The sequence below is a fragment of the Nelumbo nucifera genome, chromosome 8 (assembly GCF_055504915.1).
Source record: "Nelumbo nucifera cultivar China Antique chromosome 8, China Antique-T2T, whole genome shotgun sequence".
Classification (NCBI taxonomy): Eukaryota; Viridiplantae; Streptophyta; class Magnoliopsida; order Proteales; family Nelumbonaceae; genus Nelumbo; species Nelumbo nucifera.
Window position 1 is genome coordinate 38,920,379 of NC_142656.1, and position 144,179 is coordinate 39,064,557.

Sequence of the window (144,179 nt, forward strand, 5' to 3'; positions counted from 1 at the left end):
GACTGGAAATCGACATCAGTATACCCTTGGGTTTGTAGTAAACTACCATTAAATACCATACAAAACTCTTTTGTCCTTCGAAGGTATTTGAGTATGTTTTTCACTGCAGTCCAATGCTCTTGCCCTAGGTTGGTCTGGAACCTGCTTACCACACTCACCGCCTGAGCAATGTCAGGGCGAGTGCACAACATGGCATACATGATGCTCCCTATGGCTGAGGCATAGGGAACGTCTTTCATGCCCTCAATCTCCTCAGAAGTCTTGGGAGACATCTTCTTGGAGAGAGTGACTCCGTGCCTGAAAGGAACGTTTCCCTTGTTGGAGTTCTCCATGCTGTACCTTTTGATAATTTTGTCAATGTAAGCAGCCTGGGATAATCCTATTATTCGCTTCGATCTATCTCTATAGAGTCGAAGACCCAGTATATAGAAGGCTTCTCTAAGATCATTCATGGAGAATTGCTGCGAAAGCCAAACCTTGACCAAAGTCAACATTCCCAATGAGTTGGATATCGTCCACATACAACACCAAGAAGGTAACCTTATCCCCACTGGACTTCTTATAAACACAGGGCTCATCCGGATTCTGTTCAAAGTCAAACAATTTGACGACAGAGTCAAAACAGATGTTCCAACTCCTAGAAGCTTGCTTAAATCCATATATAGATCTATTAAGTTTACATACCATGTGTTCCAGACCAGCAGCAATGAAGCCTTGTGGCTGCTGCATGTAGATATCTTCACTAAGATCTCTATTTAGGAACGCAGTTTTGATATCCATCTGCCAAATCTCGTAGTCATGGTATTCTGCTACAAATAGCAGGATCCTAATGGATTTAAGCATGTCCACGGGCGAAATGGTTTCCTCATAGTTGATGCCCTCTTTCTGAGTATACTCTTTCGCCACCAAATGAGCTTTGTAGGTCCCAATCTTGCCATCGGGGCCCTTCTTCCTCTTATAGATCCATTTGCAACCAATTGCTTTTACCTCGGAGGGCGGATCTACTAGAGTCCAGACTTCATTGGCCTCCATCGAGTCCATCTCGGCTCTCATGACCTCCACCCACTTCTGGGAATCTATGTCCTACATAGCTTCCGCGTAAGTCACAAGATCCTCCTCACTAGTCAAGGCTTCCACCAGGTAACTTTCCTGGTCATAACCATAACGGACTGGTGGCTTGGATACCCGGGTGGATCTTCTAGGTTGGTCACTACCTGGAACTTATGGGACACCTCCCATTACTCCTGAGTTCTCCTCATCAAGAACTATTTTCTGACGATGGGTGTCCAGGATGTAATCGGTCTTTAAGAACTGGGCATTTCGACTGCAGAACACTTTCTGCTCACTTGGGTCATAGAATAGATAACCCACTGAATCTTTTGGGTAGCCTACAAATAGGCAGCGGCTGGTCTTGGATTCCAACTTGTCCACACTCGTTCTTTTAATGTGCGTAGGAGAACCCCAAATCTTCAAGTGTCTGACACTTGGTTTCTTCCCAATCCAAAGTTCATATGGAGTTTTTGGAACCGATTTGGTTGCAACCCGATTCAGCAAGTAGATAGCTGTCTAAAATGCATATCCCCAAAAGGATGTGGGTAGTTCTGAGCGTGTGACAAGTGACCGGACCATGTCTAACAGGATCCTATTCCTCCTCTCTGAAACACCATTATGCTATGGTGTAGTGGGAGGAGCTAACTGTGATGTTATCCCGTTGGCCTTCAAATAGTCCCTGAATTCGTTAGAGAGATACTTGCCACCTCGATCTGATCGAGGGGCCTTAATTTCTCTCCCTAACTGTTTCTCGACTTCTTGTCTGAACTCCTTGAATTTTTCAAAAGATTCAGACTTCTGTCTCATTATGTACATGTAACCATACATGTGTTGGTTACGAGTCCTAACACTCAGGGGACCACATACATTAGTATGTATATGGTCAAGCATGCCTATACATCTTTTAGGCTTATCGTTATATGGCCATTTTGTCATCTTACCTCGGAGGCAAGGCTCACAAGTGGGAAGATCATCTACAGTTAGAAAATCTAAGGGACCATCTTTTACCAACCTTGTGATTAAGTCAATACCGATATGGCCAAGTCGGTAATGCCACAGGCACGTGGGATTTTGACCAACGTAGTTTCGGCTAAGTTAGTTTCTAGAGAAGGACATAGAACATAGAGACCGTTCTCCAGTTCCCCGCATGCGATGGATTTATTATTCCTTTTTAATAATAATCATATTACTAAAATAAACAGTATATCCATCAACACATAGTTTGGAAATAGAAATCAAATTTCTTCTTAAGTTTTGTAGATAAATACAATCCTTAAATACAAGAATTCCTTCTCTAAAGACTAATTCTACGGTTCCTATCACTGTAGCTGCAACACTTGCAGAAGTCCCCAAGTAAAGTGTCAGTTCCCCTTCACTCAGCCTTCTGCTTACTTTGAACCCTTGCAGTGAATTACACACATGAGTTGAAGCCCCAGAGTCAACACACCAGGACACAGAAATTACTAACAGATTAGTCTCTATGACTCAAGTTTCGAGATTACCTCTCTTAGATTCTAGGTAGGCGGGACAGTTCCTCTTCTAGTGCTCGACCTGCTTGCAGAAGTGACAGACATCGGATGCCTTGTCTTTCTTTTGTTTCTTAGATTTGGTGGCCTTTTTCTGGGGCTTTCTCTTTGCCCTCCTCTTCTTACCAGATTTGCCAGCTTCAACAAGCATTGCTATCGGCTCATCCTTCCTAATCAGTTCTTCGGCTCATTGCAACATATTGGTGAGCTCTTGCAAGTTGACGTTCAGCTTGTTCATGTTAAAATTCATGATGAACGGATTGAAGGACGGAGGCAAGGAGTTAAGAATGGTGTCTATCTGTGTGACCAGATCTAGCCCAAAGCCAAGGGCCTCCAACTCGTTTACGTAACCCATCATCCAGAGACAATGGTCATGAACTTTTTGCCCCTAGGTCATCTGCGCGGTCATGAACTGCTTCAGGACCTTTTGGCGAGTAGAACGATTCTGCTCTTCGTACATAGTCTTTAAACTATCGAATATGTCTTTGGTGAGTTTGATCTGATCGAACTACCTCTGTATCGGATTATCTAGAGAGGCTATGATATAGCAGCGGACTAGGGAGTTTTTCTCCTCCCACTCTTGGTAGCTCCTCCTGCGGGCTTCTGAAGCTCTGTCTCCCGGACGTTCCGGTGCAGGATTCTTTGCCACATTATCTAACTTTTCTGAAGTCAGGACCAGCATAAGGTTTCTATACAAGTCCATAGTTTGGGCTCTTAAGCTTGTTATCGTCGAGAAGCTTTGCAAATTGACCGTTTGCCATTTTCTGGTAAAACAGCAAAACGTTAGTCCACAACCGTAGTTTGATTCAAGTAACCTACATAGATATGGCTTTTAATCTATGTTCCATTTCCATTTATTCATCTCTGAGATTTCCCTCCCATCTCAGTGACGGAGACGGCGAAATGTCTCTGGAAATGTGGGAAATCACATAGGGTGCATGGAGCCAACTGTTTCAGCTGCATAATCCCACCACCTTTCTGTGAAGGATCACATCCACTCATCGTATGAGTTTTCCCTTTGGCCTCTATCAGGCAAGGTTCATAGCCATTTTAGGGTAAACCTTTCTGTTCAGTGAGTGCTCACCCATCATATTCGAGTTACGCCAAGGTACCGTGAGAGAGTTCCCATTTTTTGGTGAAGCCCCTCCCACATCGGTATATGACGCCCCTATCATCTTATGAAACACTTTGACAGATCCAACAGCAAATGGATAGCCCAATTTTATGGTGTGTTTCCTCATTACTGAAGGACCCATCGTCGTGCTAATGACGGAAGGCCTTTAGAGAGTTCATCACATGAATCTCCCTATCACATGCACTCATATTGCTGGAGGGAACAAAATTTACGCTCTAGTTAATTTTGGTCAAACCAAAGTGGCTCCCACTGACTTTTATAAAGTCAGATTTCTGGTGGCCCAAATCAGCTAGGGATTCCGCGTGCGTCCCTTTTCAGGGTTGTGGGGCCCACCACGAAGGGAGGGGTCATCCAATGACCATAAGGGACACCATGGCAATGATGTGCATTCAGCCATGGTGTGCGCAAGAGCCACTATCGCATCATCCGGGGCCAAATGCTTATGGCCCATGGTCGCAGCACATCATACATGCATAGGAAGAATGGTCGCATCACATGCAAAGGAAGAATTCATCCAATCAATCACTTGCTGTAAAGTCCATTAATAAGCCCATTTAAAAGTCCATAATATTAACAATTAACAATTAACATTATCTAGGTATATGGGCTGAATAGCGGTTAGCAGTTCGGCCCATATATCTTTCACACAAAAGTGGGCTTGAGCAGTTTTAACTCTTTAAAACTAGGCTTTACAGGTTGGGCCGAATTGATTCTTACAAGTAAACATTAGTTTCAGACCTCAAAGTGGGAGAAAATATGGCTGAAAAATGTCTCCTTCGAACCCTATATTCGGCCCAAACAGTTTTGGTCCAATCTGGTCCGAAACTAATTTTTAATTCAAGAATCAATTTCAAGAAAGATCTGAAATTAACAAATCTGATTACAGACAATCATAAATCAGATATGGGATTGTTCGTACTAAATCCACCTACAAAACAGAGATTAGAACACAAGGTTGCAGTTTCATAAACTGCAAAAACGCAGATTGCAATAGCGATATCTGCGAATCTCCAGCACCGCCGCAAACTTCAATCAAGAAATAAAAAAAAACAGAAATCCTAATTTCAATTAATTAATTACAACTTGATTGAATCATAGACATTCAGTCTAGAAAGAAAAAAATAAATAAATTATAGACCGAATGAATAGAATACTGCTAATAGAATGCACAGGTTTAGATATGACTTTATTTGATTCAAGATTCGAACCTATGGCTCTGATACCACTGAAAGAATGGTAAGATCCATCATATGAATGCTAAAAGGGTGCGGAATGGGTGGGAAAATTTCAAAAATTTCTTACCTTTCTTCCAACTGGGAATCATATTCCCTAAAATTTAGAATACAGTATTCAAGGATCTGACTTGAACCAAAACCGAACCAAAAGAGAAGGGAAGGGATATACATGATCTGGAGAAACAATATCTCCCAATGTCGGTGTTCACGCCAAAAGAAACTCCCAAGAACCGCTCCCATTGAAGATGACACAGTGATAATGAAGCAGGACCAGTAGTGTTCGTCCCACGAACCAAGTCCTTCTGATGAACTCGATGGAAGCAATGAGCACCACACACGATCAACCTTTCAGTAAAGATTGATATCAAGAACCTTTCTTGATCTTTCCCTCACACAGAAAACGAACTGGCAGTAGATGGCGGTGGCTGCTGGAGGAGAGAGCTAGAGCAGAAGGTGGCGAATAACTTTCTTCTCTCTAGGGTTTTCTCTAAGATCCTATCTCAAGATGTAGTGTGTTCTGCAAATCCCCTTAAGGTTCGAATTCTTGTAATTCAAAAATTAGGGTTTCTCCTCTTTTCTTAGTGATTAAGAAACCTTCTAATCTCATTAGGAGTTATCCTAATCCAAATCTGTATTTGGATAAGGAGTCTTCTTAATCCTATCTGCAGATTAGATCAGCCCACTCCTGATCTTATCAGGAGGTTACCAGATTCAAATCCTAATTTGAATTTGGTCTCCATGAGTGGATAGGGTTAAGACTCAATCCTTTTTGGCTTGACCTAACCTCAGATCCTCCCCTTTAAGTGACTGATCAAATCAGCCTAGTTCGAATGGGCTTTAGGCCCAATATGCATCAAGTGGTCAATAGGCTTCCAAACTGCTGCCCAGTTGGGCTTCTTTGTAAGGCATGGGACCCAAGCATTGATCTACACATCAGCCACATGGGTTTAGCCCAGCCTCTGTTACAAGGCCAAGTCGAATTCACTACAAAGCCCAGTGAACCCCTTGAACCCATCACATGGACCCTATGGGCCCAACACTTACACTAAGTGGTCCTTGGGCCAAGCCATCTTATAACAACCTAGGGACTATGGGTAGATGCAAGATTAGCCCATCAGGTATAATCCTAAATGGACTTACACTTAACCTCTCAGCCCATAATGATCCAAAACACTGCCCGACGAGAGAGGACCTCTCCCTCGACTGCAAGGCACAGTGCTGCACTCTCCTCTAGGATGAACCCCGGGGATTAAAACCTTTTTGCAAATGAGTTGAAACCGTACGTATATATTATATCATTATAAATATATTTTGCAAAACAAAATTCCAATGGTTGAAATCGACTGCCGGCAGTTTTTGGTTTCCATCAGAGAGAGTGCATCCTCCATCATTACCTTTGTCTGACAAAGGGGCTGATCCTGTCACTATGATCACCCACTCAGATGGGTTCATGAACCATCCCAACATACCCAGGTTTTGACCCCCTCTAGGGGTTAGGTGTAATTTTTCAGTTTTGCCCACTCATCACCAAGGTCCAGGGCAATACTGGAAATCTGGTCTGGTTCAAAGTTTCAAGTTGAACCCTCACTGCATGTACCTCGGGTTTCACCCTGGCGGCTGTGATAAGCCTCCCCAACCAACTGAGCGACACATCGGTGTCAGCCTTATCAGGATAGGTCTCCCCAGACCGACCCATTGGTTGTGAACATTTTAAACTAACACGAGTCCCATTAAGTGTCCAGTTTAATGGTCTTACACAGAAACATACTACACAACATGAATCAAACATGCACTTTATTCATTTACACTAAATGTCTAAAGTACATCAAAACTGATTGGAGCTAAGGTCATACAAACTGTCTAAAGTAAATCAAAACTGTGTGAGTGGCTTAGTCGAAGAGCTTTAATTTCTCTCCCTAACTGTTTCTTGACCTCTTGTTTGAACTCTTTGAACTTTTCAAAGGATTCGGATTTGTGTATCATCAGGTACATGTAGCCATACTGAGAATAATCATCGGTGAATGTGATGAATTACACGTGTTGGTTACGAGTCCTAACACTCAGGGGACCACATACATCAGTATGTCTTAGGTCAAATGTGCTCGTACATCTTTCAGGCTTACTGTTAAATGGCCATTTCGTCATCTTACCCTGAAGGCAAGGCTCACAAGTGGGAAGATCTTCTACTGTTAGAAAATCTAAAGGACCATTCTTTACCCACCTTGTGATACGATCAATACTAATATGGCCAAGTCGGTAATGCCACAAGCACGTGGGATTAACTATATCACGAATCCTTTTCTTGGGGATATCAGCCGATGTAGTTTCGGCTATATTAGTTTCTAGAGAAGGATGTAGAACATAGAGACCGTTCCCAGTTCCCCGTATGTGATGAATCTGTTGCTTCTTTTAATAGTAATTGTATTACTAAAGAAGACAGAATAACCATCCGCACACAGTTTTGAGACAGAAATCAAATTTCTTCTTAAATTCTTTACAAAAAGATAATCTTTAAGTACAATTATTCTTTCTCTAAAAATTAAGTCTACGGTTCCTTTGGCCGCAGCTGTAACACTTGCAGAAGTCTCCAAGTAAAGCGTTACTTCTCCTTCACTTAGCCTTCTGCTTACCTTGAACCCCTACAATGAGTTACACGCATGAGTTGAAGCCCCGGAGTCAATACACCAGGACACAGAAACTACCAATAAATTGGTTTCTATGACACAGGATTCGAAATTACCTTTCTTGGATTCCTGGTATTGAGGACAATTCCTCTTCCAGAGGTCGGTCTGTTTGCAGAAGTGACATGTATCAAATGTCCTGTCCTTCTTCTGATTTTTGGACTTGGTGGCTTTTTCTAGGGTTTCTTCTTAGCCTTCCTCTTTTTCTTGCCTGACTTGTTAGCTTCAACCAGCAGTAATAGGCTCATCCTTTTTAATCAGTTCCTCGGCCCTCTACAACATATTGCTGAGTTCCTGAACGCTGACATTCAACTTATTCATGTTGTAATTCATGATGAACGGATTAAAGGAAGGTGGCAAAGAATTCAGGATGGCATCTATCTTGGTTGCGTGATCCAGCCTGGATCCAAGAGCCTCAAGCTCATAGATGTAGCCTATCATCCGAAGACAATGGTCATGAACTTGTTACCCCTTGGACATCTGAGCGGTTATGAATTGCTTCAAGACCTTTTGGCGAGTAGAACAATTCTGCTCTTCGTACATTGTCTTTAGACTGTCTAATATGTCCTTGGCAAGTTCAATCTGATCAAACTGCCTCAGTATCGGATTGTCTAGGGAGGCAATGATATAGCACCGGGCCAAGGAGTTTTTCTCCTCCCAATCCAGATAGTCCCTCCTACGGGCCTCAGAAGCCCAATCACCCAAACGCTCCGGGGCAGGGTTTTTAGCCACCTTGTCCAACTTCTCAGAAGTTAGGACCAGCATAAGGTTACGGTACCAGTCGGCATAGTTTGGGCCCTTAAGCTTGTTGTCGTCAAGAAGCTTTGCAAATTGTCCGTTTGCCATTTTCTGATAAAAGAGCAAACATCAATCCACAACCTAATTTGATTCATGTTATCTACATAGATATGGCTTTTAATCTATGTTCCATTCCCATTTATTCATCTTTGAGATTTCCCTCCTATCTCAATGACGAAGATTGCGAGTTGTCTCTAGAAATGTGGGAAGCCACATAGGGTGCATGGAGCCAACTATTTCAGCTGCAAAACCCCACCACCTTTCTGTGAAGGATCATATCCACTCATCGTATGGGCTTTCCCTTTGGCCTCTGTCAGACAAGGTTCAGAGCCATTTTAGGTTAAACCTTTCTATCCTGTGAGTGCTCTCACCCATCATATTCGTGAACGCCAAGGTACCGTGAGAGAGTTCCCAATTTCTGGTGAAGCTCCTCCCACATCGATCTATGACACCACTATCATCTTATGAAACACTCCAACAAATCCAGCAGCAAATGGATAGCCCATTTTCTGGTGCGTTTCCTCATTACTGAAGGACCCATCTTCATGCTAATGATGGAAGGCATTTAGAGAGTTCATCATATGAATCTCCCTATCACATGCACTCATATTGCAGGAGGGAACAAAAGTAACGCCCTAGTTTAATTTAGGTCAAACTAGAGCGGCTCCCACTGACTTTCATAAAGCCATATTTCTGGTGGGCCCTAAACGGCTTGGGTTCCGCATCTATCCTTTTTAGGGGTGTGGGGCCCACCACTGAGGAAGATAATCCAATGATCTTTAGGGACACCATGGCAATGATGTGCATTCAGCCATGGTGTGCGCAAAAGCCACTGTCGTATCTGCATGAGCTAAGTACTTATGGCCCATGTACGTAGCACATCACACATCCATACATCACATGCAATGATAGAATTGATCCAATCAATTAATATCTGTAAAGCCCATTAATAAAGTCCATTTTAATCCATAACATTAACAATTAATAGTATCTAGGTATATGGGCCGAATAGGGTTAGGCAATTCGGCCCATATAGCTTTCCTGCAAATTGTGGCTTTAGCAGTTTTATATCTTAAAACTATGCCTTACAGGTTGGGCCAAATTAAACTCTTAATTAAATATCAATCCTTAGGTCCATCAGTGGGAAATTAGGGTTGACTCCAGCCTTGATCGATCCCTAGATTCGGTCCAACCAGTTTGGACCAATCTGGTTCGAATGGGTCTAGGGTTTGATCTTTAATTAAAGATTTAATCCAAGAAAATGGTCTGAAATTAAATACAGATTAAAGAAAAAAAAGAATCACTCAAAGAAGGTTGTTCAGACATTCCATCCTACAAAATAGAGGTTAGATCACAGTATGCAGTTTCACAAACTGCAAATCGCAGATAGCGATTTTCCCATCTATGAAATCTCCTTCCTGCACCGCCATCTTCGATCCAAAAATAATAAAATAGAAGTCCTAAAATTTTCTATTAATATTACATCAGATCGAATCCTATACATTCAGTTTAAAAATAAAAAAAAATATTTTATAGACCAAATGTAATAAATAAATAAAGAAACTGCAAAACGCAGATTGTCACGAGCAAGAAAAAGATTTTGATCTTCACTTGTACGAACAACCCATAAATCTAGAAATTATAAAGAACAGTTCTAAATAAAATTTCAGATTTATAAAAAAATAATTTCAGATCAGTCGCTCTTTATCTGGGAAACAATTTTCTAGAAAAAATCCTAATCTGCGAAATCGGGTAGAACGCGTTCTGCCCATTTGCACAGGTTCAGATCTGGTTTAATTCGGTTCAAGACTTGAACCATGGCTCTGATACCACTGAGGGAATGAGAGATCCATCATATGGATGGCCGAACCCTATAGGAAGGTTGGGCGAAATTTAAAAAATTTCTTCTCCCCTCATCTGGGAATCACATTCCCTATTTTAGAAAATCTACATTTTCAAGGATCAATCTTGAATCCTAAATTGAACTAGATATGAAACCAGAAGCAGGAGAGAGATATACCTAATACAGAGAAACAATATCTCCCAACGAAGGTGTTCACGCCCAAAGAAAGACTCCAAAGACCGCTCCCACTGAAGATGACACAGTGAATGTTGGAGCAGAATTAGCAGTGCTCGTCCAACGAACCAAACCTTTCGCAAGAATTCGCTGGAGGCTGTGAGCACAACTTCAGATCAGCCTTTCTCTAAAGGCTGATATCAAGATCCAATCTTGATCGTTCTGCTTGAAAGAGGAGATTGAATTGGCAGTGTGGCGGTGGCGGCTGGACGGAGGTGGTAGAAGGAAAATAGCGTAGTGATGCTATGTTCTCTCTTCTGTAACTCTTGCTCTAAGAGTGAGGATGTGATGATGCAAGAGGCTGCCGCCCCCTCCTCCTTTTTTAACCTTAAAGGGATCAGCTCCTAATCCCATTAGGAGTTGTTAATCCAAATCATATTTTGATATGAATTCCCTTTATGTGATAAGGATAGACCCTTATCTTATCTGCAGATTAGATCAGCCATCTCCTAATCTTATTAGGAGGTTTCCAGATCTGAATCTGTATTCAAATCTGGACTCTCTGAGTGGATAGGGTTAAGACCCTATCATATCTGCTAATCTAATCTTAGATCCGCCCCTTAATTTAATTGATCAAACCAGCCCAGTTCGAAAAGGGCTTTAGGCCCATGAAGTCTTAGTACTCAGTATGCTTCCAAACTGCTGCCCAGTTGGGCTTCTTTGTATGGCGTGGGACCCAAGCATTAATCTATACGCCAGCCACATGGGTTTAGCCCCCTGAGCCCATCACATGGACTCCTAATGGGTCCAATACTTACACTAAGTGGTCCCTGGGCCAAGCCACCTTATAAAAGCCCAGGGACTGTGGGCAGATGCATGATTAGCCCATCAGGTATTACCCACAATGGTCTTACACTTAACCTCTCAGCCCATAATGATCATGCACTGCCCGACAAGAGAGGACCTCTCCCTTGGCTACAAGGAACAGTGTTGCACTCTCTACTCACATGGATCCTGGGAATTAAAACCTTTTGCAAACATTTTGAAACCATTATTAATATATTTATATCCGTATATAAAATATATTTTGCAAAACAAATTTCAATGATTGAAATCGGTTGCCGATAGTCTTGGTTTCCATCAGAGAGAGTGCATCCCCGATCATTAACTTTGTCCGACAAAGGGGCTGATCCTGTCACTATGATCACCCACTCAGATGAATTCTTGGACTGTCCCAACATACCCAGGTTTTGACCGCCTCTAAGGATCTCACTGATTGGCATATCAAAGATAGCCCAATCCGACACCTAGTGCAGTATCATAATCGAGTCTAGTGGTCAGGTGTAACTTTCTAGTTTTGCCTATAATCACCAAGGTTCAGGGCAATATTGGAAATCTGGTCCGGTTCAATGTTTCAAGTAAACCTACACTGCATGTACCTTGGGTCTCACCCTGGCAGCTGAGACAGGCCACCCCAACACTTGGCGACACACCAGTGTCAGCCTTAGTAGGATAAATCTCCCCAGACTTATCCAACGGCTGTGAACATTCTAATCTAACTTGAGTCTCATTAGTGTCCAGTTTAAAGATATTACACAGAAACACACCACAATAACATGAATCAAATATGTACTTTATTCATTTACAATAAATGTCATAATATACATCAATCTGATTGGATCTAAGGGCATACACTGTCTAACAATTTGAAGAGGTAGTGGCCACCTTTCATGACCGAGCTGATATTGCAGACATTGTTAGGCTGAAATTTTTCCCTTTTTCCCTGGAAGAGAGAGGTAGGAGTTGGTTATACTCTGTGAGACCTAGATCCATAGGTACATGGGTGGAGATGACCCAAACTTTCTTTAACTAGTAATTTCTGCACCATAAGACCAACAACCTTAAGAGATAGATCTCAACCTTTTCTCAAAAGGATAGTGAGACCTTATACCAAGCCTGAGAGAGATTCAAAGAGCTAGAAAACCTGTGTCTGCACCATGGGTATGAAAGTTGGAGGCTAGTTAGTTATCTTTATGAGGGCTTAACCAGTAGGGAGCACCAATTCATAGAGATGATGTGTAATGGGGAGTTTTTGCAAAAGGATCCTAAAGAAGCCATAGATTACCTGAATGAGTTCATTGAGAAAGCTCACACGTGGACTGGACCTAGTACTGCTGATAGTACTAGGGAACTTGAGGCCTTAAAGATGAGAATTAATAAAGTCACCCACACGGTTGCCATGGTAGAAACTCAAACTTCATGTTTTGTCTATAGGGGATTGGATCACTTAGCTCAGGATTGCCCAACCTATGGTGAGATAAGAGAGGTTTATGAAGAACAGTGTAATGCCTTAGGGATGTATAAGAAACCTTTCTCACCTTATTCAGAGACCTACAAGCTGGAGGAACCATCCCAATTTTAGTTGGAAGGCTGATCAAAACCAACCCACATCGTCCAACAATAATTGGAGTGTAGAGGCGCAACATCCAGATTTCATCCTGCACCCCAATACAATGCTCGACCGAATAGGAATCCTTCAGAGGAAACACTTCAAGCATTTATGGAGGCATAGAATAAGTCTAACCAAAAGTTTGAATCTGTTCTTGTGCAGGTGGTTGAAGAGAACAAGGATATCAAGAGTCAGATAACTAAACTTACCAATGCTCTTACTATACAAAAGAGAGGCAAAATTCCATCTCAGCCTCAGACCAATCCGAAGGGGTCACATATGGTATAGGGATCCACCTCTAATCCAGAGAACATTAAGGGGGTCCATGCCATAACTGCTCACAGCGGTAAGGTTTTAGATGGGCCTTTGCCAAGCCCACCCCACATAAATGTCACCACTTCGAGTAGAACGAAAGATGCCCCCTCAAAAGAGCCAAAAAAGGAGGCTACAATCCAAGTGCCCTTTCCCCAAGCTCTCAGATATGGAGGAAAAATTTCATACAACCAAGGTGAGATTTTGGAACATTTGAAAGAAGTTAAAACTAATCTACCTTTGTTGCATGTGATTAAGTAGGTACTGGCTTATGCCAAGGTGATTAAGGATCTATGTACCATGAAAAGGAGACACCATGTCAAGAAAATTGCATTTCTGACATAACAGGTAAGTGCGGTGATTGAGCAGAGAATGACGCCAAAGTACAAAGATCCAGGGTGCCCCACAATTGCTTGCCATATTGGGATAGAAGAGTTCGGTCAAGCTCTCTTGGACCTAGGAGCAAGTGTAAATTTAATGCCTTATTCAGTTTACTTGCAGTTAGGTCTTGGGGAGATAAAACCCACATCCGTGGTGTTATAATTGGCTGACAGTTCTATTCGGAAACCGAGGGGGATAGTAGAAGACATTTTGCTTCAGATTGATAAATTCTATTATCCTGTTGATTTTCTGGTTTTAGATACTCGATCTGTAGTTGACAGTGAGTCGAATTTTTTGCTAATTTTAGGAAGGCCATTCCTTGCTACAGCCAATGCTCTTATTAATTGTAGGAATGGTTTGATGAAGCTTTCATTTGGGAATATGACTCTTGAGGTGACATTTTTCATGTTTGGAAGCATCCCCGAGACGAGGATGAGTGCTATCATACCTATATGATAGACTCTTTCATTATAGAGGAAGTAGATGAAAGGGAAAATTCTGAATCTTTAGAATATCTCCTCTATAATTCTGATTTGAATTCTGAATTTTTGTTTTATCCTATTAATGATGTTTCTAATGTTTCTTCTATTTCTAATGATATACAGGATAAGAAGAAGAAGTTTTGGCAACCACGTGAGAGAGACCAACTGAAGCCATCTTCTATGGAGACACCCAAAGTAGAGTTATCCCCACTACCTGAAGGATTGAAACATGCATTTTTGGGACCAGGTTATACCTTTCCTGTTATAATATCTTCTAAACTTAGTGCTGAGAAGGATGAGAAATTGATAAATCTGTTAAGAGAACACAAGGATGCACTAGGTTGGACCATAGCTGACATTAAAGGTATAAGCCCATTGATATGTTCCCATAGGATTCATTTAGAAGAAGGAACTATCCCATGTCGAGACCCCCAAAGAAGATTGAACCCAATAATGAAAGAAGTTGTTAAAAATGAGGTCTTAAAACTATTAGACGTAGGGATCATATATCCTATATCTAATAGTAAATGGGTTAGTCCTACACAGGTTGTGCCAAAGAAATCAGGGGTCACAGTAGTTGAAAATGAGGAAGGAGTTCTTGTTCCCACTAGGGTAGTAACTGGGTGGCGCATGTGCATTCACTATAGGAAATTAAATGCAACCACCCGGAAAGACCATTTTCCATTGCCATTTATTGACCAAATCTTAGAACGTGTGGCTGACCATCCTTTCTATTGCTTTCTTGATGGTTATTCATGCTATTATCAGATTGAGATAGCTTTAGAAAATCAGGATAAGACTACTTTTACATGTCCTTTTGGTACTTATGCTTTCCGTATGATGCCATTTGGTTTATGTAATGCTCCAATTACTTTTCAACATTGCATGCTTAATGTGTTTTCTGATATGGTTGAAAAATGCATGGAAGTTTTTATGGATTATTTGAATGTTTTTGGTGATTCTTTTGATTCATGCTTACTTAATTTGAGAGCGGTTTTGACTAGGTGTGAAGAAAAAGGACTTGTGCTTAACTAGGAAAAATGCCATTTCATGGTGTCTTCAGGTATAGTTTTGGGACACATCGTGTCTGAAAGAGGAATAGAGGTTGACAAGGCCAAAATGAAGTTGATCTCTAAATTACCCACTCCCAAAACGATAAGAGAAGTCTGATCTTTTCTCGGACATGCTGGTTTTTACAGGAGGTTCATACAGAATTTTTCTGCTATAGCACGACCATTATGCAACCTCCTAGTCAAAGATGCTGAGTTCGATTGGACCTCAAAGTGTGAGTAAGCTTTTAGAACTCTCATCACTAAGCTAACCACTGCACCGACCATGCAATCACTGGATTAGAACCTTCCATTTGAGATTATGTGTGATGCTAGTAACTATGCAGTGGGAGCTGTTTTAGGCCAACAAAGGGAGGGGAAGCCCTTTGTTGTTTATTATGCTAGTAGAACTCTTAATAGGGCTCAAAGGAATTATTCTACAATAGAAAAGGAGCTACTAGCTGTTGTTTTTGCTTTAGATAAATTCCATGCTTATCATTGGTTCACCTATTACTGTGTTTATTGATCATGCAACTCTTAAGCACCTTCTTTCTAAGAAGGATGCTAAGGCTCGCTTGATTAGGTGGATTTTTCTTTTGCAGGAATTTGATCTAACGGTCAAGGATAAGAAGGGTGTTGAAAATGTGGTGGTTGATCACTTGTCTCGATTGGAGTTCAATAATTCTGCTAATGATGACCCATCCATTCGAGATGACTTCCCCGACGAGCATTTGTTCACCGTTAGCCAAGTGCCATGGTATGGCCACATCATTAACTACTTGGTTTCAGGTGAAGTTCAATTGAACTGGAGTGCACAAGATAAGTGTAAGTTCTTGGTTGAGGTAAGAATTTTTTTTTGGATGATCCCTGCTTGTTTAAGTATTTCCCTAACCAAATCATGAGGCATTGCATTCCAGTAGGTGAGATTCATAGTGTCCTTAATTTCTGTCATTCTGAAGATTGTGGTGGCCATTTTTCTATGAAGAAGATTGCTGCAAAGGTTTTGCAAAGTGGTCTTTACTGGCCTACTTTGTTTAAGGATACTAATACTTTTTGTTGTTCTTGTGATAGGTGCCAAAGGCTAGGTACGTGAACTCGTCGTCACATGATGCCCCTTGACCCCATCTTGGTTATTGAGATTTTTGACAGTTGGGGTATTGATTTCATGCAGCCATTTTCACCTTCTTTTGGTTATCTTTGTATTCTTCTTGCTGTTGACTATGTGTCTAAATGAGTTGAAGTTGTGTCGTGCCGTACTAATGATAACAAAGTTGTTGTTAAGTTCTTAAAAGAAAATTTGTTATCTAGGTATGATATGCCATGCGTGATCATTAGTGATCAAGGGGGACATTTTTGTAATCATTCTTTTGAAGCTTTGATTAGCAGGTACGACATTATTCACAAGGTGTCAATCACTTACCATCCACAAACCAATGGGCAAGCTGAGTTAGCTAATAGGGAGGTCAAGAAAATTTTGGAAAAGACGGTCAACCCGAACCATAAAGATTGGTCTTTACGCCTTTCTGATGCACTTTGTGTTAGACAATTTTGTATGCCCTTAGCTTCAATCCGTTTTGATGTACTTTTGATATTAGTGTAAATAAATAAAGTGCATGTTTTGATTCATATTGTTTGGTATAATTCTATGCAAGACCCTAAAACTAGACACTTATAGAGACTCGTGTTAGTTTAAATGTTCACAGCCGTTGGATAAGTCTGGGGAGATTTATCCTGCCAAGGCTGATACTGGTGTGCCACCAAGTGTTGGGACGGCCTGTCTCGGCCACCAGGGTAAGACCCAAGGCACATGCGGTATGAGATTACTCGAATCGTTGAACCAGACTAGATTTCCAGTATTGCCCTGGACCTTGGAGATAGATGGGCAAAACTGGAAAGTTACACCTGACCCCTAGACTCGATTATGATACTTCACTAGGTGTCGGATCAGGCTGTCTTTGATATGCCAATCAGTGAGATCCTTAGCGGGGGTCAAAACCTGGGCATGTTGGGGCAGTCTGAGAATTCATCTGAGTGGGTGATCATAGTGACAGGATCAGCCCCTTTGTCAGACAAAGGTAATGATCGGGAATGCACTCTCTCTGATGGAAACCAAACTGCCGGCAGTTGATTTCAATCGTTGGAATTTTGTTTTGCAAAATTAATATATATATATATATATATATATTTGGAAATGGTTTTAATTCCCGGGATCCATGAGAGTAGAGAGTGCGGCACTGTTCCTTGCAGCCGAGGGAGAGGTCCTCTCTTGTCGGGCAGTGCTTGATCATTAAGGGCTGCGAGGTTAAGTGTAAGATCATTTAGGATAGTACCTGATGGGCTAATCTTGCACTTGCCCACAGTCCCTGGGTTTTTATAAGATGGCTTGGCCCAGGGACCACTTAATGTAAGTGTTGGGCCCATAGGGTCCATGTGATGGGCTTAGGGGTTCACTGAGCTTTTTCAGTGAATTCGGTTGGGCCTTGTAATAGAGGCTGGGCCGAACCCATGTGGCTGGTGTGTAGATCAATGCTTGGGTCCCACGCCATACAAAGAAGCCCAACTGGGCAGCAGATTGGAAACTTGTTAAGCACTGAATATTTAATGGGCCAAAAGCCCATTTCGAGTTGGGCTGATATGATCACCCATCTATGGGGCGGATCTGAGATTAATGTTAGCAAAAGGATTGAGCCTTTAACCTTATCCACGCTGGGAGACCAAATTCAAATCAAATTTGAATCTGGTAAACTTCTGATAAGATTAGGAGTAAACTAATTTAATCTGCAGATAGGATTAAGATCATCCCCTCTCCAAATACTGATTTAGATTGGGATAACTCCTAATTAGGAGGTTTCTTAATCAAGAAGAAAAGAGGAGAAAACCAGAAGAGAAAAATATCAGATTTCGAACAGGGGTTTTGGAATGGATACATCCTGCGAATTGAGATCAGATCTCATACAGACTTTAGAGAGAAGAGCAGCTATTCAGCCATCTTCATCCCAGGAGTTCTCCTCCAGCCGCCGCCACTCTTTTTTAGACAAGATTCGATCTTTGAAGAAGAAAGAAGTCAAGAAATCAGTTATTGACATCAGTCTTGCAGAAAAGACTGAAAAAGATTCGGTGTTCAGAGTTTCCAGAGGATTCTTGCGAAGGATCCAGTGTGTAGGACGCACTTTGCTGGTTCCGTTCCACCCACAACTGTGTCATCTTCAGCAGGAGCGGATCTTGGTGTCTTCTTTGGGCATGAACACCAACTTTGGGAGATACTGCTTCTTCGGATCAGGTACAATCCTCCCCTTTCCTTTTGGTTCAGATCTGGTTCGATTTTGGTTCAAGTAGGATCCTTGAATATTGTATTCTAAATTTAGGGAATACGATTCCCAGTTGGGAGAAGGTAGGAAAATTTTTGAAATTCGCCCACCCATTCTACAACCTTTATGGCATCCATTAGATGGATCCTACCATTCTTTCAGTGGTATCAGAGCCACAGGTTTGAATCTTGAACCAAAAGAAAATCAGATCTGAACCTGCGCAGATGGACAGAAGATGTTCTGCCAAGATTTGCGCAGATTGTTTTCTTTATTTCAAGAAACTGTTTCTTGTTAAGGGCGATTGATCTGAAATTAATTTCTGTTAAATCCAAAATTTATTTAGAACTGTTCTTTATTTATTTTGATTTAATGGACTATTCGAACCTGGAGATCGCAGTGCAGATTTGGCGTAGATGGTCTGCGCATCCCTTTTCCTTTTATTTATTTATTTTATACAATTTGGTCTGTAAATATTTTCTTTTATTTTTCTAAACTGAATGTATAGGATTTGATCAAGAATGTAATAAATTAATAGAAATAGGTTTTCTGTTTTTTTTTTTTTATTTTTTTGATTGAAGAAGAAGAAGAAGGTGGCGCTGGAGATATGCAGATGGAGAAATCGCTTTCTGCGATTTGCAGTTTGTGAAATTGCAACCCTAGTGATTAACCTTTGTTTTGCAGGTGGTGCGAATAGTCCATATTTGATTTGTGATTGCTTAAAATCAAAATTATTAATTTCAGATCTTTCATGAATTGAAAATCAGTTTCGGACTATTTCGGACTAGATTTGACCAAAACTGTTTGGACTGAATCTGGGGTTCGAAGGGGAATGTTTTCAGTCCATTTTTCTCACACTTTTTGTTCCAAATCTGATGTTCAATTACAGGGATTAATTCGGCCCTCCTGTAAAGCCCAGTTTTAAAAGGTTAAAACTGCAAAAGCCCACACTTGTGAGAAAAGCTGTATGGGCCGAACTGCTAACTGTGATTCAGCCCATACACCTAGTAGGCATTAATTGTTAATGTTATGGATTTAGAATGGGCTGTTCAATGGGCTTTACAGCAGTTAATTGATTGGATCAATTCCCCCTTTGCATGTGGTGATTGGATGTTTGATGTGCTGCAACCATGGGCCATAAGCACTTGGCCCATGATGACTCGTTAGTGGCTCTTGCGCACACCATGGCTGAATGCACATCATTTCCATGGTGTCCCTTAAGGTCATTGGATGACCCCTCCTTACATGGTGGGCCCCACAACCCTGAAAAGGGATGCGTATGGAACCCCTAGCCGATTAAGGCCCACCAGAAATCTGACTTTATGAAAGTCAGTGGGAGCCACTTTGGTTTGACCTAAAATTAAAACTAGTGCAAAATTTTGTTCCCTCCAGCTCCAGCAAATATGAGTGCGTGTGATAGGGAGATCCAAATGATGGACTCTCTAAAGGCCTTCCGTCATTAGCACAATGATGGGTCCTTCAGTAATGAGGAAACACACCATAAAATTGGGCTATCCATTTGTTGTTGGATCTGTTAGAGTGTTTCATAAGATGATAGAGGCGTCATGGGAGGGGCTTCACCAGAAAATGGGAACTCTCTCACGGTACCTTGGCGTAACCTGAATATGATGGGTGTAAACTCACTGGACAGAAAGGTTTACCTGAAAACGGCTCTGAACCTTGTCTGACAGAGGCCAAAGGGAAACTCATTTGATGAGTGGATATGATCCATCACAGAAAGGTGGTGGGGTTATGCAGCTGAAATAGTTGGCTTCACGCACCCCATGTGATTTCCCACATTTCCAGAGACATTTCGTCATCTTCGTCACTGAGAAAGGAGGGAAATCTCAAAGATGAACAAATGGGAATGGAACATAGATTAAAAACCATATCTATGTAGGTAACATGAATCAAACTAAGGTTGTGGACTAACGTCTTTGCTGTTTTATCAGAAAATGGCAAACGGTCAATTTGCAAAGCTTCTAGACAATAAAAAGCTTAAGGGCCCAAACTATGCCGACTGGTACAGAAATCTTATGCTGGTCCTAACTTCCGAAAAGTTAGATGAGGTGGTGAAAAATCCTGCCCCGGAGCGTCCAGGTGATAGGGCTTCTGAGGCATGTAGGAGGGACTACCAAGATTGGGAGGATAAGAACTCCCTAGCCCGCTGCTTTGTCATTGCCTCACTGGACAACTCAATACAGAGGCAGTTCGATCAGATCGAACTAGCCAAGGACATATTGGACAGTCTAAAGACAATGTATGAAGAGCAGAACCATTCTACTCGACAGAAGGTCTTGAAACTGTTCATGACGGTGCAGATGTCCAAAGGGCAGAAAGTTCATGACCATTGTCTTCGGATGATGGGCTACATTAACGAACTCGAAGCCCTTGGATCCGGGCTAGATCTTGGCACATAAGTGGATGCCATCCTGAATTCTTTGCCATCTTCCTTCAACGCGTTCACAATGAACTACAACATGAATAAGCTGAATGTCAGCGTCCAAGAACTCAGCAATATGTTGCAAAGGGCCGAGGATCTACTCAAGAAGGATGAGCCTGTGGTTATGCTTGTTGAATCTAACAAATCGGGCAAGAAAAAGAGAAAGGCAAAGAAGTCCTAGAAGAAAGCTGCCAAACCCAAGAAGTAGAAGAAAAACAAAGCATCTGATGTTTGTTACTTCTGCAAGCAGACCGGCCACTAGAAGAGGAACTGTCCTGCCTACCTGGAATCTAAGAAAGGTAACATCGAAACTTATGTCATAGAAACTAATATGTTAGTTACTTTTGTGTCCTGGTGTGTTGATTTTGGGGCTTCAACTCATGCGTGTAACTCACTGCAGGGGTTCAAAGTTAGCAGAAGATTGAGTGAAGGCGAAGTGACACTATTTTTGGGAATGACTGCAAGTGTTGCAGCTGCGGCAATAGGGACCGTGGAATTAGTTTTTAGAGAAGGAGTGCTTGTACTTAAAGATTGTCTTTATGTATAGAACTTGAGAAGAAATTTAATTTCTGTTTCTAAACTGTGTGCTGATGGATATACTGTTTATTTTAGTAATATGATTACTGTTAAACGGAATAACAAATTCATCGCATGCAGGGAACTGGAGAACGGTCTCTATGTTCTACATCATTCTCTAGAAACTAACTTAACCGAAACTACGTCGGTCAAAAATCCCAAGAAAAGGAATTGTGATACAGTAAACCCCACGTGCCTCTGGCATTACCGACTTGGCCATATCGGTGTTGACCGAATCACAAGGCTGGTAAAGGATGGTCCTTTGGATTTTCTAACCGTAGAAAATCTTCCCACTTGTGAGCCTTGTCTCCAAGGTAAGATGACAAAGCGGCCATTTGACGGTAAGCCTGAAAGATGTGTAGGCACACTTGACCTAATACATACAGATGTATGTGGTCCCCTGAGTGTTAGGACATGGAATCAACGTGTATTTTATCACCTTTACAGATGATTTTTCACGATATGGTTACGTGTACCTAATGAGACACAAGTCTGAATCCTTGGAAAAGTTCAAAGAGTTCAGACAAGAAGTCGAGAAACAGATAGGGAGAGAAATTTAGGCCCTTCGATCAGATCGAGGTGGCGAGTATCTCTCTGACGAATTCAGGGACTACTTTAAGGTCAATGGGATAGTGTCACAATTAGCTCCTCCTGCCACACCTCAACTCAACGGTGTTTCAGAGAGGAGGAATAGAACCTTGTTAGACATGGTCCGGTCACTTCTCATAAGTTCAGATGTCAAGATCAAATCCTTTCTGAAAGAACTGATGTCAAGATCAAATCTTGACCTCTTCCACAACTGGAGATCGTACTGGCAAACTGGGGCGGCAAGAACAGGGAGGTGGTAAGGAAGAATTCTGCAGGGATGCTTAATTCTTCCTTCTTTGATTTCAGCACTAAAGAGGATCTGAATGTGTGTCTTCTCAAGGTTGCCACCCCCTCCTTCTTTTTTTAACCTAAAAGATCAGCTCCTAATCCAATTAGGAGCTGCTTATCCAAATCATATTTGGATAAGACCTTTCTTTAGGTGATAACGATAAACCCTTATCTTATCTGCAGATTAGATTAGCTTTCTCCTAATCTCATTAGGAGGTTTCTAGATCTGAATCACATTCAGATCTGGATTCTCTGAGTGGATAGGGTCAAGACCCTATCATATCTGCTAATCCATCTCAGAATTCGCCCCATTAATAACTAATAAAATAGCCCAGTTCGAAATGGGCTTTAGGCTCATTAAGCTTATGTGCTCACTTAACCTTCCTAACTGCTGCCCAGTTGGGCTTCCATGTATGGCGTGGGACCCAAAGACTGCTCCCAGTGAAGATGGCATAGTGTAGGATGGAGCAGAATCAGCAGTGTTCTTCTCCAAGAACTCTGTCCTTCGCAAGAATTAGTAGGATGGCACGTGAGCACAACTTCCTATCAATTCTTTCTCAAAAAACTGATGTCAAGATCCAATCTTGACTTCTCCCACAACTGGAGATCGAACTGGCAAACAGGGCGACAAGAATGAGGAGGCGGCAAGAAAGAATTCTGCAGGGTTGCTTAATTCTTTCTTCTGTGTTTTTCAGCACTAAAGAAGATGTGAATATCTCATACTAAAGGTTGTCGCCCCCTTCCTTCTTTTGTAAACCCAAAGGATCAGCTCCTAATCCAATTAGGAGCTGCTTATCCAAAACATATTTGGATCAGACCTCTCTTTAGGTGATAAGGATAAACCCTTATCTACAGATTAAATTAGCTTTCTTCTAATCTCATTAGGAGATTTCTAGATCTGAATCACATTCAGATCTGGACTCTCTGAGTGGATAGGGTCATGATCCTATCCTATCTGCTAATCCATCCCAGAATTCGCCCCATAATTAACTAATTAAATAGCCCACATCGAAATGGGCTTTAGGCCCATTAAGCTTATGTACTCACTTAACCTTCCTAACTGCTGCCCAGTTGGGCTTCTTTGTATGGCGTGGGACCCAAGCATTGATCTACACATCAGCCACATGGGTTCGGCCCAGCCTTTGTTACAAGGCTTGGCCATATACACTATTATGGACAGTGCACCCCCTGAAACCCATCAAATGGGCTCTATGGGCCCAACACTTACCTTAAGTGGTCCCTGGGCCAATCCACATTGTAACACCCAGGGACTGAAGATGCAAGATTAGCCCATCAGGTATTACCCTCAATGGTCTTACACATAACCTCTTAGCCCATAATGATCATGCACTGCCCGACAAGAGAGGACCTCTCCCTCGGCTGCAAGGAATAGTGCTGCACTCTCTACTTATATGGATTCCGGGAATTAAAACCTTTTTGCAAACCTTTTAGAAACCATAATATATATACTTTTATATCTTATATAAAATATATTTTGCAAAACAAATCTCAACAATTGAAATCGGTTGCCGACAGTCTTGGTTTCCATCAGTAAGACTGCATCCCCGATCATTACCTTTGTCCGACAAAGGGGCTGATCTTCTCACTATGATCACCCACTCAGATGAATTCTCAGACTGTCCCAACATACCCAGGTTTTGACCCCCGCTAAGGATCTCACTGATTGGTACATCAAAGATAGCCCAATCCGACACCCAGTGTAGTATCATAATCGAGTCTAGGGGTTGGGTGTAACTTTCCGGTTTTGCCCATTAATCTCAAAGGTCCAAGGCAATACTGGAAATCTGGTCCAGTTCAAAGATTCAATTAATCCTACATTGTTTGTGCCTAGGGTCTCACCCTGGCAGCTGAAACAGGCCACCCCAACCGACTTGGTGGCACCACAGTGTCAGCCTTATCAGGATAGGTCTCCCCAGACCGACCCACTGGCTGTGAACATTCTAAACTAACACGAGTCTCATTAAGTGTCCAGTTTAAGGGTATTACATAGAAACATACCAAGGGAACATGAATCAAATATGCACTTTTATTCATTTACAATAAACTCATAAAGTACATCATTCTGATTGAAGCTAAGGACATACAAAACTGTCTAACAAAATTCATACACGAATTGGGAGTGATTCCATCCAGCACATCACCCATCCCGTTGTTGTGTAGCAACAATGGAACGATCGCCCAGGCTAAAGAGCCTCGGGCCCACTCGAAGTCAAAGCACATCGAGAGGAAGTACCATGTACTGCGAGAGATCGTTGGTAGAGGGGACATCCTAATTTAGAAGGTAGCATCAGCGGATAATGTGGCAGACCCATTGACTAAGCCACTGACACAGAAGGTGTTTGAGAAACATGTGGAAAGTATGGGACTCCAGCTTGTACCAGATTGGACCTAAGTGCAAGTGAGAGCTGTTACACAGTTTTGTATGCCCTTAGCTTCAATCCGTTTTGATGTAATTTTGATATTATTTAGTGTAAATAAATAAAGTGCATGTTTTGATTCATGTTGTTTGGTATAATTCTATGTAAGACCCTAAAACTGGACACTTATAGAGACTCATGTTAGTTTTAAATGTTCATAGCTGTTGGAAAAGTCTGGGGAGATTTATCCTGCCAAGGCTGATACTGGTGTGCCACCAAGTGTTGGGATGGCCTATCTCGACCACCACGGTAAGACCCAAGGCACATGCAGTATGGGATTACTCGAATCCTTGAATCGGACCAGATTTCCAGTATTGCCCTGGACATTGGAGACAGATGGGCAAAACTGGAAAGTTACACCAGACCCCTAGACTCGATTATGGTACTTCACTAGGTGTCGGATCAGGCTGTCTTTGATATGCCAATCAGGGAGATCCTTAGCAGGGGTCAAAACCTGGGCATGTTGGGGTAGTCTGAGAATTCATCTGAGTGGGTGATCATAGTGATAGGATCAGCCCCTTTGTCGGACAAAGGTAATGATCGGGAATGTACTCTCTCTGATGGAAACCAAACTGCCGGTAGTTGATTTCAATTGTTGAAATTTTGTTTTGCAAAATTAATATATATATATATATATATATATATATATATATATATATATATATATATATATATATATACAGTTTCAAAATGTTTGCAATAGGTTTTAATTCCCGGGATCCATGAGAGTAGAGAGTGCGGCACTGTTCCTTGCAGCCGAGGGAGAGGTCCTCTCTTGTCGGGCAGTGCTTGATCATTAAGGGCTGAGAGGTTAAGTGTAAGACCATTTAGGATAGTACCTGATGGGCTAATCTTGCACCTGCCCATAGTCCCTGGGTTTTTATAAGATGGCTTGGCCCAGGGACCACTTAATGTAAGTGTTGGGCCCATAGGGTCCATGTGATGGGCTCAGGGGTTCACTGATCTTTTTCAGTGAATTCGGCTGGGCCTTGTAATAAAGGCTGGGCCGAACCCATGTGACTGGTTTGTAGATCAATGCTTGGGTCCCACGGCATACAAAGAAGCCCAACTGGGCAGTAGATTGGAAACTAGTTAAGCACTGAATATTTAATGGGCCAAAAGCCCATTTGGAGTTGGGCTGATATGTTCACCCATCTATGGGGCGGATCTGAGATTAATGTTAGCAAAAGGATTGGGCCTTTAACCTTATCCACTCTGGGAGACCAAATTCAAATCAAATTTGAATCTGGTAAACTTCTGATAAGATTAGGAGTAAACTAACTTAATCTGCAGATAGGATTAAGATCATCCCCTCTCCAAATTCTGATTTGGATTGGAATAACTCCTAATTAGTAGGTTTCTTAATCAAGACGAAAAGAGGAGAAAACCAAAAGAGAAAAAGAATACGTGGTGTCCTAGATTGAATGGTTGGCATATAGGATGGAGGGAGTGGCTGAGATTTAATGGTGAGGAGCTGAATGGTGACGATTAGCAGAATAGGCTCCTAGGGTTAGAACACTAAAAACAGAGTACCCTACAATGCATGTTGGAAATAAGAAGGGATGGAAGGTAAGGATTTAGCAGTTTGGGGTGGTAGGGTTTGTTAAGAATGAAAAGAATGGGTTAAAAGGCTCCCAGGTTTGCTAATGGGAGGGGAGCATGGTAATACAGTAGGATGGGCGCCAACTGGGTTTAGCGGATAGGAGGTGCCCTCCTGTTCTCAGTTTTTACAAAAACACCCCCTTTCTCAGTTGGACTTCACACCAGTTTCCCAAAATTTGCATTTCAGTCATGAAAACTTCCAAGTTTTCTACATAATTTGAATAGAGACCCTTAGAGGTCACATAATTGATTTTAACTAGGAAAATGATACACTTTGATTATTCTAAGGCCGAAAGTACCCCTATATTGATGCCCTTAAGGCATCAAAATGCAAGGTTATCACACCCCCCAACTTAAACATTGGTAGTCCTTTAGCAATGCAGCCTTAAAATTACATTAAGTATAAAGATCTTTCCACTTACAAGGTCATCCCTAATAGAATTATTCAAGCATCCTGATTCCAGCATTCTCAAACTCTGTATAGATTGTGAAGGGATGAGAGATCCATCGTATGGACGCCTGAATCTTGCGGAATAGTATGGACGAATTTCAAAAAATTTATCTCCTACCTAATAGGAATCGTATTCCCTATTTTAGAAAAATCATATTTTTCAAGGATCAATCTTGAACCAAGAACCGAACCAGATCTAAACAAAAGCAGTAGGAGAGGGATATACCTGATACGGAGAAATAGCATCTCCCAATGGAGGTGTTCAAGCCCAAGGAAGGAACCAAAGACACCTCCCATTGAAGATGGCGTAGTGCAGGGTGGAGCAGAATCAGCAGCATTCTTCAAAAGAACCAGATCCTTCGCAAGAATCAGCTGGACGACACATGAGCACGACTTCCAATCAGCCCTTTCACAAAGGACTGATATCAGGATCCAATCTTGCTCATTCCCACTAAGAATAGGAGATCGAACTGGCAGATATGGCGGCGGCAGGAAGGAGGTGGCAAGAAAGAATTTTCGCAGAAGTGCTGAGTTCTTTCTTCTGTGACTTCAGCTCTGAAGAGAATGTGAATATGAATATCTACTAAAGGCTGCTGTTCCCTCCTCCTTTTATAAGCTTAAAGGGATCAGCTCCTAATCCTATTAGGAGTTGTTGATCCAAATCATATTTGGATCAGAATTCCCTTTAAGTGATAAGGGTAAACCCTTATCTTATTTGCAGATTAGATCAGCCCTCTCCTAATCCTATTCGGAGGTTTCTAGATCAGAATCTGTATTCAGATTTGGACTCTCTGAGTGGATAGGGTAAGACCCTATCCTATCTGCTAATCTAATCTCAAAATTCACCCTTTATTTAACTGATCAAATCAGCCCAGTTCGAAATGGGCTTTAGGCCCATTAATAGTATGTGCTCACTTAGCCTTCAAAACTACTGCCCAATTGGGCTTCCTTGTATGGCGTGGGACCCAAACATTGATCTACGCATGAGCCACATGGCTTCAGCCCAACCTTTGTTACAAGGCCTGGCCGAATACACTGTTATGGACAGTGCACCCCCTGAAACCCATCACATGGGCTCAATGGGCCCAACACTTACCCTAAGTCGTCCCTGGGCCAAGCCACCTTGTAACACCCAGGGACAGTGAGCAGATGCAAGATTAGCCCATCAGGTATTACCCTCAATGGTCTTACACTTAACCTCTCAGCCCATAATGATCAAACACTTAACTTCTCTGCTCACATGGATCCTGGGAATTAAAACCTTTTGCAAATGTTTAGAAACCGTAATATATATACTTTTATATCTCATATAAAATATATTTTGCAAAACAAATCTGAACGATTGAAATCGGCTACCGGCAGTCTTGGTTTCCATCAGAGAGAGTGCATCCCCGATCAAAAATTTCCTGCACAGTTGGATAAAAAGTGTCAACCGAATAGATCGAATGGTCTTCAATTGGGTACTTCATAGCTTCAAAAATATTAAATTTAACAGTCTCTCCGTCACATTCGACGGAGAGGGTACCCTCATCCACATCTATTTTGGTCTTGGCCGTTTTCATGAATAGCCTACCTAATAGAAGTGGGGCTGAACCTTCGATCGTGTTCTCCTCCATCTTCAGAATGTAAAAATTAGCTGGGAAAATTAAATCGTTAACCTGCACCATTACATTCTCAACACTCCCTTCTGAGAAGGAATTAGAACGATCAGCTAATTGGATAACAACTTTAGTTTCCTTTAAAGGACCTAATCTCAAAGCATAGTAAATCGAGTATGGCATGACATTGATAGATGCACCTAAGTCTAGCATGGCATGCTCGATTCGCTTATTGCCAATCTTCTTCCTGTCCTTTATCCACCTTCCTTGGTGAGGTAGGTTCCTCCCGCTTCTTAGCACCACTGCACTTAGATTCTCCTTGGGGTTGACTACCGTTTGTGATGGTAGTTTCCCGGAGCTCTGCGCCTCCAACTTGTTAACAGCAGTGGCAAGTTGGCTGATTTAGTTCCCCAAATTCTGAATGCTGGCTCTTGTTTCCTGTTGAAATTGTTGAGTATTAGTAGCTAAAGCCTTAACTATATCTTCTAATGACGTACCTGAATTCGGCGGTTGGCCTTGCGATGTGATGGGTGCTGAATACTGGGACTGTCGACTGAAAAAATGGGGCTGATATTGCTGCTGTCCTCCTGGGTTTTCGTAGCTTAGATTTGGATGATCTCTCCACCCCTGATTGTAGTAATTAGAGTAGGGATCATACTTTCGTTGGGGCTGCCCCGGGAATCCTCCTACGGCGTTTACTTGCTGCATCGGTCCATCTTGTAATGATGGACACATGTCCGTAAGATGGCCAGGGATTGAACAGATAACACACACCCTAGCAATTTGTAATTGTCCTGCAGCTAGTTGCCTAACCAAGGCAGTTAAGTCAGAAATCTGATTTTCTAAATTTACATGGCTTACCTCATTTGCATGCCTAATGGTGCCATCTATCCTTGCACCGAACTGCTTTGAATTTTTGGCCATGTTGGAAATTAATTCCCTGGCCGCTTCAGGTGTCTTGTTCACTAGGGCTCCTCCACTGGCTGCATCGACCATACTTCTATCCATGGGTTGAAGCCCTTCATAGAAGTATTGGATCAAAAGTTGTTCGGGTATTTGGTGGTGTGGACAGCTAGCAACAAGTTGTTTAAATCTTTCCCAATATTCATATAGCGTCTTACCACCAAATTGCTGAACTTCACATATTTCTTTTCTTATGTTTGTAACCCAGGATGCAAGGAAATATTTTTCTAAAAATACCATGTTCATCTCATCCCTTGTGCGTATTGAACCGGGAGGAAGAATATACAACCAATCCTTTGCTTTATCACGTAAAGTAAATGGAAAGGCTATGAGTTTTACCTGATTCTCGGTCATACTGTGGGGTTTCTTGCTTGAACAGACGACTTGGAATTCCTTTAGATGCCTATGAGGGTCCTCACCAGGAAAACCATGAAAAATAGGCAATAATTGAATCAAACCAGATTTCAATTCAAAACCTACCTCAAGAGTGGGATACGTGATGCATAGGGGCTGTTGATTCATAGTTGGCGCAGCTAACTCTCTCAATGTCCTCTCTCTATCAGCCATTCTTTCTCCTTCTTCGAAGATGGGAAAATCACAAGTGGGCAATTCGCAATCTGAGTTCACCCTTTTTGGTGAACGATCATTCCTTTGTTTCCCCTCCTTCCTTAAATGACAGATGGTCCTCTCAATTTCAGGGTTGTACTCGAGTTCACCTCGTTGAGAAGCACGTCATAAAACAAAAGAGGTTAACAAAGAGAAGGTAATAGCTAAGAAATTAAAGTTGCTCCCCGGCAACGACGCCAAAATTTTGACGGGTTGTCGAAGCCCTCAAAATTAATACTAGTCCCACAATAAAATATTTGTAGTAAAAGTGGTTCTAGGTCGAATCCCATAGGGAGCAAATCAATAATCTCTTAGCCGAATGGGTAATGTAATTGAGTGAGAGAATTTAAATACTGAAATTAAAAGAAAAGTAAATAAATAGCAACTTAAACAAACAAGAGAAAATCAGTCTTACCGAATTCTGGCTCAAGGGTTCGGGTTGAATCGATTGGCCATCGATCCTAGGTAAATTTCAGCATTCTTGCAATTCAAGCATTTAACCTTATCTTATCTGCAAATTAGATCAACTCTTTCCTAATCTTATTAGGAGGTTTCCAGATCCAAATCTCTATTTGGATCTAAACTCTCCGAGTGGATAGGGTCTTATCCTATTTGCTGATCCAATCCTAGATCCGCCACTATTTGCCCAGTGGCCTTCCAAACTGCTGCTCAGTTGGGTTTCTTTGTATGGCGTGGGACCCAAACATTGATCTACACATTAGTTACATGGGTTCAGCCCAGCCTTTGTTACAAGACCTGGCCGAACACACTGTTATGGACAATGAACCCCCTGAGCCCATCACATGGGCTCTTAATGGGCCCAACACTTACACTAAGTGGTCCCTAGGCCAAGCCACCTTATAAAAACCCAAGGACTGTGGGCAAATGCAAGATTAGTCCATCAGGTATTACCCTCAATGGTTTTACACTTAACCTCTCAGCCCATAATGATCAAACACTGCCCGACAACGGAGGACATCTCCCTCGGCTGCAAGAAACAGTGCTGCACTCTCTACTCGCGTGGATCCCGGGAATTAAAACATTTTGCAAACATTTTGAAGCCATAATATATATATATATATATTGCAAAACAAATTTGAATGATTGAAATCGGCTGCCGGCAGTCTTGGTTTCCATCAGAGAGAGTGCACCCCCGATCATTACCTTTGTCCGACAAAGGGGCTGGTCCTATCACTATGATCACCCACTCAGATTAATTCTCGGACTGTTCCAACATACACAGGTTTTGACCACCTCTAAGGATCTCACTGATTGGCATATTAAAGATAGCCCAATCCGACACCTAGCGCAGTATCATAATCGAGTCTAGGGGTCAGGTGTAACTTTCCAGTTTTGCCCATCAATGTCCAAAGTCTTGGGAAATACTAGAAATTTGGTCTGGTTCAGGGTTTCAAGTAAACCTACACTGCATGTACCTCGGGTCTCACCCTGTGGCTGAGATAGGCCACCCCAACACTTGGCGGCACATCAGTGTCGGCCTTAGCAGGATAAATCTCCCTAGACTTATCCAACGGCTGTGAACATTCTAAACTAACTAGAGTCTCATAAGTGTCCAATTTAAAGGGTATTACACAGAAACACACCACAATAACATGAATCAAATATGTACTTTATTCATTTACAATAAATGTCATAATGTACATTACTCTGATTGGAGCTAAGGGCATACACTGTCTAACAACTCCCACTTGCACTTAGGTTAAATCTGGTATATACGAAGTCCCATACTTTCCACGTGTTTCTCAAACGCTTTCTGTGTTAGTGGCTTAGTCAATGGGTCTACTACATTCTCCGCTGATGCTACCTTCTGAATTAAGATGTCCCATCTTCCAACTATCTCCCGCAGTACATGGTACTTCCTCTCTATGTACAGAGGCAGTTTGATCAGATCGAACTAGCCAAGGACATATTGGATAGTTTAAAGACAATGTACGAAGAGTAAAATCATTATACTCGGCAGAAGGTCTTGGAACAGTTCATGACCGCTCAGATGTCCAAGGGGGAACAGGTTTACGACCATTGTCTTCGGATGATGGGTTATGTCAATGAGCTTGAAGCCCTTGGATTTGGGCTAGATCTTGGCATGCAAGTGGATGCCATCCTTAACTCTTTGCCTCCTTCCTTTAATCCGTTCATAATGAATTACAATATGAACAAGTTGAATGTCAGCATCCAGGAACTCAGCAATATGTTGCAGAGGGCCGAGGATTTGATTAACAAGGATGAACCTGTGGCTATGCTTGCTGAAGCTAGCAAATCGGGCAAGAAAAAGAGGAAGGCAAAGAAGCCTTAGAAGAAAGCTGCCAAACCCAAGAAGCAGAAGAAAGATAGGGCATTGGATGCGTGTCACTTCTGCAAACAGACCGGCCATTAGAAGAGGAATTTTCCTCAATACCTGGAATCCAAGAAAGGTAATTTTGAATCTTGTGTCATAGAAACCAATCTATTGGTGGCTTCTACGTCCTGGTGTATTTACTCCGGGGCTTCAACTCATGCGTGTAACTTACTGCAGGGGTTCAAGGTAAGTAGAAGGCAGAATGAAGGTGAAGTGACGCTCTACTTGGGGACTTCTGCAAGTGTTGCAGCTACGGCGACAGGAACCGTATAGTTACTTTTTAGAGAAGGATCCATTGTACTTAAAGATTGTCTTTTTGTGCAAAATTTAAGAAGAAATTTGATTTTTGTCTCTAAACTGTGTGCAAATGGATATTCTGTCTTTTTCAGTAATACAATTACTATTAAAAGAAACAATAAATTCATCGTATACGGAGAACTGGAGAACGGTCTCTATGTTCTACATCCTTCTCTAGAAACTAACATAGCCGAAACTACGTCGGCTGATATCCCCAAGAAAAGAGTACGTGATACAGTTAATTCCACATGCCTGTGGCATTACCGACTTGGCCATATCAGTATTGATTGAATCATAAGACTGGTAAAGGATGGTCCTTTGGATTTTCTAACTGTAGAAAATCTCCCCACTTGTGAGCCTTGCCTTTAGGGTAAGATGACAAAGAGGCCATTTAACGGTAAGCCTGAAAGATGTAGAGGCACGCTTGACCTTATACATACGGATGTATGTGGTCCCCTAAGTGTTAGGACCCATAACTAGCACGTGTACTTTATTACATTTACCAATGATTATTCTCGGTATGGTTACGTGTACCTAATGAGACATAAGTCTAAAACCTTTGAAAATTTCAAAGAGTTTAGACAAGAGGTCTTGAAATAGTTAGGGAGAGAAATTAAGACCCTTCGATCAGATCGAGATGGCGAGTATCTCTCTGATGAATTGAGGGACTACTTGAAGGTTAACGGGATAGTATCACAGTTGGCTCCTCCTGCTACACTACAACTTAACTGTGTTTCAAAGAGGAGGAATAGGACCTTATTGGATATGGTCTGGTCACTTCTCGTCCATTCAGAGTTACCCATATCCTTTTGGGGATACGCATTGGAGACTACGATATAGGTGCTGAACCGGGTTCTAACCAAATCAGTTCCGAAGACTCCCTATGAGCTTTGGACCAGAAAGAAACCAAGTGTACGACACTTGAAGATTTGGGGTTGTCCGGCACATGTTAAAAGAACGAGTCCAGACAAATTGGAATCCAAGACCAGCTGTTGCCTATTTGTAGGCTACCCAAAAGGCTCTGTAGGTTACCTATTCTATGACCCAAGTGAGCAGAAGGTTTTCTGTAGTCGAAATGCACAATTCTTGGAAAATGATTACATCCTGAACAATCATCGTCAAAAAATTGTTCTTGATGAGGAGAGCTCGGATGTAGTGGGAGGTGTCCCACAAGTTCCAGGTAGTGACCAACCTAGAAGATCTACCTAGGTATCCAGGCCACCAGTCCGTTTTGGTTATGACCAGGATAGTTACCTGGTGGAAGCCTTGACTAGTGAGGAGGATCCCGTAATTTATGCGGAAGCTATGTTGGACATAGACTCCCTTAAGTGGGTAGATGCCATGGGAGCTGAGATGGACTTAATGGAGACCAATGAAGTCTAGACTCTAGTAGATCCGCCCCCCGGGGTAAAAGCAATTGGTTGCAAATGGATCTACAAGAGGAAGAAGGGCCCCGATGGCAGGGTTGAGACCTACAAAGCTCGTCTGGTGGCGAATGGGTACACTCAGAAAGAGGGCATCGATTATGAGGAAACGTTTTCTCCTATGGCCATGCTTAAATCCATTAGGATCCTGCTAGCTGTAGCAGCATACCATGACTACGAGATTTGGCAAATGGATGTCAAAACTGTGTTCCTGAATGGAGATCTTACTGAAGATATCAATATGCAGCAGCCGCAAGGCTTCATAGCTGCGGGTCAAGAACACATGGTATGTAAACTAAATAGATCCATATATGGACTTAAGCAAGCTTCTAGGAGTTGGAACATCTGATTTGACTCTACTGTCAAAACGTTTAACTTTGAGCAGAATCTGGATGAGTCCTGTGTTTACAGGAAGACTAGTGGGGACAAGGTTACGTTATTGGTTCTGTATGTAGATGACATTATACTCATTGGGAATGATGCAGGAATGTTGACTACGGTGAAAGTAAGGCTTTCACAGTAATTCTCCATGAAAGATCTTGGAGAAGCCTCCTATATACTAGGTCTTCGACTCTATAGAGATAGATTGAAGCGGATAATAGGATTATCCCAATCTACTTACATTGACAAAATTGTGAAGAGATATAGCATGGAGAACTCCAAGAAGGGAAATGTTCCTTTCAGGCACGGAGTCACTCTCTCCAAGAAGATGTCTCCCAAGACCTCTGAGGAGATTGAGGGTATGAAGGACGTTCCCTATGCCTCAGCCGTAGGGAGCATCATGTATGCCATGCTGTGCACTCGTCCTGACATTTCTCAAGCAGTGTGGTAAGCAGATTTCAGGCCAACCCAGGATAGGAGCACTAGACTGCTGTGAAAAACATACTTAAGTACCATCGAAGGACAAAAGAGTTTTGTCTGGTATTTGATGGTAGCTCACTACAGATCCAGGGGTATACTGATGCTGATTTCCGGTCAGATCTAGATGATAGAAAGTCTACATCTGGTTATGTTTCCATGATAGGATCGTGTGCTGTTTACTGGAAAAGCAGCAAACAGGGGTCCATGGCAGAGTCCACAACCGAAGCCGAATACATTGCTGCAAGTGAAGCTACCAAGGAAGCTATGTGGATGAAGAAGTTTGTTCACGAATTAGGAGTAGTTCCATCCAGCACATCACCCATCCCGTTGTTGTGTGACAACAATGGAGCGATTGCACTAGGGAGCCACAAGTCCACTCAAAGTCGAAGCACATCGAGAGGAAGTACCATGTACTGTGGGAGATTGTTGGTAAAAGGGACGTCCTGATTTAGAAGGTAGCGTTAGCGGAGAATGTAGCAGACCCATTGACTAGGCCACTGACACAGAAAGTGTTTGAGAAACACGTGGAAAGTATGGGACTCCGGCTTGTACCAGATTGGACCTAAGTGCAAGTTGGAGTTGTTAGATAGTTGTATGCCCTTAGCTCCAATCAGAACGATGTACATTATGAATTTATTGTAAATGAAAAAAGTACATATTTGATTCATGTTCCTGTGGTGTTTCTCTGTGTAATACACTTAAATTAGATACTTATGGGACTCGTGTTAGTTTAGAATGTTCACAGCCGTTGGATAAGTCTGGGGAGATTTATCCTGCCAAGGCTGACACTAGTGTAGTGCCAAATGTTGGGGTGGCCTGTCTCAGCCACCAGGGTAAGACCCAAGGCACATGCAGTGTAGGATTAATTGAATCTTTGAACCGGACCAGATTTCTAGTATTGCCCTGGACTTTGGAGATTGATGGGCAAATCTGGAAAGTTACACCTGACCCCTAGACTCGACTATGATACTACACTAGGCGTCGAACTGGGTTGTCTTTGATTTGCCAATCAGTGAGATCCTTAGCGGGGGTCAAAACCTGGGTATGTTGGGACAGTCTGAGAATTCATCTGAGTGGGTGATCATAGTGATAGGATCAACCCCTTTGTTGGACAAAGGTAATGATCGGGGATGCACTCTCTCTGATGGAAACCAAGACTACCGACAGCCGATTTCAATCATTGAGATTTGTTTTGCAAAATGTATTTTATATGAGATATAAAAGTATATATATTATGGTTTATAAATGTTTGCAAAAGGTTTTAATTCCCGGGATCCATGTGAGTGGACAGTGCAGCACGGTTCCTTGCAGCCGAGGGAGAGGTCCTCTCTTGTCGGGCAGTGTTTGATCATTATGGGCTGAGAGGATAAGTGTAAGGTGGTTTGGCCGAGGGACCACTTAGGGTGAGTATTGGGCCCATAGAGCCCATGTGATGGGTTTCAGGGGGTGCACTGTCCATAACAGTGTATTTGGCCAAACCTAGTAACAAAGGCTGGGCTGAAGCCATGTGGCTGATGTGTAGATCAATGTTTGGGTCCCACGTCATACAAGGAAGCCCAACTGGGCAGCAGTTTGGTAGGCTAAGTGAGCACATAACCTTATTGGCCCTAAAGCCCATTTCGAACTGGGCTGATTTGATCAGTTAAATGAGGGGTGAATTCTGAGATTAGATTAGCAGATAGGATTGGGCCTTAACCCTATCCACCCAGAGAGTCCATATCTAAATGTGATTCAGATCTAGAAACCTCCTAATAGGATTAGGAGGGGGCTGATCTAATCTGCAGATAAGATTAGGGTTTACCCTTATCACTTAAATGTAATTCTGATCCAAATATGATTTGGATCAGCAACTCCTAGTGGGATTAGGAGATGATCCCTTTAAGCTTATAAAAGGAGGAAGGGGCAGCAGCCTTTAGTGGGATTAAGAGCTGATCTAAATCTCTCTTGCCGCCTCCTTCCTTCCGCCGCCATATTTGCCAATTCGATCTCCTCTTGTTAGTAGGCGTGATCAAGATTGGATCTTGATATCAGTTCTTTGTGAAAGGGCTGATTAGAAGAAGTGCTCATGTGCCATCCAGCTGATACTTGTGAAGGATCTGGTTCTTTTGAAGAACGCTGCTGATTCTACTCCATCCTGCACTGCACCATCTTCAATAGGAGCAGTTTTTGGTTCCTTTCTTAGGCGTGAACACCTCCATTGGGAGATACTATTTCTCTGTATCCGGTATATCCCTTTCCTACTACTTTTGTTCAGATCTGGTTCGGTTTTTGGTTCAAGATTGATCATTGAAAAATGCGATTTTTCTAAAATAGGGAATACGATTCCCAATAGGATGGAGAGAAATTTTTGAAAATTTCCCATTCTATTCCACAAGATTCGGGCGTCCATACGATGGATATCTCATCCCTTCAGATAGATGGGCAAAACTAGAATGTTACACCTAACCCCTAAATTCGATTGTTGTGCTGCACTAGGTGTCGGATTGGGTTGTCTTTGTCGGACAAAGTCAATGATCGGGGATGCACTCTCTTTGATGGAAACCTAAACTGCCGGAAGTTGATTTCAACCATTGAAATTTGTTTTGAAAAATATATTTATATAGAGATGTACATATATATATATATATATATATATATATATATATTATGGTTTCAAAATGTTTGCAAAAGGTTTTAATTCTCGGGATCCATGTGAATGGAGAGTGCAGCACTGCACCTTGCAACCGAGGGAGAGATACTCACTTGTCGGGCAGTGTTTGATCATTATTGGCTGAGAGGTTATGTGTAAGACCATTGAAGGTTATACCTGTTGGGCTAATCTTGCATCTGCCCACAGTCCTTGGGCCCATGTGAGTGGAGAGTGCAGCACTGCACCTTGTAGCCGAGGGAGAGGTCCTCTCTTGTCGGGTAGTGTTTGATCATTATGGGCTGAGAGGTTAAGTGTAAGACCATTGAGGGTTATACCTGATGGGCTAATCTTGCATCTGCCCACAGTCCTTGGGCCTTCATAAGATGGCTGGACCCAAGGACCATTTAGTGTAAATGTTGGGCCCATTGAGATCCCATAGTGATGGACTCAGGGGTTCATTGTATTCAACAGTGAATTCCGCTAGGCCTTGTAACAGAGACTAGGTTGAACCTATGTGGCTGATGTGTAGATCAATGATCGGGTCCCACGCCATACAAAGGGAGCCAAGCTAGCCAGCATTAAAGTGGAAGTGAGCATGAAAGCTTAATGAGCCTAAAAGCCCATTTTAAATGGAGTTAATTAGATTAATTAAATAAGGGCGGATCTGGGATTTGCATTAGCAGATAAGATAAGGGATTATCCTTATCCACTTAAAGAGTCCAGGTCCAAACAAGGATTTGGATCATAGGAACTCTTAATTTGATTAGGAAGGTAGATCTTTATCTGCAGATAAGATAAGGGATTATCCTTATCCCTTCAAGAGTCCAGATCCAAATAAAAGATTTGGATTAGGAAACTCCTAATGGGATTTGGAAATTTTCTCTCTAAGGCTAAATAAGAGAGCAGGGCGAACCTCCAAAGACACATTCGCTGAATACAGAGTGAAAACAACACAGTTAGACTGCTTTTGCCTTCTGCTCTATTTCTTCCTGCTCTTGTCGCACCACCCTATTCGATCTCTAGTTCTTGGATTAGATCAAGATTGGATCTTGTTATTGTTTCTTGCCAAAAGAAACAATCTAGAACCTGTGGTCACTGTCCTATTCGATTCTTGCTGAAGAATCTCTAGTTCTTGGTGAAGAACTACTTGCCGATCCTGCCTCACCCTAAGTTGTGTCATCTTCAGTGGAGGGAGGATTTGGTACTCTCTTTGGGCGTGAACACCTACGTTGGGAGGAGCATTCTTGCATGGATTCCGTATTAGGTATATCCCTCCCTTAATTTGGTTTCAGATTTGCTCTGGTTTGGCTACAAGAACGAACCTTGAAAATGCAGTTTTCTAAATTGGGAATCGGATTCCCGAATGGGAAGTAAAGAAATTTTTGAAATTTTACCCAACCTTCCTACAGGGTTCAGCCATTCATATGATGGATCTCCCATCCCTTCAGTGGTATCAGAGCCAGGTTCAAGTCTTGAACCAGAATAGAACAGATTTGAACCTACGCAAATGGGCAGAAGGCGTTCAACCCAATTTGTGCAGTTAACGCTTTTTCTGGGAATTGGTTCGTAGATTCTGGGCAGATGATCTAGAAAATAAATCTTTATTATTCTCTGAAACTTATAGAATTGTTCTATGAATTTTTCCGGGATTTTTGGGCTGCACATGTGATGGAGATCGAATCATTATGGTGCCAAGATTGGCACACCCTGCGATTTCTATTCTATTTAATTCTAGTTTGTAAATAATTTTTTTTTTATATTTTTTAGACAAATTGTATTGGAATTTGATGTGATGTAATAATAGAAAAATTAGATTTTTCTATTTTATTTCCTTCTGGAGATTGTTGGACTGCAAAATAGAGAAGAAGAAATTTTCGCAGAAACAAGTTCTGCGATCTGCGATTTTGCAAATATCAATTCTGCAATCTGCGATTAACTGTTCTTTGCAAATTTGCAGGATATCCAAGAAAATCATAGTGCAGCCCTCTGATTTTAGTTTCTTGATAATTTGATTATCTTGAATTAATTTATTTTCAGATCATTATTCTTGAATTAAATCTTGAACTGAACACCAAAACTTGGGCCAATTTACACCAGATTTGGTCCAAACTAGTTGGACCGAATTGTTGGTTCGATGGGGTTGGATTTTCTAACCCTAATTCGATTTAGGCCAGAGAGTTGATGGCCCACTTCAATCTTTAATTCGACCCATCTCTGTAAAACCAAATTCTAAAATGATAATGACTGAATCAGCCCTAAATTAGCTACATGGGATGAACTGCTTTTTGCAGTACAGCCCATGTGCCTAGATAATGTTATATGATAATTTTATGGGCTTAGTTGGGCTGATATTGATTTAATATAATTAATTAAGGTTCTTATAGATATTCTAATTGATTGGATCAATTTATTTCATGTATGTGATGTATGAATGTGTGATGTGCTACGTACATGGACCATAAGTACATGGCCCATGATTATTTCGATAGTGGCTCTTTCGCACACCATGGTTGAATGAACATCATTGCTATGGTGTCCATAAGATCATTGGATAATCTCCCCATTTGGGGGGCCCCACATCAGTTTCCTCCCTAAGAGGTACTGTGCGAAACCCTAGCCGTTTAGGACCCATTTAAATCTGGCTTTGAGAAAGTCAGTGGGACCCACTTTGGTTTGACCTAAATAAAACTAGGGCATATTATTTCGTTCCCTCCACTGAAATATGAGTGCATGTGATAGGGAGATTCATATGATGAACTCTCTAAAGGCCTTCCATCATTAACATGAAGATGAGTCCTTCAGTAATGAGGAAATGCATCATAAAATTGGGCCATCCATTTGAAGGGTTGAGAGATCCATCGTATGGACGCCCAAAGATTGTGGAATAAGGGGGCGAATTTCAAAAATTTTTCTCTCCCTTCAACTGGGAATCACATTCCCTATTTAGAAAATCATATTTTCAATGATCATTCTTGAACCTTAAACTGAACCAGATCTGAACCAAAAGTAGTAGGAGAGAATTATACCTGATACGGAGAAGTAGTATCTCCCAATGGAGGTGTTCACGCCCAAGGAAGGATCCAAAGACTGCTCCCACTGAAGATGGTGCAGTGCAGGATGGAGCAGAATCAGTAGTGTTCTTCTCCAAGAACTCTGTCCTTCGCAAGAATCAGCAGAATGGTACGTTAGCACAGCTTCCTTTCAATCATTTCTCAAAGAACTGATGTCAATATCCAATCTTGACTTCTCCCACAACTGGAGATCGAACTGGCAAACGGGACGGCAAGAGAGTATTCGCAGGGTGCAGAATTCTCTCTTCTTGTTTTCAGCACTGAAGGAAATCTGATGTGTGTCTCTTAAGCTGCCGCCCCCTTCTTTTGTTATCCTAAAAGATCAGCTCCTAATTGAGATTAGGTCCTTTATAGGAAACTAAAGTTGTTATCCAATTAGCTGATCATTCTAACGCCTATGCAGAAGGGATTGTTGAGAATGTAATGGTGCAGGTTAATGATTTAATTTTCCCAGCTGATTTTTACATTCTGAAGATGGAGGAGGACACTATCGAAAGTTTAGCCCCACTTCTATTAGGCAGGCCATTCATGGAAATGGCCAAGACCAAAATAGATGTGAATGAGGGTACCCTCTCCATCGAAATCGGCGGGGAGACTATTAAATTTAATATTTTTTAAGCTATGAAGTACCCAAATGAAGACCATTTGGTTGACACTATTGATCCAACTGTGCAGGAAATTTTTGAAAAAGACATGAATGAGGAATTAGAATTGAGTGCACAATTGGATACGAAGGCCCCTATTCTAGATTTGAACCCGCCCATGATGGATGGAAGGGGAGCACATCGGAAGCTGCAACCATGAGAGTTAAAATAGAAAAGTAGGACGCTGGCATAACGACGTTAAACAATTGCGCTTGTGGGAGGCAACTCATTGTGTTTAGCTAATTTTGTTATTTTGTTTGGTTTTGATTTTTGTGTTTAGCAGGAACTTCACAAGGCGAACAGGGAAGTACCCCCGAATCCCTCTACTTTATGCATAATCACATACATTGGGGACAATGTATAACTTAAGTGTGGGGGGATTAGGGAAATCTGATGGAAATTTGAATAACCCCAGCATGCTTCAATCATGTGCTTAGGCTGAATAGATAAGATATGATGCAAGCATGACTAACTAGATCTTTTTCGTTGCATATGGTGCCTCATGATTTTAATCGATCAATAGGAAAGATGCATAAGGGTTTGATTGATTTTCACATAATTATCTGTCAAATAGGGTTTGATTATTCTAGAACTTGCTGTGTTAGGCATATTAAGACCACGATCAATGAATTCATGGATCAAGCGGCGAGACCCTATGATTCTTGAGTAAAAAAAAAAAAATCATGACTAATGTGAGATGGAGCATAAAATGCACTCACATCTAGAAACGAAAGCAATGTGGGATGGAGCATAAAATGCACCCAATCTAGAAATAAAAGCAAGGGTGAGATGGAGCATAAAATGCACTCACCCTAAAACCCCAACCCCATTCTCACCCTCAGATCCTTGGAATTTACACTAAGCACACATTTTTTTGATTCAAAGAAAAGTAATTGCATCTGGCTGAATTGGTTTGTTAAAAGCAATGAGCACCCATGCAGTCCAAGGAGTTTCAGCTCAGGAAGGCTTGTCTCCTTGACTATCGATTTAACTTGGGACCATGAGGAATGGTGAATTGCGATCACTCTTGGACAAGAAAAAGGGGAGAAAGAGATGAAAAGGGAAAGGTTACCGAGACTGGACTGAAGAATGCATTGGACCAGGCCTCGTGGAGAGAAAAAGAAGAGAGATTCATTAGTTAGCACTTAAATGTGGGGGGATTTGATGAAACTGAAAAGAACCCTATTTTTGTCCCCTAATTTTCATCTTTTTACATTACTTTAGCACTTAAATGGACTCATTACTCTTGTAATTCGATTCAGGGCAATAAAAAAGGCAATTGGAAGAAAATAGGGCAAATCGGGTGATTTTCCACAGTTTTGGCGACAGTCGGTAATTTAGGCCTAATTCTCAATTCCGAACTCCGAATTGGAAAATTAAAGAAGAATTAGAAAGATGAAAGGAAGGACCACAAATTCTATGTTTTGGGTTTTGACAGATTCAGCCCGCATCGAGTACGAAAAGGAGCCCAAAGTTGGAGAAATTTCGCAGCCAGGCCCATTTCACAACTTAAGCCCAACTCGCAGAAGTACCTTGAAGCAGCCCAAGTTTTAAAGCAACCCAACTCGAATTCAAGAGTCAAGAGTCCAAATCTCGAATGTAATCTCCAAGGAGAGAGTCTTATCAGATCTAAAGTCTTGAATGTAATCCTAGAGAGATAGGAAGATTGAGATTAGATCCAAAGAAGATCAAGACTCCATAAAAATAAGATGATCTCCTAGAAGGAGTTGGAAAACAGCCCTCTCCTTTGGCTATATAAAGAGGGGGGCGAACCAGCTCTAGCATCACTCACTCTCAGATCCAAGAGATCATCAAGAAGACCAAGAAGCTCAAGAAGGCAGTTCGGCTATGGAGAAGAAAAGCATGGAGGTTTCGCAGATCATGAGCAACTAAGCTTCTTTTTCTTGTTCAAGGGGGGAGGTTCGATTGTCTCATTGTGAGGTTCTGTAGTTAATTTATTTTCTTGCTTTTTAATTCAAGTATTCATTGATTCTTGAGCATATTTTTTTTGGATGTTAATGTTAATTAGTCTGACAAACTGAATTAATGTTGATTTTCCTACTGCTATCCATGATTTCGGTGATCCGTAATTGTCACAAATAGTGGTACAAGTAGCAATTAGGTTAATATTTTTCTGGGTCAATTGTTCGTGACAGCCTTTGACCAATGTATTGACATGGTTTAACCTAAAAGGAATCGATGGAACAAGATTCAATAATTGCAGCTATCTCAATTATTGTTGTTTTGGTTTAACTGTTTTCACAAATCTTAATGCTATCATTGTTTAACATGGAACGCTATCGTACCCAGTTGAGTGGTGATAAGTGTTGATCGAATGCTGGGTTTGGTCAACTAAATTAGGAAAACACAAGGTTTATTATGGCTATCCAAATAAATCTAAGGTTAAATGCTTGAATTGCAAGATTTCCAGGGATACCTATGATTGATGGCCAATCGGCTAAACTGTACCCTTGAACCAGAATTCGGTAAGACTAATTTTCTCTGGTTTGTTTACTTTGTTAATGCTTTCTTATTCTTTTAAATTTTAGTTATTTTCCCACTCAATTACTTTATCCATTCCGCTAAGAGATTACTGATTTGCTCCCTGTGGGATTCGACCTAGTACCACTTTTTACTGCAATTATTTTATTGTGGGACTAGTACTAATTTTGAGGGCTTCGACAAACCCGTCAGTGAACACCTTTGTTGGGGGATACTATTTTTCCGTATTAGGTATAATCCTCTCCTACTTCTTTTGGTTCAGATCTGGTTCAGTTTATGGTTCAAGAATGATCATTGAAAATATGATTTTTTAAATAAGGAATGCGATTCCCAGTTGAAGGGAGAGAAAAATTCTTGAAATTCGCCCCTTTATTCCACAAGATTTGGGCGTCCATATGATGGATCTCTCATCCCTTCAGTGGTATCAGAGCCATGGTTCAAATCTTGAACCAATTTGTTTCAGATCTAAACCTGCGCAAATGGGCAGAAGGCGTTCTACCCGATTTGCGCAGATATGGGTTTTGGGAAATTTGTTCCCAAAATTAATGAGCGAATAATCTGAAATTAATTTCATATAAATCTGATTATTGTTTAGAATTGTTCTTTATGATTTTCTTGATTTACGGGCTGTTCGTACAAGAGGAGATCGAAATCTTGATTTGCGCAGGGAACCTGTGATTTTGCAGATTATGGATTATTTTGCTAAATTTGGTTTGTAAATTAATTTTTTTTATTTTTTAGACTGAATGTATAGGTACTCGATCTGATGTAATTATTAATAGAAATTAGGATTTCTATTTATTTTATTTAGGATCGAAGATGGCGGCGCAGAAAGGAGAACTCGCAGAGGAGGAGATTTCGCAGATGGGAGAAGCGCTATCTGCGATTTGCAGTTTGTGAAATTGTAACCTGTGATCTAACCTCTGTTTTGCAGGAAGGATTGTGCAAACAGCCCTGATAGACTGATCCTTGATTGTTCTTTTATCAGTATTTAATTTCAGATTATTTTCTTGAATTAAAGATTTAATTAAAGATCAAACCCTAGACCCATTCGAACCAAGATTGGTTCAAATTGTTTGGACCGAATCTAGGGTTAAATCAAGGCTGAAAGTCAGCCCTAATTTTCCCACTAATGGGCCTGAGGATTGATGTTTAATTAAATGGTTAATTCGGCCCAACCTGTAAAGGCCTAGTTTTAAATAGTTAAAACTGCTAAAAGCCCACTTAACTCATAAAACTATATGGGCAGAACCATTCAGCCCATATACCTAGATAATGTTAATGGTTAATATTATGGATTCAAAATAGGCTTTACAGATAATTAATTGATTGGATCAATTTATCCTTGCATGTGATGTATGGATCTGTGATGTGCTACGTACATGGGCCATAAGTGCTTGGCCCATGCTGAATCGACAGTGGCTCTTGCGCACACCATGGCTGAATGCACATCATTGCCATGGTGTCCCTTTTGGTCATTGGATGACCTCCCTCAGTGGTGGGCCCCACACTTCATCAAGAGGTTACGTGCGGAACCCTAGCCGATTTAGGCCCACCGAAATCTGACTTTATGAAAGTCAGTGGGAGCCACTTTGGTTTGACCTAGATCAAACTAGGGCGTAATTAACTGTTCCCTCCAGCTAATATGAGTGCATGTGATAGGGAGATTCATATGATGAACTCTCTAAAGGCCTTCCATCATTAGCATGAGGATGGGTCCTTCAGTAATGAGGAAACGCACCAGAAAATGGGCTATCCATTTGCTATTGGGCTTGTCTGAGTGTTTCATAAGATGATAGGGGCGTCATAGACCAATGTGGGAGGGGCTTCACCAGAAAATGGGAACTCTCTCACGGTACCTTGGCGTTCACAAATATAATGGGTAAGAACTCACTAGACAAAAAGGTTTACCTAAAAACGGCTCTGAACCTTGTCTGACAGAGGCCAAAGGGATAACTCATATGATGAGTGGAAATGATCCTTCACAGAAAGTTGGTGGGGTTATGCAGCTGAAACAGTTGGCTCCATGCACCCTATGTGATTTCCCACATTTCTAGAGACAACCCGTAGTCTCCGTCACTAAGAAAGGAGGGAAATCTCAGAGATGAATAAATGGAAATGGAATGTAGATTAAAATCCATATCTATGAAATTGAACATGAATCAAATATGGTTGTGGACTGATGTTTGCTCTTTTATCAGAATATGGCAAATGAACAATTTGCAAAATTGCTTGATGACAACAAGTTGAAGGGCCCAAACTATGCCAACTGGTATAGGAACCTTATGATGATCCTAACATTTGAAAAGTTAGATAAAGTGGCAAAGAATCCTGCCCTGGAGCATCCGGGTGATAGGGCTTTTGAGGCCCGAAGGAGAGACTATCAAGAATGGGAGGAAAAAAACTCCCTTGCCCGGTGTTACATCATTGCCTCCTTGGACAACCCAATACAGAGGCAGTTCGATCAGATCGAACTTGCCAAGGACATATTGGACAGTCTTAGGATGATGTTTGAAAAGCAGAATCGTTCTGCTCGACAAAAGGTCTTGAAACAGTTCATGACCGCACAAATGTCCAAGGGCCAACAAGTTCACGACCATTGTCTTCGGATGATGGGATACATCAACGAACTGGAGGCTCTTGGATCCGGGCTGGACCTTGCGACCCAGATAGATGCTATCCTTAATTCTTTGCCTCCTTCCTTTAATCCGTTCATCATGAACTATAACATGAACAAGCTGAATGTCAGCCTGCAAGAGCTCAACAATATGTTGCAAAGAGCTGAAGAACTGATTAAAAAGAATGAGCCCGTAGCTATACTTGTTGAAGCTAGCAAGACAGGCAAGAGAAAGAGGAAGGCAAAGAAGCCTCAGAAGAAAGCCACTAAGGGCAAGAAGCAGAAGAAAGACAAAGAATCGGATGCCTGTCACTTCTGCAAGAAAGGTAATTTCGAAACTTGTGTTATAGAAACCAATCTATTGGTGGCTTCTGCGTCCTGGTGTATTGACTCCGGGGCTTCAACTCATGCGTGTAACTCACTATAGGGGTTCAAGGTAAGTAGAAGGCTGAGTGAAGGAGAAGTCACGCTCTACTTGGGGACTACTGCAACTGTTGCAGCCGCGGCCATAGGAACCGTGGAGTTATTTTTTAGAGAATGAACTATTGTACTGAAAGATTGTCTTTATGTACAAATTTTAAGAAGAAATTTGATTTCTGTCTCAAAACTGTGTGCAGATGGTTATTCTGTCTTCTTTAGTAATACGATTACTATTAAAAGAAATAACAGATTCATCGCATACGGGGAACTGGAGAACGGTCTCTATGTTCTACATCCTTCTCTAGAAACTAACATAACCGAAACTACGTCGGCTGAAATCCCCAAGAAGAGAGCCCGTGATACAGTTAATCCCACGTGTCTGTGGCATTACCGACTAGGCCACATCGGTGTTGACTGAATCACATGGTTGGTAAAGGATGGTCCTTTGGATTTTCTAACTGTAGAAGATCTTCCAACTTGTGAGCCTTGCTTACAAGGCAAGATGACGAAACGACCATTTAACGGTAAGCCTGAAAGATGTAGAGGCACACATGACCTTATACATACTGATGTATGTGGTCCCCTGAGTCTTAGGACACGAAATCAACACGTGTATTTCATCATTCACAGGTTATTTTTCACGATATGGTTACGTGTACCTAATGAGACACAAGTCTGAATCCTTTGAAAGGTTCAAAGAATTTAGACAAGAGGTCAAGAAATAGTTAGGGAGAGAAATTAAAGGCCTTCGATCAGATCGAGGTGGCGAGTATCTCTCTAACGAATTCAGGGACTACTTAAAGGATAATCAGATAGTATCACAGTTAGCTGCTCCTGCTACACCACAACTTAACGGTGTTTCAGAGAGGAGGAATAGGACCTTATTAGATATGGTCCGGTCACTTCTCATACACTCAGAGTTGCCCACATCCTTTTGGGGTTATGCATTAGAGACTGCGATAAACGTGCTGAATCGGGTTCCAACCAAATCGGTTCCGAATACTCCATATGAATTTTGGACCGGAAAGAAACCAAGTGTCAGACACTTGAAGATTTAGGGTTGTCCAGCACACGTTAAAAGAACGAGTGTAGACAAGTTGGAATCCAAGACCAGCCATTGCCTATTTATAGGCTACCTGAAAGGCTCTGTGGCTTACCTATTCTATAACCCAAGTGAGCAGAAGGTGTTCTACAACAGAAATGCACAGTTCTTGGAAACCGATTACATCCTGGACACCCATCGTCAGGAAGTTGTTCTTGATGAGGAAGAGCTCAGGAGCAGTGGGAGATGTCCCACAAGTTCCAGGTAGTAACCAACCTAGAAGATCCATTCGGGTATCCTGGCCCCCAGTCCGTTATGGTTATGACCAGGATAGTTACCTGGTGGAAACCTTGACTAGTGAGGAGGATCCCGTGACTTACGCAGAAGCTATGTTGGACATAGATTCCCAAAAGTGGGTGGAGGCCATGAGAGCAGAGATGGACGCAATGGAGACCAATGGAGTCTGGACTCTAGTAGATCCGCCCTCCGGGGAAAAAGCAATCGGTTGCAAATGGATTTACAAGAGGAAGAAGGGCCCCGATGGTAGGGTTGAGACCTTCAAAGCTCGTCTGGTGGCGAAAGGGTACACTCAAAAAGAGGGCATCGACTATGAGGAAACCTTTTCGCCTGTGGCTATGCTTAAATCCATTAGGATCCTGCTAGCTGTAGCAGCATACAATGATTATGAGATTTGGCAGATGCATGTCAAAACTGCATTCATGAATGGAGATCTTATTGAATATATCTATATGCAGCAGCCGCAAGGCTTCATTGCTGTAGGTTTGGAAAACATGGTATGTAAACTTAATAGATCCATTTATAGACTTAAGCAAGCTTCTAGAAGTTGGAACATCCGTTTTGACTCTGCTGTCAAATCGTTTGACTTCAAGCAGAATTCGGATGAACCCTTTGTCTACAGGAAGTACAGTGGAGATAAGGTTACCTTCTTGGTTCTGTATGTAGATGACATTCTACACATTGGGAATGATGTAGGAATGTTAACTACGGTGAAAGTATGGCTTTCACAGCAATTCTCCATGAAAGATCTTGGAGAAGCCTCCTATATACTGGTCTTCTACTCTATAGAGATAGATCGAAGCAGATAATAGGATTATCCCAATCTGCGTACATTGACAAAATAGTCAAAAGAAACAGCATGGAAAACTCAAAGAAAGGAAATGTTCCTTTCATGCACGGAGTCACTCTCTCCAAGAAAATGTCTCCCAAGACTTCTGAGGAGATTGATGGCATGAAAGATGTTCCCTATGCCTCTGCCATAGGGAGCATCATGTATGTCATGCTGTGCACTCGTCCTGACATTGCTCAAGCAGTGAGTGTAGTAAGCAGATTTCAGGCCAACCCAGGGCAGGAGCACTGGACTGTTGTGAAAAACATACTTAAGTACCTTCGAAGGACAAAAGAGTTTTGTCTAGTATTCGACGGTAGCTCACTACAGATCCAAGGGTATACAGACGTCGATTTCCAATCGGATCCAGATGATAGAAAATCTACATCTAGAAATGTTTTCACGATAGGATCGTGTGTTGTTTGCTGGAAAAGCAGCAAACAGGGGTCCACTGCAGACTCCACGACTGAGGCCGAGTACATTGCCGCAAGTGAGGCTGGCAAAGAAGCCGTGTGGATGAAGAAGTTCGTTCACGAGTTGGGAGTAGTTCCGTCTAGCACATCACCCATCCCATTGTTGTGTGACAACAATGGAGCCATTGCTCAGGCTAAGGAGCCACGAGCCCACTCGAAGTCGAAGCACATCGAGAGGAAGTACCACGTACTGCGGGAGATTGTTGGTAGAGGGGATATCCTGATTCAAAAGGTAGCATCAGCGGAAAATTTAGCAGACCCATTGACGAAGCCACTATTACATAAAGTGTTTGAGAAACATGTGGAAAGCATGAGACTCCGGCTTGTACCTGATTGGACCTAAGTGCAAGTGGGAGTGTACTTCATTACATTTACAGATGATTATTCTCGGTACGTTTACGTGTACCTAATGATACATAAGTCCGAATCCTTTGAAAGGTTCAAAGAGTTCAGACAAGAAGTCGAGAAACAGTTAGGGAGAGAAATTAAGGCCCTTCGATCGGATAGAGGTGGCGAGTATCTCTCTGACGAATTCAGGGACTACTTGAAAGTCAACAGGATAGTGTTACAATTGGCTCCTCCTGCTACAACACCCAACACTTACCCTAAGTGGTCCCTGAGCCAAGCCACCTTGTAACACCCAGGGACTGTGGGCAGATGCAAGATTAGCCCATTAGGTATTATCCTCAATGGTCTTACACTTCACCTCTCAACCCATAATGATCAAACGCTGCCCGACAAGGGAGGACCTCTCCCTCGACTGCAAGGAACAGTGTTGCACTCTCTGCTTACATGGATCCCGGGTATTAAAACCTTTTGCAAATCATTACGAAACCATAATCTCTACAATTGAAATCGGTTGTCGGCAGTCTTGGTTTTCATCAGAGAGAGTGCATCCCCGATCATTACCTTTGGAGGAACCCAAGGAGAGAGCCTAGCCGAAGCTCTCCAAGGGAGCCCATTCAGCCCCGCAAGAGGGAGGCCCATGTATAGCACAAGAGCAGCCCAAAGTGCAGCCCAAGGAACCTAAAGGCGGAAAACATTCTAGAAGAGAGAAAGGGGCTAAAGAGAAAGCCAGAAAAGGAGAAGAGAAAGAGGGAAAAAGGGGTTCAAACTCTTTTTGTTCGAAATCCTTTTGGAAGAATTGAGAGAGAGGCATGCAAAAGAGAAGAAAGGGAGAGATTCAAGAAGCTCCAAGAGAAGAAGAGGTGCTGAATCTGAATTTGGAGAAGAAGCCATTGGAGGAGATCAATCTAGGTTATCTTCTTCCTCAAATTCTGCGCAAGTGGTAAATGATCTCAGCTAGGGTTTCATGATATTTTCTCACTTGATTCTTCTTTCTTGCTATAATTGAATCATGTTTCATGAGAATTCAGATCTGTAACTAGTTCTCTAGCGTTATTCGATTGATTGGATTCATTCTTGATGTTTCTTGATTAGGGTTTTAAATGTTAGAATAGCTTGGCCGAGTAAATCTTGAATCTTGGACTGTTTGAATTGTTTGAGAAAGAGTTTAGATAATTTGCTATAGCTATGGCCAAATTGTTCTTAAATCTTAGAATGTCTAAATTGCTTAAGAAAGAGTTTAGATAATCTGATCTGTTAATCAAGAACCGAATTTAATACAATTTAGAGATAACTTGTATGATTCGGTTGGTGTTCATTCAAATCTGAAATGATGCCCTTTGAATTCTTGATCTTTATGCATGCATGGGGATTAGATTCTTGATAGAGATGTAAGAATCATCACTCATGGATAGAATTAGCATGCGCTTAAGAGAGGCTGTTCATGTCATTAGGGTTTCACCAAACCATGGCTGAATCCCAATTCAAATGAATAACCTTGAGAATTGATTGCTGGATCGAATCTGTAGTGTTCACATACAGCTTGTTTTCTTGATTGCATGAAAGGTGTTTGATCCGAATTGATAGGGATAGTTTGCTAGTTAGGAATTCAGATTTTAATTAGGTTAAGAATTCGGTTTATCAGATAACAATTGACTGATTTATTACTAGTAGTTGTATAAATCCTCGTGGGAACGATATTCTACTCTTCACTTTATTATTCGATCGGCTAGTGCATTTGTTAGTGTAAGCAATACGCATCAGTAATCTTCCTCCAAAAAATGGGTATTTCAACTATAAAACACCTTCTACTCTCCTGGGTTATTGAATAAATACCCTACAAAGCCTTTTTGGTAACCTACAAATAGGCAACGACTGTTCTTAGATTCCAATTTGTTTGCACTTCTTCTTTTAACATGTGCTGGACAACCCCAAATCTTCAAGTGTCATACACTTGATTTCTTACCGGTCTAAAGCTCATAGGGAATCTTTGGAATTGGTTTGGTTGGAAATCGGTTCAGCACATATATCACAGTCTCTAATGTGTAACCCCAAAAGGATGTAGGTAATTTGGAGTGTACGAATTAATTTCAGATCTTTCCTGAATTAATTCTTGAATTGAAAATCAGTTTCAGACCATCTCAAACCAGATTGGACCAAATATAGGGTACGAAAGGGGACTGTTTTCAGTACAGTTTTCTCACACTTCCAGGCCCAAATTTGATGTTCAATTGCAGGGATTAATTTGGCCCAACATGTAAAGCCCAGTTTTAAAGAGTTAAAACAACAAAAGCCCATTTTTGTGAGAAAAGCTATATGGGCTGAACTGCTAACTGCTATTTTGCCCATATACCTAGATGATATTAACTATTAATATTGTGTTTTTGTTGGGCTGATTAATGGGCTTTACAGCAAGTGATAGATTGGATCAATTCTTCCATATCATGAGATGTGTGGATGTTCGATGTGCAGCGACCAGGGGCCATAAGCACTTGGCCCATGATGATTCGTTAATGGCTCTTGTGCACACCATGGATGAATGCACATCATTTCCAGGGTGTCCCCTAAGGTCAATGGATGACCCCTCCTTGCATGGTGGGTCCCACAACCCTGAAAAGGGGCGTGTGCAGAAACCTTAGCCGATTTAGGCCCACCAGAAATCTGACTTTATGAAAGTCAGTGGGAGCCACTTTGGTTTGACCTAAATTAGAACTAGGGCGTAATTTTGTTCCCTCCGGTAATATGAGTGCATGTGATAGGGAGATCCATATGATGGACTCTCTAAAGGCCTTCCATCATTAGCACAATGATGGGTCCTTCAGTAATGAGAAAATGCACCATAAAATTGGGCTATCAATTTGCTGTTGGGTCTGTTAAAGTGTTTCATAAGATGATACGGGCGTCATAGACCGATGTGAGAGGGGTGATGAGAATAAAATTGAAGGGATGAGAGATCCATCGTATGGACGCCCAAATCTTGGGGAATAAAGGGGCGAATTTCAAAAAAAATTTCTCTCCCTTTCAACTGGGAATCACATTCCCTATTTAGAAAATCATATTTTCAAAGATCAATCTTGAACCATAAACTGAACCAGATCTGAACCAAAAGGAGTAGGAGAGGATTATACCTGATACGGAGAAGATATATCTCCCAACGAAGGTGTTCACGCCCAAGGAAGGATCCAAAGACTGCTCCCACTGAAAATGGCGTAGTATAGGATGGAGCAGAATCAACAGTGTTCTTCTCCAAGAAATCTGCCCTTCGCAAGAAACAACAAGATGGCATGTGAGCACAGCTTCCTATCAATTCTTTCTCAAAGAACTGATGTCAAAATCAAATTTTGACTTCTCCCACAACTAGAGATCGAACTGGATGTCTAGCGGCTGTAGGAAGGAGGCGGCAAGAAAGATCTTTGCAGGGATTGCAGAAATCTTTCTTCTGTGATTTTAGCTCTGAAGAGGATCTGATTATGTGATTCTTCTAAGGCTGCCACCCCCTCCTTCTTTTGTAAACCCAAAGGATCAGCTCCTAATCCAATTAGGAGCTGTTGATCCAAATTATATTTGGATCAGACCTCTTTTTAGGTGATAAGGATAAACCCTTATCTTATCTGTAGATTAGATCAGCCTACCCATAATCCCATCTGCTGATCCATCTTAGAATTCGCCCATATTTAACTTATTAAATAAGTCCAGTTCGAAATGGGCTTTAGGCCCATTAAGCTTATTTGCTCACTTAACCTTCCTAACTGCTGCCCAGTTGGGCTTCCTTGTATGGCGTGGGAACCAAGCATTGATCTACACATCATCCACATGGGTTCGGCCCAGCCTTTGTTACAAGGCCTGGCCGAATACACTGTTATGGACAGTGCACCCTCTGAAACCCATCAAATGGGCTCTATGGGCCCAACACTTACCCTAAGTGGTCCCTGGGCCAAGCCACCTTGTAACACCCAGGGACAGTGGGCAGATGCAACATTAGCCCATCAGCCATTATCCTCAATGGTCTTACACTAAACCTCTCAGCCCATAATGATCATACACTGCCCGACAAGAGAGGACATCTCCCTCGGCTGCAAGGAACAGTGTTGCACTCTCTACTTATATGGATCCCGGGAATTAAAACCTTTTGCAAACATTTTAAAAACCATAGTATATATATTTTTATATCCCATATAAAATATACTTTGCAAAACAAATTTCAACGATTGAAATCGGCTGCCGGGCAGTCTTGGTTTCCATCAGTGAGAGTGCATCCCCGATCATTACCTTTGTCCGACAAAGGGGTTGATCCTATCACTATGATCACCCACTCAAATGAATTCTCAGACAGTTCCAACATACCCAGGTTTTGACCCCCGCTAAGGATCTCACTGATTGGTACATCAAAGACAGCCCAATCTAACACCCAGTGCAGTATCATAATCGAGTCTAGGGGTCGGGTGTAACTTTCTAGTTTTGCCCATTAATCTCCAAGGTCCAGGGCAATACTGGAAATTTGGTCCAGTTCAAAGATTCAATTAATCCTACACTGTATGTGCCTAGGGTCTCACCCTGGCAACTGAGATGGGCCACCCCAACCGACTTGGTGGAACAACAGTGTCAGCCTTATTAGGATAGGTCTCCCCAAACTGACCCACTAGCTGTGAACATTCTAAACTAACACGAGTCTCATTAAGTGTCCAGTTTAAGGGTATTACACAAAAACATACCAAGGGAACATGAATCAAATATGCACTTTTATTCATTTGCAATAAACTCATAAAGTACATCATTCTGATTGAAGCTAAGGGCAAACAAAACTGTCCAACAGCTCCCACTTGCACTTAGGTCCAATCAGGTACAAGCCGGTGTCCCATGCTTTTCACGTGTTTCTCAAACACTTTCTGTGATAGTGGCTTCGTTAGTGGGTCTGCTACATTTTCCGCTGACGCTACCTTCTGAATCAGGACGTCCCCTCTACCAAAATCTCCCGCAGTACGTGTCCAGTTTAGGACTGCCTATTAATAAGGGAAGCAATCAAAGAACTTGTTTTGGTTGTCGAATAATAAGAGTAGAGGCTGGCTGTTAGAGCTTGTTAATAGCTATAACCAATTTATTCATAAACATATGAATCTATCTTTGCACCAAGGATCAATGCTACGAATCAAAGCTGAACTTGTCCCTTCAATCGAAAGTTTTCTCCCATCGATTTTATCTTTTGTTTTCTGTTATTTTCTGCTATTTACTTGTTTTCCTTAGCTTTACAAATCCCTCTTAATCCATCTACATGGAAATTAATCCACCCAATCCCTGTGGAGAACGACCTTGCTCATCACTATCTGCAAATTATTAACCCAGAGCAAGAATATTTATCTTTGGTTGGGTTCGACACCCACCAAATTTTGGCGCCGTTGCCGAGGATTGGCATCCTAAGTAGGTTTATTTCCTTTTGTTTGGTTTATGCCTCACTCTTCTCGTGTAGGTGAACTCCACTATGACCCTGAGATTGAGAACACAGTTCACTGCTTGAGGAAAGAAGCCAAGCAACTCCGCAACCAAGCAGCATCACTCCCAACTTCTGGGGTGAAGTCAGCTGCAGAAATCGTTGAGCCATCCAACCATCCTGAAGAAGAAGTCATGGCCAATAATGAAGAGAGAACCCTTAGAGAGCTAGCCGCACTAGATCTGCACCAACAACCTCTCTGCATCAAATATGCAGATCTAGCGGTACCCTTCAAACTCAAATCTGGTATTATACACTTACTCCCTACTTTTCGTGTTCTTACAGGAGAAGACCCACAGAAACACCTAAAAGAATTCAATGTAGTATGCTCAAGCATGAAGCCTCAAGGTGTCACCGAGGAACAGATCAAACTGCGCGCCTTTCCTTTCTCATTTGCTAATAACGCTAAGGATTGGCTTTACTACCTACCCTCCGGTTCCATCACCACATGGAATGATATGAAAAGGCAATTCCTTGTGAAGTTCTTCCCTGCTTCCCGAGCGGCTAACATCAGAAAGGAGATCTGTGGCATAAGACATAAGTGGGGAAACTCTCTACGAATAATGGGAGAGATTCAAGCAACTATGTGCCAGCTGTCCGCAACATCAAAGTCCAGACCAGCTCCTTATCCAATATTTTTACAAATGGTTACTACCAATGGATAGGAGTATGATCGATGCAGCAAGCGGAGGAGTGTTGGTGAACAAAATTCCTACACAAGCAAGAGAATTGATCTCAAACATGGCCGGCAACTCTCAACAGTTCGGCTATAGGCTCAACCCTCCAGCAACCCATGCTAACGAGGTAAACATCTCCTCCCTAGAACAAAAGATTGCAAGCCTGACCTCCCTTGTCTGTCAAATGGCCACAGGTAATACACAAACGGTGAAGGCTTGCGGGATTTGTTCAACTCCGGGACATCCAACTGACATGTGCCCTACGCTTCAAGATGAACCTTACCAACAAGCTAATGCTGTTGGAGGATTCCGGCAAAAGAGATACGATCCCTACTCGAATACCTACAATGCAGGATGGAGGGATCATCCCAACCTTAACTATGGAACCAAGCCCTTCGGCTTCCAACATCAGCATCATGCTAGGCCGCCGGTTCCCTCATATTCATCCTCTTCCAATCCAGATATGTCTCTCCATGAAATTGTGAAAGCCCTTGCAACTAATACTCAAAAATTTCAACAAGAGATGAGGATAAGCATCCAAAACCTGGAGAATCAGGTTAGCCAGTTAGCAACGGCTATGAGTTGAATGGAATCCCAATCATCAGGGAGGCTACCTTCCCAGACCACGACCAACCCGAAACAGAATGCTAGCGCTATCACATTGAGAAGCAAGAAGGAGCTGAATGAATCCAATCAAGAAGCATCCAAGGATACAACCAAAAAGGAGACACCATCTCCCCAAACGGATTCAAGCAGAAAGCCACCCCAAGCCATAGTCATCGCTCTACCTTTTCCTAGTCGATTCGCGAGATCCAAAAAGGAGCAATACAAGGACATTCTCAAGACATTCCACAAGGTTGAGGTAAACATCCCCCTCCTTGATGCAATTAAGCAAGTACCCCGCTATGCCAAATTCCTCAAGGAGTTGTGCACTACTAAGAGAAGGCTGAAAGGCGATGAGAAAGTCCATATAGGAGAAAATGTTTCATCAATTCTCCAGAAAAGACTACCCCCTAAAAGCAAGGATCCAGGTATGTTTACTATTCCCTGTAAAATAGGAAATGTCCAGATTGAAAAAGCTATGCTAGACCTAGGAGCTTCAATAAATGTCATGCCCTATTCTATTTACACAACCATGAATCTCGGACCATTAAAAGAAACAGGCGTGATACTACATACTCGAAGGGAGTCTTGGAGGACGTTCTAGTCCAAGTTAATAATTTGGTCTTTCCTGCCAATTTTTATGTGATCGACACGGAAGAAGATAATTCTTCCAACTCAACTCCAATCTTGCTGGGAACACCCTTTCTTAAGACGTCCAAAACAAAAATCGATGTGCATAAGGGGACACTTACATGGAATTCGATGGTGAAATTATTAAATTTAATATCTATGATGCTATGAGATACCCTAATGATGCGCATTCCATTTTTTCTATAGACGTTATTAACTCTTTAGTGCAACAAACTTTTGAGCTAGATGATGAAGACACACTGAATGTTGTACTTAACAATGGGCCTGATCAACTGCAACGAGCAGAGCAGAAGTTTATGCTGAATTCGGAACTGCAAACTTTGACTTCTAAACTGAACTCTTTTGAATTTTCTCATAATTATTCTTTCATTAGTTTGCCTCCAGCTCACACAAAACTCCTCCCATCTATTGTGCAGGCCCCTATACCAGATTTGAACCCACTCATGATGGATGAGAGGGGAAAACATAGGAAGTTGCAACTACGAGACCTGGAGGATCTGGTTTATGATTAAAAATAGGGAAGTTTGTTCTTTTCTTGTTTTTGCATTTATCATTTAGTCATTTCCACCTTTTATTAAGTTTTAAGTGTGTGTGTGTGGGGGGGGGGGGGGGGGGGGGAGTGCAGGCTTTAACCATTTTATTTCAGTTCAAAAAAAAAAAAAAAAAACTCAACTCTTTTGAACTCAATTGAAACAATATTTTGGAAAATTCTTGTGAACCTAGTAATGGGGTACAATTAAGAAGCACACAACCTATCTAAGGCCATTCCCTTTGAAGCTAGTGCTAAATTCAGGTTTTAAGTAAATGGGGAAAACATTGGTACAATTGGTAGGATGGAGCAAAAAATGCACCTACCGGTTAAGTAATCCGATGGTAGGATGGAGCATAAAATGTACCTACCAGCCAAGTAATCTGATGGTAGGATGGAGCATAGAATGCACCTACCAGCCAACATCTGATAGTAGGACGGAGCATAAAATGCACCTACTGACAAAGTAATCCAAGAAAAAGGCCCACAACTTTTATGTTTTGGGTTTTGGCCGAATCGGTCCGCATCCAAGACGGATTCGGGCCCGATGTCGGAGCAATTTCACAGCAAGGCCCACTTAACAAGCTGAAGCACTTTTCGCAGAAGAGTCTTGAAGCAAGCCCAAATTGTTAAAGAAGTCTAGTTCGAATTCAAGATCCAAGAGTCCCATTAGAATAGAAGTTGAATGTAATCTCAATAAAAGAGTTTTATCAGACTTAAATTCTCAAATTGTTATCCTAAAAAGATAAGAGATAAGAGTTAGGTAGGATAAGTTCAAATTAGACTAGGACTTTCCAGTTTGAGGATAATCTCCTTAAGGGATTTGGAGAGCAGCCCTCTCCCCAAATCTATATAAAGGGGGGGTGGACAAGCACCTAAGGCATCAATTCCTCCAAGAAACAAGAGTTCGCCCCCCTTTCTCATCTGGAAGCTGCGATTTCATCATGAAGTGTTTGTAAGCTTTTATTTCTGGTTGAAGGGTTAGGGAAGCCTTGATTCTGTAACCATTGTGAGATCTAATTGATTTTTATTTTAGTTCATTGTTTATGGGTATTCATATATTTTCTGCGAATTAACTGTGAGGATTATTTTTGTTGATTAAGCAAGAAGGGCCCCTTGCTCATTCAATGGAAATAATCTATGGCCGATTGAACCTCCAGTTTCGTATATGATTGGTAGGTTCGATCATGGTGGCAACTAACATAAATTGATTGCAAAAAAGTTTTTGATCTATGTTAGGAAAATATATGATCTGGTTTAAACAATCCGAGCTTGTGAGATCGATGACCAGAATTGGGTCTCTCCCCTCTTAATGCTATTTAAAGGGTTAAATCCTAAGAGCTTGTTTAGGACTGCCTATTAATAAGGGAGGCAATCAAAGAGCTTGTTTTGGTTGTCGAATAATAAGAGTAGAGGCTGGCTGTTAGAGCTTGTTAATAGCTATAACTAATTTATTCATAAACATATGAATCTATCTTTGCATCAAGGATCAATGCTACGAATCAAAGTTGAACTTTTCCCTTCAATCGGAAGTTTTCTCCCATCGATTTAATCTTTTGTTTTCTGTTATTTTCTACTATTTACTTGTTTTCCTTAGCTTTACAAATCCCCCTTAATCCATCTACTTGGAATTAAATCCACCCAATCCCTGTGGAGAACGACCTTGCTCATCACTATCTGCAAAATATTAACCCAGAGCAAGACTATTTATCTTTGATTGGGTTCGACACCCACCAAGGGGCTTCACTAGAAAATGGGAACTCTCTCATGGTACCTTGGCGTAACCTGAATATGATTGGTGTGAAAGAATGGTAGGATCCATCTAATGGACGCCATAAAGATTGCGGAATGGATGGGCGAATTTCAAAAGTTTTCCTACCTTCTCCCAACTGGGAATCATATTCCCTAAATTTAGAATACAATATTCAAGGATCCTACTTGAACCATAATCGAACCAGATCTGAACCAAAAAGGAATGGAGGAATTATACCTGATCTAGAGAAGCAATATCTCCCAAAGTTGGTGTTCACGCCCAAAGAGGACACTAAGATCCGCTCCTACTGAAGATGACATAGCTGTATGTGGAACGGAACCAGCAAAGTGCGTCCTACACACTGCATCCTTCGCAAGAATCCTCTGGAAACTCTGAGCACCAAATCTTTTTCAGTCTTTTCTGCAAAACTGATGTCAAGAACTGATTTCTTGATTTCTTTCTTCTTCAAAGATCAAATCTTGTCAGAAAGAATGCCGGCGGCTGGAGGAGAACTCCTGAGACGAAGATGGCTGAATTGCTTCTCTTCTCTCTGAAATGTGTATGAGATCCAATCTCAATTCGTAGGATCATTTCTTGCACACAACCCTAGGTTCGAAATCTGATTGTTGTTCTCTCTTAGGGTTTCTCCTCTTTTCTTCTTGATTAAGAAACCTCCTAATTAGGAGTTATCCCAATCCAAATCAGTATTTGGATAGGGAATGATCTTAATCCTATCTGTAGATTAAGTTAGCTTACACCTGATCTTATCAGAAGGTTATCAGATTCAAATCTGATTTGAATTTGGTCTCCCATAGTGGATAAGGTTAAAGGCCCAATCCTTTTGCTAACTTTAATCCCAGATCCGCCCCACAGATGGGTGATCATATCAGCCCAGCTCGAAATGGGCTTTTGGCCCATTAAATATTCAGTGCTTAACTAGTTTCCAATCAGCTGCCTAGTTGGGCTTCTTTGTAAGGTGTGGGACCCAAGCATTGATCTACACACCAGCCACATGTGTTCGGCCCAACCTTTACTACAAGACCTAGGCGAATTCACTGAGAAGCCCAGTAAACCCCTGAGCCCATCAAATGGACTCTATGGGCCCAACATTTACATTAAGTGGTCGCTGGGCCAAGCCAACATTTACATTAAGGATAAACCCTTGTCGGGCAGTGTATGATCATTATGGGCCGAGAGGTTAAGTGTAAGACCATTGAGGATAATACCTGATGGGCTAATTTTGCATCTGCCCACAGTCCCTAGGTGTTACAAGGTGGCTTGGCCCAGGGACCACTTAGGGTAAGTGTTGGGCTTATAGAGCCCATAAGATGGGTTTCAGGGGGTGCACTATCCATAACAGTGTATTCGGCCTGGCCTTATAACAAAGGATGGGCCAAACCCATGTGGCTGATGTGTAGATCAATGCTTGGGTCCCACGCCATACAAGGAAGACCAACTGGGCAACAGTTAGGAAGGTTAAGTGAGCACATAAGCTTAATGGGCTTAAAGTCCATTTTGAACTGGGCTATTTAATTAGTCATTTATGGGGCGAATTCTGTGATGGATTAGCATATAGGATAGGGTCTTGACCCTATCCACTCAGAGAGTCCAGATCTGAATATGATTCAGATCTAGAAACCTCCTAATGAGATTAGGAGAAAGCTAATCTAATCTTCAGATAAGATAAGGGTTTATCCTTATCACCTAAAGAGAAAGCTGATCCAAATATGATTTGGATAAGCAGCTCCAAATTGGATTAGGTGCTGATCTTTTTAGGTTAACAAAAGAAAGAAGGGGGAAGCAGCCTTTAGAGGACACACAATCAAATTTTCTTTGGTGCTGAAATCACAAGAAGAGAGAATTCTACACCCTGCGAACACTCTCTTGCCGCTTCCTTACTGCCTTCGCCATTACCTTCAGTTTGATCTCCAGTTCTTGGGAGAAATCAAGATCTGATCTTGACACCAATCTTTTGGGAAAATATTGATTGGTGCTGTACTCACAAACCATCTAGTTGATTCTTGCGAATGGTCAAGTTTTTTTGGAAGAACATTGCTGATTCTGCTCCTTTTGGATCATTCCTTGGGCTTGAACACCCATTGGGAGATACTGTTTCTCCGTATCCGGTACATTCTCTCCTACTCCTTTTGGTTCAGATCTGGTTCAGTTTATGGTTCAAGAATAATCCTTGAAAAATATGATTTTCTAAAATAGGGAATGTGATTCCCAGTTGAAGGGAGAGAAAAATTTTTGAAATTCGCCCCCTTATTCCGCAATCTTTGGGCGTCCATACGATGGATCTCTCTTCCCTTCACCTGTGGCATTACCGACTTGGCCACATCGGTATTGACCGAATCACAAGATTGGTAAAGGATGGTCCTTTGGGTTTTTTTACCGTAGAAAATCTTCCCACTTGTGAGCCTTGCCCTAGAGGCAAGATGAGAAAGCGGCCATTTAACGGTAAGCCTGAAAGATGTACATGCACACTTGACCTTATACATAGTGATGTATGTGGTCCCCTGAGTGTTAGGACCCACAACCAACACGTGTATTTCATCACCTTTACCGATGATTTCTCACGATATGGTTACGTGTACCTAATGAGACATAAATCTGAATCATTTGAAAAGTTCAAAGAGTTCAGACAACAGGTCGAGAAACAGTTAGGGAGAGAAATTAAAGCCCTTCGATCAGATCGAGGTGGCGAGTATCTCTCTAACGAATTCAGGGACAACTTGAAGGCCAATGGGATTATCTCACAGTTAGCTCCTCCTACAACACCCCATCTTAACAGTGTTTTAGAGAGGAGGAATAGGACATTATTAGACATGGTCCGGTCACTTCTCACACGCTCGGAATTGCCCCCATCCTTTTGGGTATATGCGTTAGAGACCGCAATTTACATGCAGTGTAGGAATAATTGAATCTTTGAATCGGACCAGATTTCTAGTATTGCCCTAGACCTTGGAGATTGATGGGCAAAACTGGAAAGTTACACTTGACCCATAGACTCGATTATGATACTACACTAGGTGTTGGATTGGGTTGTCTTTGATATGCCAATCAGTGAGATCCTTAGCTGGGGTGAAAACTTGGGTATGTTGGGATAGTCTGAGAATTCATCTGAGTGGGTGATCATAGTGACAGGATCAGCCCCTTTGTCGGAGAAAGTTAATGATCGGGGATGCACTATCTCTGATGGAAACCAAGACTGCCGGCAGCCGAACTGGGCAGCAGTTTGGAAGGCTAAGTGAGCACATAACCTTATTGGGCCTAAAGCCCATTTCGAACTGGGCTGATTTGATCAGTTAAATTAGGGGCAAATTCTGAGATTAGATTAGTAGATAGGATTGGGTCTCTACCCTATCCACTCAGAGAGCCCAGATCTGAATGATTCAGATCTGAAAACCTCCTAATAGGATTAGGAGAGGGCTGATCTAATCTGCAAAGAAGATAAGGGTTTACCCTTATCACTTAAAGGGAATTCTGATCCAAATATGATTTGGATCAGCAACTCCTAATGGGATTAGGAGCTGATCCCTTTAAGCTTATAAAAGGAGGAAGGGGTGGCAGCCTTTAGAAGAGATGATGTTCACATCCTCTTCAGAGCTGAAATCATAGAAGAGAGAATTCAGCATCTCTGTGTTAAATCTCTCTTGCCGCTTCCTTCCTGCCGCCGCCATATCTGCCAGTTCGATCTCCTATTCCCAATGGGAGTGTTCAAGATTGGATCTTCATATTAATCCTTTGTGAAAGGGCTTATTGGAAGAAGTGCTCACGTGTCGTCCAGCTGATTCTTGTGGAGGATCTAGATCTTTTGAAGAACGCTACTGATTTTGCTCCATTTGCACTGTGCCATATTCAGTGGGAGCAGTTTTTGGTTCCTTCCTTGGGCGTGAACACCTCCATTGGGAGATACTATTTCTCCGTATCAAGTATATCCCTTTCCTAGTTTTATTCAGATCTGGTTCGGTTCTTGGTTCAAGATTGATCATTGAAAAATATGATTTTTCTAAAATAGGGAATACGATTCCCAGTAGGATGGAGAGAAATTTTTTGAAATTCGCCCATTCTATTCCCCAAGATTCGGGCATCCAGATTATGGATATCTCATCCCTTAAGTGGTATCAGAGCCAATGTTCAAATCTTGAACTGAATTGGATCAAATCTGAACCTGTGCAAATGGGCAGAAGGCGTTCTACCCGATTTGCGCAGTTATAAGGTTTTTCTTGAAAATTTGTTTCCAGTTAATGGGCAATTAATCTGAAATTAAATTTTATAAATCTGATTATTATTTGGAATTGTTCTTTATAATTTTCTTGATTTATTGGTTGTTCGTACACATGGAGATCAAAATATTGATTGGCACAGGGAACTTGCGATTTTGCAGTTTCTTGATAATTTTATTACATTTGGTCTATAAAATAATTTTTTTCTTTATTTTTAGACTGAATGTATAGGCATTCGATCTGATGTAATTGTAATAGAAATTATGTTTTCTATTTATTTTATTTTGGATCAAAGATGGCGACGCAAGGAGATTTCGCAGATGGGAGAATCACTATTTACGATTTGTAGTTTATGAAACTTCAAACTGTGATCTAACCTCTGTTTTGTAGGATGGATTGTGCAAACGGCCCTATTTGAATGATTCTTGTTTTTCTTTTATCAGAATTTAATTTTAGATTAATTTCTTGAATTAAATCTTTAATTAAAGATCAAACCCTAGACCCATTCGAACTAGATTGGTCCAAACTGGTTGGACAGAATCTAGGGTTCGATCAAGGCTGAATGTCAGCCCTAATTCTCCCACTAATGGGCATAAGGATTGATAATTAATTGAATGTTAAATTTGGCCCATCCTGTAAAGGCCCAGTTTTAAATTGTTATAACTGTAAAAGCCCACTTCGCAGATAAAGCTATATGGACTAAATTGATCAACCCTAATTTTGGACCATATACCTAGATAATATTAATGGTTAATATTATGGGCTTTAAATGGGGTTTACAGTTATTAATTGATTGGATCAATTCTTCCCTGCATGTTATGTATGGATGTGTGATGTGCTACGCTCATGGGCCATAAGTGCTTGGCCCATGCTGATTTGATAGTGACTCTTACGCACACCATGGATGAATGCAGATCATTGCCACGGTGTTCCTTCTGGTCATTGGGTGACCTTCCTCAGTGGTGGGCCCCACACCTCCGGAAGAGGATACGTGCGGAACCCTAGCCGATTTGGGCCCACCAAAATCTGGCTTTGTGAAAGTCAGTGGGAGCCACTTTGGTTTGACCTAAATCAAACTAGGGCGTAATTATTTCTCGTTCCCTCCAGCAAATATGAGTGCAAGTGATAGAGAGATTCCTGTGATGAACTTTCTAAAGGTCTTTCATCATTAGCATGAGGATGGGTCCTAAAATGTTTGCAAGAAGGTTTTAATTCCCGGGATCCATATGGGTGGAGAGTGCAACACTGTTCCTTGCAGCCGAGGGAGAGGTCCTCTCTTGTCGGGCAGTGTATGATCATTATGAGCTGAGAGGTTAAGTGTAAGACCATTGAGGATAACACCTGATGGGCTAATCTTGCATTTGCCCACAGTCCCTGGGTGTTACAAGGTGGCTTGGCCCAGGGACCACTTAGTGTAAGTGTTGGGCCCATAGAGCCCATTTGATGGGTTTCAGGGGGTACACTGTCTTCAGCAGTGCATTCGGCCAGACCTTGTAACAAAGGCTGGGCTGAACCCATGTGGCTGATGTGTAGATCAATGCTTGGGTCCCACGCCATACAAGGAAGCCCAACTGGGCAGCGGTTTGGAAGGCTTTTTGAGTACATAACCTTAAATGGGCCTTAAGCCCATTTCGAACTGGGCTGATTTGATCAGTCATTTAAAGGGGGCAAATTCTGAAGTGGGTCAGCTAAAAGGATTGGGCTTAGACCCTATCCACTCAGAGAGTCCAAGATCTAAATGAGATTTAGATCTGGAAACCTCCTATTTATATTAGGAGATAGCTGATCTGATCTGCAGATAAGATAAGGATTATCCCTTATCACTAAGGGACTTCTAACCCAAATATGATTTGGATTAGCAACTCCTAATCTGATTAGAAGCTGATCCCTTTGAGATTATAAAAGGGGAAGGGGGCGGCAGCCTTTTACATAATCAACAGCATTCTTCTCTTAAAGAAAGAGAGATTGAGAGATTTCCTGCACACTGCGAATTCTCTCCTGCCGCCACCTTCCTGCCATTGCCATTCCTTCAGTTCGATCTCCAGTTCTTGGGAGCAATCAAGATTTGATCTTGATCTCAATCTTTTGGGAAAAGATTGGTTGGAGCTGTACTCACAAGCCGTCCAGTTGATTCTTGCGAAGGGTCAAGTTCTTTTGAAGAACATTGTTGATTCTGCTCCATCCTTCACTGCGCCATTTTCAGTGGGAGCAGATTTTGGATCCTTCCTTGGGCGTGAACACCTCCATTGGGAGATAGTATTTCTCCGTATCAGGTATAATCCTCTCCCACTCCTTTTGGTTCAGATCTGGTTCAGTTTATGGTTCAAGATTGATCCTTGAAAATATGATTTTCTAAATAGGGAATACGATTCTCAGTTGAAGGGAGAGATAAATTTTTGAAATTCGCCCCTTATTCCGCAATCTTTGGGCGTCCATAGGATGGATCTCTCATCCCTTCAAGGTAAGATGACTAAGATGACTAAGCGGCCATTTGACGGTAAGCCTGAAAGATCTGCAAGCACACTTGACCTAATACATACTGATGTATGTGGTCCCCTGAGTGTTAGGACACAGAATCAACACGTGTATTTCATCACCTTTACAGATGATTTTTCACGATATGGTTACGTGTACCTAATGAGACACAAGTCTGAATCCTTTGAAAAGTTCAAAGAGTTCAGACAGGAAGTCGGGAAACAGTTAGGGAGAGAAGTTAAGGCCCTTCGATCGGATCGAGGTGGCGAGTATCTCTCTAACGAATTCAGGGACTACTTGAAGGACAATGGGATAGTGTCACAACTAGCTCCTCCTGCTACACCTCAACTCAATGGTGTTTCAGAGAGGAGGAATAAGGCCTTGTTGGACATGGTCCGGTCACTTCTCGTACGCTCAGAATTACCCACATCCTTTTGGGGATACGGATTAGAGACTGCTATCTACGTGTTGAATCAGGTTCCAACCAAATCAGTTCCGAAAACTCCATATGAACTTTGGACTGGAAGGATGCCAAGTGTAAGACACTTGAAGATTTGGGGTTGTCCTGCACACGTTAAAAGAACAAATGCGGACAAGTTGGAATCCAAAACCAGTCGTTGCCTATTTATAGGCTACCCAAAAGATTCGGTGGGTTATCTATTCTATGACCCAAGTGAGCAGAAAGTGTTCTGCAGTCGAAACGCCCAATTCTTAGAAACCGAATACATCCTGGACACCCATCGTCAGGAAATAGTTCTTGATGAGGAGAGCTCAGGAGCAATGGGAGATGTCCCACAAGTTCCAGGTAGTGACCAACCTAGAAGGTCCACCCGGGTATCCAAACCACCAGTCCGATATGGTTATGACCAGGATATTTACCTGGTGGAAGCCTTGACTAGTGAGGAAGATCCCGTAACTTATGCGGAAGCTATGGCAGGATTGCGACCTAAAATGCTCGTTTGGTGGCGAAAGGGTATACTCAGAAAGAAGGCATCGATTATGAGGAAACCTTTTCGCCCGTGGCCATGCTTAAATCTATTAGGATCCTGCTACCTGTAGCAGCGTACCATGACTACGAGATTTGGCAGATGGATGTCAAAACCGCGTTCCTGAATGGAGATCTTAATGAAGATATCTACATGTAGCAGCCGCAAGGCTTCATTGCTACTGGTCAGGAACACATGGTATGTAAACTCAATAGATCCATATATGGACTTAAACAGGCTTCTAGGAGTTGGAACATCCGTTTTGATTCTGCCGTCAAAACGTGTGGCTTTGAGCAGAATCCGGATGAGCCCTGTGTTTACAGGAGTCCAGTGGGGATAAGATCACCTTTTTGGTGTTGTACGTGGATGATATCCTACTCATTGGGAATTATGTAGGAATGTTGACTTCGGTCAAGGTATGGCTGTCACAACAGTTCTCCATGAATGATCTTGGAGAAGCTTCATATATACTGGGTCTTTGACTCTATAGAGATAGATCGAAGCGGATAATTGGATTATCCCAGGCTGCTTATATTGACAAAATTGTCAAAAGATACAGCATGGAGAACTCCAAGAAAGGAAACGTTCCTTTCAGGCATGGAGTCACTCTCTCCAAGAAGATGTCTCCAAAGACTTCTGAGGAGATTGAGAGCATGAGAGATGTTCCCTATGCCTCAGCCGTGGGGAGCATCATGTATGCCATGCTGTGCACTCGCCCGGACATTGCTCAGGCGGTGAGTGTGGTAAGCAGATTCCAAGCCAACCCAGGGCAGGAGCATTGGACTGTTGTGAAGAACATACTCAAATACCTTCGAAGGACAAAAGAGTTTTGTCTAGTATTCGATGGTAGTTCACTACAAGTTCTAGGGTACACCGATGCCGATTTCCAGTTGGATCCAGATGATAGAAAGTCTACATCTGGTTAAGTTTTCACGATAGGATCATGTGCTGTTTGCTGGAAAAGCAACAAATAGGGGTCCACTGCAAATTCCACAACCAAGGCCAAGTACATTGCCGCAAGTGAAGCTGCCAAGGAAGCCATGTGGATGAAGAAATTCATACAGGAATTGGGAGCGATTCCGTCCAGCACATCACCCATCCCGTTGTTGTGCCACAACAATGGAGCGATCGCCCAGGCTAAAGAGCCTCGGGCCCACTCGAAGTCAAAGCACATTGAGAGGAAGTACCATGTACTACGGGAGATCGTTGGTAGAAGGGACACCCTAATTCAGAAGGTAGCATCAGCGGATAATGTGGCAGACCCATTGACTAAGCCACTGACACAGAAGATGTTTGAGAAACACGTGGAAAGTATGGGACTCCGGCTTGTACCAAATTGGACCTAAGTGCAAGTGGGAGCTGTTAGACAGTTTTGTATGCCCTTAGCTTCAATCCGATTTGATGTACTTTTGTTATTTAGTGGAAATAAATAAAGTGAATGTTTGATTCATGTTGTTTCGTACAATTCTGTGTAAGACCCTAAAACTGAACACTTATAGAGAGTCGTGTTAGTTTTAAATGTTCACAGCCATTGGATAAGTCTAGGGAGATTTATCCTGCCAAGGCTGATACTGGTGTGCCACCAAGTGTTAGAATGGCCTGTCCCGGCCACCAGGGTAAGACACAAGGCACATGCAGTATGGGATTACTCGAATCCTTGAACCGGACCAGATTTCCAGTATTGCTCTGGACCTTGGAGATAGATGGGCAAAACTGGAAAGTTACACCTGACCCCTAGACTCGATTATGACACTTCTCTAGGTGTCGGATCGAGCTGTCTTTGATATGCCAATCAGTGAGATCCTTAGATGGGGATCAAAACCTGGGTATGTTGGGACAGTCTGAGAATTCATCTGAGTGGGTAATCATAGTGACAGGATCAGCCCCTTTGTCGAACAAAGGGTAATGATCGGGAATGCACTCTCTCTGATGGAAACCAAACTGCCGGTAGTTGATTTCAATCGTTGGAATTTTGTTTTGCAAAATTAATAAATTTATATATATGTACGGTTTCTAAATGTTTGCAATTGGTTTTAATTCCCGGGATCCATGTGAGTGGAGAGTGCGGCACTGTTCCTTGCAGCCGAGGGAGTGTTGGGCCCATAGGGTCCATGTGATGGACTCAGGGGGTCACTGAGTTTTCAGTGAATTTGGCTGGGCCTTGTAATAAAGGCTGGGCCGAACCCATGTGGCTGGTGTGTAGATCAATGCTTGGGTCCCACGCCATACAAAGAAACTCAACTGGGTAGCAGATTGGAAACTATTTAAACACTGAACACATAATAGGCCAAAAGCACATTTCGAGCTGGGTTGATATGATCACCCATCTATGGGGCGAATCTAAGATTAATGTTAGTAAAAGGATTGGGCCTTTAACCTTATCCACTCAAGGAGACCAAATTCAAATTAGATTTGAATCTGGTAACCTCCTAATAAGATCAGGAGTAAGCTAACTTAATCTGCAGATAGGATTAAGATAATCCCCTATCCAAATACTGAATTGGATTGGGAGAACTCCTAATTAGGAGGTTTCTTAATCAAGAAGAAAGTAGGAGAAACCCAAGAGAAATATATCAGATTTCGAACCAAGGGTTTTTGGTGCAAGAAGTTATCCTGCAATCAGAGATTAGATCTCATACAGACTCTAGAGAGAAGAGAAGCAGTTCAGCCATCTTCGTCCCAGGAGTTCTCCTCCAGCCGCCGCCATTCCCTCTTGCAAGATTTGATTTTCGCAGCAATAGGGAGTCAAGAAATCAGTTCTTGACATTAGTTTTGCGAAAAAGACTGAGAAAGATTTAGTGTTCAGAGTTTCTAGAGGATTTTTGCGAAGGATCCAGTGTGTAGGATGCACCTTGCTAGTTCCGTTCCATCTACAGCTGTGTCATCTTCAGCAGGAGCGGATCTTGGTTTCTTCTTTAGGCGTGAACACCAACTTTGGGAGATACTGTTTCTCCGGATCAGGTATAATCCTCCCTTTTTCCTTTTGGTTCAGATCTGGTTCGATTATGGTTCAAGTATGATCCTTGAATATAGTATTTTAAATTTAGGGAATATGATTCTCAGTTGAGAGAAGGTAGGAAAATTTTTGAAATTCGCCCACCCATTCCGCAACCTTTTGGCGTCCATTAGATGGATCCTACCATTCTTTCACCTGATGCCTTCTTTCATGCCCTGAACAGAAATATGAGTCCAATAGGTGCTAATTCAGTATAAAAGACAGAATAATTGGGGATAAAGATATGATAAATTCTACTCTCATCAAATCCCCCACACTTAAACTCTTGCCCGTCCTCGGGCAATACAAAACTCTAGCAAGAAATAAAGCAAGAAAAAACTAACTTTCCTACCGATTTTTAAACTCAACTCTCCTTCCTCTTTCTCCACAAATATTCTAGGTTAACTATTGCAAACCATTAAATCAACACAACCAAGTTATACTCAACTCATCTATCAGCCAATCCAATTTTTGCTACTGCAAACCAGGTAGTAAATAAGGGAAAACCTCTCTTTTTTTTCGGGAGTGAGTGCATTTTATGCTCTGTCTCACTTTTGGATCACTTGGCCAGTAGGTGCATTTTATGCTCCATCCTACTATTGAATTTGCTAGATAGTAGGTGCATTTTATGCTCCATCCTACTTTTGAATTTGCTAGATAGTAGGTGCATTTTATGCTCCATCCTACTATTGAATTGCTTGGTTGGTAGGTGCATTTTATGCTCCATCCTACCATTGAATTACTTGGTTGGTAGGTGCATTTTATGCTCCATCCTACCAAAAATATTCACCCTATTTACTTAAACCTGAATTTAGGACTAGCTTAACTGGAAATGGCTTCAGATAGGTCGTGTACTTCCTAATTGTACCTCATTACAAGGTTCACAAAAATTTTCCTAGAACATTGTTTCAATTGATTTCAAAAAGAGTTGAGGTTTTGATTTTTTATTTTTTTTTAAATGCAGAAAACATGACCTAAATCAAATTTTAAAACACCACATAAATTCTAACCTAAATCCTAAATCCCCTCCCCCACACTTAAAACTTACATTGTCCCCAATGTGAGGTTAAATGCAAAGAAAGGGCAAAAAAATACTAATCTAGAAATGTAAGAACAAAAAGAAAAAGCAAACTTCCCTATCATAAGTCGGATCCTCTAACTCGTGGTTTCAGCTTTCGGTGTGCTCCCCTTCCATCCATCATGGGTGGGTCTGGAACAGGGGCCTGCAAAACAGAGGGTAACGGTCTCTTATTAGAAATCAACAACATATTATAATGAACCTTACCTTGTCTTGGCTTGCACCCTTCCTGGCCAGCCTTCAAATTGTTCAAAACCTCCTTAACTTCCTCATCTAAGTTAGCTTTCAAGACTCTTTCAAGGTAGGGGAGAGGAAGTTTAATAGCATCTGAACTCAGTTTAGGTGTACTCCCTTCGATCTCCTTTTGCAGATCGGCCACATCAGCTTCCTTATCATCCTTCTGGGGTTCGCCAACTGTCTTCCCACTTCCTAAAGCTATGGCATTTACTTGCTCTCTTGGATTCTTCTCCGTATTGTTGGGTAGCCGTTCCTCTTTACTTTCCAACAACATATGCACAATCTGCCCCATTTGAATTTCTAAGTTCTTAATCGATGCTTCATGGTTTTGGAATTTTGCTTCAGTAGCATTGATGAACTTAGAAATCATCTCCTCCAAATTACTCTTTTTTTCTTGTGGGGGCAGTTGTTGTTGGAATCCCATGGGTGCCTTTTGTTGATTATTGTTCCATGAAAAGTTTGGGTGATCCCTCTACCATGGGTTGTATGTGTTTGAGTAGGAGTTCAAATTTGGCTTGCCAGCATGAGAGATAAAATTAGCATTCTCATATGAAGTAAAAGGACTACCTAATGGACAATCAGAATTACTATGTCCTATTTGACCACGGAAATCGCATGGGATGCTAGATAATGTATTAATTGCTGCAATATTAAGAGTATCAAGTTTCTTATTCAGAGTAGCAAGTTGAGCCGATAGAGCAGCAAAGGAATCGATATGGTGTACTCCCCTTTGATTGGTTCGATCATTACTCCATTGGTAGCTGTTTGACACCATCTCTTCTACTAGGTCATAGGCTTCCTTTGGTGTTCTTCTCATGATAGTGCCACCTGCGTCTGCATCAATAATAGATCGATTAGGAGGGGTAATGCCATTATAAAAGGTCTGATTTTGATATCAAACTGGTATTTCATGGTGAGGATGAAAATACTAATCTAGATTAGGGGGGGTTCTTTCTATTTCAGGATTGAATCTTGCTAGTCCTTCTCTTCTAGTGTGTGTCATGCACTAATAAATCTGAACACAGCAAGAGTTCGAATGAAAATAATAACAAAAATAAAAAGAAAATAAAAACAGAAATAAAATGTCCAAATTAATCAAGGTAAACAAATTCTAATATTATTTTAGGATTAAATCCCCGGCAACGGCGCCAAAAACTTGATAGCTATAGATATATAACCCTAGCAAGTGTACTAGTTATCAAGTAGTATAATAATATCGTTCCCACGGGGATTTAACAAAATAAGTATTAGAATCACGGTTTTTCATAATTATTTGGACAATCAAAATTTGGAATTGAGCAAGAACTACTGATAATAAAACTGGAGCAAAGAAAATAAAAGCAAGGATGATCACTAATCGAATATGCAAATGATGAAATCGCTAGGACCTTTGGTCCACCTAACCAATGTAATGAATATTGATGGGTTCGATTAACCAAGATTAACTGTTATTCTCATAAGCTGAAGTTTTTCCTTATTTTATTTAATATTCTTTCCCAAGATATATTAAACCTATTTCTATCAAGTAACCCCTTGATCCCTCGACTAGAGTTCTCAATAATTGAAATGCATCAAGTGCAAGAAAAACTCAAATATTCAGATGAATCATGTGTATATATCCTTATATATCATTCAATTCACACCATGAATTATGTGGTCGAGTATATAAATTCCTCTCCCAATTAATTCATATACACCAAATCAATTAAGAGATGGCCACTCCTAATCGCATTAAGCAAATAATTCATAGACGATATGGGAATCACAATCTTGGAAAAATCATAGAGATAAAAATATATTCATTATCATGGTTAGGCTTTCCATAGTCCTAGCAAGAAACAAATCAGTTCATGATGGAAGAATTAAAGTAAACAAAGAGAAAGAAAAAACTCTTGAATTCGTCGCCCATGGTGTTGAGATCTCCTCTTCTTGCCGTCACCTTGTTATTGGGGATTCTTGAATTCTTGATCTCCTCCTCCACGTTCCTTGAATTCTTGGAAATTCTTGGCTGATTGCCTATTTTTTCTTGATTCAAATCAGGAAGTGATGATTGAGTCATGCTAAAGCTGGTCCGCCCCCTCCTTTATATAGCTTAAAGGGGAGGGAGTGGTCTCCTACTTCCTCTTGAAGTTGATCTTTACAAGAATAGAAAATCCTATCCTAATTCTAATCTTATCTTTTTATCTAATAAATTCAATCCTCTTATCTCTCTAAGATTACATCTAGAATTTAGATCTGGAAGGAATCTTCTCAGTTTCTTGTTCTTGGATTGGTATTAGACCTCCTTTGAGAATTGGGCTTCAGCCAAGCTTTTATGCAAGTTGGGTTTCAGCTGCGGATTGGGCCTTCCTATGAAATTGCCGCGACTTCGGGCCCGGATTTAACTTCGATGCAGGCCGAATCTGCGAAAGCCCAAAACATGAAAGTTGTGGTTTTTTCTCTTATCTTTCCAGTGGATTTTGAATCAGCCCATTTGGAATTCGAATACACGATTTAGGTCCATATTACTGAACGATGTCGAAACTGTGAAAAATCATCCGATTTGTCTTTCTTTGCTTCTGATGCCTTTTTTCATGCCCTGAACAGAAATATGAGTCCAATTAGGTGCTAATTCAGTATAAAAGACTGAATAATGGGATAAAAATATGATAAATTCTACTCTCATCAGAGTTCATTAGATAAAGAGATAAGAGTAGGATTAGACTAGGACTTTCTATTTTTGAGAGATTAACTTCAAGAAAGAGTAGGAGACCACTCCCTCCCCTTAAGCTATATAAAGGGGTAGGGGGCGGACTAGAGAGGCATCAAGAAGCAGATGAGCAATCCGGCTATTAAGCAAGAAGTCTGCAAGAAGGAGGTGGCGGAAAGGAGAAGAGGAGATCTCAACTCCAAGGGCGAAACCATGAGTTCTTTCATTCCTCTTGTTTGTTTTATTTCAGCTAGTATGAACTAATTTATCTGTAGTTAGTGTTTGTGGAAAGACTAATCATATCAATGAATATATTTTTACTCTCATTTATTCAAGAACGTGATTTCCATATAACCTATGAATTATCTTGCTTAATGCTATTAGGAGTGACTATCTCTTTATTGATCAGGCATATGTGAATGAATCGAGGGAGGAATTCACATAGCTGACCACATAATTCATGGTGTGAATTGAATGGTATATAAGGGTATATACACATGATTCATCTGAATATAATAGTTTTTCCTTAGACTTAATGCGCTTCTATCTTGAGAACTATAGTCGAGAGATCGAGGGGTTACCTGATAGAAGTAGTTTTAGTATATCTCGAGAGAGAATATTAAATAAAATCAGAAAGACTTCAGCTTATGGGAATGACAAATTATCTTGGATAGTCTCATCCATTAAAATTCATTGGAATGGTTAGCTAGACCGAAAGCCCTAGCGAATTCAACCAATCGTTACATACTTCAACATTGTTACTTCTGCTCTTGTTTTCCTTTTCCTGCTTTCCATTAGCTCTTAGCCTTAAATCTGAATTTCGATTGTCCAAATAATTAAGGAAGGCTGTAGTTATAATACTTATTTAATTAAATCCTCGTGGAAACAATATTTTTATACTACTTGATAACTAGTGCACTTGCTAGGGATTTAATCCTAAAATAATATTAGAACTTGTTAACCATGGTTAATTTGGATTTTTTTTCTTTCTTTATTTAAAGAGATGCTTGGGAAGTATCCTCACCATGGGATACCAGTTCGGCATCAAATTCAAACTTTTTATAATGGTATTACTCCACCCTATCGCTCCATTATTGATGCAGCTGCAGGTGGCACAATCATGAGAAAAACACCTAGTGGAGGAGATGGTGTCAAATAGCTACCAGTGGAGAAATGACCGCACTAATCAAAGGGGAGTACATCACATCGATTCCCTTGCAGCCATATATGCTCAACTTGCTAATTTGAATATGAAACTTGATACTTTTAATATTGCAGCCATTAGTACATCATCTAGCATCCCATGCGATTTTTGTGATCAAATAGGACATACTAATTCTGATTGTCCATTAGGTAGTCATTTTACTTCACATGAGAATGCTAATTTTATCTCTCATACTGGCAAGCCGAATTTCAATCCCTACTCAAATACATACAACCCAGGGTGGTGGAGTCATCCAAAGTTTTCATGGAACAACAACCAGCAAAAGGCACCCATGGGAATCCAACAACAGCCGCCACCACAAGAAAAAATGTGTAATTTGGAAGAGATGATTTCTAAGTTCATCAGTGCTACTAAAGCAAAATTCCAAGAATAGGAAGCATCGATCAAGAACTTAGAAGTTCAAATGGGGCAGATTGTAAATCTATTGTTGGAAAGAAAAGAGGGACGGCTACCCAACAACATGGAGAAGAATCCTAGAGAGCAAGTAATGCCAATCAAAAAGTTGAGGTAGCCGATTCTCAAATGGAGATCGAAGGGAGTACACCTAAATTGAATTTAGATGCCATTAAAATTTCTCTCCCCTACCCTTAAAAACTTTTGAAAGAAAACTTGGATGAGGAAGTTAAGGAGGTTTTGAACAATGTGGAGGCCAGTCAAGAAGGGTTCAAGCCAAGACAAGGTAATGCTCATTATATTATGTTGCTGATTTCTAATAAGAGACCATTGCCCTTTGTTTTGTAGGCCCCTATTCCAGATTTGAATCCGCCCATGATGGATGATGGAAGGGGAGCACACCGAAAGCTGAAACCACGAGAGTTAGAGGATCCGATTCATGATAGGGAAGTTTGTTTTTTCTTTTCCTTTTTCTTTTTACATTTCTAGTTTAGTTTTTCTGCCCTTTCTTTGCATTTAACCTCACCATTGGGGACAATGTAAGTTTTAAGTGTGGGGGAGGGGATTTAAGATTTAGGTTGTGTTTTAAAATTTGATTTAGGTCGTGTTTTCTGAATTTTCTAAAAACAAAAAAAACAAAAAAAAAATCAAAACCTCAACTATTTTGAATTCAATTGAAACAATGTTCTAGGAAAATTTTTGTGAACCTAGTAATGAGGTACAATTAAGAAGTACACGACCTATCTGAAGCCATTTCCAGTTAAGCTAGTCCTAAATTCTGGTTTAAGTAAATAGGGTGAATATTTTTGGTAGGAGGGAGCATAAAATGCACCTACCAGCCAAGCAATTCAATTGTAGGATGGAGCATAAAATGCACCTACTAGCCAGCAATTCAAACTGTAGGATGAAGCATAAAATGCACCTACTGACCAAATAATCATAAAAGTGAGATGGAACATAAAATGCATTCACTTCCCCCAAGGAGAGAAAAAGAGAAAAAGAGAGAGAGAGAGAGAGGAGATAAAAATGTTTTCCCTAGTTTCCTACCTGGTTTGTAGTAGCAAAAATTGGATTGACTGATGAATGAGTCGTGTATGACCGAAAGCCCTAGCGAATTCATCCAATCGTTACATACTTCAGCATTGTTACTTCTGCTCTTGTTTTCCTTTTCCTGCTTTCCATTAGTTCTTAGCCTTAAATCTGAATTTCGATTGTCCAAATAATTAAGGAATGTTGTAGTTCTAATACTTATTTTATTAAATCCTCGTGGGAACGATATTTTTATACTACTTGATAACTAGTGCACTTGCTAGGGTTATATATTTATAGCTATCATTCTACATCATTCTCTAGAAACTAACATAGCCGAAACTACGTCGACTGATATCCCCAAGAAAAGAATCCCTGATACCGTTAATCCCACGTGCCTATGGCATTACCGATTTGGCCATATCAGTATAGATCGTATCACAAGGTTGGTAAAGGATGGTCCTTTGGATTTTCTAGCTATAGAAGATCTTCCCACTTGTGAGCCTTGCCTTCAGGGTAAGATGACAAAACGGCCATTTAACGGAAATCCTGAAAGATGTACAGGCGCGCTTGACCTTATACATACTGATTTATGTGGTCCCCTGAGTGTTAGGGCTCGTAACCAGCACGTGTATTTCATTACATTTACCGATGACCTCGGTATGATTACGTGTACCTAATGGGACACAAGTCCGAATCCTTTGAAAAGTTCAAAGAGTTCAGACAAGAGGTCGAGAAACAGTTGGGGAGGGAAATTAAAGCCCTTCAATCGGATCGAGGTGGCGAGTATCTCTCTGACAAATTCAAGGAGTACTTGAAGGTCAACGGGATAGTATCACAGTTGGCTCCTCCTGCCACACCACAGCTTAATGGTGTTTCAGAGAGGAGAAATAGGACCTTATTGGATATAGTTTGGTCAATTCTCGTACACTCAGAGTTACCCACATCCTATAGGGGTTACGCATTAGAGACTGCGATATACGTGCTGAATCGGGTTCCAACCTAATCGGTCCCGAATACTCCATACGAACTTTGGACCGGAAAGAAACAAAGTGTCAGACACTTGAAGATTTGGGGTTGTCCTGCGCACGTTAAAAGAATGAGTGCGGACAAGTTGGAATCCAAGACCAGCCGTTGCCTATTCATAGGCTACCCAAAAGGCTCTGTGGGTTACCTATTCTATGACCCAAGTGAGCAAAATGTGTTCTGCAGCTAAAATGCACAGTTCTTGGATAATGATTATATCCTGGACTCAAACCATCAGGAAATAGTTCTTGATGAGGAGAGCTCAGGGTCAGTGGGAGGTGTCCCACAGGTTCCAAGTATTGACCAACCTAGAAGATCTACCTGGGTATCCAGGCCACCAATCCATTTTGGCTATGACCAGGATAATTACCTGGTGGAAGCCTTGACTAGTGAGGAGGATCTCATGACTTATGCGGAAGCTATGTTGGACATAGATTACATAAAGTGGGTAGATGCCATGAGAGCTGAGATGGACTCAATGGAGACCAATGGAGTATGGACTCTAGTAGATTCGCCCCCCGGGGTAAAAGCAATTGGGTTACAAATGGATCTATAAGAGGAAGAAGGGACCCGATGGTAAGGTTGAGACTTACAAAGCTCGTTTGGTGGCGAAAGGGTATACTCAGAAAGAGGGCATCGATTATGAGGAAACCTTTTTGCCCGTGGCCAGGCTTAAAACCATTCGGATCCTGCTAGCTGTAGCAGCATACCATGACTACGAGATTTGGAAAATGGATGTCAAAACTGCGTTCCTGAATGGAGATCTTACTGAAGATATCTATATGCAGCAACCGCAAGGTTTCACAGTTGTGGGTCAGGAACACATGGTATGTATGTTAAATAGATCCATATATGGACTTAAGCAAGCTTCTTGGAGTTGGAAGATCTGGTTTGACTCTACCGTCAAAAAGTTTGACTTTGAGCAGAACCTAGATAAGCCCTATGTTTACAGGAAGTCTAGTGAGGATCAAGTTACGTTTCTGGTTTTGTATGTAGACAATATTCTACTCATTGGGAATGATGTAGGAATGTTGGCTACGGTGAAAGTATGGCTTTCACAGCAATTCTCCATGAAAGATCTTGGAGAAGCCTCCTATATACTAGGTCTTCGACTCTATAGAGATAGATCAAAGCGGATAACAGGATTATCCCAATCTACATTCATTGACAAAATTATCAAGAGATACAGCATGGAGAACTCCAAGAAGGGAAATGTTCCTTTCAGGCACGGAGTCACTCTCTCCAAGAAGATGTCTCCCAAGACTTTTGAGGAGATTGAGGGCATGAAGGATGTTCCCTATGACTCAGCCGTAGGGAGCATCATGTATGCCATGCTGTGCACTCATCCTGACATTTCTCAGGCAGTGAGTGTGGTAAGCAGATTCCAGGCCAACCCAGGGCAGGAGCACTGGACCGCTGTGAAAAATATACTTAAGTACCTTCGAAGGACAAAAGAGTTTTCTCTGGTATTCGATGGTAGCTCACTACAGATCCAGGGGTATACTGATGCCGATTTCCAGTTGGATACAAATGATAGAAAGTCTACATCTAGGTATGTTTTCACGATAGGATCGTGTGCTTGTTGGAAAAGTAACAAATAGGGGTCCACGACAGACTTTACAACCGAAGCCGAATACATTGCCACAAGTGAAGTTACCACGGAAGCCGTGTGGATGAAAAAGTTCATTCACAAATTGGGAGTAGTTCCTTCCAACACATCACCCATCCTATTGTTGTCACACACAACAATGGAGCAATCGCTCAGGCTAAGGAGCCACAAGCCCACTCGAAGTCGAAGCACATTTTGAGAAAGTACCACGTATTGCAGGAGATTGTTGGTAGAGGGGACATCCTGATTCAGAAGGTAGCATCAGCGAATAATGTAGCGGACCCATTGACTAAGCCATTCACACAGAAAGTGTTTGAGAAACACGTGGAAATTCTGGGACTCCGACTTATACCAGATTGGACCTAAGTGCAAGTGGGAGCAGTTAGATAGTCATATGCCCTTAGCTCTAATCAGATTGATGTACTTATGACATTTATTGTAAATGAATAAAGTACATATTTGATTCATGTTCTTGTGGTGTGTTTCAGTGTAATACCCTTAAACTGGACACTTGATGAGACTCGTGTTAGTTTAGAATGTTCATAGCCGTTGGATAAGTCTGGGGAGATTTATCCTACTAAGGCTAACACTGTTGTGCTACCAAGTGTTGGGGTGGCCTGTCTCAGCTGCCAGGGAGAGACCCGAGGCACATGTAGTGTAGGTTTACTTGAAACCCTGAACCGGGCCAGACTTCCAGTGTTGCCCTGGACCTTGGAGATTGGTTGGAAAAACTGGAAAGTTACACCTGACCCCTACACTCGATTATGATACTGCACTAGGTGTTGGATTGGGCTGTCTTTGATATACCAATCAGTGAGATCCTTAGAGGGGGTCAAAACCTGGGTATGTTGGGACAGTCCAAGAATTCATCTCAGTGGGTGATCATAGTGACAGGATCAGCCCCTTTGTCGGACAAAGGTAATGATCGGGGATGCACTCTCTCTGATGGAAACCAAGACTGCCGGCAGCCGATTTCAATCATTGAGATTTGTTTTGCAAAATATATTTTATATACAGATATAAATATATATATGTTACAGTTTCAAATTGTTTGCAAAAAGGTTTTAATTCTCAGGATCCATGTGAGTAGAGAGTGTAGCATTGTTCCTTGCAGCCGAGGGAGAGGTCCTCTCTTGTCAGGCAATGTATGATCATTATGGGCTGAGAGGTTAAGTGTAAGACCATTGAGTGTAATACCTGATGGGCTAATCTTGCATCTACCCATAGTCCCTGAGTGTTACAAGGTGGCTTGGCCCAAGGACCACTTAGTGTAAGTGTTGGGCCCATAGAGTCCATGTGATGGGCTCAAGGGGTTCACTAGGCTCTCCAGTGAATTCGGCTAGGCCTTATAACAAAGGCTGGTTCGGACCCTTGTGGCTGATATGTAGATCAATGCTTGGGTCTCACGCCATACAAGGAAGCCCAACTGGGCAGAAATTTGGAAGGCTATGTGAGCACATACTCTTATTGGGCCTAAAGCCCATTTCAAACTGGGCTGATTCGATCAATTAAAGAAAGGGGCGGATCTGAGATTAGATTAGAAGATAGGATAGGGTCTAACTGTAACCACTCAGAGAGTCCAAATCTGAATACAGATTCAAATCTGGAAACCTGCTGATAAGATTAGGAGATGGCTGATCTAATCTGCTAATAAGATAAGGGTCTATCCTTATCACTTAAAGGGAATTCAGATCCAAATATGATTTGGATTAGCAATTCCTATTGGAATTAGGAGCTGATCCCTTTAAGGTTGTAAAAGGAGAAGGAGGCGGCAACTTTTCGAAGATCATCACATTCAATTCAGAGAGAGAACATAGCACCTAGTGAGACTGAGCTATTTTCTCCTTGCTACCTCCTTCCTGCTGCCATAATTACTGCCAGTTCAATTTCCTCTTTCAAGCAGGAACGATCAAGATTGGATTTTGATACCAGCCTTTGGGGAAAGGCTGATCTGAAGTTGTGCGCCTCTAGTGAATTCTTGTGAAGGATTCGGTACATTGGATGAACACCTCCATTGGGAGATACTATTTCTCCGTATCAGGTATCTCCCTCTCCTGCTTCTGGTTTCAGATCTGGTTTGGTTTATGGTTCAAGATTGATCATTGAAAATGCAGATTTTCTAAAACAGGGAATATGATTCCCAAATGAGGGGAGAGGAAATTTTTGAAATTTCGCCTAACCTACCTGCAGGGTTCGACCATCCATATGATTGATCTCTAATCCCTTCAGCTAAAACCCAACTGCCACCCCCCTCTTTCTCTCTATTTCCGGTTATATCCACCATTCTCTATGAAAAGGACCCCAGGGGCCTTGGAGAAGGGGTTGGTCAATTCACCCAGTTAACAAGGCTAAGGTTTCTTGAGGAGTTCAAGGGTTGTAGAAGGGGAGGACACCCAGATCTTGTCAGGAGGGGTTCCTGCAAGCTGTTCAACAATTCTGCAACTATCACTAGTAGATCTAATAAACCATTCTTTTATTTTATTTTCTTTATTTTCTTTTCTATTACTTTTATTTCTACAATCTTTTAGATTTAATTCCTATTCATTTCTCTGTTTTGCAGATATGAATTTGTTTGATTCAAGGCTAAGGTGTCTCGAGGGTTTGAGGGTTCTAGAAAGGATAGACGCTCGGTTCTTGTCAGGAGGGGTTTCTACACGCTGTCTGGCCGATCTGTAGCTACCACCATCGGATCCGGATTTTGGTTCATTTTTTTATTTACTTCTTTTATTTCCTTTGTTGATTCCCGTACTTTATTAAATTCTGATTTTTATTTATTGTCTTGTTTAAATTTGAAATATTTAGTTTCAGCAATAATAGATTTTATTTTCGCATTTTCTGCCATTTCTGATTGCATTCTCTTGTCCGGATCTAATTATATATTAATTTTCACTTGCATCCTTGTGGATATGACCCGTTCTCACCCATTTACTACGTTAGTAGTTGTTTCAAAAATGGTAAACATTATAAATGTTTAAACTGGTGTTCTAGAGTGTTTAACGACACGCTTGATGAGAATAAAATTTGTCATATCTTTATCCCTCAATATTTAGTATTTTGCACTTAATTGGTACCTAATTGGACTCATTACTCTTGTATTTCGATTCAGGGCATGCAGATAGGTGATTGGAAGAAAACAAGGCTAATCGGATGTTTTTGCACAGTTTCGGCACTGATCAGTGATATGGGCATAACTCTCAAATCTGGACTCCGATTTGGACATTTCAAGAAGACCGAAAAGATAAGCAAAAGGTCCACAACTTTTATGTTTTGGGTTTTGGCAGAATCGATCTGCATCGAAGAAGAATTCGGGCCCAAAGTCGGAGCAATTTCGTAGCAAGGCCCATTTCACAAGCTGAAGCCCATTTCGCAAGAGAGTCTTGAAGCAAGCCCGAATTGTTAAAGAAGCCCCGTTCGAATTCAAGATCCAAGAGTCCCATTAGAATAGAAGTTGAATGTAATCTCAATAAAAGAGTTTTATCAGATTTCAATTCTCAAATTGTAATCCTAAAAAGATAAGAGATAAGAGTTAGGTAGGATAAGTTCAAATTAGACTAGGACTTTCCAGTTTGAGGATAATCTCCTTAAGGGAGTTGGAGAGCAGCCCTCTCCCCAAATCTATATAAAGGGGGGGGCGGACTAGAACCCAAGGCATCAATTTCCTCCAAGAGAGCTTCAGTTTTCAGAGAGAAAAATCAGCAACCAAGGAGGAAGAAGCAAGAGTTCGCCCCCCTTTCTCATCTGGAAGCTGCGATTTCATCATGAGGTGTTTGTAAGTTTTTATTTTTGGTTGAAGGGTTAGGGAAGGCTTGATTTTGTAAGCATTGTGAGATCCAATTGATTTTTATTTCAGTTCGTTGTTTATGGGTATTCATATATTTTCTGTGAATTAACAGTGAGGATTATTTTTGTTGATTAAGCAAGAAGGGCCCCTTGCTCATTCAATGGAAATAATCTATGGCCGATTGAACCTCCAGTTTCGTATATGATTGGTAGGTTCGATCATGGTGGCAATTAACATAAATTGATTGCAAAAAAGCTTTTGATCTATGTTTGGAAAATATATGATCTGGTTTAAACGATCCGAGCTTGTGAGATCGCTGACCAGAATTGGGTCTCTCCCCTCTTAATGCTATTAAAGGGTTAAATCCTAAGAGCTTGTTTAGGACTGCCTATTAATAAGGGAAGCAATCAAAGAGCTTGTTTTGGTTGTCGAATAATAAGAGTCTACATTTGGTAATATATTTATGATGGGATCGTATGTAGTTAGCTGGGAAAACAGCAAATAGGGGTCTATTGTAGATTCTACAACCAAGGCCAAGTACATTGCCGCAAGTGAAGCTGCCAATGAAACTGTATGGATGAAGAAGTTCATTCAAGAACTAGGAGCAGCTCTATCCAGCACATCACCAATTCCACTGTTGTGTGACAACACTAGAGCCATTGCTCATGCTAAGGAGCCACGAGCCCATTCAAAGTTGAAGCACATAAAAAAGAAGTACCGTGTACTACAGGAGATAGTTAGAAGAGGGGACGTCCTAAGTCAAGTGTCGAGATTTTTGTCAAACAGAAAAGGGAATGCCAAAGACAATCACCTAACACTTAGTACCCGGGTCTCATCACCTAATGCAAGTGTCGAGATTCATGTCAAATGGTGTAAGGTAGCAATAAAAGTAAGTGTGCATCTCAAAGTTCAAGAATAAAAATCCATTGTCAGAAATGGTAAGAGGAATACCTGTCCGATTTTGAAATCAATCTAAGATTTTCTTGACAAACTACAAATGGAAGAGTATACAAAATTTTTAAGCTAAGCTTTTGAAATATTCATAGCAAAACAGTTTTACCCCTTAAGCCCAATACTGATCTATACAAACTTTGAGAATTCTAGAATTAGGATACTTGGCTGATTTTTTTAAGGATGATCTTGCTATGGGAATGACTTCTTTTTATACTTAGTAGGAATTTAAGGCTGCATTGCTAAGGGACTAGCAATGATCGAGTTGAAGGGTGTGATAACTCCATATTTTGATGCCTTAAGAGCATCTTTTCAGGGGTATTTTAGGCCTTAAAATAGTCAAAATGTGCCATTTTCCTAGTTTAATTCAATATTGTGACATTTGAGGGTCCCTATGCAAATCTTGGGGAAAACTGGGGAAGTTTCAGGGCTGAAATGCAGTTTTTGGGAAGCTGGTGTGAATTCTAGCTGAGAGAGGAGGTGTTTCTATGAAAAATTGAGCACAAGAGAGCGCCTCCTATTTGCCAAACCTAAATAGGCGCCCCTCCTACTGTATTAGCATACTCCCCTCTACTTAGCAAACCCTAGGGTGCCTCCCCACTCATTCTTTTCACCTCTAACAAACCCTAGCTGCCCTAGGCTATCAAATCTCCACCCTCTACTCTCTCCTAACCTCTAATCTCAACCATCCAAGCCTTAGCAGCCCCTCATACCCTTAGATCTCTCCCTATACAACATCCTAACCTTGCACCTCACTCCTTAAACCTCAACCAATCACCTTAGGGCACCACATCACACCAACCAATCACATTTCTCCAGCTCTAGGTACCCAATCTGCTGCCTCCATTTTGGGTGCCCAAATCTCAGCCTTACATAATATTGGCCACCCTCTCCTTCTCTTCTCAACCTTAGGATCACCTTAGAACAATCCTAACCCTCCATTCTCAACCCTAGGGCACCCATATCTCTGCAAAAACCTATCTGTCACCCCTCTCTTTCTTGTTAATCCCATTTTTGTCCACCCTTCTCTATAAAAAGAACCATAAGGGCCCTGAAGAAGGGGTTAGTCAATTCATCCAGTTCACAAGGCTAAGGTTTATTGAGGAGTTTAAGGGTTGTAGAAGGAAAGGACGCCCAGTTCTTGTTAGGAGGGGTTCCTACAAGTAGTCTAGCCAATCAGCAATCACTGCCACTAGATTTGATCAACCATCCATTTTGTTTTCATTATTTTCTTTTATGTTATTTTGGGTTGGATTCTACGCCCATGTAAGATGGAAGGCTGTTCTTGAGAAGTTCAAGGGTAGAGGTAGAGGAGAACTTCTAGGCAAGAGGAGGGGTTTCTACTTGCAGTTCACCTAGCCACTACTGCCACCTCTGGATCTGGATCCCAACCAGTTTCCCATTGTTTTAGATTTACTTTTTACACTTTTTTTTTTATTTTCCATGCTTTAATTTCCATTTTTTATTTTATTTTTATCAAATTTAATTTTTGTCTTCCTTTCTGTAGATCTGAAATTCGGCCAGGTAAGACGGATTGCCCAGCTCAAGGAGTTTGTAAGTCGAATGATAGATCCAGAGACTGCTACCTCTAACCGAGTTGCAGATTTTTTATTTGTTTTTTTATTTCTGATATTTATTTATTTTTCTACATTTTTTACTTTCTTCATTGTTAGAATTATATTTTAATGGATTCTAGTTCAGTTAATTAAATTTTTTGTTTTTGCAATCTCAAATCTTGTTATTTTGTCCGGATTAAAGTACGTAACAATTTTTCCCTCGCTTCCCTATGCATACGATCCCTTTCTCATTGCTAACTGTGTTTTGTAGTTATTTTGAGAATCGAAAAATTTATAAAAATTGAAACTGGTGTTCTGAAGTGGTTAACGACACACTTCCGGACACACCATCCAACACATGTTAAAAGAACAAGTGTTGACAAATTGGAATCCAAGACCAGCAGTTGCCTATCTATAGGCTACCCCAAAGGCTCTGTAGGATATTTATTCAATGATCCAAAAGAGCAAAATGTGTTTTGCAGTCAAAATGCCCATTCCTTAGAAGAAGATTACATCCCAAATGATCATTATCAGAAAGTTGTTCTTGATGAGGAGAGCTCAGGAGTAGTGGGAAATGTCTCATAGGCTCTAGATAATAACCAACCTAGAAGATCTACCCGATTATCCATGCCTCCAGTTCGTTACGACTATGATCAATAAAGTTACTTGATGGAAGCCACGAATAGTGAGGAGCACCCCATGACTTATACGGAAGCTATGTTGGACATAGATTCCTTGAAGTGGGAAGATGCCATGAGAGCTGAGATGGACTCAATGGAAACCAATGGAGTTTGGATTCTAGTAGGTCCACCCCCTGTGGTGAAAGGAATTGGTTGCAAATGGATCTATAAGAGGAAGAAGGGCCCCGATAGTAAGATTGAGTCCTACAAGGTTCATCTTGTGGTGAAATGGTACACTCAGAAAGAGGGAATCGGCTGTGAGGAAACATTTTTGCCCAAGGCCATGCTCAAATCCATTAGATTCCTGCTAGCTATAGCAGTACACCATGACTACGAGATTTGGCAAATGGAAGTCAAAATCGTGTTCCTGAACAAAGATCTTATTGAACATATCTACGTGCAGCAACCACAAGGATTCATTGCTGCAAGTCAGGAACACATGGTGTGTAAACTTAATAGATCCATATATGGACTTAAGCAATCTTCTAGGAGCTGGAACATCCGGTTTAAATCTACCATCAAACAATTTGACTTTGAGCAGAATCTGGATAAGCCCTATGTTAACAGGAAAACAATGGGAGATAAGGTTAAATTCTTGGTTCTGTATGTAAATGACATTCTACTCATTGAAAATGATGTAGGAATGTTAACTACGGTGAATGTTTGGCTTTCATAGAAATCCTGCATGAAAGATCTTGGAGAAGCCTCTTGGTACTTCGACTCTATAGAGATAGATCAAAAAGTATAATAGGATTATCCCAATCTGCTTACATTGACAAGATTGTCAAGAGATGCAGCATGGAGAACTCCAAGAGAAGAAATGTTGTTTTTAAGCACGGAGTCACTCTCTCCAAGGGTATGTCTCCCAAGATTCCCGAGGAGATTGAGGCCATGACAGAGGTTCCCTATGCCTCAGCCGTAGTGAGCATCATGTATGCCATGCTGTGCACTTGGCCAGACATTGCTCAGGTCGTGAGTGTGGTAAGCAGGTATCATTAAAAACCTAGGACAAGAGCATTGGATAGATGTGAAAACATACTAAAATGCCTTCGAAGGACCTAGGGCAAGAGTTTTGTCTGGTATTCGATGGTAGTTCACTATAGATCATCGAGTATACTGATACCAACTTCCTGTCAGACCCAGATGATAGAATGTCTACATCTAGTTACATCTTCATGATGTGGTCCTGTGTAATAAAAAGTAACAGTCCACAACCCAAGCTGAGCATATTGCTATAAGCGAGGCTGCCTAATGGATAAAGGTGTTCATTCTAGAATTTGGAATTCAGCATATCACCCAATCCACTATTGTGTGACAACACTGGATGTACGAGAGATTGATGTTAAAAGGTAGCATCAACGAAAAATGTAGCAAACCCAATGACTATAATACTTATACAGAAAGTGTTTGAGAAACACGTGGAAAGTATGGGACTCTGGCTTGAACCCAAGTGGACCTAAGTGCAAGTGGGAGCTGTTAGACAGTGTATGCCCTTAGCTCCAATCAACTTGATGTACATTATGACATTTATTGTAAATAAATAAAGTTGATGAGAATGCAAAATATCATATTATTCTCCCTTAATATTTAGTCTTTTAAACATATTTGATGCCCAAATGCACTCATTATTCTTATATTTTGATTTAGGGCACAAATGGAAGCATTAAGTGAAAAACAAGGCTAATCGGGTAATTCCGGACAGTTTCGGCACTACGTCGTAATTTGGGAATAACTCTATCATCCGAACTCCGATTGAGATGATTCAAGATGTGTTGGAACGATAAGGAAAAGTTATATAACTTTCATGTTTTGAGTTTTGATATATACTGACTGTATCTAGGTCGAAATTAGGCCCGAAATAGCTGCAACCGCACTGCTGACGTGCTGGAAACATTCCTTAGCCGGAAAACTTTCTTATGCGAAATCACCACTCTCCCACTCACATTAGAACTTGGTTTTATCTTATTTTTGAATTTTTTGTTTACAAGTCAGACTTGGAGACTGTTATCTAGAGAAAATTTAGGAGATTTTGTAGGCTTCTCTTGGGGGGAAGTAGAGAGGAAAGAGAAGAAGAGGAAAAACAAGAAAGAAAGCAATCAGACCTAGGGCTGCCGCACCTCTCTTCTCTGATTTTTCTTGAATTTTCACCATGACCATGCATGGCTAATTCTGATACTTGGTCAAAGGAAACAGAAGCCTTCGAATCAACAAAACTGTGAGATCTAATTTGATTTTTATTGTTTAATTTATACTTTGAATATCGAATGTTCTTCTATGTTTATGTTCTTGATTGTTTCGTCTGATTGCTAGGAGGCCTACTATTTTATTATTCATTGCAATCTACTGCTAGGTTAGATATCAGATCCGTAATTATTTGATCCCTCTAATCTGCAAAGCAACTAGGGTTTAATGATTTGCTGCGTAAAAAATTATTAGATCTTAGGAAGAACACCCGACTAAATTAAATGCAACCGCTTGTGCTTGTGTTGTTTAGCTTCATCGATCTCTAACGCTTAAGGTTATTGCTGGATTAAATCTTTAACGCTTGTTTAGTGGTTGTTCAGTAGTAAGGGTTAAGAGGATCGCTTGTTTTCTGATTAACTAGATTAGGGAGATGCAGAAAAATAATTCTTACGATGAATATTCAAAGTCTGAATTGATTTATCTTTGCATCGATGAACAGTAGTGAAATTCTGATGGTGGATGTTGACTTAGACCAAGACTCATTCTTTTGATTAATTTCAGTACTCTGAATTGCATTGTTTCTTATTTGATTTTCGTTCTTATTAATTCTGATTTTCTTTTTCTATAATTCTGGTTCGTTACATACAACCCCCCCTCCATCTTTGTTCATGCAGCAAACAAACTAGGTTAGATACTCTCTATGGGAATGATCCTTACTCGCACTACTGCATTTATTTTTAGGAGTATAGGTTTTATTTTTGGGTGCCTACGACCACGTGCCAAATTTTGGCGTCGTTGCTGGAGAGTTTTTCTAATCGGTTTTTGTGCTTCTTGTGATCATTGTTTCATTCTTGAAACTTTTGAAAAAAAAATATAGAGATCACTTTGATTGTTTGTGTTTTAGCGTAGAATATTTTCTGTTTTATTTATTTATTTATTTATTTTCATCATTCTAGATTTTTTTATGGTATGTTGTTCATGGTTTATAAGGGTTTCCATGATTTATGCCTATAACTCGATTCTCTAAGCAAGGTGATTTACGGTACGATCTAGAAATAGAGGGAACTTTGCACAGGTTAAGGAGAGAAGCTCGGAGTCATTCTAAAGAGAACGATCCAGCTCTTGATTCCCTATCTGTTATTGGTTCTGATTTGAGAGAGGAGGAAATCATGGCTGGAAATCGAACTTTGAAAGAGCTTGCCGCACCTGATTTGAATCAGCAACCCTTATGCATAACTTTTCCTGCTTTAGATGCTAATGCTACTTTTGAATTAAAATCTGGACTGATACATCTCTTGCCCACTTTTCATGGTCTTGTAGGTGAGGATCCTCACAAGCATTTGAAGGAGCTTCATGTGGTATGCACGAGTATGAAACCCACGGGGGTGACTGAAGAGCAAATCAAATTAAGAGTCTTTCCATTTTCTTTGAAGGATTCAGCAAATGATTGTCTCTATTATCTACCCTCTGGGAGTATTACCACATGGAACGAGATGAAGAGGCTATTTTTGGAGAAGTACTTCCCAACTTCAAGGGTGGTCAATAATGAGAGGAGAATTTATCATATTTTTATCCCCAATTACTCTATCTTTTATACTGAATTAGCACCTAATTGGACTCATATTTCTGTTCAGGGCATGAAAGAAGGCATCAAGAGCAAAGAAAGACAAATCGAATGATTTTTCACAGTTTCGACATAGTTCAGTGATCTAGGCCTAACTCGTGTATCTGAAATCCAAATGGGCTGATTCAAGACCCACTGGAAAGATAAGAGAACAAGCCACAACTTTCATATTTTGGGCTTTTGCTGATTCGGCCTGCATCAAAGTCAAATCCGGGCCCGAAGTCGGGGCAATTTCACAAAAAGGCCTAATTCGCAGTTGAAGCCCAATTCGCAGAGGAGGTCTAATACGAATCCAAGAACAAGAAACTGAGAAGAGTCCTTCCAGATCTAAATTCTTGATGTAATCTTAGAGAGATAAGAAGATTGAATTCATTAGATAAAAAGATAAGATTAGAATTAGGATAGGACTTTCTATTCTTGTAAAGATCAACTTCAAGAGGAAATAGGAGACCACCCCCTCCCCTTTAAGCTATATAAAGGAGGGGGTGGACCAGCTTTAGGTATCACTCAATCTCTGGAGGGGATCACGAATTGCATTGAGCTATCAGTCAAGAGAGGAGAAAAGAAATCAAGAAAGAGAGGAAAGGAGATCAAGAATTCAAGAAATCTCAAGAAGAAGGTGGCGACAAGAAGAGGAGATCTTAGCACCATGGACGAATTCAAGAGTTCTTTCTTTCCCTTTGTTTGCTTTAATTCTCTTATCATGAACTGATTTGTTTCTTGCTAGGGCTGAGGAAAGCCTAATTATGTTAATGAATATATTTTTATCTTTATGATTTATCCAAGATTGTGATTTTCATATAGTCTATGAATTATTGTGCTTAATGCAATTAAGAGCTTGGTCACCTCTTAATTGATTTGAGTTATGTGAATGAATCGAGAAAGGAATTCACATAATCGACTGAATAATTTATAATGTGAATTGAATGGTATATAGAGATATATATACATGATTCATCTGAATTTCATGGTTTTCTTGGACTTAATGCACTCCCATCTTGAGAGTTCTACTCGAGAGATCGAAGGGATACCTGATGACCGTAGGTTTAGTATATCTCGAGAGAGAATATTAAATAAAATTGGAAAGACTTCAGCTTATGAGAATGACAACTAATCTTGGTAAATCGAACCCATAAATATTCATTGCATTGGTTAGGTGGACCAAAAGCCCTAGCGATTCCATCCTTTGCAGATTCGATTAGTGATCACCTTCATTTTTATTTTCTTATGCTAATTTTTATTCTCAATAGTCCTTGCTCAATTATGAATTTCGGTTGTCCAGATAATTAGGGAAGATTGTGGTTCTAATACTTATTTCGTTAAATCCCCGTGGGAACGATATTTTATACTACTTGATAACTAGTGCACTTGCTAGGGTTATATATTTATAGCTATCAAGTTTTTGACTTCGTTGCCGGGGATTTAATCCTAAAATAATATTAGAATTTGTTAACCTTGATTAATTTGGACCTTTTATTTCTGTTTTTATTTTCTTTTTATTTTTGTTTATTTGTTCGAATTCTTGCTGGTTCAGACTTATTAGTGCATGACACACTATAAGAGAAGGACTAGCAAAAGATCCCTTCTTAGGAAGTATTCTCACCATGGAATACCAGTTTGGTATCAAAATCAGACCTTTTATAATGACATTACCCCCCTAATCAATCTATTATTGATGCAGCCACAGGTGGCACTATCATGAGAAAACACTAGAGGAAGCCTATGACCTAATAGAGGAGATGGTGTCAAACAACTACCAGTGGAGCAATGATCGAACAAATCAGAGGGGAGTACACCACATTGATTCCTTTGCATCCCTATCTGCACAAATTGCCAACCTAAATAAGAGACTGGATAATTTTAGTATTGCAGCCATGAATACACCATCTAGCATCTCATGCGATTTATGTGGTCAAATAGGACATACTAATTCTGATTGTCAATTAAATAGTCAATTTATTTCCCATGAGAATACTAATTTTATCTCTCATGCTGGCAGGTCAAACTTCAACCCATACTCTAATACATACAACCCAGGGTGGAGGAATCACCCGAACTTTTCATGGAGTAACAATCAGCAAAAGGCACCCATGGGTTTCCAACCACAGCCACCCCCACAAGAAAAAAAGAACAATCTGGAGGAAATGATCTCTAAGTTCATTAATGCCACTGAAGCATCGATTAAGAACTTAGAAGTTCAAGTGGGGCAGATTGTGCATATGTTGTCGGAAAGAAAAGAGGAACGACTGCCCAGCAATACGGAGAAGAATGCAAAAGAGCAAGTAAATGCCATAGCTTTAGGAAGCGGGAAGACAATTGGTGAGACCTAGAAGGATGATAAGGAAGCTGATGTGGCCGATCTGCAAAAGGAGATCATAGGGAGTACACCTAAACTGAGTTTAGATGCTATTAAACTTCCTCTCCCTTACCCTGAAAGAGTTTTGAAAGATAACTTGGATGAGAAAGTTAAGAAGGTTCTGAACTATTTGGAGGACAGTCAAGAAGGACAAGGTAATGCTCATTATATTATGTTGCCGATTTCTAATAAGAGACCGTTACCCTCTATTTTGCAAGCCCCTGTTCCATATTTAAACCCACCCATGATGGATGAAAGGGGAAAACACCGAAAGCTGAAACCATGAGAGTTAGAGGATCTGATTCATGATAGGGAAGTTTGTTTTTTTTTCCTTTTTCTTTTTTACATTTCTAGTTTAGTTTTGCTGCCCTTTCTTTACATTTAACCTCACATTGGGGACAATGTAAGTTTTAAGTGTGGGGGAGGGAATTTAGGATTTAGGTTAGAAATTTTTTGATTTAGATCATTTTTTTTATTCATACAAAAAAAAATCAAAACCTCAATTCTTTTGAAATCAATTGAAACAATGTTCTAGGAAAACTTTTGTGAACCTAGTAATGAGGTACGATCAAGGGGTACATGACTTATCTAAAGCCATTTCCAGTTAAGCTAGTCCTAAATTCAGGTTTAAGTAAATGGGGTAGTTGTTTTACCATTGCTACAATTGGTAGGATGGAGCACAAAATGCACCTACCAACCAAGTAATTCAATGGTAGGATGGAGCATAAAATGCACCTACCAACCAAGCAATTCAATAGTAGGATGGAGCATAAAATGCACTTACTATCCAGCAAATTCAACTGTAGGACGGAGCATAAAATGCACCTACTGGTCGAGTGATCCAAAAGTGAGACAGAGCATAAAATGCACTCACTCCAAAAAAAAAAAAAAAAAAGAGAAAGAAAGAGAGAGGTTTTCCCTGATTTACTACCTGGTTTGCAGTAGCAAGAATTGGATTGGCTGATAGATGAGTTGAGTATAACTTGGTTGTGTTGATTTAATGGTTTGCAATAGTTAACGTAGAATATTTGTCGAGAAAGAGGAAGGAGAGTTGAGTTTAAAAATCGGTAGGAAAGTTAGTTTTTTTCTTGCTTTATTTCTTGCTTGAGTTTTGTCTTGCCCAAGGACGGGCAAGAGTTTAAGTGTGGGGGATTTGATGAGAGGAGAATTTATCATATTTTTATCCCCAATTACTCTGTCTTTTATACTGAATTAGCACCTAATTGGACTCATATTTCTGTTCAGGGCATGAAAGAAGGCATCAAGAGCAAAGAAAGACAAATCGGATGATTTTTCACAGTTTCGACATCATTCAGTGATCTGGACCTAACTCGTGTCTCCGAATTTCGAATGGGCTGATTCAAGACCCAATGGAAAGCTAAGAGAACAAGCCACAACTTTCATATTTTGTGCTTTCGCTGATTCGGCCCGCATCGAAGTCAAAGCCGAGCCCAAAGTCGGGGTAATTTCACAAGAAGGCCCAATTCGCAGCTGAAGCCCAATTCGCAGAGGAGATCTAATACGAATCCAATAACAAGAAACTGGGAAGAGTCCCTTCCAGATCTAAATTCTTGATGTAATCATAGAGAGATAAGAGGATTGAATTCATTAGATAAAAAGATAAGATTAATTAGGATATGACTTTCTATTCTTGTAAAGATCAACTTCAAGAGGAAGTAGGAGACCACCCCCTCCCTTTTAAGCTATATAAAGGAGGGGGCGGACCAGCTTTAGGTATCACTCAATCTCTGGAGGGGACCATGAATTGCATTGAGCTATCAGTCAAGAGAGGAGAAAAGAAATCAAGAAAGAGAGGAAAGGAGATCAAGAATTCAAGAAATCTCAAGAAGAAGGTGGTGACAAGAAGAGGAGATCTCAGCACCATGGACGAATTCAAGAGTTCTTTCTTTCCCTTTGTTTGCTTTAATTCTCTTATCATGAACTGATTTATTTCTTGCTAGGGCTAAGCAAAGCCTAATTATGTTAATGAATATATTTTTATCTTTATGATTTATCCAAGATTGTGATTTTCATATAGTCTATGAATTATTGTGCTTAATGCAATTAAGAGCTTGGCCACCTCTTAATTGATTTGAGTTATGTGAATGAATCGAGAAAGGAATTCACATAATCGACTGAATAATTCATAGTGTGAATTGAATGGCATATAGAGATATATATACATGATTCATCTGAATTTCATGGTCTTCTTGGACTTAATGCACTCCCATCTTGAGAGTTCTACTCGAGAGATCGAAGGGATACCTGATGACCGTAGGTTTAGTATATCTCGAGAGAGAATATTAAATAAAATTGGAAAGACTTCAGCTTATGAGAATAACAACTAATCTTGGTAAATCAAACCCATAAATATTCATTGCATTGGTTTGGTGGACCAAAAGCCCTAGCGATTCCATCCTTTGCAGATTCGATTAGTGATCACCTTCATTTTTATTTTCTTATGCTAATTTTTATTCTCAATAGTCCTTGCTCAATTATGAATTTCGGTTGTCCAGATAATTAGGGAAGATTGTGGTTCTAATACTTATTTCGTTAAATCCCCATGGGAATGATATTTTATACTACTTGATAACTAGTGCACTTGCTAGGGTTATATATTTATAGCTATCAGCTAACATTAGAAAAGAAATTTGTAGTGTAAGGCAGTACAACGGGGAGTTCCAACATGAATACTAGGAACGTTTTAAAAAATTATATGCAAGCTGCCCCCATCATCAAATCAGTGTGCAACTACTCATCCAGTATTTCTATGAGGGTCTTCAACCCACTGATAGGAGCATGATTGATGCTGCTAGTGGAGGAGCTTTAGTGGATAAAACTCCCGAAGACACGAGAAACTTGATTGCAAATATGGCGGCCAATTCTCAACAATTCGACTATAGGCTTGACCATCCATCAAAGCATGCTAATGATGTAAATCTCTCTTCCCTTGAACAAAAAATTGCGAGTCTAACTTCTCTTGTTCGTCACATGGCTGCAGGTAATATGCAAACGGTGAAGGCTTATGATCCCTATGTGCCCAACTCTTCAAGAGGAGCCCATTGAGAAAGTGAATGTGGCAAGTGGTTTTCCAGGGCAACCGCAAAGGAAATATGATCCCTATTCGAGCACGTATATGAAGGGATGAGAGATCCATCATATGGATGGCCGAACCCTGCAGAAAGGTAGGGCGAAATTTCAAAAATTACTTTCTCTCCCAAGTGGGAATCACATTCCCTATTTTAGAAAAACTGCATTTTTCAAGGACCAATCTTGAACCAAGAACCAAACCAGATCCGAACCAAAACAGTAGGAGAGGGATATACCTGATACGAAGATGCAATATCTCCCAACGAAGGTGTTCACGCCCAAAGAATGATTCCAAAGACTGCTCCCACTGAAGATGACACAATGAATGGTGGAGAAGAATCAGCAGGGTCAGTCCAATGAACCGAATTCTTCAATTAGAATCCAATGGAGGCAGTGAGCATGGCTTCTGATTAGCCTTTCTCCAAAGACTGATATCAAGACACCTCTTGATCGCTCCTACAAAGAAAGGAGATTGAACTGGTAGTGTGGCGGCATCTGGAGGAAACGCAGGAAGAAGATGGTGCAGTCACATTGTTGTTGTCTTCACTCTGGGTGTTCTTAAGATCTGATCTCTGGATGCTTGGGATGCTGAGGATGATCTGAATGGTTCGCCCCCTCCTCCTTTTATAGCCTTAAAGAGAGATCCTAATCTCATTAGGAGTTTCCTAATCCAAATATGTATTTGGATAAGGAGTTCTCTTTAAAGGATAAGGATAAGCCCTTATCTTATTTGCAGATTAGATCAGCTCTCTCCTAATCTCAATAGGAGGTTTCCAGATCTGAATTCAGATCTGGACTCTTTGAGTGGATAGGGTAAGACCCTATCCAATCTACTGATTTAATTCCAGATATGCCCCCTTATTTAACTAGTCAAACTAGGCCAATTCGAAATGGGCTTTAGGCGCAATAAGTGTAAGTGCTCAAACTGCTTCCAACCTGCTGCCCAGTTGGGCTTCTTTGTATGGCGTGGGACCCAAAATTGATCTACACATCAACCACATGGGTTCAGCCAAGCCTTTGTTACAAAGCCTGGCTGAATTCCCTGAAAAGACAGTGAACCCCTTGAAGCCCATCACATGGCCTATGGGCAGATGCAAGATTAGCCCATTAGGTATTACCCTCAATGGTCTTACACTTAACCTCTCAGCACATAATGATCATACACTGCCCGACAAGAGACGACCTCTCCCTCGGCTGCAAGGAATAGTGTTGCATGATAGCTATAAATATATAACCCTAGCAAGTGCACTAGTTATAAAGTAGTATAATAATATCGTTCCCACGGGGATTTAATAAAATAAGTATTAGAATCACAGTCTTCCCTAATTATTTGGACAGTCAAAATTTAGATTTGAGGAAACAAGAACTACTGAAAATAAAGACTGGAACAAAGAAAATAAAAATAAGGGTGATCACTAATCGAATATGTAAATGATGGAATCGCTAGGACTTTAGGTCCACCTAACCAATGTATTGAATATTGATGGGTCCAATTATCCAAGACTAATTGTTATTCCCATAAGCTGAGATTTTCACAAATCTATTTAATAATCTCTCTCGAGATATACTAAACCTATGCCCATCATATAACCCTTCGATCTCTCGAGTAGAGCTCTCAAGATGGAAGTGCATTAAGTCCAAGAAAACCATTAAATTCAGATGAATCATGTATATAAATCTCTATATACCATTCAATTCACACTATGAATTATTCTGTCAATTATGTGAATTTCTCTCTCAATTCATTCACATAACCCAAATCAATTAAGAGGTGGCCAAGCTCTTAATTGCATTAAGCACAATAATTCATAAACTATATGGAAATCACAATCTTGGACAAATCAAGAAGATAAAAATATATTCATTAACATGGTTAGGCTTTCCACAGCCCTAGCAAGAAAACAAATCAGTTCATAATGGAAGAATTAAAACAAAGAAAGGGGAAGAATGAACTCTTGAATTCGCCCATGGTGCTAAGATCTCATCTTCTTGAAGTTTCTTTGAATTCTTGAACCTTTCTTGAACCCTTCTTGACTGATTGCTCCTTGCTCCTTGGTTCAAATCAGAAGTTGAATGATTGAATGATTCAGTGATCAAGTGATTCCTAAAGCTGGTCCGCCCCCTCCTTTATATAGATTAAAGGGGAGGGGGTGGTCTCCTACTTTCTTTTGAAGTTGATCTTTACAAGAAATAGAAAGTCCTATCCTAATTCTAATCCTATCTTTTTATCTCTTGAACTCAATCCCTTTTTCACTCTAAGATTACATCAAGAATTTAGATCTAGAAGGATTCTTCTTAGTTTCTTGTTCTTGGATTCGTAATAGACCTCCTCTGCGAATTGGGCTTCAGCCAGGCTTTTCTGCGAGTTGGGCTTCAGCTGTGGATTGGGCTTTCCTACAAAATTTCCCCAACTTCGGGCCCAGAATTGACTTCGATGCAGGCCGAATCTGTGAAAGCCATCATGAAAGTTGTGGTTTTTTCTCTTATCTTTCCAGTGGATCTTGTATCAACCCATTCGGAGTTCGGAGACGTGAGTTAGACCCAAATCACTGAACATTGTCGAAACTGTGAAAAATCATCCGATTTGTCTTTCTTTGCTCTTGATGCCTTCTTTCATACCCTGGACCAAAATACAAGAGATATGAGTCCAATTAGATGTTAATTTAGTATAAAAGAGAGAATAATTGGGGATAAAAATATGATAAATTCTACTATCATCAAATCCCCCACACTTAAACTCTTGCTCGTCCTCGGGCAAGACAAAACTCAAAACAAACTTAAAATAAGAACAAACTAACTAAAAGATTTGTTTTGGAATTCTCTCAACATGGTATTTGTTCTCCCGCATGCCTTGATTCAGTATTAATGGTCCTCCCATTCGTCCACTTCTTTTCCTTTTTAACTTGTCAAGGAATAATCTTAAATCGCCAATCCTCATGTCCCCAAGTGAGATCGACAATCAAGGGAAGCAGGCATCTCTTCGCATGAATAATTTAGGGCTAGAGTAAACCCTCTTTGTTTTCATAATCACATGTGGCAAGATTCAAAAAATACCCTCTCATGATTCTTCAGAATGAAACAAGGAATGTTATTACCATAAGCTTGCTCATGTATCACATCTCCACCACTTATCATGAGTGCAATGCATCAAAAGGTGAATTAGGGTTTGGGATCTAGGGATGAGTGCATTTTATGCTCCATCTCACCCTTTTATTATTTTAGTGTGAGTGCATTTTATGCTCCATCTCACACTAGCTCTTTTTCTCTCGGTGTGAGTGCATTTTATGCTCCATCTCACACGAGCTTTTTTTTTTTTTTTTTGGTTAACACGTTCCAATACATGAACTCATTATCGTGGTCTCAACATGGCTTAACAAAACAAGTTCTAGAATAATCAACCCCTGTTTGTCCGTTAGAAACCAAATGCTCACAAGGGTCAACTCTGTATTGCATCTTGCCCGTTGATCATTCAAACTACTGAGATGCCTTCCCTAACTAGAAATTTCAGCTAGATTTGCCTGCATCGTTCCTTGTCTATCCTCCCTAAGCACACGATTCAAGGTGGTTTGCAATCATTCAAAAACAAGTCTCTAAGGAGCAGAAATTTCAAAAGGAAAGGTAAAAAATGATGATCAAAGCATGCTAGAGTTCGAAAAAAAATTTATCAACCCCTTACTCCTCCCCCACACTTAAGATATACATTGTCCTCAATGTATGGAATGCATCAAAAGAACAAGGAAATAGATTTAAGAGGACTTCCCTGAATGCCTCGTTGAGATCCTGCAGATGTGAGATACTAAAAAGAGAAAAACACACTCATAAGAAAAAAGAGAAAAAAAAAGAAACTTAACAAACTTAATGGGTTGCCTCCCACAAGCGCTCGTTTTAAGTCGTGAGCTTGACTTTCACCTTTCCTTCATGGTGGTTTTAAGGAGAGAACGAACCCATGGTGGATGGGTTGCTCTCCTTCAATATAATGTTTCAACTGGTGTCCATTTACCTTGAATGTACTCCCATCATCATTATGTAGTTCGATTGCTCCATATAGGAATACCTTAGCCACCTCAAAAGGTCCGCTCCATCTGGTTTTCAATTTCCCAGGAAATAGCATTAGGCGAGAATTAAAGAGCAACACCTTATCTCCTTCCTTGAACTCCTTCCCAGCAATTCGAGAATCATACCATGCCTTGGTTTTTTCTTTGTAGGTGCGGGCATTCTCGTAAGCGTGATTCCTCCATTCATCTAACTTGTTGAGCTGAAGTTTCCTTGCCTCACCTGCATTGCTTAATTCAAAATTCAGAAATTTGGTAGCCCAATAAGCTTTATGTTCCAACTCAACGAGTAGATGGCATGCTTTGCCGAAAACTAGTTGGTAGGGTGACATACCAATTGGGGTTTTAAATGCAGTACGGTAAGCCCAAAGTGCATCATCTAACTTTAAGGACCAATCTCTTATGGATGTGGTAACCATTTTTTCTAAAATCTACTTTAATTCCCTATTAGAAACCTCTACTTGGCCGCTGGTCTGAGGGTGGTAAGGGGTTGCAATTCGGTGTGTAACACCATACTTATTTAACAGTTGTTCAAATTGCCTATTGCAAAAGTGCTTTCCCCCATCACTTATGATGGCTCGAGGTGTTCCAAAACGAGTAAATATGAATTTTTTCATGAATTTAATGACAACTCGAGCATCATTAGTAGGGTAGGCACATGCTTCCACCCATTTGCTCACATAGTCCACAGCCACAAGTATATAAGAATTATTAACAGACTTTGGAAAAGGTCCCATGAAATTGATGCCCCACACATCAAATATTTCGCAGACAAATATGTTGCTCAAGGGCATCTCATTTCTTTGGGAGATATTACCTGTCCTTTGGCAATGATCGCAAGCACTTACATATTTGAATACGTCCCTGAAGAGTGATGGCCAATACAAACCGCTTTGAAGAATTTTTGAAGCAGTTCTTGATGCTCCATGGTGACCTCCAGCTTCTTTGTCATGGCAGAATTGTATGACACTTTGTACTTCCTCCTCAGGAATACATCTTCTTATCAAGCCGTCCCTGCAGATTTTATACAAGTAGGGTTCATCCCACAAGTAATATTTCACATCAGAGAAAAATTTCTTTCTCTGTTGATATGTCAGGTGAAGAGGCATCACATTCCCTGCCAAGAAATTAGCTAAATCAGCAAACCAAGGTTCATTTTTATCATTAATCGCATAGAGTTGCTCATCTGGGAATTCATCATGTAAGGCTGAATTATCAATATTTCCAACATACTTTTCATCCAGCCTTGATAAATGGTTAGCTACTGTATTCTCATTACCCTTCTTATCCTTGATTTCTAAATCAAATTCTTGTAACAACAAGATCCATCGTAGCTGCCTAGGTTTTGCATCCTTCTTAGCAAGCAGATGCCTCAGGGCAGCATGGTCAGTGAATATGATGACTTTAGATAAGAGTAAATAGGATATGAATTTTTCAATAGCAAATACTACTACAAGTAGTTCTTTTTTGGTAGTGGAATAATTTTTTTGTGCTTCATTCATGGTCCTACTTGCATAGTAAATGGTATGAAATTTCTTATCCTTTCTTTGCCCTAAAACTGCGCCTAAGGTATTATTGCTTGCATCACACATTATTTCGAAAGGTAGTTCCCATTCAGGAGTTGATACAATCGGTGCTTGAATCAATTTCTCTTTAAGGGTATTGAATGCTTGCAAACAATCATCAGTGACTTCAAAAGGCACATCCTTAACTAGCAGATTTGTTAGGGGCCTGGCGGTTTTGGAGAAATCTTTGATGAACCGCCTATAAAAACCGGCATGCCCGAGAAAGCCCCTAACATCTTTTATTGATTGTGGTGGAGGTAATTTTTCAATCAGTTCTATTTTAGCTTTATCAACCTCGATGCCCCGGGAGGACACCTTATGCCCTAGAACGATTCCTTCTCTAACCATGAAATGACATTTTTCCCAGTTTAAAACGAGGTTAGATTCCTCATACCTTTGGAGTACCTTTTCCAAATTAATCAAGCATTCATCGAATGATGATCCATAAATAGAGAAATCGTCCATGAAGACTTTCATGAAGTCATCGTTGAATTCACCAAATAATGACATCATACACCGTTGGAAAGTGGCAGGGGCATTGCATGGTCCAAAAGGCATTATCCTAAAGGCAAAGGTCCCGTAAGGGCAAGTAAAAGTGGTTTTTTCCTGATCTATTAGTGCAATGGGTACTAGAAGGTACCCGGAGTAGCCGTCCAGGAAGCAATAGTATTCGTGCCCTGCAAGTCTCTCTATCATCTGATCAATAAATGGTAGTGGAAAGTGATCTTTCCTGGTGGCCTCATTTAATTTTCAATAGTCTATGCACACCCTCCAGCCAATTATTGTTCTTGTGGGAGTTGATTCATTATTTTCATTTATGATTACAGTCATCCCACCTTTCTTTGGTACGACTTGAACGGGACTTACCCATGATGAGTCTGAAATTGGATAAATAATACCTGCTTCGAGCCATTTCAGAATTTCTCCTTTACCACCTGTTGCATTTTTGGATTCAGCCTCCTTTGTGGTTGTGCCTTGGGACTGCAGCCTTCCTCCCTCAGAATTTTGTGTGTGCATACCAACGGGCTGATTCCTTTTATGTCTGCAATGCTCCATCCTATGGCCGATATGTGTTGCTTGAGTACCCTCACAAGCTTTTCCTCTTGGAAGCCTGTCAAATCAAAAGAGATGATTACAGGTAAGGTGGAACTGTCTCCCAAAAACATATATTTTAAATGAAAAGGTAAGGGTTTGAGTTCCAAAGCTGGAGGTGCTTTGATGGAGGGTAATAGTTGTTTAGAGAGGATCGACCCATCTAATGGTAGAAACTTCCCTTTTCTTGGCTTGCATTATTCTTGGCTGGCCTCTAAATAGTTTATTACCTCCTCTACTTCATCCTCCACTACCTGCATGTTATTACCAGAATTAATGAGACAGTTTGGAAGTGGGTCATCTATCTTTGATTTATTAATTTCTGCTGCCACCACATCAATGGAGTCGATTACATAAACTTCATGTTCTTTAGTGTTAGGATACTTCAGGGTTTGAAAAACATTAAATATCATTTCTTCTCCATTAATCCTAAGAGTAAGTTGACCCTTTTGTACATCAATTAAAGCATTACAGGTTGCAAGAAAGGGTCTCCCTAGAATTAATGGCATCGATCTATCCTCCTCCATATCCAACACAATGAAATCAGCAGGGATGATGAAATTCCCTACTTTAACTAAGACATCTTCCACTATTCCCCGAGGGTATTTGATGCTTCAATCAGCCAGTTGTAGGGTAATGGTGGTAGATGTTAGTTCATGTAATCCAAGTCTCTTAAAAATAGAATAGGGCATTAAATTTATACTAGCACCAAGATCACATAAGGTTTTAACGAATTCAACATTTCCTATGGTGCAAGGTATAGAGAAACTCCCTGGATCCTTCAATTTTGGTGGTAGCTTATTTTAAAGAATGGCTGAACATTCTTCGTTTAATTTTACCATCTCGCAATCCTCCCATTTTCTTTTGTTGGACATCACCTCCTTCAGGAATTTTGCATACTTGGGCATCTGCGATAACACATCAAGAAAATGGTTAATGTGAATCTTTTTAAACACTTCCAAAAATTTCTCAAATTGTCTATCTAATTTAGCCTTCAAGACTCTTCCAGGGTAGGGGATAGGAAGTTTAATTTCATGTAAATTCAGTTTAGGGGTGCTTCCCTCATTCTCCTTTTGTAAATCGGCCATTTCAGCTTTCTTGTCATTTTCTGGGGCTTCGCCGATTGTCTTCCCGCTTCTTAAGGCTATGGCGTTCACATGCTCTCTGGAATTCTTTTCTGTGTTGCTGGGCAGCCTTCCTTCTTTCCTCTCTAATAACATGCTCACAACCTGCCCCATTTGAACTTCTAAGTTCTTAATCGATGCTTCATGGATTTGGAATCTTGCTTCAGTAGCATTGATGAACTTAGAAATCATCTTCCAAATTACTCTTTCTTTCTTGTGGGGGCGGCTGTGGTTGGAATCCCATGGGTGCCTTTTGATGATTGTTGCTCCAAGAGAAGTTGGGATGACTCCTCCACCCTGGGTTGTATGTATTTGAATATGGGTTATAATTTGTCCTGCCAACATGAGAGATAAAATTAGCATTCTCATGGGAAATAAAAGGACTATTTAATTGACAATCAGAATTGGCATGTCCTATTTGTCCACATAAATCGCATGAGATGCTAGATGGTGTATTAATGGCTGCAATATTAAAAGCATCAAACTTCTTATTCAGACTAGCAAGTTGCGCAGATATGGCTGCAAAGGAATCGATATGGTGTACTCCCCTCTAATTGGTTCGATCATTGCTCCACTGGTAGCTGTTTGACACCATCTCCTCTATTAGGTCATAAGCTTCTTCCGGTGTTTTCCTCATGATCGTACCACCTGCGGCTGCATCAATAATAGATCGATTAGAGGGGTTAATACCATTGTAAAAAGTCTGAATCTGTCGCCAATTTGGTATCCCATGGTGAGGACACTTCCTAAGCATTTCCTTGAATCGTTCCCATGCTTCATACAAGGACTCCCTCTCAAATTGAGCAAAAGTGGTAATATCATTAATTGATTTTGCTGTTTTGGAGGGTGGGAAATATTTAGCCAAAAATTTCTGGGTTAAATCATTCCAAGTGGTGATGCTTCCTGCAGGGAGTGAGTTGAGCCAATCTTTAGCTCTATCACGCAATTAACAAGAAAATAATCTTAACCTAATTGCATCATCACTAACTCCATTGTGTTTAAATGTATCACATATTTTCAAGAAAGTTAACGATGTGTGCATTAGGGTCATCACTTGGTAACCCACTAAACTGAATACTAGTTTGGATCATTTGAATTATTGCAGGCTTTATTTCAAAATTATTGGCATGGATGGTAGGCTTGCAAATGCTGGATGTCGCCCCATCAATGTTTGGACAAGCATAGTCCAAGAGGGTGTGATTTCCTTCTACCATCTCTACTTCTATTTCTAGGGCTGGTTCGCAAGTAACAACCTCTTCTCCTGCTTTTCCTTTGTTGGCCCTTTGCAACAAATGAAAGGTCCTCTCAATCTCAGGATCGAATTCTGCTAATCCTTCCTGCCTAGTGCGTGTCATGCACTAGTAATTCTGAACTAACAAGAATTCGAACAAATAAAAATAAAAATAATAACAGAAACAAAAAGAAATAGGAAAGAATAATAATAATAAAAATAATAACAGAAATAAAAAGACCAAATTAATCAAGGTTAACAAATTCTAATATTATTTTAAGATTAAATCCCCGTCAACGGCGCCAAAAACATGATAGCTATAAATATATCACCCTAGCAAGTGCACTAGTTATCAAGTAGTACAATAATATCGTTCCCACGGGGATTTAATAAAATAAGTATTAGAATCACAGTCTTCCCTAATTATTTGGACAGTCGAAATTTAGATTTGAGGAAACAGGAACTACTGAAAATAAGACTGGAATAAAGAAAATAAAAACAAGGGTGATCACTAATCGAATATGTAAATGATGGAATCGCTAGGACTTTATGTCCACCTAACCAATGTAATGAATATTGATGGGTCCAATTATCCAAGACTAATTGTTATTCCTATAAGCTGAGATTTTCATAAATCTATTTAATATTCTCTCTCGAGATATACTAAACCTATGCCCATCATGTAACCCTTCGATCTCTCGAGTAGAGCTCTCAAGATGGAAGTGCATTAAGTCCAAGAAAACCATTAAATTCAGATGAATCATGTATATAAATCTCTATATACCATTCAATTCACACTATGAATTATTCTGTCAATTATGTGAATTCCTCTCTCAATTCATTCACATAACCCAAATCAATTAAGAGGTGGCCAAGCTCTTAATTGCATTAAGCACAATAATTCATAAACTATATGGAAATCACAATCTTGGATAAATCAAGAAGATAAAAATATATTCATTAACATGGTTAGGCTTTCCACAGCCCTAGCAAGAAAACAAATCAGTTCATAATGGAAGAATTAAAACAAAGAAAGGGGAAGAATGAACTCTTGAATTCGCCCATGGTGCTAAGATCTCCTATTCTTGAAGTTTCTTTGAATTCTTGAACCTTTCTTGAACCCTTCTTGACTGATTGCTCCTTGCTCCTTGATTCAAATCAGAAGTTGAATGATTGAATGATTCAGTGATCAAGTGATTCCTAAAGCTGGTCCGCCCCCTCCTTTATATAGATTAAAGGGGAGGGGGTGGTCTCCTACTTTCTCTTGAAATTGATGTTTACAAGAAATAGAAAGTCCTATCCTAATTCTAATCCTATCTTTTTATCTCTTGAACTCAATCCCTTTTTCACTCTAAGCTTACATCAAGAATTTAGATCTAGAGGATTCTTCTTAGTTTCTTGTTCTTGGATTCGTAATAGACCTAATCTGCGAATTGGGCTTCAGCCAGGCTTTTCTGCGAGTTGGGCTTCAGCTGCGGATTGGGCTTTCCTACGAAATTTCCCCGACTTTGGGCCCGGAATTGACTTCGATGCATGCCGAATCTGTGAAAGCCCAAAACATGAAAGTTGTGATTGTTTCTCTTATCTTTCCAGTGGATCTTGTATCAACCCATTCGGAGTTCGGAGACGCGAGTTAGACCCAAATTACTGAACGTTGTCGAAACTGTGAAAAATCATCCGATTTGTCTTTCTTTGCTCTTGATGCCTTCTTTCATACCCTGGACCAAAATACAAGAGATATGAGTCCAATTAGATGTTAATTTAGTATAAAAGACAGAATAATTGGGGATAAAAATATAATAAATTCTACTCTCATCATTGCACTCTCTACTCACATGGATCCTGGGAATTAAAACCTTTTGCAAACAATTTGAAACCATAATATATATATATATATATATCCATATATAAAATATATTTTGTAAAACAAATTTCAATGATTGTAATCGGCTGCCGACAGTCTTGATTTCCATCAAAGAGAGTGCATCCCTGATCATTACCTTTGTCCGACAAAGGGGCTGATCCTGTCACTATGATCACCCACTCAAATAAATTCTCGGACTGTCCCAACATACCTAGACCCCCACTATGGATCTCACTGATTGGCACATCAAATACAGCCCAATGTCCAGGGCAACACTGGAATTCTGGTCCGGTTCAAGTTTCAAGTTAAACTTACACTGCATGTACCTCAGGTCTCACCTTGGCGGCTGAGACAGGCCACCCCAACCAAATTTGGTGGCACATCAGTGTCAGCCTTATCAGGATAGATCTCCCCAAATCGACCCACTGGCTGTGAACATTCTAAACTAACACGAGTCTTATTATGTGTCTAGTTTCAGGGTATTACACAGAAACACACCACTATAACAAGAATCAAATATGTACTTTATTCATTTAAAATAAATGTCATAATGTACATCAATCTGATTGGAGCTAAGGGCATACACTGTTTAACAACTCCCACTTGCACTAGGTCCAATCTGGTATAAGTCGAAGTCCTAGACTTTTCACGTGTTTCTCAAACACTTTCTGTATGAGTGGCTTAGTCAATGGGTCTGCTACATTCTCCGCTGATGCTACCTTCTGAATGAGGATGTCCCCTCTACCAATAATCTCCTGCCGAACGTGGTACTTCTTGTCGATGTGCTTTGACTTCGAGTGGGCTTGTGGCTCCTTAGTCTGAGCAATAGCTCCATTGTTGTCACACAACAACGGGATGGGTGATGTGCTGGGTGGAACAACTCCCAATTCGTTAATGAACTTTTTCATCCTCATGGCTTCTTTAGCAGCTTCACTTGCGGTAATGTATTCGGCTTCAGTTGTGAAGGGATGAGAGATCCATCCTATGGACACCCAAAGATTGCGGAATAAGGGGGCGAATTTCAAAAATATTTCTCTCCCTTCAATTGGGAATCGCATTCCCTATTTAGAAAATCATATTTTCAAGGATTATTCTTGAACCACAAACTGAACCAGATCTGAACCAAAAGAAGTAGGAGAGGATTACACCTGATACGGAGAAATAATATCCCCTAACGAAGGTGTTCACGCCCAAGGAAGGATCCAAATACTGCTCCCAGTGAAGATGGCACAGTGCAGGATGGAGCAGAATCAGTAGTGTTCTTCTCCAAGAACTCTGACCTTCGCAAGAATCAGTAGGATGGCACGTGAGCACAGCTTCCTATCAATCCTTTCTGAAAGAACTGATGTCAAGATCAAATCTTGACCTCTCCCACAACTGGAGATCAAACTGACAAACAGGGGCGGCAAAAACAGGGAGGCGGCAAGAAAGAATTCTGCAGGGATGCTTAATTCTTCCTTCTTTGATTTCAGCACTAAAGAGGAACTAAATGTGTGTCTTCTCAAGGCTGCCGCCCCCTCCTTCTTTTGTTAACCTAAAAAATCAGCTCCTAATCCAGTTAAGAGCTGCTTATCCAAATCATATTTGGATAAGACCTCTCTTTAGGTGATAGGGATAAACACTTATCTTATCTGTAGATTAGATTAGCTTTCTCTTAATCTCATTAGGAGGTTTGTAGATCTGAATCACATTTAGATCTGGACTCTCTGAGTGGATAGGGTCAAGACCCTATCCTATATGCTAATCCATCTCAGAATTCGCCCCATTAACTAATAAAATAGCCCAGTTCGAAATTGGCTTTAGGCCCATTAAGCTTATGTGCTCACTTAACCTTCCTAACTACTGCCCAGTTGGGCTTCCTAGTATGGCATGGGACCCAAGCATTGATCTACACATCAGCCACATGGGTTCGGCCCAGCGTTTGTTACAAGGCCTGGCCGAATACTTATGGACAATGCACCCCCGAAACCCATCAAATGGGCTCTATGGGCCCAACACTTACCCTAAGTGGTCCCTGGGCCAAGCCACCTTGTAACACCCAGGGACTGTGGGCAGATGCAAGATTAGCCCATCAGCTATTATCCTCAATGGTCTTACACTTAACCTCTCAGCCCATAATGATCATACACTGCCCGACAAGAGAGGACCTCTCCATCGGCTGCAAGGAACAGTGTTGCACTCTCTACTGTTACGGACCCTGGGAGTTAAAACCTTCTTGCAAACATTTTAGAAACCATAATATAAATACTTTTATATCTCATATAAAATATACATTGCAAAAACAAATCTCAACGATTGAAATCGGCTGCCGGCAGTCTGGTTTCCATCAGTAAGAGTGCATCCCCGATCATTACCTTTGTCCGACAAAGGGGCTAATCCTGTCACTATGATCACCCACTCAGATGAATTGTCAGACTGTCCCAACATACCCAGGTTTTGACCCCCACTAAGGATCTCACTGATTGGTACATCAAAGACAACCTAATCCGACACCTAGTCCAATATCATAATCGAGTCTAGGGGTCGGGTGTAACTTTCCAGTTTTGCCCATTAATCTCCAAGGTCCAGGGCAATACTGGAAATCTGGTCCAGTTCAATGATTTAATTAATCCTATACACTGTATGTGCCTAGGGTCTCACCCTGGCAGCTGAAATAGGCCATCCCAACCGATTTGGTGGCACCACTGTGTCAGCCTTATCAGGATAGGTCTCCCCAGACCGACCCACTAGCTGTTAACTTTCTAAACTAACACGAGTCTCATTAAGTGTCCAGTTTAAGGGTATTACACAGAAACATACCAAGGGAACATGAATCAAATATGCACTTTTATTCATTTACAATAAACTCATAAAGTACATCATTCTAATTGAAGCTAAGGGCATACAAAACTGTCTAACAAGTTGTGGAGTCTGTCGTGGACCCCTGTTTGCTGCTTTTCCAGCAAACAGCACACGATCCTATCGTGAAAACATAACCAGATGTAGACTTTCTATGATTTGGATCGGACTGGAATTCGGCATCAGTATGCCTTGGATCTGTAGTGAGCTACCATCGAATACCAGACAAAACTCTTTTGTCTTTCGAAGGTACTTAAGTATATTTTTCACAGCGGTCCAATGCTCCTGCCCTAGGTTGGCCTAAAATCTGCTTACCACACTCACTGCCTGAGCAATGTCAGGACGAGTGCACAGCATGGCATACACGATGCTCCCTACGGTTGAGGCATAGGGAATGTCCTTCATGCCCTCAATCTCCTCAGAAGTCTTGGGAGACATCTTCTTAGAGAGATTGACTCCGTGCCTAAGAGGAACATTTCCCTTCTTGGAGTTCTTCATGCTATATCTCTTGACAATTTTGTCAATGTAAGCAGATTGGGATAATCCTATTATCCGCTTCGATCTCTCTCTATAGAGTTGAAGACCCAGTACATAGGAGACTTCTCCAAGGTCTTTCCTGGAGAATTGCTGTGAAAGCCATACTTTCACTGTAGTCAACATTCCTACGTCATTCCTAATGAGTAGAATGTCGTCTACATACAGAACCAGAAATGTAACCTTATCCCCACTGGACTTCCTGTAAACATAGTGCTCATCCAGACTCTGCTCAAAGTCAAACTTTTGATAGTAGAGTTGACGTGGCTCATTGTGACACTAGCAAGTGCACTAGCCATTCAAGTAATAAAGTAGTGAGTGAAGTATCGTTCCCACGAGGATTTAGGAAACAAGTATCAATACTAAATTGAGTACTTCTTATCTGATTAACAAATAAATCAAAACTTTAATGAAAGCAAAAAATCCTAAACTAAAACCTATCTAAATCATTGGCCCAATTGCCTTCAAATCAGGTTAGAAAAGTAAACAGTAAATGTCAATCTCAGAATTCAACAATCTATCAATTTGGATCATTCGAATAAATCATGATTGAGCCTTGGTTTGGTTAGACCCCAAGTTCATGAACAGCCTCTTTCAAGTGCATGTTCAATCTATGCATGAGTGATGATCCCCATATCTCTATCAAGGATCTAATCCTCATGCATGCATTTCTTCAAACACATCTAAGGTATCAATTCAAAACTGAATTGATCACCAACTGAATTGTGCAAGTTATCTCTAATCTTGCATCCAATTCAGTTCTTGAATAGTAGATCTAAATTCCTAGAGTCTCTCTCAAGCACTTTAGGAATTCCAAGATTTAGATCCATTCGGCCAATCTGAAATTTGCAAATCTGAATTCTCTTTCAAGCAATTCAGATCTTGCAATCTCAGATCTAAGAATTCAGATCTGAGTTTTGAAGGTTAGTTGGCCAAATTAATCTACAATAACACCCTTATTCAAGAAACTTCAAGTACAATTCATGACCATTTGAATGAATCAAAAAGAATTAGATTGCTGAATTGAAATTTTACAAGCTGAAATACATCAAGGAAGAATGGAAGAAGGAGAAAGAAGAAAGAAAATATAACAAAGAAACTGAATTCAAATCAAAAGAGAATGAAACTACAATTGATTTATTACAAAAGATCTCTAAATCACAAACCCCCAATTTCGAACTCACCTTCTCTTCTTGCTTGCTTGACTTGAACTTCCTTCAGCCCTTCTTCTTCTTCTTCCTTGCGCCTAGCCTTCTTCTCTTCTCTTCTCTCAAAGTGGCTGAACCTCTAAGAGTGGGAGAGTCTTCCTCTCAAGCAATTGAACACTCCCCCCCTCCTAGAGGCCTCCTTATATAGTTTTTCAAGGGGGCTCTTGTCCCTTCTTGAAGCCTCTAGAATGGGGTGTATTACACCCCCCCTTTCTTGACCTTTCTAGAGTTCTCTTGAAAGTCTCCTAAGGGCTGCTATTTGGGCTGCACTTAGGCTCTCTCTTAGCACATGATAGCTATACTTTGAGCTACTCTTTTGGGCTGAGAATGGGCCTTCTTTGCTGCGCCTAACTCTACTCTTAGTTAGGCTTTCTTTTCTTGGGTTTTCTCAAGGAATCCACTTGCTCTTCTTGTGCTGAAGTGCTCTCTCTTGCTTCCACAACCGGGCTGGGTTAAATTTGGTCTGTTTGAACCTTTTTTACTTGCCTTTTTCCTTCATTTTCTTGGATTAATTACCCCTGAAACTTATTCTTAGCATTAAGCTAAATTAAGGCAAAAATTAATAAAACTGGCATAAAAATCCATGCTAAAGTTCTCAAAAATTGTAGATAAATTGTAAGTTCATCAAGAGTCAAACCGGATGTTCCAACTCCTAGAAGCTTGCTTAAGTCCATATATGGATCTATTTAATTTACATACCATGTGTTCCTGACCCGCTGCTATGAAACCTTGTTGTTGCTGCATTTAGATATCTTCAGTAAGATCTCCATTCAGGAATACAGTTTTGACATCCATTTCCCAAATCTCGTAGTCATGGTATGCTACTACAGCTAGCATGATCCTAATCGATTTAAGCATGGCCACAGGCAAAAAGGTTTCCTCATAATCGATGCCCTCTTTCTGAGTATACCCTTTCACCACCAGACGAGCCTTGTAGGTCTCAACCTTACCATCTGGGCCGTTCTTCCTCTTATATATCCATTTGCAACCAATTGCTTTTACCCCGGGGGGCAGATCTACTAGAGTCTAAACACCATTACTCTCCATTGAGTCCATCTCTGCTCTCATGGCCTCCACCCACTTCAGGGAATCTATGTCAAGCATAGCTTCCGCATAAGTCATGGGATCCTCCTCACTAGTCATAGCTTCCACCAAGTAACTATCTTGGTCATAGCCAAAACGGAGTGGTGGCTTGGATACCCGGGTAGATCTTCTAGGCTGGTCAATACCTGGAACCTGTGGGACACCTCCCACTACTCCTGAGTTCTCCTCATCAAGAACTATTTCCTGACGATGGTTGTTCAGGATATAATCATTTTCCAAGAACTGTGCATTTCGACTATAGAACACTTTCTGCTCACTTGGGTCATAGAATAGGTAACCCACAGAGCCCTTGGGGTAGCCTACAAATAGGCAACAACTGGTCTTGGATTCCAATTTGTCTGCACTCATTCTTTTAACGTGCCTTGGACAACCCCAAATCTTCAAGTGTTAGACACTTGGTTTCTTTCCGGTCTAAAGTTCGTATGGAGTATTCGGAACCGATTTGGTTGGAACCCGATTCAGCACGTATGTCACAGTCTCTAATGCGTATTGACGGGTTGTCGAAGCCCTCAAAATTAGTACTAGTCCCACAATAAAATATTTGTAGTAAAAGTGATACTAGGTCGAATCCCACAGGGAGCAAATCAGTAATCTCTTAGCCGAATGGATAAAGTAATTATGTGGGAAAATTTAATAACTAAAATTAAATGAATAACAAACTAAACAAACAAGAGAAAATCAGTCTTACCGAATTCTGAATCAAGGGTTCGGGTTGAATCGATGGGCCATCGATCCTAGGTACATTTCAGCATTCTTGCAATTCAAGCATTTAACCTTAGATTTATTAGGATAGCCATAATAAACCTTGTGTTTTCCTAATTCAGTTGACCAAACCCAGCATTCGATCAACACTTATCACCACTCAACTGGGTACGATAGCTTTCCATGTTAAACAATGATAGCATTAAGATTTGTGAAAATAGTTAAACCAAAATAACAATAATTGAGATAGCTGCAATTACTGAATATTGTTCCATCGATTCCTTTAGGTTGAATACTTGAATTAGGTTGAATATTGTCAAACTAATTAACATCAATGTCCAATAAAAATATGCACAAGAATCAATGAATACTTGAATTAGAAAGCAAGAAAATAAAGTAACTACAGAACCTCACAATGACACAATCGAACCTCCCCCCTTGAACCAGAAAAAGAAGCTTAGCTACTCATGATCTGCACAATCTCCATGCCTTTCTTCTCTATAGCCGAACTGCTTTCTTGAGCTTCTTGGCCTCTTGATGATCTCTTGGATCTTGGAATGAGTGATGATGCTAGAGCTGGTTCGCCCCCCTCTCTTTATATAGCCAAAGGAGAGGGCTGTTTTCCAACTCCTTCTAGGTGATCATCTTATCTTTAGGGAGTCTTGATCTTTTTTGAACTAATTCTATCATATCTCTTATCTAATGATCTAATCTCAATCTTCTTATCTCTCTAGGATTACATTCAAGACTTTAGATCTGATAAGACTCTATCCTTGGAGATTACATTCGAAATTCGGACTCTTAACTCTTGAATTCGAGTTGGGCTGCTTTAAAACTTGGGCTGCTTCAAGGTACTTGAGTTGGGCTTAAGTTGTGAAATGGGCCTGGCTGCGAACTTGCTCCGACTTTGGGCTCGTTTTCTTACTCGATTCGGGCCGAATCTGTCGAAACCCAAAACATAAAAGTTGTGGGTCTTCATTTCATCTTTCTAATGCCTCTTGAATTGTCCAATTCGGAGTCTGGAATTGAGAGTTAGGCCCATATTACTAACTGTCGCCGAAACTGTGCAAAATCACCCGATTTGCCCTATTTTCTTCCAATTGCCTTCTTTATTGCCCTGATCGAAATATAAGAGTAATGAGTCCATTTAAGTGCTAAATAAATGTAATAGAGTGAATATTAGGGGATAAAAATAGGGTTTTTTTTTTGTCTCATCAAATCCCCCCGCACTTAAACTTTGCCCGTCCTCGGGCAAGGCAAAAACTCAAGTAACACAAAAGAAACCAACTACTGATTTTCAATCTTTCTTTTTCTCTACATGTGGCCTGGTTCATTGCATGCTTTAGTCCAAACTTGGTAACCTTTCCCTTTTCATCTCTTTCTCCCCTTTTTCTTGTCCAGGAGTGATCGTAAATCACCATTCCTCATGGTCCCAAGTTAAATCGATAGTCAAGGAGACAAGCCTTCCAGGGCTGAAACTCCTTGGACTGCACACGGGTGCTCATTGCTTTTAACAAACCAATTCAGCCAGATGCAATTATTTTTCTTTGAATCAAAACAAAGTGTGCTTATTGCCATAGGCTTGCTATGTATCACATCTCCCCCACTTAGTGTGAATTCCTAGGATCTGAAGGTGAGAATGGGGTTGGGGTTCTAGGGTGAGTGCATTTTATGCTCCATCTCACCCTTGCCTTCTTTTCAAGATGTGAGTGCATTTTATGCTCCATCTCACACTTGCTTTCATTTCTAGATGTGAGTGCATTTTATGTTCCATCTCACACTTGTTTTTGTTTCTAGATGTGAGTGCATTTTATGCTCCATCTCACATTAGTCACGATTTTATTTTCAAACTCCTTTTTTTTTTCACAAGAATCACAGGGTTTCACTGCCTGATCTATGAATTCATTGATCGTGGTCTCTATATGCCTAACACAGCAAGTTCTAGAATAATCAACCCATGTTTGACAGATAATTATGTGAAAATCAATCAAACCCTTATGCATCTTGCCTATTGATCGATTAAAATCATGAGGTACCATATGCAGCCAAGAAAGATTCAGTTAGTCATGCTTGCATCCTATCTTATCTATTCAGCCTAAGCACATGATTCCTGATAAGTTGAAATCGTTCAAGGATAAGTTTCAGGGAGCAGAAATTTCAAGAAAGTAAGGCATCCCAAATTTCCATAAGATTTCCCTAATCCCCCCACTCTTAAGTTATACATTGTCCCCAATGTATGTGATTATGCATAAAGTAGAAGGATTTGGGGGTACTTCCCTGTTTGTCTTGTTGGGTTCCTGCTAAACACAAAAATCAAAACCAAACAAAATAACAAAATTAACTAAACACAATGGGTTGCCTCCCACAAGCGCAATTGTTTAACGTCGTTATGCTCGACGTTCTCCCTTGATACTGTAACTCTTGTGGTTGCAGCTTCCGGTGTGCTCCCCTTCCATCCATCATGGGTGGGTTCAAATCTATATTAGGGGCCTTCGTATCCAATTGTGCACTCGATTCTAACTCCTCTTTTTCAAAAATTTCCTGCACAGTTGGATCAAAAGTGTCAACCGAATAGATCGAATGGTCTTCAATTGGGTACTTCATAGCTTCAAAAATATTAAATTCAACAGTCTCTCCATCACATTCGACGGACAGGGTACCCTCATCCACATCTATTTTGGTCTTGGTTGTTTTCGTGAATGGCCTACCTAATAGAAGTGGGGCTGAACCTTTGATCGTGTTCTCCTCCATCTTCAGAATGTAAAAATCAGCTGGGAAAATTAAATCGTTAACCTGCACCATTACATTCTCAACAATCCCTTCTGGGTAGGCGTTAGAACGATCAGCTAATTGGATAATAGCTTTAGTTTCCGTTAAAGGACCTAATCTCAAAGCATAGTAAATCGAGTATGGCATGACATTGATAGATGCACCTAAGTCTAGCATGGTAGGATGAACATACCTGGATCAGCATGTTTTTCTGATAAGTTCCTCTTGATCACGGCTAAAACATCCTCTCCAACTCCTACCTTAATGGGGCTTTCGTTTGAGTCCTGTATCTCCTCTTCTTCTTGTCTTTTATCCACTTTCCTTGGTGAGGTAGGTTCTAGCTGCAGTTCCTTCCCGCTTCTCAGCACCACTGCACTTACATTCTCCTTGGGGTTGACTACCGTTTGTGATGGTAGTTTCCCGGAGCTCTGCGCCTCCAACTTGTTAATGGAAGTGGCAAGTTGGCTGATTTGATTCCCCAAATTCTGAATGCTGGCTCTTGTTTCCTGCATCCTCCTTGGTTCCCGTAGCTTAGGTTTGGGTGATCTCTCCACCCCGGATTGTAATAATTGGAGTAGGGATCATACTTTCGTTGGGGCTGGCCCGGGAATCCTCCTACGGCACTCATTTGCTGAATTGACCCATCTCGTAGTGATGGACAGATGTTCGTAGGATGTCCAGGAATCGAACAGATACCACACACCTTGGCAGTTTGAAATTGTCCTGCAGCGAGTTGTCTTACCAAAGCAGTTAGGTCAGAAATCTGATTTTTTAAATTTACATGGCTTACCTCATTAACCCTTTTAATGGTACCGTCTGTCCTTGCACCGAAATGCTGTGAATTTTCGGCCATGTTGGAGATTAACTCCCTGGCCGCTTCGGGTGTCTTGTTCGCCAAGGCTCCTCCACTGGCTGCACCGACCATACTTCTCTCCATGGGCTGCAGCCCTTTGTAGAAGTATTGGATTAACAGTTGTTCGGGTATTTGGTGATGTGGATAGCTAGCAACAAGTTGTTTAAATATTTCCCAATATTCATATAGTGTCTCACCACCAAATTGCCAAACTCCACATATTTCTTTTCTTATATTTGCAGCCCGGGATGCAGGAAAATATTTGTCCAAGAATATCCTATTCATCTCATCCCATGTGTGGAAAGGCTATGAGTTTTCCTTGGTCCTCGGTCATACCTTGGGGCTTCATGCTCGAACAGACGACATGGAATTCCTTTAGATGCTTATGAGGGTCCTCACCTGGAAAACCATGAAATATAGGCAATAGTTGAATCAAACCAAATTTGAGTTCAAAGGCTACCTCAAGAGTGGGATACGTGATGCATAAGGGCTGTTGGTTCATAATTGGTGCAGCCAACTCACTTAATGTCCTCTCTCTGTCAGCCATTCTTTCTTCTTCTTCGAAGATAGGTAGATCACAAGCAGATAAATCGCAATCTGAGTTCACCCTTTTAGGTGAACGATCCTTCTTTTGTTTCGCCTCCTTCCTTAAACGATGGGTGGTCCTCTCAATTTCGGGGTTGTACTCGAGTTCACCTCATTAGTTGCTCCCCGGCAGTGGCGCCAAAATTTTGACGGGTTGTCGAAGCCCTCAAAATTAGTACAAGTCTCACAATAAAATATTTGTAGTAAAAGTGGTACTAGGTCGAATCCCACAGGGAGCAAATCAGTAATCTCTTAGCCGAATGGATAAAGTAATTGTGTGGGAAAATTTAATAACTATAATTAAATGAATAACAAACTAAACAAACAAGAGAAAATCAGTCTTACCGAATTCTGGTTCAAGGGTTCGGGTTGAATCGATTGGCCATCGATCCTAGGTACATTTCAGCATTCTTGCAATTCAAGCATTTAACCTTAGATTTATTAGGATAGCCATAATAAACCTTGTGTTTTCCTAATTCAGTTGACCAAACCCAGCATTCGATCAACACTTATCACCACTCAAGTGGGTACAATAGCGTTCCATATTAAACAATGATAGCATTAAGATTTGTGAAAACAGTTAAACCAAAATAACAATAATTGAGATAGCTGCAATTACTGAATTTTGTTCCATCAATTCCTTTAGGTTGAACCATGTTAAAACATTGGTCAAAGGCTGTCACGAACAATTGACCCAAAAAGATATCAACCTAATTGCTACTTGTACCATTATTCATGACAATTACGGATCACCGAAATCATGGATAGCAATAGGAAGATCAACATTAATTCAGTTTGTCAAACTAATTAACATCAATGTCCAATAAAAATATGCATAAGAATCAATGAATACTTGAATTAGAAAGCAAGAAAATAAAGTAACTACAGAACCTCACAATGACACAATCGAACCTCCCCCCTTGAACCAGAAAAAGAAGCTTAGCTACTCATGATCTGCGCAATCTCCATAGCCGAACTGCTTTCTTGAGCTTCTTGGCCTCTTGATGATCTCTTGGATCTTGGAATGAGTGATGCTAGAGCTGGTTCGCCCCCCTCTCTTTATATAGCCAAAGGAGAGGACTGTTTTCCAACTCCTTCTAGGAGTTCATCTTATCTTTAGGGAGTCTTGATCTTCTTTGAACTAATTCTATCCTATCTCTTATCTAATGATCTAATCTCAATCTTCTTATCTCTCTAGGATTACATTCAAAACTTTAGATCTGATAAGACTCTATCCTTGGAGATTACATTCGGAATTCGGACTCTTAACTCTTGAATTCGAGTTGGGCTGCTTTAAAACTTGGGCTGCTTCAAGGTACTTGAGTTGGGCTTAAGTTGTGAAATGGGCCTGACTACGAACTTGCTCCGACTTCAGGCTCATTTTCTTACTCGATTCTGGCCGAATCTGTCGAAATCCAAGCCTTCCTTTCAGCTTTCTAATGTTTCTTGAATTGTCCAATTCGGAGTCTAGAATTGAGAGTTAGGCCCAGATTACTAACTGTCGCCGAAACTGTGCAAAATCACCCGATTTGCCCTGTTTTCTTCCAATTGCCTCTTTATTGCCCTAAATCGAAATATAAGAGTAATGAGTCCATTTAAGTGCTAAATAAATGTACAAGAGTGAATATTAGGGGATAAAAATAGGGTTCTTTTTTGTCTCATCACGTATCCCCAAAAGGATGTGGGTAACTCTGAGTGTACGAGATGTGACCAGGAGGAGATAGCTGTGAGACTATCTCGTTGACCTTCAAGTAGTCCCTGAATTTGTTAGAGAGATTCTCGCCACCTCGATCCAATCGAAGGGTCTGAATTTCTCTCCCCAACTGCAGTGAGTTACGTGCATGAGTTAAAGCCCCGAAGTCAATACACCAAGATGTAGAAGCTACCAATAAATTGGTTTCTATGACACAAGATTCGAAATTACCTTTCTTGGATTCTAGGTATTGAGGACAGTTCCTCTTCCAGTGGCCGATCTGTTTGCAGAAGTGACATGCATCAGATGTCCTGAACTTCTTCTACCTTTTGGACTTGGTGGCATTCTTCTGGGGTTTCTTCTTTGCCTTCCTCTTTTTCTTGCCCGACTTGCTAGTTTCAACAAGCATAGCAATAGGCTCATCCTTCTTAATCAGTTCCTCAGCCCTCTGCAACATATTGTTGAATTCCTGAACACTGACATTCAGCTTATTCATGATGTAATTCATGATGAACGGATTAAAGGAAGAACGCAAAGAATTCAGGATGGCATCTATCTGGGTTGCGTGATCCAGCCTGAATCCAAGAGCCTCAAGCTCATTGATGTAGCCCATCATCCGAAGACAATGGTCATGAACTTTTTGCCCCTTGGACATCTGAGCGGTCATGAACTACTTCAAGACCTTTTGGCGAGTAGAATGATTCTGCTCTTCGTACATAGTCTTTAGATTGTCCAATATGTCATTGAAAAGTTTGATCTGATCAAACTACCTCTGTATCGGATTGTCCAGTGAGGCAATGATATAGCACTAGGCCAAGGAAGCCCTATCGGATTATCCGGTTCAAGGTTTTGCCCACTTATCACCAAGGTCCAGGGCAACACTAGAATTCTAGTCTGGTTCAAGGTTTCAAGTTAGACCTACACTGCATTTACCTCGGGTCTCACCCTGGCGGCAGAGATAGGCCACCCCAACCAACTTGGCGGCACATTAGTGATGGCCTTATTAGGATAGATCTCCCCAGATCGGCCCACTGGCTGTAAACATTCTAAACTAACACGAGTCTCATTATGTGTCCAGTTTAAGGGTATTACATAGAAACAAACCACTATAACATGAATCAATAATGTACTTTATTAATTTACAATATATGTCATAATGTACATCAATCCGATTGGAGCTACGGGCATACATTGTCTAACAGTATAATCCGGGATGGAGGGATCATCCCAATCTCAGTTATGGGAATCCACAAAACCGCCTGACTTTCCAGCAATTTCAGCCGCACACCCCTAGACAACTATCAACCTAAACTTCCAATTCTGGTATGTCTTTAGAGGATATTGTTAAATCTCTTGCCACTAACGATTTGCAATTTCAGCTGGAGACGAGGGCCAGTATCCAACGTTTGGACAATCAGATGGGCCAGATGGCAACCGTAATTAGTCGGTTAGAGGCGCAAGGTTCGAGGAAATTACTCTCTCAAATGGTTGTGAATCCAAAAGAAAATGCAAGTGCAATCGTTTTGACAAGTGGTAAGGAGGTTGAAGCTCCAGCGAGAGCAGTCCCTGCATCGTCAAAGCAAGAAAAGGAGAAAGACATCATTCCCAATGATGATGAAGTACCCAAGCATAGGTTTCTGCCTCTTTCTGATTATAAACCAGTACCTCCTTTTCCTCATGCTTTAGCAGGATCTAGAAAAGATGAGCAGTTTAAATATTTTATGAAACTTTTCGTAGATGTGAAGTAATATTCCACTTTTAGATGCTATTAAACAAGTACCTCATTATGCTAAATTCTTGAAAGAACAGTGTACACATAAAAGGAAACATAAACTGAAAGGATGTGAGAAGGTGAGAGTAGGGGAGAATGTTTCTGCAGTCATTCAAAGAAAACTCCCTACAAAGTGCAAAGATCCAGGTATGTTCACTATCCCTTGCATGATAGGTAACACTAGAATAGAGAAGGCCATGTTAGACTTAGGAGCTTCTATCAATGTCATGCCATATTCTATATATGCTTCTTTGAAAATTGGACCTTTGAATAAAACTGGTGTTGTGATTTAATTAGCTGATAGATCTAATGCCTATCTTAAGGGTGTAGTTGAGGATGTTCTTGTGAGAGTAAATGATTTGGTTTTCCTTGCTGATTTCTACGTGCTTGATATGGATAATGGTGATCAAACTGAAAGAATGGTAGGATCCATCTAATGGATGGCATAAAGAATGCGGAATGAGTGGGCGAATTTCAAACATTTTCCTACGTTCTCTCAACTGGGAATCGTATTCCCTAAATTTAGAATACAATATCCAAGGATCCTACTTGAACCATAATCGAACTAGATCTGAACCAAAAGGGAAGGGGGGAATTATATCTGATCCAGAAAAGCAGTATCTCCCAAAGTTGGTGTTCATGCCCAAAGAGGACACCAAGATCTACTCCTACTGAAGATGACACAGCTGTATGTGGAACGGAACCAACAGAGTGCGTCCTACACACTGGATCCTTCGTAAGAATCCTCTAGAAACTCGGAGCACCAAATCTTTTTTAGTCTTTTCTGCAAAGCTGATGTCAAGAACTGATTTCTTGATTTCTTTCTTCTTCAAAGATCGAATCTTGTCAGAAAGAATGGCGGCGGCTGGAGGAGAACTCCTGGGACGAAGATGGCTGAATAGCTTCTCTTCTTTCTGGAGTGTGTATGAGATCCAATCTCAATTCGCAGGAAGCTTTCTTGCTTGCACACAACCCCTAGGTTCGAAAACTGATTATGATCTCTCTTAGGGTTTCTCCTCTTTTCTTTTTGATTAAGAAACCTCCTAATTAGGAGTTATCCCAATCCAAATCAGTATTTAGATAGAGGATGATCTTAATCCTATCTGCAGATTTAGTTAGCTTACTCCTGATCTTATCAGAAGGTTACCAGATTCAAATCTGATTTGAATTTGGTCTCCCATAGTGGATAAGGTAAAAGGCCCAATCCTTTTGCTAACTTTAATCCCAGATCCGCCCCACAGATGGGTGATCATATCAGCCCAGCTCGAAATGGGCTTTTGTCCCATTAAGTGTTCAGTGCTCAACTAGTTTCCAATCTGCTGCCCAATTGGGCTTCTTTGTATGGTGTGGGATCCAAGCATTGATCTACACACCAGCCACATGGGTTCGGCCCAACCTTTATTATAAGGCCCAGCCGAATTCACTGAAAAGCTCAGTGAACCACTGAGCCCATCACACGAACCCTATGGGCCCAACACTTACATTAAGTGGTCCCTGGGCCAAGCCATCTTATAAAATCCCAGGGACTGTGGGCAGGTGCAAGATTAGCCCATCAGGTACTATCCTAAATGGTCTTACACTTAACCTCACAGCCCTTAATGATCAAGCACTGCCCGACAAGAGAGGACCTCTCCCTCGGCTGCAAGGAACAGTGCCGCACTCTCTGACATGGATCCCGAGAATTAAAACCATTTGCAAACATTTTGAAACCGTACAAATATGTATATTAATTTTGCAAAACAAAATTCCAATGGTTGAAATCAACTGTCGGCAGTTTGGTTTCCTTCAGAGAGAGTGCATTCCCGATCATTACCTTTGTCCGACAAAGGGGCTGATCCTATCACTATGATCACCCACTTAGATGAATTCTCAGACTGTCCCAATATACCCACGTTTTGATCCCCGCTAAGGATCTCACTGATTGGCATATTAAAGACAGCCTAATCCGACACCTAGTGAAGCATCATAATCGAGTCTAGGAGTCAGGTGTAACTTTCCAATTTTGCCCATCTGTCTCCAAGGTCCAGGACAATACTGGAAATCTGGTCCGGTTCAAGGATTCGAGTAATCCCATACTGCATGCATGTGCCTTGGGTCTTACCCTGGTGGCCGAGACAGGCCATCCCAACACTTGGTGGCACACTAGTATCAGCCTTGGCAGGATAAATCTCCCCAGACTTATCCAATGGCTGTGAACATTTAAAACTAACACGAGTCTCTATTAGTGTCCAGTTTTAGTGTCTTATACAGAATTATACCAAACAACATGAATCAAACATGCACTTTATTTATTTACACTAAATATCAAAAGTACATCAAATCGGATTGAAGCTAAGGGCATACAAAACTGTCTAACACAACCCACTCCTATTTTACTAGGGAGACCAATCTTAAAGACATCCAACACTAAGATAGATGTTCATAGTGGCACACTCACCATGGAATTTAATGGTGAAATTGTTAAGTTTAATATTTATGATGCCATGATATCCTGCTGAAGATAATCTTATTTGTTCTGTTGATGTGATTGATTCTTTGGAACAGGAAGTCTTTGAACTTGATGAGAAGGATGGATTACAAATTTCCATTAGTAGATATCTTGAGAAAGAGGAGTCAACGTTGAATGTTGATGGGTGGCGGGTTTGTATAGATTATAGAAAATTAAATGTTGTAACCCGCAAGGACCACTTCCCTTTACCTTTTATTGATCAAATGCTTGAAAGGTTAGCTGGACATTCTTACAATTGTTTCCTTGATGGCTATACAGGGTATTTCCATATTGCAATTTCTCCAGAAGATCAGGAAAAGACAACTTTCACATGCCCATTCGGGACCTTTGCATATCATCGCATGCCCTTCTGTTAGACAGTGTATGCCCTTAGCTCCAATCAGATTGATGTACATTATGATATTTATTGTAAATGAATAAAGTACATATCTGATTCATGTTATAGTGGTGTGTTTCTGTGTAACACCCTTAAACTGGACACTTATGAGACTCGTATTACTTTAGAATGTTCATAGACGTTGGATAAGTCTGGGGAGATTTATCCTGCTAAGGCTGACACTGATGTGCCGCTAAGTGTTGGGGTGGCCTGTTTCAGCTGCCAGGGTAAGACCCGAGGTACATGCAGTGTAGGTTTACTTGAAACCCTGAACCGGACCAGATTTCCAACATTGCACTAGACCTTGGTGATTAGTGGGCAAAACTAGAAAGTTACACCTGACCCCTAGACTCAATTATGATACTGCACTAGGTGTCGGATTGGGCTGTCTTTGATATGCCAATCAGTGAGATCCTTAGCGGGGGTCAAAACCTAGGTATGGTGGGACAGTCCAAGAATTCATCTTAGTGGGTGATCATAGTGAAAGGATCAACCCCTTTGTCTAACAAAGATAATGATCAGGGATGCACTCTCTCTGATGGAAACCAAGACTGTCGGCAGCCGATTTCAATCATTGAAATTTGTTTTGAAAAATATATTTATACACAGATATACAAATATATTATGGTTTCAAAATGTTTGCAAAAGGTTTTAATTCCCTGTATCTACGTGAGTAGAGAGTGCAGCACTGTTCCTTGCAGCTGAGGGAGAGGTCTTCTCTTGTCAGGTAGTGTTTGATCATTATGGGATGAGAGGTTAAGTGTAAGACCGTTGAGGGTAATACCTGATGGGCTAATCTTGCATCTGCCCACAGTCCTTGGGTTTTTATTAGGTGGCTTGGCCCAGGGACCACTTAGTGTAAGTTGATGTAGCGCGATCCGGTCACTCCAAGCTGGCACTCGTGCGGCTCCTGAGAGGTACCTGAGACAAGAGAAAAGAGGAAGAACTCCTGGGGGGTTTCCCGGCGGGAACGCTCCGATGCTTAAGTCAGTATTGTGTGCAAGAAGCAAAGGGAAAACGAAGGCTAAGAGTGCAGGTTGCGCAGGTGATTCGAAGATACCTTGTTCCTTGAGAATAAGCCCCTTATAACTGAATTCCGTTGCTTCAGGCCCTCTGACTTCTGACAGGGCAAGTATAACTGCCATTGTCAGTCTGCCATAGCCGTTACAGGTAAGGCTGAGGTGGCACGCGCGGGGCCGTCGTTGCAGGGTACGTGCCTGTCAGGTGCGGGACACCTTTCTAAAGGTGGCAGGCGTGGCGCTATCTGACGAAAGACATGTCTGCTGTTCACAGATTTTTCGGGTACGGCGATCGAGTAGGAAGCCCTCCTATGGTATACCGAACTACCCTCCCGCGAATTACCTTGAGCCGGGCTGTCCTTTGAGTGACAAGCTGCCTGTAGCCAGTTATGCCGAGCTAGCTGACCCGAGGTGTCTAAGCCTCGGGATATCCGGAAATGGATCGGTGCATTCCTGTCTGGGAGTGGCCCGAGGTCCATTGGGGGGAGCTCAGGCCTTAAGGGAGGTTAGGGTGCCCCGAACTCGGGGCCCCCGAAGTGCCTTAACCCTAGGGAGGAGGTTCGGGTAAGGCGGCTTCTGGCAAGCAGTTTACCCACCGAGTTGCTGAGCTGAACTTGGTGGGACTTTCCCTGTGAGTTGTGCTCACGCCCGTTGTGCTATCATGCTGAGTCACTGTTAGAGCAAGGTCACGCCCACGTGTACCCATGCTTCAAGGTCGGGCCAAATCACCCTCCATCAATTGCCCCCCACTCCCTGCGCTGGCGGCGATGACCCAACACAGGGTGGTCATGACACGCCGGGTTGATTTGGCGTTGGTATTCATGCCGCTTTGTCACGTGCTCCATCCAGCTAGACCGGTTTAGCGCCCGATTTGATCAAAAAAGACCCGAGTCGCGTTTGGATTACGTGCGGATCTCATGCGATTTGGACTTCGCGGATGTCAAAAATGCGCTAAACTGTTTTCGCTTGATGAACCCGCAGTTATGGCTATAAATAGGGGGACCCTTGGCCATTTTCTTCGCCACAAAGCTCTCGTCATTAGCGTTTGAGCTTGCGTCGGAGGTCTCTTAGCTCGGGTCATCCAATTCGTCCTATTCTCTCAGTCCGGTTGCGTTTCTTTAGTGAGTCCCCCCGAGCTTCTTTTCTCTTTTCAATTTGTTTCTTCCCCTCAGTTCACTATGTCGTCTACTGTAGACAGTCTTATCGATGAGCCCGAGGTGGGTACCTCGACTCAGGGTGGCTCCTCTGCTGCTCAGCCATCCAAAGTACGGGTGGTTTCGGGTCATCTGGGGTCCACTTCCCACCGAGGTCGGGAGCCAGATCAGTTCGGCCCTTCTATAATGACTTCGGAGAGGCTTCAGGACCTCATACAGAGGTTCCGCCTCCCTAAGGAATACTCATATAGCCTTCTCACCGGCAACGACCCATGCAAGGATGGTCCTGACGAGATCGTGATCTTCAAGGAGCAACTGATAGTCGGGCTCCGACTTCCTCTTCACCCTTTGATCGTTGAGGTGTTGGGACACTTTAACATCACCCTGGACCAACTCCACCCAAACTCCATATGGAACGTGGTGGGGTCCATCTCTCTTTGCTTTAACCGTTCCCTCTCCACAGATTTAGACATTCTCAGCACAATTTTGGCCATAAAGAAGAGCGCTTTAGGCGCTCTCCCCGGGCACAGGCGATCCTACTACCTGTCCCCCCGCTTGGGTTTCAAACTCATGCATAAGCTCCCGAGCAAAGTCCCAGCTTGGAAGCAGGACTACTTCGTAGTCCGGAGCAGTACGGGGTGGCCCTTCCCCACCGATTGGAGGATAGCCCGTTCAAGACCCCAGTGTCATCCTAGATGGGAAGACCACGAAGGTGCTCCAGTCAGTGGCTCAGCTCGGGTTGAATTATAACGACTTCACTTCTGAGGAGAAGCTCGTCCAGGTGAGCTTGAGCCCGGGTAGGTTTTCCTTCACTTCGGTTTTCTGTTCGTACGTTTACTTCGGGTTGCTGATGTTGTGTTTTGCTGCAGGTCCCATGGAGGCGAAGAGAATAGATAACTAGAAGCTCTTCCGCTAGATGAAGAGAAAGAAACGCGTAGCCAAGAAGGCCCGCGTTGAGTCCTCGCAAGCTTCAGCCGAGGCCCAACCTCCATAGACTTCAGCTCCGGGGCCCGAGGTGGCAGTGAAGCCTGTCATCGACTTGGAAGAAGAGGTGGTGCCTCGGGGGCCCGAGGTGGTAGCGGAGTCTGCTGTTAGGCCCGCTGAACCTGCTACCAAGCCCACTGAGCCTGCTGTTGAGAGCATTGCCGAGGATCATCTTGTCGGGGCTCGTCCTACCGAGGCCTCTGAGAGTTCCACTCACGATGTAGAGATGATGGCATCCAGCTCGGAGGACCAGGGGAGTCAAACCGTTCTGAACCCCCAGTGCAGCCTGGAGAAGAGTAAGCTGGCTGCATACCCTAGGGAGGTCAGCGAGTGGACTGAACTCACTCCTGGTCAGCTCGGTGCCCGAGCTGCCACTCATACAATGGTGGTGAGTCTCTCTTCTTCTTCTCTTTTTCTTTTCTTTTTTTTTTTTTTTGATTTCCCTTTTGACCAGTTTCCCTTTCACAGGTGAACACCGCCATTCGTGCCTTGACTCTTCAATCAGATCGGCACTTGAGGCAGGCTCTGGAGGCTGAGAAGTCATCTCGCGTAGCCCATACCGAGTTGAGGGCAGCTCGCTGTCAGGTCCACCACCTGGAGAGTGACGCCTCGGCTCAGAAGAGCTTCATCGAGGTGTTAATGGCAGAGAAGGGGGAGTTGGCCCGAGACAAAGATAAGCTGAGGGTTGAGGTAAACGAGCTCAAGTTCGGTCAAGAGGCCTTATGGCATGAGGTGAACAGCCTCAAGGCTGAGCGGGATGCCTTGAAGCTTGAAGTGCAAGGCCTCAAGGAGGCGAAGGGGAAACTGGAGCATGAAGTGGGGTACCTCCAAGAAGACATAAGAGAGAAGACTATGATCTTTGAGTGGGGTACCTCAGGCCATTATCGACTACATCAACTCTTCAAGGTTTGACGACGTGATGACGGAGGCCTACCGTAAGGGCTTCAAGCTCAGTCGATGGCTAATCAGGCACCTCTACCCCGATTTGGACATGAGCGCCATCACTACTTCGTGGATCACTGATGACATCATGTGTCAGTCAAAAGATGACCCTGATTCCAAAGATGAAGGCGCCGAAGATGAAGCAGAGGATTCTGGTCCAGTTACTGTCCCCGAGAGAGTCCCTGACAGAGGCGACGAGCTTCCGAAGTAGTTTGCTCCCTGTATTTGTAAACTTAATCTCCCTTGTAATCAAAGCGTTCTTAATGAAATTTATGTATCAAACTTCCTGTAATGAAGAGATTTTTTCTTTCCTTTTGCCAAGAGTTTGTGCATTTTATCTCGTCGGAGTGGTCATTCACCCCAAGCTGTTAATTTATCGATCTGAACTTCCAAGGTGGGAGTTCCTTAACGGCCATCGCGGCCTCGAACTGTTTAGTAGGGGTAGCCTTGTGTATGCCTGGGTGAGGGACATAGTAGGGCTCATGTCCGACCTGTTTGCACCCGAGGTAGTTTGCTGTCAGTTGTCCTTACGGGTTTAACTCTTCGCCTGCCAGGGTGGGTTATTTGTTGTAAGGTTCGTGCCTGAGCCGCCTGTGCCTCAGGCGCAGCAAGTACTTAGTTCGTGCTGATGGGGCAACTTAGCTTTGTATGCTGCCGAGTTTTCTTCATTAGCTCGGCATTTCCGCCCTTAGGCTGGAGGAGTGGCTCGTGGCCCACTTTCGGAGTTTGCCTATGCCATAGAGGCGACTGGGTCCTGTTGTGCCGAGGTCATATTAGCTCGGTATTCTGGCCCTTGGGCTTTGGGAGTGGCTCGTGGCCTACTCAATTCTTACAAATAGTATTGTTTTAGGTTGACAATATTCCATGCCCGAGGTACTTGTTTCCCTTTGAGGGTCTCGAGCTCGTAAGTTCCTTCCCCGAGCACTCACTTCACTCGATAGGGACCTTCCCAGTTAGACCCGGGCTTGCCAGCGCCGGGCTCAGGTACCATAACTTTATGAAGGACCAGGTCGCCAACGCGGAGGTTCCGTCTCCTGGCCCTGGCATTATAGTACCAAGCTACTCTCTATTGGTAGGTTGCGGTCCTGATGTACGCGGGGTCCCTTACTTCGTCGAGTAGATCGAGGTTGGTACATAGCTCATCTTTGTTTGTCTGATCACTATATGCTTCTAACCGTAGCGTAGGTACTTCGATCTCTGCAGGGATCACCGCTTCGGTGCCGTAGGTGAGATTGAAGGGTGTTTCTCCCGTGGCGGTCTTCTCCATGGTCCGGTAGGCCCATAGAACACTGGGTAATTCATCTGCCCATAATCCTTTAGCTCGGTCTAGTCGTGCTTTTAGTCCATGGAGGATGGCTCTATTTGTGACTTCTGCCTAGCCATTTGCTTGAGGGTGTCCATTTGCCTGGCCATTTGATATCCTCGAACTGCTTGCCATTGTCAGAAATCAATACCCGTGGTAATCCAAAGCGGCACACAATGTTCTTCCAAAACAAGTTTTGGACATTTTGAGTTGTGATCGTTACAAGGGGTTCGGCCTCTACCCACTTGGTAAAGTAGTCCACTGCCACTACTAATAACTTCCTTCCACGCGTTGCTGGCGGGAATGGCCCGAGTAGATCGATGCCCCATTGTGCAAAGGGCCACGGGCTGGTGAGATACTTGAGGTCGGCAGCGGGTTGATGGTGAATATTGGCATGTCTCTGGTATTTGTCACTTTTTCTAATGAACTCAATAGCGTATGCTTTCATTGTTTGCCAATAATACCCATGTCGAAGTGCCTTCTGGGCGAGGGCTCTGCCCCCCAAGTATCTGCCGCACAATCCCTCATTAGTGTCGCGGAGTACGAGCTCGGCTTCGATAGGTCGCAAGCAACGCAGATAGGGGAGCGTGTAGGATCTCCTGTACAGTCGTTCGTCTATCATGATGTATTTGGCTGCCTGGCGCTTCACCCTTCTGGCTGCATTGCGATTTGCATGGAGGCTCCCGTGTAGCAGGAAGCTCGTGAGTCGGTCAATCCAGCTTGGCTCTACTTGAACAACGGGAGCGACCTCTTCTGCCCCCCGAGAATGCTAGGCAGGGGCAAGTCCTCTATGTACACGGTTCTCATAGGGACACCGCTGGCACTGGCCAGTGTGGACAGGGCATCGGTCTCAGCGTTATCTGACCTTGGTATTTGCCTAATGAAATGTGACTGGAAGTTGAGTAGGGCTTCTCTGACTTTGGTCAAGTAGGCAATCATGGTTGGCTCGCGAGCTTCGTACTCGCCGGTGACCTGGTTGACCACGAGCTGGGAGTCACTGCAGATAACAATGTGCTTTGCTTTTACTTCTCTGGCTAGGGCTAGTCTACCTATCAACGCCTCGTACTCTGCTTCATTGTTAGACGTCGCGAACTCGTAGCGTAGTGCGTACTCATGTTTCATGCCGCTTGGTCTGTGTAGAACTATCCTGGCTCCGCTGCCCTATTGGTTCGAGGAGCCATCTATGTGAAGGATCCATGGCTCCTCATCCTAGCTCGCGGTTGGCCAAGCTAGGAGAGATGCCACACTGGCTGCTACCTCACGGGGTTCGGACTCGACCGGCCTGGGAGCTTCGGACTCACCTGAGCTGGGAGCCTTGTACTCACCTGACCACTTTGTTGCTCGCCGAGAGGTACAGTTCTAAAACATCGCCCTCCTCGGGCCGGGTTAAGGTTGGCACACTAGCGAGATATTTCTTGAGCTCGTCGAATGCGAGCTAGCAGTCTTGGGTCCATTCAAACCCTTTACTCTTAATTGCCTTAAAGAATGGCAGACAGCGGTCCGCCAATTTAGACATGAAGCGGCTTAGGGCGGCTATGCGGCCATTCAACCTTTAAACCTCCTTCAACTTCTGGGGTGGTCTCATATATAAAATGGCCTTAATCTTATCTAGGTTGGCCTCAACGCCGCGCCGGTTAACAATGTATCCTAGGAACTTGCCTGAGGTCACACCGAACACACACTTGTTTGGGTTCAGTCTCATATTAAACTTGCGCAAAATTTCAAAAATAGAATGCAAATCTTGTATTAATTCTTGTGAGAATTGAGTTTTGACGACCATGTCGTCTACGTAACATTCCACTTTTCTGCCAATTAATGGCGCAAACAACTTATTTACAAGTCTTTGAAAGGTTGCCCCTGTGTTTTTCAACCCGAAGGGCATTACCTTGTAACAGTACAGACCGAACTTTGTGATGAAGGCAGTCTTTTCTTCGTCCGCTGGGTCCATCTTGATTTGGTTATAGCCCGAATAGGTGTCTATGAAAGTCAGCAACTTGTGTCCTAAGGTCGCATCCACCAAATGGTCAATTCTGGGGAGCAGGAAGCAGTCTTTCGGGCAGGCTCAGTTTAGGTCGATGTAGTCGACGCACATGCGCCACTTGCCGTTAGCCTTCATTACCAGAACGGGGTTGGCTACCCAGCTCGGGTAATGGACTTCTCTTATGAAGTCAGCTGTGAGGAGCTTCTCGACCTCCTCGTCGACCGCTTCCCACCGCTCTGGGGCTAGGTTGCGTTTCTTCTGTCTAACGGGCCTAACTACAGGATCAGTATTCAGCTTGCGAGTTATGAGTTCGGGGTCTATACCGGGCATCTCTGCCGTGGACCATGCAAAAATATCTAAATTTTGAAGTAAGAAGCTTACTAGTTCGGATTGTAGAGGTTCTTGGACAGAAGCGCCGATTTGAAGCGTCCGAGCTGGGTCTGCCGCTGAGGTCGGGACTGCGACAGTTTCTTCTGTGGGCGTGGCTCGTTCTTCACCTTGCTCCGTAGGTCACTCCAGTTTGAGGTCATCGACTACCTTGGTCTCTCCCTTCAGTGCGGTGACATAGCACTTGCGGGACTCGAGCTGGTCGCCCCGCGCTACCCCCACACTGAAGTCTGTAGGGAACTTCATAGCTAGATGGTAGGTGGAGACCACCATCCGCAGGACATGGGTGATCGGTTGACCTATTATGGCATTGTAGGGTGAGGGGGTCGCGACCACCAAGAAGTCATGTTTGAATCTGACCACACAAGGCCATGTGTCAACTTCCACAGGTACTGTTACTTTCCCAAGGGGCCAGACTTCTTCTCCGCTGAAGCCCACCAAAGGAGTGTCTTTAGGCTTCAGGTCGCCTCTCTGCAACTGAAGCTGGTCAAACGCAACTTTGAAGAGGATGTCGACTGAGCTGCCTGAGTCGACGAGTACGTGCCTGACCTCGAAGTCGTTGATTCTTAGCTTTTTTACAAGCGCGTCATCATGGGGATAGTGGACCCCTCACGCATCATCTTCTGTGAAGAAGATTGACTCTTCTGTCCTCGGTCGCTTTGGGGGATTCTGCTCCTCCCGGGTGGCCTCACGAACTAACGTCTGAGCTGCTGTTGACGTGCAACCCGCAATGGTCGAACCTCCCACTATCATGTGGATGGTCCCCCGAACTGGCCTCTCCTCTGGGGGCTGCCTCTGCGGTTGTTCAGCCGGCCTGCTGCTAGACTCGGGAGCATCCTTACCATGCTCCCCTTGCCGACCTATTTTATTACTAGTGTTATTATTGTTTTGTACAAAGTTTCTCAAATATCCGCGACGGATGAGCTCCTCTATCTCGTCACGGAGGTTTTTACAACTCTCGGTACTGTGACCGTGATCTTTGTGGAAAATGCAATACAGTTTCTTATTTCTTTCATTGGGATTCCCCGTCAAACGGGGTGGCCACTTCACGTACGGGGCGTCCTTGATCGCCATCATGATTTCGGCCCGCTTCACGTTCAGTGGGGTGTAGTCAGCTCAGTCCGCTACAGGAGCTCAGAACAATTGACCCGGCTTTGCCCCTCGAACTGTATCCTTTTTCTTTCGGCTGTCCCCTTGACTGGAAAGCTCTCCTTCCCTCTTTCTTTTTTAGGGTGCGCCCTTGCCCTTTTGGTTGATCTTCTCTTCGGTGGCTATGAACCTGTCCGCAAGCTTCAGAAACTCGGTTATGGTCGCTGGCTGGTTGATGACCATGTGCCATTTGAACTCTATGTGTGTCACGCCTTTCTTGGCTGCTGCAAGGCGTACGGCGGGGTCCAGGTGCAGTATCTGCATACAGCATCGTTGAACCGCTTCATATAGCCCCGGATGGACTCTCCCTCCCTTTGCACTATGCTGAGGAGGCTTTCTTCGGTCCGCAGACACCGCTTGTTGGTGACAAAGTGGGACGTGAAGGCTTGTGCAAACTGCGCCCAACATCTTATCGACCCAGGTGCCAAGTTCCGGTACAACGTGCGGACTGCTCCCCTAAAAGTGGTGGAGAAGGCCACGCACATGCATGACTCACTGGCTCTCGCCAGGTGCATCTATGACTGAAAGGCATCTACGTGATCATTTGGGTCAAACGACCCATCATACTTGTTAAGAGCGGGGAGCTTGAAGTCTTTGGGCATTGGGACTGCCAGGAGTTCAGAAGACAGTGGGGAAGGAACTGAGAAGAGGGGAGCTTTGACTTTGGCCGAGCTTACATCTTCTTTGCCCCCGAGCTCGGGTAAATCGCGGGTGATAGATCGGTGAGCTCGGCGGCGGCGTCTCTGCTTCCTGGTGGGCTCGGCATTCGTGCTACTCACCTCTGCACTGTCCGGAATGGTTTGTGCAGGAAGTAGCCCGGTCTGCTGGCGATGGCTACGGACAGAGGGATCCTGCTTGGAGTCTGTTACCAGGATCTCGAACCGGTTCTCAAGGAGCAGGGTTTGAAAGTTCTACTACCGAGGTGATGTAGACCTGGTGAGCTGGGGCCCTCCCGATCTGTCCGCCCACGACGAGATCGGGGTAGCCGGTCTCTCCGGTCGCTCCGACTGTAGCAGGGAGCCAATGAGTAGAATGTCATCTACATATAGAACCAAGAAGGTAACCTTATCTCCACTGTACTTCCTGTAGACACAGGGTTCATCCAGATTCTGCTTGAAGTCAAACGATTTGACAGTAGAGTCAAAATGGATGTTCCAACTTCGAGAAACTTGCTTAAGTTCATAAATGGATCTATTAAGTTTACATACAATGTTTTCCTGACCGGCAATAATGAAGCCTTGCGGCTGCTGCATATAGATATCTTCAGTAAAATCTCCATTCAGGAATGCAGTTTTGACATCCATCTGCCAAATCTCATAATCATGGTATGTTGCTACAGCTAGTAGGATCCCAATGGATTTAATTATGGCCACAGGCGAAAATGTTTCCTCATAATCGAAGCCCTCTTTCTAAGTGTACCCTTTCGCCACCAGACGAGCTTTGAAGGTCTCAACCCAACCATCGGGGCCCTTCTTCCTCTTGTAATTCCATTTGCAAGCGATTGCTTTTACCCCGGAGGGCGGATCTACTAGAGTACAGACTCCAATGGTCTCCATTGAGTCCATCTCTGCTCTCATAGCCTCCACCCACTTCTGGGAATCTATGTCCAACAAAGCTTCTGCCTATGTCACGGGATCCTCCTCACTAGTCAAGGTTTCCACCAAGTAACTATCCTGGTCATAACCATGACGGACTGGTGGCCTAGATACTCGAGTGGATCTTCTAGGTTGGTCACTACCTGTAACTGTTTCTCGACCTCTTGTCTAAACTCTTTGAACTTTTCAAAGGATTCAGACTTGTGTCTCATTAGGTACACGTAACCATATCGTGAAAAATCATCGGTGAAGGTGATGAAATACACGTGTTGATTCCGGGTCCTAACACTCAGGGGACCACACACATCACTATGTATAAGGTCAAGTGTGCCTATACATCTTCCAGGCTTACCGTTAAATGGCCGTTTCGTCATATTGCCTTGCAGGCAAGGCTCACAAGTGGGAAGATCTTCTACAGTTAGAAATACCAAAGGACCATCCTTTACCAACCTTGTGATTCGGTCAACACCGATGTGGCCAAGTCGGTAATGCCATAGGCACGTGGGATTAACTGTATCACGGGCTCTCTTCTGGCGGATTTTAGCCAACGTAGTTTCGGTTATGTTATTTTCTAGAGAAGGATGTAGAACATAGAGACCGTTCTCCAGTTCCCCGTATGCGATGAATCTATTGTTTCTTTTAATAGTAATCGTAACCATAACGGAGTGGTGGCCTGGATACCCGAGTGGATTTTCTAGGTTGGTCACTACCTGGAACTTGTGGGACATCTCCCACTGCTCCTGAGCTTTCCTCATCAAGAACAATTTCCTGATGATGGGTGTCCAGAATATAATCGGTTTCCAACAATTGTGCATTTCGACTGCAGAACACTTTCTGCTCACTTGGGTCATAGAATAGATAACCTACAAAGCCTTTTGGGTAGCCTACAAATAGGCAATGGCTGGTCTTGGATTCCAACTTGTCTGCACTCATTCTTTTAACGTGTGTTGGACAACCCCAAATCTTCAAGTGTCTGACACTTAGTTCTTTCCGGTCCAAACTTCATATAGAGTATTCGGAACCGATTTGGTTGGAACCCGATTCCGCACATAAATCGCAATCTGTAATGCGTAACCCCAAAAGGATGTGGATAACTTTGAGTGTATGAGAAGCGACCGGACCATTTCCAATAAGGTCCTATTCCTCCTCTCCGAAACACCGTTAAGTTGTAGTGTAGCAGGAGGAGCTAATTGTGATACTATCCCATTGTCCTTTAAGTAGTTCCTGAATTCGTCAGAGAGATACTTGCCACCTCGATCTGATCGAAGGGCTTTAATTTCTCTCCCTAACTGTTTCTCGACCTCATGTCTAAACTCTTTGAACTTTTCAAAGGATTCAGACTTGTGTCTCATTAGGTACACGTAACCATATCGTGAAAAATCATCGGTGAAGGTGATGAAATACACGTGTTGATTCCGGGTCCTAACACTCAGGGGACCACACACATCACTATGTATAAGGTCAAGTGTGCCTATACATCTTTCAGGCTTACCGTTAAATGGCTGTTTCGTCATATTGCCTTGTAGGCAAGGCTCACAAGTGGGAAGATCTTCTACAGTTAGAAATTCCAAAAAACCATCCTTTACCAACCTTGTGATTCGGTCAACACCGATGTGGCCAAGTCGGTAATGCCCATAGACACGTGGGATTAACTGTATCACGGGCTCTCTTCTTGGGGATTTCAGCCAACGTAGTTTCGGTTATGTTAGTTTCTAGAGAAGGATGTAGGACATAGAGACCGTTCTCCAGTTCCCCGTATGCGATGAATCTTTTGTTTCTTTTAATAGTAATCGTATTACTAAAGAAGACAGAATAACCATCTGCACACAGTTTTAAGACAGAAATCAAATTTCTCCTTAAATTTTGTACATAAAGACAATCTTTCAGTACAATTATTACTTCTCTAAAAAGTAACTCCACGGTTCCTATGGCCACGGCTGCAACAGTTGCAATAGTCCCTAAGCAGAGTGTGACTTCTCCTTCACTCAGCCTTCTGGTTACCTTGAACCCCTGCAGTGAGTTACACGCATGAGTTGAAGTCCCGGAGTCAATACACCAGGACGCAGAAGCTACCTACAAATTGGTTTCTATAACACAAGTTTCGAAGTTACCTTTCTTGGATTCCAGGTGGCAGGACAATTCCTTTTCCAGTGGCCGGTCTTCTTGCAGAAGTGACAGGCATCCGATGCTTTGTCTTTCTTCGGCTTCTTGCTCTTAGTGGCTTTCTTCTGAGGCTTCTTTGCCTTCCTCTTTCTCTTGCCTGTCTTGCCAGCTTCAACAAGCATGGCTACAGGCTCATCCTTTCTAATCAGTTCTTCAGCTCTTTGCAATATATTGCTGAGCTCCTGCAAGCTGACATTCAGCTTGTTCATGTTATAGTTCATGATGAACGGATTTAAGGAAGGAGGCAAAGAATTAAGGATAGCATCTATCTGGGTTGCAAGGTCCAGCCCGGATCCAAGAGCCTCCAGTTCGTTGATGTATCCCATCATCCGAAGACAATGGTCATGAACTTGTTGACCCTTAAACATTTGTGCGGTCATGAACTGTTTCAAGACCTTTTGTCGAGTAGAACGATTCTGCTCTTCATACATCGTCCTGAGACTGTCCAATATGTCCTTGGCAAGTTCGATCTGATCGAACTGCCTCTGTATCAAGTTGTCCAAGGAGGCAATGATGTCACACCAGGCAAGGGAGTTTTTCTCTTCCCATTCTTGATAGTCTCTCCTTCGGGCCTCAGAAGCCCTATCACCCGGACACTCCAGGGCAGGATTCTTTGCCACTTTGTCCAGCTTTTCAGAAGCTAGGACCAGCATAAGGTTCCTGTACCAGTCAGCATAGTTTGGGCCCTTCAACTTGTTGTCATCAAGCAGTTTTGCAAATGATCCGTTTGCCATTTTCTGATGAAAGAGCAAACATCAATCCACAACCTAATTTGATTCATGTTCATTTCATAGATATGGATTTTAATCTATGATCCATTTCCATTTATTCGTCTCTGAGATTTCCCTCCTTTCTCAGTGACGGAGACTACGGGTTGTCTCTGGAAATGTGGGAAATCACACAGGGTGCATGGAGCCAACTGTTTCAGCTGCATAACCCCACCACCTTTCTGTGAAGGATCATATCCACACATCATATGAGTTTTTCCTTTTGCCTCTGTCAGACAAGGTTCAGAGCCGTTTTCAGGTAAACCTTTCTTTCTAGTGTGTGCTTACCCATCATATTCGTGAACACCAAGGTATCGTGAGAGAGTTCCCATTTTCTTGTGAAGCCCCTCCCACATCGCTCTATGACACCCCTATCATCTTACGAAACACTCAGACAAGCCCAACAGCAAATGGATAGCCCATTTTCTGGTGTGTTTCCTCATTACTGAAGGACCCATCCTCATGCTAATGATGGAAGGCCTCTAAAGAGTTCATCATATGAATCTCCCTATCACATGCACTCATATCAGTCGGAGGGAATAGATAATTATGCCCTAGTTCTTATTTTAGGTCAAACCAAAGTGGCTCCCACTGTCTTTCATAAAGCCAGATTTCGGTGGGCCTAAATCGGCTAGGGTTCCGCACGTAACCTCTTGATGAGGTGTGGGGCCCACCACTGAGGGAGGTCATCAAATGATGTGCATTCCGCCATGGTGTGCACAAGAGCCACTATCGATTGAGCATGGGCCAAGTACTTATGGCCCATGTACGTAGCACATCACACATCCATACATCACATGCAGGGATAAATTGATCCAATCAATTAATCATCTGTAAGGCCCATTTGAAGCCCATTTTAAATCCATAATATTAACCATTAATATTATCTAGGTATGTGGGCCGAATGGTTCAGCCCATATAGCTTTAAATGTTAAGTGGGCGTTTAGCAGTTTTAACCTTTTAAAACTGGGCCTTTACAGGTTGGGCCGAATTAAACACCAATCCTTAGGCCCATTAGTGGGAAAATTAGGGCTGACTTTCAGCCTTGATTAAACCCTAGATTCGGTTTAAACTATTTGAACCAATTTTGGTTCGAATGGGTGTAGGGTTTGATCTTTAATCAAATCTTTAATTCAAGAAAATAATCTGAAATTAAATGCTGATAAAAGAAAAACAAGAATCAGTCAATCAGGGTTGTTCGCACAATCCATCCTGCAAAACAGAGGTTAGATCATAGAATGCAGTTTCACAAACTGCAAATCGCAGATAGCGATTCTCCCATCTGCGAATCGAAAATAAAATAAATAGAAATCCTATTTCTATTAATAATTACATCAGATCGAATACCTATACATTGAGTCTAGAAAATAAAAAAAAATTATTTATAGACCAAAAATAATTCAAGAACTGCAAAATTGCAGGTTCCCTGCGCAAACCAAGAATTCGATCTCCTCTTGTATGAACAGCCCATAAAGCAAGAATATCATAAAGAACAATTCTAAATAATAATCAGATTTATGTAAAATTAATTTCAGATTATTCGCCCATTAATTTTGGGAACAAATTTCCCATGGCTCTGATACCACTGAAGGGGTGAGAGATCCATCCCATGGACGCCCAAAGACTGCGGAATAAGGGGCAAATTTCAAAATTTTTTCTCTCCCTTCAACTGGGAATCGCATTCCCAATTTATAAAATCATATTTTCAAGGATCATTCTTGAACCTTAAACTGAATCAGATCTGAACCAAAAGGAGTAAGGGAGAACTATACCTGATACGGAGAAGTAGTATCTCCCAACGGAGGTGTTCACGCCCAAGGAAGGATCCAAAAAACTGCTCCCACTGAAGATGGCGCAGTGCAGGATGGAGCAGAATCAGCAGTGTTCTTCTCCAAAAACTCTATCATTCACAAGAATCAGCAGGATGGTACGTGAGCACAGCTTCCTTTCAATCCTTTCTCAAACAAGTGATGTCAAGATCCAATCTTGACTTCTCCCACAACTGGAGATCGAACTGGCAAACAGGGCGGCAATAATAGGGAGGCGGCAAGAGAGTATTCGCAGGGTGCAGAATTCTCTCTTCTTGATTTCAGCACTAGAGAAAATCATATTCAGATCTGGACTCTCTGAGTGGATAGGATTAAGACCCTATCCTATCTGCTAATCCATCTCGGAATTCGCCCCCTTTAATTAACTAAATGAATAGCCCAGTTCGAAATGGGCTTTAGGCCCATTAAGCTTATGTGCTCACTTAACCTTCCAAACTGTTGCTCAGTTTGGCTTCCTTGTATGGCGTGGGACCTAAGCATTGATCTACACACCAGCCACATGGGTTCGGCCCAGCCTTCGTTACAAGGCCTGGCCGAATACACTGTTAAAGACAGTGCACCCCCTGAAACCCATCGAATGGGCTCTATGGGCCCAACACTTACCCTATGTGGTCCCTGGGCCAAGCCACCTTATAACACCCAGGGACTGTGGGCAGATGCAAGATTAGCCCATCAAGTATTATCCTCAATGGTCTTACACTTAACCCCTCAACCGATAATGATCATACACTGTTAGACAGTTTTGTATGCCCTTAGCTTCAATCATTTTGATGTACTTTTGTTATTTAGTGGAAATAAATAAAGTGCATGTTTGATTCATGTTGTTTGGTTTAATTCTGTGTAAAACCCTAAAACTGGACATTTGTAGAGACTCATGTTAGTTTTAAATGTTCACAGCCGTTGGATAAGTCTGGGGAGATTTATCCTGCCAAGGCTGATACTGGTGTGCCACCAAGTGTTGGGATGGCCTGTCTCAGCCATCAGGGTAAGACCCGAGGCACATACAGCATGGGATTACTTGAATCCTTGAACCGGACCAGATTTCCAGTCTTGCCCTGGACCTTGGAGATAGATGGGCAAAACTGGAAAGTTACACCTGACCCCTAGACTCGATTATGACACTTCACTAGGTGCTGGATCAGGCTGCCTTTGATATGCCAATCAGTGAGATCCTTAGTGGGGATCAAAACCTGGGTATGTTGGGGCAGTTTGAGAATTCATCTGAGTGGGTGGTCATAGTGACAGAATCAGCCACTTTGTCGGACAAAGGGTAATGATCGGGAATGCACTCTCTCTGATGGAAACCAAACTGCCGGCAGTTGATTTCAATCGTTGGAATTTTGTTTTTGCAAAATTAATATATTTACATATATATGTACGGTTTCAAAATGTTTGCAAATGGTTTTAATTCCCGGGATCCATGTGAGAGGAGAGTGCGGCACTGTTCCTTGCAGCCGAGGGAGAGGTCCTCTCTTGTCGGGCAGTGCTTGATCATTAAGGGCTGAGAGGTTAAGTGTAAGACCATTTAGGATAATACCTGATGGGCTAATCTTGCACCTGCCCACAGTCCCTGGGTTTTTATAAGATGGCTTGGCCCAGGGACCACTTAATGTAAGTGTTGGGCCCATAGGGTTCATACGATGGACTCAAGGGGTTTATTGAGATTTTCAGTGAATTTGGCTGGGCCTTGTATTAAAGGCTGGGCCGAACCCATGTGGCTGGTGTGTAGATCAGTGCTTGGGTCCCACGCCATACAAAGAAGCCCAACTGGGCAGCAGATTGGAAACTAATTAAACACTGAATGCATAATGGGCCAAAAAGCCCATTTCGAAGTGGGCTGATATGATCACCCATCAATGGGGCGAATTTGAGATTGAAGTTAGCAAAAAGGATTGGGCTCTTAGCCTTATCCACTCTTAGAGACCAAATTCAAATCAGATTTGAATCTGGTAACCTCCTGATAAGATCAGGAGTAAGCTAACTCTATCTGGGAAAGGGATTAAGATTATCCCCTATCCAAATACTGATTTGGATTAGGATAACTCCTAATTAGGAGATTTCTTAATCAAGAAGAAAAGAGAGGAGATTTTCGAATGAACCAAGAGAGGGAAATCAGATTTCGATCCAAGAGGTTCTGGTAAGCAAGAAAGGTTCCTGCGAATTGAGATTAGATCTCATTCTCTCCAGAAAAGAAAACAGTTCAGCTTTTTCGTTTCTGGAAATCTCCTCCTGCCGCCGCCATCTGCATTGTTGCAAGACTTGATCTTTGCAAGAAAAGAAAGTCAAGAAACCAGTTCTTGACATCAGTCTTGCAAGAAAGACTGAAAGAATTCAGTGTTTAGTACATCCAGGGGATTCTTGTGAAGGATCCAGTGTGTAGGACGCACCCTGCTGGTTCTGTTCCATCCACAGCTGTGTCATCTTCAGCAGGGACAGATCTTGGAGCATTCTTTGGGCGTGAACACCAACTTTGGGAGATACTGCTTCTCCGGATCAGGTATAATCCTCCCATTTATCTTTTGGTACAGATCTGGTTTGATTAGGGTTCAAGTAGATCCTTGAATATTGTATTCTAAATTCAGGGAATATGATTCCCAGTTGGGAGAAGGTAGGAAATTTTTGAAATTCGCCCCACCCATTCCGCAACCTTTATGGCATCCATTAGATGGATCCTACCATTCTTTCAGTGGTATCAGAGCCACAGGTTCGAATCTTGAACCAAAAGAAAATCAGATCTGACCCTGCGCAGATGGATAGAAGGTGTTCTTTCAAGATTGCGCAGATTGTCTTCTTTTTTTTTTCAAGAAACTGTTTCTTGTTAAGGGCGATTGATCTGAAATTAATTTCTATTAAATCCAAAATTTATTTGGAATTGTTCTTTATTTATTTTGATTTAATGGACTGTTCAAACCTGGAGATCGCAGTGCAATTTTAGCGCGGATGGTCTGCGCACCCTTTTTCTTTTCTATTTATTTATTTCATTCAATTCGGTCTGTAAATAATTTTTTTTTTATTTTTAGACTGAATGTATAGGATTTGATCAAGAATGTAATTAATAGAAATAGGATTTCTGTTATTTTTCTTGATTAAAGAAGATGGAAGAAGATGGCGGCGCTGGAGATTTGCAGATGGAGAAATCGTTTTCTGCGATTTGCAGTTTATGAAACTGCAACCCTTGTGATTAACCTCTGTTTTGCAGGTGGTGCGAACAGTCCATAATTGTTTTGTGTTTGCTAGAAATCAAAACTATTAATTTCAGATCATTCAATAATTAATTCTTGAATTGAAAATCAGTTTTGGACCATTTCGGACTAGATTGGACCAAAACTGTTTGGACCGAATCTGGGTTTCGAAAGGGGCTGTTCTCAGTCCAATTGTCTCACACTTTTGTTCCAAATCTGATGTTCAATTACAGGGATTAATTCGGCCCACCTGTAAAGCCCAGTTTTAAAGGGTTAAAACTGCAAAAGCCCATTATTGTGAGATAAGCTGTATGGGCCGAACTGCTATCTGCGATTCAGCCCATACACCTAGTGGACATTAATCGTTAATGACTTGGTTTTTAAATGGGCCGTTGAATGGGCTTTACAGCAATTAATTGATTGGATCAATTCCTCCTTTACATGTGATGTTTGGATGTTTGATGTGCTGCGACCATGGGCCATAAGTACTTGGCCCGTGATGACTCGTTAGTGGCTCTTGCGCACACCATGGCTGAATGCACATCATTGCCATGGTGTCCCTGAAGGTCATTGGATGACCCCCTCTTTGCCTGGTGGGCCCCACAACCCTGAAAAGGGATGCGTACGGAACCCCTAGCCGATGAAGGCCCACCAGAAATCTGACTTTATGAAAGTCAGTGGGAGCCACTTTGGTTTGACCTAAATTAGAACTAGGCCGTAATTTTGTTCCCTCCAGCAAATATGAATGCAAGTGATAGGGAGATCCATATGATGGACTCTCTAAAGGCCTTCCGTCATTAGCACAATGATGGGTCCATCAGTAATGAGGAAACGCACCATAAAATTGGGCTATCCATTTGCTGTTGGATCTGTTAGAGTGTTTCATAAGATGATAGGGGCGTCATAGACCGATGTGGGAGGGGCTTCACCAGAAAATGGGAACTCTCTCACGGTACCTTGGCGTAACCTGAATATGATGGGTGTGCACTTACTGACAGAAGGGTTTACCTGAAAACAGCTCTGAACCTTGTCTGACAGAGGCCAAAGGGAAACTCATTTGATGAGTAGGATATGATCCGTCACAGAAAGGTGGTGGGGTTATGCAGCTGAAACAGTTGGCTTCACGCACCCCATGTGATTTCCCACATTTCCAGAGACATTTCGTCGTCTCCGTCACTGAGATAGGAGGGAAATCTCAGAGATGAACAAATGGGAATGGAACATAGATTAAAAGCCATATCTATGTAGGTAAACATGAATCAAACTAAGGTTGTGGACTAACGATTTTGCTGTTTTATCAGAAAATGGCAAACGGTCAATTTGCAAAGCTTCTAGACGATAACAAGCTTAAGGGCCCAAACTATGCCGACTGGTACAGAAATCTTATGCTGGTCCTAACTTCTGAAAAGTTAGACAAGGTAGTGAAAAATCCTGCCCCGGAACGTCCGGGTGATAGGGCTTCTGAGGCCCGTAGGAGGGACTACCAAGATTGGGAGGATAAGAACTCCCTAGCCCGCTGCTTTGTCATTGCCTCATTAGACAACTCAATACAGAGGCAGTTCGATCAGATCGAACTTGCCAAGGACATATTGGACAGTCTAAGGACAATGTATGAGGAGCAGAACCGTTCTACTCGACAGAAGGTCCTGAAATTGTTCATGACCGCGCAGATGACCAAAGGGCAGAAAGTTCATGACCATTGTCTTCGGATGATGGGATACATCAACGAACTTGAAGCTCTTGGATCCGGGCTAGATCTTGGCACGCAAGTGGATGCCATCCTAAATTCTTTGCCCTCTTCCTTCAATGCGTTCACTATGAACTACAATATGAATAAGCTGAATGTCAGCGTCCAGGAACTCAGCAATATGTTGCAGAGGGCCGAGGATTTACTCAAGAAGGATGAGCCTGTGGTTATGCTTGCTGAAGCTAACAAATCGGGCAAGAGAAAGAGAAAGGCAAAGAAGCCCCAGAAGAAGACTACCAAACCCAAGAAGCAGAAGAAGAACAAGGCATCTGATGTCTGTCACTTCTGCAAGCAGACCGGCCACTGGAAGAGGAACTGTCCTACCTACCTGGAATCTAAGAAAGGTAATATCGAAACTTGTGTCATAGAAACTAATATGTTAGTTACTTCTGTGTCCTGGTGTGTTGACTCCGGGGCTTCAACTCATGCGTGTAAC

General features: G+C 41.8%; 1 protein-coding gene, 2 non-coding genes and 1 pseudogene across 3 annotated transcripts; 2 read left to right on the forward strand and 2 right to left on the reverse strand.

The window, feature by feature from the left end:
• Nucleotides 1-12,339: 12,339 nt before the first annotated feature.
• Nucleotides 12,340-12,446, reverse strand: LOC148789894 (small nucleolar RNA R71). Its single transcript, XR_016079909.1, has one exon. It is a non-coding gene; the product is annotated as a small nucleolar RNA R71 (small nucleolar RNA).
• A 67-nt stretch (nt 12,447-12,513) lies between these two features.
• LOC148789895 (uncharacterized) lies at nt 12,514-56,528 on the forward strand (annotated as a pseudogene).
• A 42,867-nt stretch (nt 56,529-99,395) lies between these two features.
• Nucleotides 99,396-100,142, reverse strand: LOC148789896 (uncharacterized). Its single transcript, XM_088893803.1, has 3 exons — nt 100,058-100,142; nt 99,672-99,946; nt 99,396-99,467 (listed from the first exon to the last, which is right to left on the reverse strand). The coding sequence occupies exons 1-3, from the start codon at nt 100,140-100,142 to the stop codon at nt 99,396-99,398; spliced, it is 432 nt and encodes a 143-aa protein (XP_088749929.1).
• A 4,087-nt stretch (nt 100,143-104,229) lies between these two features.
• LOC148789897 (small nucleolar RNA R71) lies at nt 104,230-104,337 on the forward strand. The gene has a single exon (XR_016079917.1). It is a non-coding gene; the product is annotated as a small nucleolar RNA R71 (small nucleolar RNA).
• The last annotated feature ends 39,842 nt before the right edge of the window (nt 104,338-144,179 follow it).

Excerpts from the sequence above, each read along its gene's own strand:
- LOC148789896 (XM_088893803.1), bottom strand. The coding sequence starts at position 100,142 with ATGGTTACCACATCCATAAGAGATTGGTCCTTAAAGTTAGATGATGCA. Across the intron at positions 99,947-100,057 it reads TGCATTTAAAACCCCAATTG|GTGAGGCAAGGAAACTTCAG; the intron begins GTATGTCACCCT and ends TAAGCAATGCAG. Across the intron at positions 99,468-99,671 it reads ATGATGGGAGTACATTCAAG|TATCTCACATCTGCAGGATC; the intron begins GTAAATGGACAC and ends TTCTCTTTTTAG.